The 144,179-nt window shown below is 43.5% G+C and overlaps 3 protein-coding genes across 3 annotated transcripts in view; 2 read left to right on the forward strand and 1 right to left on the reverse strand.

Annotated features, from left to right (window-relative positions):
* The first annotated feature begins 6,019 nt into the window (after positions 1-6,019).
* PINX1 (PIN2 (TERF1) interacting telomerase inhibitor 1) lies at positions 6,020-81,225 on the forward strand. The gene is made up of 7 exons (XM_016210302.2): positions 6,020-6,132; positions 13,117-13,226; positions 14,916-15,008; positions 16,510-16,588; positions 22,884-22,979; positions 28,786-28,862; positions 80,500-81,225. Exons 1-7 carry the CDS (start codon positions 6,114-6,116, stop codon positions 80,980-80,982), a joined length of 957 nt encoding a protein of 318 aa, XP_016065788.2. The 5' UTR covers positions 6,020-6,113; the 3' UTR covers positions 80,983-81,225.
* An 18,689-nt stretch (positions 81,226-99,914) lies between these two features.
* SOX7 (SRY-box transcription factor 7) lies at positions 99,915-106,388 on the forward strand. The gene is made up of 2 exons (XM_087815972.1): positions 99,915-100,152; positions 103,675-106,388. Exons 1-2 carry the CDS (start codon positions 99,915-99,917, stop codon positions 104,592-104,594), a joined length of 1,158 nt encoding a protein of 385 aa, XP_087672098.1. The 3' UTR covers positions 104,595-106,388.
* Positions 106,389-126,254: 19,866 nt separating this feature from the next.
* C4H8orf74 (chromosome 4 C8orf74 homolog) overlaps positions 126,255-144,179 on the reverse strand; it is a 19,400-nt gene continuing 1,475 nt past the window's right edge. Inside the window, exons 2-4 of the mRNA XM_016210308.2 lie at positions 143,848-144,040; positions 128,851-129,254; positions 126,255-126,497 (exon numbers count right to left, since the gene is read on the reverse strand). Coding sequence (XP_016065794.2) covers positions 126,255-126,497; positions 128,851-129,254; positions 143,848-144,040 — 840 coding nt within the window. The remainder of the gene's footprint in view (positions 126,498-128,850; positions 129,255-143,847; positions 144,041-144,179) is intronic.

A 144,179-nucleotide genomic window follows, 5' to 3' on the forward strand; every position in this document is an offset into this window, starting at 1 on the left:
CTGGTTCCTGAAAGCCTGGGGCAGGAGAGCTAATCAAGAAATCAGGGGCCAGAAAACGAAAGAAAGTCAAACCAGAATCAAGAAGTGGGAGCTTGGAGACCTCTAAAAGGCATAAGTTCCGATGCAGAAGCTAGAAAGTCAGAGAGAATCAAAGCTGAGGGGAGCCTGAAGTAACATGGAGTTGCTGCAAACAGGCAGCACATGTGAGGAGCAAGGTTGTCTACAGGGGACCCCCAACCACAGTCAGCTGGTTTCCCATTCATACGTTTCTGCCTCATGAGCATGCTAAAGCGTCAAGTGTTTTCCAAAGTGTTGACAGATGTCTGTCATCTGTGCCTATCGCAGGTTCCCAGCATGCCTTGGGTTGAGTGGATGAGATGGAGCTAAGCTTCCAGGCCAGATACTTATGTCTGCTCCACACATAGACCATACTTTTAAAAGGAGCATGTGTGCCCCTTTCACATATTAATAAATAGAATATATGTTTTAACTATTCTAATATAATAAAGGAGTAACATGTTATTATGATTTTAACGTTCTGATAATATAGAAAAATATGCTGTACTAAATAAAGTCTTTTGTAATTCTTTTACCCAATCCACTGAAAATGCCAGTATTAACAGTTTGTAATATAGTCGCCCCCAATTTTTCCATGCATATGCTAACCGTATATGTTATGTATATGTAAACTATTACATATACTTTTTATTTTTGAAAGTGGGATTTTAAAACTGGGGCACCTACAGTTTTGCAAATGGTATTATTCATTTAACAATATCCCTCATAACGGTTTTTTAAAGGGACTAAATATGAATGAATTCTGTGTAAGTCAAAGCTGTCCTAAAGAACTTACAGAGGTTTCCTTAAAACATCCCCTGATGTGAGTATTTGGGCTCCATGACCAGGGCCTCCTCTTCACTACCTTCTCAATCAGCAATGACCCCAGCTAGTGGCTTACTGGTCTACAATTCCAAGAGGTTTGATGTCTGAAGCAGTCTCCCCAGGAAGCTCTCTTGTCTGTTACCTACACTGAGATCACTCCTGGAAGATCAAGGTGGTGGCCATCAGGCAGTTAAAAAACAAAACTGTGTGCGCTCAAATATCGACAGCCACTTTTGAGTTCCTTCTCCATGCCAGGCATTGTCCTAAAATACATTAGGGCTTCATCTAGAATGTTCATTAGATGGCTCCATTTAACCAGCTCCACGACCCTTTGAGGCAGGTACCATCGTTACCCTTGCCAGACAGATGTGGAAGGTGAGGCATAGAATGTTTAGTAGGTTGCCTGATGTCAACAACTGGTAAGTGGCAGAAGATGAAAGAGGGACATGAATTAAGGATGGGGCAGATTCAGCCCAAGAGCTGTCCGTATTCCTGGGACAAACAGGAGTGGCCCCTCGATGTGTTACAGCACTGTGGCCATTACACTATGCGTCCCTGTACGTTTCTACTTAATCCTCACAGCAACCCCTTGGGACAGTGGAAAGGAGTCAGAGAGGGGACATAACCTGCAGGTGTCAGAGCCAGATTTGAGCCCTCTCACTTTGGAGCTCACTCTGTTGATTACTGCACCAGGGAAAATAACCATAGGGAGAAGAGACTACATCAACAGAGCTCCGCGGGCTGTGGGCTGCTCACCTAGAGAGCAGCAGGAGCAGGAAAGATTCTAGAAGGGGTCAGGAAGAGCCAACAGTGAAGCTTGGGAAACTTCCACAGGTGATTCCAGAAAGTCCACTCATAACCTCCAAGGTAGAGTTCCTTCCTGACATGATGCTTTCCCACTCTCAGGACAGGGGTCCTCAGCCAGCAGCTCAGGTCTGGAAACCCTCCCCTTGGAAGGCTAAGTCAGCCCCCACCTGGTCCTCCTTTCGTCACCCCGACTTGCACCCTGTTTTTGTCCGTTCCCTTTGCAGTCACCTCCCTGTCCCCATCTTCCTCTACCCTCCCCTTTACCACCTGCTGCCCCCAAAACATCTCAAGATAGAAGCAACTAAAGTTTCACCACCTTGCTCAAAACCTAAAGAGGCTAATAGTCTAAGACTAAAGAAAAACATTTTAAGGCAGAGTAGAAATCACTTTTTTTTTCCCTTTGATGTCATTCTGTGTATTAGATCTCTAGACGTGATTTTCCATTGTAGAGCTTGACAGATTTTGTGAAAGCTGAAGCTTGAAGTCATACCTTCTGGATAGGCAGTGTAAACAGGAGGAATCTCAGGCCAGGCCTGCTGCAGGGAAGCCAGAAGGCATTTCTGGACTGGGGTCAACAGAGAGCCTCACTTCATACTGCTCTTGGCTAGGTTTTGTCTTCCCATTGAAGCTTCTATAATATAAAAAGCAAGGACAAGAAAAAATATTAAAGAGGCCTAGAAGAGAAGAGTCCTAAGTAGTATTAACGGGGTATGTCAACTTGAAAAAAGAGTATCACTGAAAGTTCTCCTGACTCAGAGACATAAGCAGCAGAAACCGGGTCAAGTTTAAAGCAGATTGCAGAGGAAACAACCTAGCAAATTCGGATACTTTCCCCCCAGGGACTGGGTAGATAAATCTGAGCAAAGCATCTGATCAGGCATCCATTTCCAGCATATTTCATCTCAGAGTGGGCAGGCCCTTCTCAGTGTGTGTCCCCCTCCTGGGGCCTGACAAAGGCTTCCGCAGGGAATGCTGAGTGATGAGTCTTCCATTCTTTGGGTAACAGCAACTACATTGGCACGTTTGGGGAGTTTATGATAGGCACAGTTCCCCTGAGAACCAACAAAAGCAGACTCCAAGGGTCATGACTGTTTTCCTCAGGCAAATTAGAGAAATATCTGCAAAGGTTGATGGGGAAGGGTGGAACAGAGGCCAACAGCAAACAGCCATGGCAGAATTAGCTTTAAATAAATGAGAAAGCAAAGCTTTCCCTTCCCTTCTGTCTGCTTCCAGGCTCCCCTCTCCCAACCACCACACTACAAATGGTTCTACCAAAATTCAAAATGCTCTTTGAAATATTTACGGTTGTTTTTGGTGGTGGTGCTGGTGGGGTTTTGTTTGTTTGTTTGTTTGTTTAATTTTCTACTTTATGTCCTTTCAGGTTTATCTGTCTTCACTAGTGAAAAATTGATTTGAAGGTGAAATCTGGTTTGTTGGCTTAAAACTTTCATGTTTCTAACTTGCGAGTTACTGTATAGGACAATTTTACTTTTTAAAGACTTGACTTTTGTAGGTATACACAGCTGGTACACAAGTTGTAGAAAACTGGAAACATTCAGAAAGTATTAGGAACATCTGCTTCTGGCCATGATGGAATAATGAATTGGATTTACCCATCCATCTTAAACAACTATGAAACTGGACAAAATATACAAAACATTGACGGTCAGACATTTAGTAGTAGGCAGTGAAGAGCTGTGACCCCTGAGAGATGGGATGTAAATGAGATGAACTCTTACTCTCCTTTCCTTCCTGGAGAGGGTTTCCAGGTGGCAGCACTGGGAGGAGGATTCTGAACAGAGCCTAGAGGTCTCCATGGACTGAGGAGACAAAAATCAAGGTAGCTAGGACCTGTAGGGCTGTGAGTCAGGGAGAAGAGAACCATAGGGAGGGAGTCCTCCACATACTTGCAGAGGGTCCCCTCCGGTTTTCCAGGGATTGCTGAGCAAGGGACACATGTACAGAAACTGCTGGGAAAGAACCACTGAGAGAAAGGAAGATCCCCAAGCTTACATGCAGGGCCAAGAGTAACTGTGTCCCCTGAGCAGAAAGAACTCCGAACACATGGAGCATCAAATCAAATCCCCAGACGAGGGCTGCCTCAGTAGTGGGGGCAGATTATACCTAAACTAAAAGACTGTTGGGGACTCACCTAACAAAGCTTAAAAGAAACTCTCGAAAAGATCTATTGTTCCCAAGGGACTTAATTGGATCCCAGAGCAAAGTGTTTAAAAGAGTAAAAAAGCCTCCAGCACCCAACAGTGTAACATAGAACGCCTGGCATGGCATAAACTTACCAGGCATGTAAGGAAGCAGGAACATATGAACCATAATCAGGAGAAACATTTTAAAGTAGTAGGAAGATTAAAAAATAACCATAACCTTACCAACCAGAAATGACCTGAGTTAATGATTCAGGTATTGCCTTTTAGACTTTTATTCAATACATTGTTTTAAAAATTACATTAATTATGGATGATCAAACGTAGGCAAAACTTGGTATTCTGATTTTCTGCCTTTACAATCTTAAGCACTTTCCTATGTGTTTTATTCCACCTATTTTTGGTTTTAAGAACCTACGCTTACTTGAGTTACCTCAAATAATAGGAAGTATATTATAAGGAGACCACTAGGTAATAAGGTAATAGGAATCTCAGCTAAGCCCAGGGGGGAAAGAAAAACAAATGATTGGAACTTGTAGGAGGTGAGGGATTGAGATTGCCGTCAGGATCAGAAAGCAAGCTCGTTTAGACCCAGAGCAGCTCCAGGGCCTCAGCAGGAGCTGTGAATATTCCCCCCAGTGCCCCACCTTAATTAGACTCACATCCTTTGTAGCCTCCGACTGAACATTTACAGGAAAGAAAGCTCGCCCAGTCTCAAGATATAACCATTCCTTGCCATCCACTGTCACACTCAATACCTTGGTTTAGTTCTGGCCATCTATCACTTGGACCATGGCAACAGTGTTGTAAACTTCTGCCTCAATCCTTCTGACCATCCTAGAGAAAAAATTATCTTCCCGAAATTATAAACCAACATATGTGGTGCTTGAAAAAATGCTCACTTCCTGATCAGTTCACAATCGTCCACTCTATGTAACTACCTTTCATTTTCTCTGTTCTAATCAAACAGATCAGCCAGTCATCCTAAAACGAGGATGATCCTGCCTTCCTAATTCTGGGCAAGTCCAACCCTCTGCTTTAATCCTGTTCCCTCTGTCACAGCTTACCTGCTCCCTGCTTTGGCTGGGAAAATGCCATTGATTTTTGCATCACCTCATTCCCCTCAGCTCCTGGGTACTCACCAATAGCAGCAACTATTCTTTTGTGATTCTTTTCTCTGATTTTTATAGAACCAGGGAAGTTTACCTTGTTTGTCTAGACTCCTAGTTAAAGGGTGAGTTCATCTAGGACAGTAACCTAATCCTTTGCAGAGCCTCTCTTGCACCCGGCTGCTCTCTTTATGTTCTAGGAAGGGAAGGCTTCTGTCTGTACTGTCACTCAAAGTTTACTTGAGCGTCACCTGACGGTCTGTCTGAGATTCTCACTGCCAGGATCTCACGCTAATGCTTCTGGAGACAGAGGCACTTTAGTTAAAATTCACAAAGGATGTGGCTGGTATGGATACAGACAGGAATGTGATAAAAGCAAAGTTCCAGAGTGCACATTGCAATGGAGAAAACCCCCCCACAACTTTGTCTTATTGAAGGCATCGTATTATTTAAAGATAGAGAACATTTTCCCCACATTTAGTTATTTGCTTAACTTGGGCTTCTCTCTCTCTCTTTTTCTCTCTCTCACCTTCCCCTCCAGGCGACTTTCTCAAACCCCATGCCCACACAGTTTTAAATAACGCTGAGGGTACTGAGGACTATTATTTACACATTTCTTTTCGGCATTAGATTGACAGCTGCTTGAGGGCACAGTTCATTTCTTATTTCCAGAAGGCACCACGCTTGACCTTGAGTAATTAATGGTGAGAGCGCTCGCTCTGCGGCAGACGCTCCTATAAAGGCTTGACGTATGTCCAGGAACTGCTTGTTCAAGCGAAGGAGTCGGTGCTCCAGTCTACACCTCCGTTAGATCCGGAGACCTCCGACCTCTCCCCACCCGGGGTCCGCACTCTCCCAGCGGCCCCCCCCGCCCCGCCCCGCCCTGCAGCCCCGCCCCGCCCTGCAGCCCCGCCCCGCCCCGCCCTGCAGCCCCGCCCCGCCCTGCAGCCCCGCCCCCGCTCAAACCGCGCCCCGCCCACTCATTACGCGCCGTCAAGAAGCGGGTCGCGCCGGTGACGTCACCAGCGCGCGCCCTCGCCGCTGCGGTCCTCCAGACACGTGAGTCCGGAGGTCCCAACTTCTCCGCTAGCCGTCTGCCCGGTACCTCCGGTTGCTCGGATCCCGAGGCCTACGGCGTCACAGGCTCTGCGACATGTCGATGCTGGCTGAGCGTGAGTGTTGGGAGCGGAGGCCCGACTAGGGCGCCAGGGTGAAGGCTCCGGGTGACGCGCCGGAACCGGACCCAGTAGCAGGGGGTGCGGGTCACTGGCGCTCAATGAGGTGGAGGATGCCGGGGCCCGAGCACTGGGAAGCCCGGGTCGGTTTGCCCTGCCTGCCGCGGAGATTTCCCAGCCCAGGCTCTCCCCCAAAGTTAGCTACCCGTCTGCTAGTGAAAGAGCCCGCGAGGGTCCCGTTCAGAGCTGGGCACGCGCGCGGTGGGTGTGAATGAGAATCAGGACACCGAACTGGTTCTTTTCACTGCCCTGAGCCTCAGCTTCCTCGGGTTAGAAAGAGGAGGCTAGGCCGGCAGAATCTCCTCAGGCATTGGCATCCCATTCTGGAAGATGTATTGAACCCAGAAATTTAAAAGCAAAGGGATTAGAAGTATCAAAGACGTCAAGTATCCCTTTTTAGGGGGTGCAGGGCTAAGTAAGACTGGCAGCTTTGACTTTGTTGTAATTAGCACTCTTCCATGACAGGAGTGTTAGCCGAGATGCCTCATCCTGCCTCAGTTTGCCTTTGACATTTACCGTCATTTTGTGAAATTCATGAATAGATGTGTAACTTCGGAATGGTACCTGTAGCTAAGGTGGCCTGCCACCAGAGAGCAGTCGTGCTTTGGTAGTAACTTTGGAAGTGTATAGTGAGCAATGAATAGAAGCAGCTTATTTAATAGACCAATAGCAACGACCCCGGGATTTTGTGAAGTAAATGCTGTCAGCATCCTATCTAAGGGGATGGAGGAATGTGAGCACAAAACGAAATGGGTTAGGCTCCACTCCAGCTTACAGGAGCAGGAATTAAGGTTCAGAGAAAAATAATTCACCCCAAGTCATTGAGCTAGAAATTAACAAAATTGACCTAGTTATCTCTGTATCTTTACATTCTTGCTACTAGGACTAGCAGTTTTCTGTTTTTAAATAGGGACTCATCGTGTTGAATATGTTTTAGATGGTGACCTTAGAGTCTAGATAGATCTCTGAGGTCTCTTCTGGTTTTAATATTCTTTGATATGTGCTTAATTCAGTACGCACTGGGGAACATTGGCCCTGGCTCTGCTATTCATTTATATCTCTTTCTGTGATTAGGTTCTGTGGGGCTTTTAAAAACTTCATTTATTATCTTCATCACTAGGTTGGTTTAAAAAATCAAAGAGATGGTGAATGTGAAAATAGTCAAAAGTATGAAGTGGTATACTGGTGTAAAGTCTATTGTGGACATCAGTAATTAAAATTGCATGATTTTAGGGGAATATTTTCAGTTCCCTCTGCACCATGACTCCAAATTTTCAAATCTTTGTCATGATAATATGTTGTCTTTTTAAAATTTTTGCTAAATTATTTTTTTAAATTATACAGGTTTTAAGTGTACAATTCTACGATACATCATCTATATATCGTATTGTGAGTTCACTGCCCAAAGTCAAGTCTCCTTCTGTCACCATTATCCCCCCTTTACCTTCTACCTCCCCTGACCTCCCTTTCCCTCTGGCAATCACCATACTGTTGTCTGTGTCTATGAATTTTTGTTTGTTTGTTTTTTGGCTTAATCCCTTCACCTTTTTCACCCAGCCCCACAATCTCTCTCCCCTCTGACAGCTTTCAGTCTGTCCTCTGTATTTATGAGTCTGTTTCTGTTTTGTTTTTTAGTTTATTTTGTTCCTTAGATTCCACATATAAGTGAAATCACATGGTATTTGTCTTTCTCTGAATGGCTTATTTCACTTAACATAATACTCTTCAGGTCCATTCATGTTGTCACAAAAGGTAAGATTTCCTTCTTTTTTATGGCCTAGTAGTATTCCGTTGTATAAATATAGTACAGCTTTTTTATCTACTCGTCTACTAGAGGACACTTGGGCTGCTTCCAAATCTTGGCTATTGTAAATAATGCTGCAGTGAACATAAGGGTGCATATATTTTTTCAAATTAGTGTTTTTAGTGTCTTGAGATATATTCCCAGAAGTGAATCACTGCTCTGGATCATAAAGCAGTTCCATTTTTAATTTTTTGAAGAAACACCATACTGCTTTCCACAATGGCTTCACCAGTCTGCATTCCTACCAATAGTATATGAGGGTTCCCTTTTCTCCACATCCTTGCCAACACTCGTTTGTTGATTTATTGATGACAGTCATTCTGACAACTGCGAGGTGATATCTCATAGTGGTTTTAATTTGCATTTCTCTGATGATTAGTGATGGTGAGCATCTTTTCATATATCTGTGGATCATCTGTATGTCCTCTTTGGAGAAGTGTCTAGTCAGGTCCATTGCCCATTTTTAATTGGATTATTTGGTTTTTTTGCTGTTGAGTTTTTTAAGTTCTTTATAAATTTTGAATATTAACCCCTTATCAGATGTATCATACAGTTCTCAAGATTACTGTGGTTATTTATGATCTTTTGTGGTTCCATATAAATTTTTGGAATATTTGTTCTAGTTTTGTGATATACTCCATTTGTATCTTGATAGGAATTACATTGAATCTGTAGATTGCTTGAGGTAGTATGGACATTTTAATGATGTTAATTCTTCCAATCCATGAGCAGGTGTTCATTCTTCCAATACATGGTATATGCTTCCACTTATTTGTATCTTCTTCAGTTTTTTTCTTCAGTGTTTTACAACTTTTCAGGTACAGGTTTTTTATATCTTTGGTTAAATTTATTCCTAGGTATTTTATTAAATTTTTGATGCAATTATAAATGGTATTGTCTCCCTTTCTAATAGTTCATTATTATATATAAAAATGCAGTAGATTTCTGGATATTTATTTTGTATCCTGCTACTTTACTGAATTCATTTATCAGTTCTAGTAGTTTTTTGGTGGAATCTTTAGGGTTCTCTATGTAGTATCATATCATCTACAAATAATGACAGTTTTTCTTCTTCCTTTCCAATTTGGATGCCTTTTATTTATTCTTCTTATATGATAGCTATGGATAGGATTTCCAGTACTATGTTGAATAAAGTGAATACAGACATCCCTGTCTTGCTTCTGATCTTAAGGGAAACACTTTTAGTTTTTGCCAGTTGAATATGATGTTGGCTGTGGGTTTGTTGTATATGGCCTTTATTATGTTGAGATACGTTTCCTCTATTCCCACTTTGCTGAGAATCTTTATTATAAATGGGTGCTGGATTTTGTCAAATGAGTGCTGAATTTTTTCTGCATCTGTTGATATGATTATGTGATTCTTACCCTTTTTTTTCATGTGATATATCACATTTATTGATTTTTGGATATTGTACCAACCTTGCATCCCCAGAATAAATCCCATTTGATCATGGCATATGATCTTTTTAAAGTATTGCTGGATCCAATTTGATGATATTTTCTTGAGAATTTTTGCATCTATGTTCATCAGGGATAGTAGCCTATAATTTCTTTCCTTGTAGTGTCTCTATCTGGTTTTGGAATTAGGACTATGCTGGCCTCGTAAAATGTGCTTGGGAGTCTTCCCTTCTCTTGAATTTTTGGAATAGTTTGAAAGGATAGGTGTTATTTCTTCTTTGAGTATTTGGTAAAGTTCACCTGTGAAGCCATCTGGTCCAGGACTTTTGTTTGTTGGGAGTGTTTTGATTACTGTTTCAATTTCATTAGTTGTAATCAGTCTATTCAGATTTTCTGATTTGTCATGATTTAGTTTTGGAAGATTATATGTTTTCAGGAATTTATCCCTTTTGTCCATATTGTCCAATTTGTTGTCATATAGTTCATAATATTTTCTTACGACCCTTTGTATTTCTTTGGTGTCAGTTGTTACTTCTCTTTCATTTCTGATTTTATTTATTTATTTATCTCTTTTTTTCTTGATGGGTCTGATTAAAGGTTGGTCAGTCTTATTTATCTTTTCAAAGAAACAGCGTTTGGTTTTATTAATCTTTTGTATTGTTTTTTTCAGTCTCTATGTCATTTATTTTCATGCTAATCTTTATTATTTCCTTCCTTGTACTCACTTTGGGCTTCATTTGTTGCTCTTTTTCTAGTTCCTTTAGGTGTAAAGTTAGATTGTTTATTTGAGATTTTTCTTACTTCTTGAAGTAGGCCTGTATTGCTATGAATTTCCCTTTTAGGACTGCTTTCTCTGTGTCCCATAGATTTTAGGTTGTTGTGTGTTCATTTTCATTTGTCTTAAGGTAACTTTTGATTTCTTCCTTGATGTCATTGTTGACCCATTCATTGTTTAGTAACATGTTGTTTAGCCTCCATGTGTTTGTGTGTTGTTCATTTTTTTTCTTGTGATTGATTTGTAGTTTCATACCATTGTGCTTGGAGAAGATGCTTGATACAATCTCAGTCTTCTTAAATTTATTGAGACTTGTTTTGTGTCCTAACATGTGGTCTATCCAAAAAAATGTACTATGTGCACTTGAAAAGAATATAATCTGCTGCTTTGGAGTGAAATGTTCTGAAGATATCAATTAAATCCATCTAATTTAAGACACTCGGTGTCCAGGGTTTTTCTGGGGGCTGGTCACATAGGCAGCCTGTGTCCGGCATGTACCAAAATTCCAGACTCCCTGAAGGAAAACAGGTATTCGGCATAAACCATATGATTTGTGTAAACAGTTAGGCATAATGAACCACTCTTATCATTTCTGAGACCAGTAGGAAGCCTCCTGAACCCGAGTACCCAGCCAAGGGCCAGCCTTGTAAGCAAGACTGTAAGATAGCTAGCAGTCAGGCCTGCTAGATTAACTCTTTTCTGCACACAGGTATTAACAAAACTGCCATTTAAGCATAGAACAGGCTGTGGAATAGGAATAACAAAGCACATGGAATAGTGGATCCAGTCTGAACAGACCAGATTTCTTGCCAGGATTCCCAAAACCTGGAAACTTCTACAACTCTAGACCCAGAAAGTGTTCCAGGGAAGTAGAGTTCTGGTCAAATAAGTTTGAGAAATGTGGTGTGCTTGCTCTGCCCTCCTCTGAGAGGATCTACACATTTGCATATTAGAAGTATGAGAAAGTCTCTAATATGGAACACTTAAATTTTGTTTAACTCAGTGTTACTCTTCTTAAATTTAGTGGGAAGCCCCTCCCCCCTTACATCCTCGTTTGGGAAACACTACCCTACCCCATTGGTTGAGGATACCTGCCATTTCCCTGGGAAAGAGAACGGACCTCTGCTAGCCATCCAATCTCTTGTGTGAGCATTATATGTCACATATATGTATGTGACATAAACTGTATGCAGTTCTTATTGCAGAGTGTGGGCTCAGTCATTTTCAAAACTCTCTCCTTTGTACAAGCCCTAGTCAGAGATCCTGCTGAACACTGTGTGTAGAGGCATGAACTCTACAGAGAGAACATTGGTTAACAAGGTTCGTCTCTGGTATGTTGTTCATTAGTAGAGGCAATGTTATGCTGAATATTTACTAAGAAAAGTAAAATGGTAACTTAGTCATGTGTAGCATTTTTGGGTTACCACTTTCCTGGAAAACACTATATATTTGAGCACAACTTGTGTTGCTTTCTAAGTAGCCTTTCTCTGCATACTTGTAAAAGGTTTACTTATTTTTGCTAGGGTGTGTATAGCTTTGGGTCTCTGTGTTGATTTTACATGCATTACAGTGAGCCTCTCTGACTGGAGGTTGTGTTATTTTTTTTTAAATTCTGTTATGAGACTGCCAAAGCATAAGGTTGCTGTTGATAGTGAGGTTCTGGGCGTCAACTGGTGTAGTAGGTGAATGATAATGACCCTTGACCTCCAGATTTCTCACTTAGCCCCAACTTACTTTTGGGTTTCATATTCTTGTTCTGTGAACTTTTGAGGTTCTATATCTCTGGCACAATTTTCCTTAAAACTACAGTGATAAATTTGAGTTTCTAATGGTCAGTTATTTATATACATTAAAAAAACAAAAAAACTTACTTTGAAGAGGCTCAAAGCAGTCCCTTAATTCAGTTATGGTCCTTGCTTCCTTTCCCTTTTCGTGTCCCCTCCCTCCCTCCCTCCCTCCCTCCCTCCCTCCCTCCCTCCCTCCCTTCCTTCCTTCTCATTCATTTGCACATTCATTCACATATTTATTAAGTGTCTACTATGGGCTTTGCTTTTTACTTCTTGTAGTAAATCATAAGAAAGAATAAGACACAAATGTGAGCCGTAGGAGATTATGGTCTAACAGGAAACATAAGAGATGGACAAAAAACAATCACAATACAGAAAAATGTTAATTAAATGCCAAAAAAGAAGCAAATAATTTATTCTGGAAATTTATAGAAGGAGTCATATGACTTTAGGGCATTTCAGTGAGAAGAGAAGATATTGTTAGTATTTGTAGATCACGTGTGTGGAGGGCACGGTTTACTCTCTCCCCAGGATCATAATGACTGCTGTATATTGTGGACGAAGAATATAAGCTTTGTCATCAGGAGGACCCCGCTTGTATAGAGGCTCTGGATTTTGCTTAGGGACATTAGGCAGGCACACTTCTGTCTCTAAGCCTCAGATTTTCTCATCTGAAAAGTGGAGGGAGATAAGAATATCTACCTTCCTTGGGTTACTGTGAAAATTGAATCTAATAATGTGTGGGTAGCATTTGGCACATAATGTATGGCCACAAAAGCTGTAATGACTGCCCTGCTGCTGCTGTGCCCCTGCTGCCGGTGTTAACAGGCGCTTTCATAAGCTGCTGCCTTCAGCTGACTGCGAAGGCCCAACTGATAGTGCACCTAGGCATTTCAGTTTGTCACCTTTGGAGAGAATATCTTTATTTTTGTCTTAGAAGGTCAGTTTGCATGTTGAGAATACATAGTTATTGGGGAAACCAGGGTAAATGATCCAATCTGATGCTGAATCTGGTACCTGTATCTAATAAAACATAATATATGTCATATTTTATGCAGGTATGTGTGTATGCATTAGGTATGTGTGTATCTGTGCAGTATTTTCCAAGTTGCTAAGGAGATCCTTTGTCATTTGCAGGTCGGCGGAAGCAGAAGTGGGCTGTGGATCCACGAAACACTGCGTGGAGTAATGATGATTCGAAGTTTGGCCAGAGGATGCTGGAGAAGATGGGGTGGTCTAAAGGAAAGGTATTTTGGAGAAGAGCAAAGGAAATCAGAACCATGCAAAGAGATTACAAGTTAGGAGAATGCATCTTTCTTAGGAGGCAGAAAAAATTATGTTTTGGTTCAATAAGTGATTTTGGAGAAATAACTAAACTGTAGTGACCTGTGATTATAAAGTTAGAAATGTGAGCTCTCTTTATCATTTAAACTGCATGATTAGCATCTTTCATTTTTCACACACAGTGCCTTTTAATTAGTTGTACTTGGAATCATACTTAACCATCAGAGTTTTATGTTGCTAAGAGTAATATTTTATTCCCCTTTATAGCTAGACTACACATTTTCTACTGTTCCTCACATTCCTGTTATTCCTCACGCAGATAGAACTTCTACTGATATCTCTACACTTACTGGTTCTTGTCAAGGTCTTTAATGACTTGTTGCCAAATCCAATGGATCCTTCTTTGTCCTCATGTTAATTAATCCCTTAGCAGCACTGGACATAATCGACTACTTTCTTCTTGAAATACCTCTGTCTTGACTTCCTCAGTACTGCTTTCTCTCTTGTCTTTTTCCTTCTACCTCACCAGCCACTCCTAAATTTGTTGCTGGCTCTTTCCCCTCCAGACTTGAGCTTTGGAGCCTCAGGCCCTTTTCTATACTCTGCTCAGGTGAACTCATTTATGCCATACCATGCTTGAATTATCTAAATGTTGAGATTATCTACTTCTGTTTCTTTTCTGTAGCTAGTCCAGATCTGTCCACAGCTCCAGATTTATAAATGAATCAGCCTGCTTGACATTTCCACTGGAGTAGTTGTCTCAAGTTTATCACTTTTATTATAAAACCCTTGATACCCCGGATCTTTTTCTTCTTAACTTTCTCCATTTTTGCGAATGGTACCCTGTCTACCTACTTACTCGTGCCAGAAACCTGGGAGTCATGCTTGGTTCCTGCATCTCTCCCTTTCTGCGCCCCTCTCTCCAGGGCATCGTCCTGGTCCAGCCACCGCCATTGCTTGCTCTGATCACCACAGCAGGCTATCTCCTGCTTCCCTGCCTCCCTTTGTTGCCTCCTCAGGGCCATTTGCCATATGACATCCAGAATGAACTTTTAAAATACAGTACAGAAGTTAGACCATGTTCAGTGGTTTCCCACTGTTTTAAAGACTAAGATCCAAATTTCTACCATAGCTTCCAAGGTCCTGTGAGGTCCAGCCCCTTGATTTCCTCTTTATTCACTGTGCTAAAGCCAGCCTTTAGGTTCTGCAGTACACCGAGCTCTCTGTGTGTTAAGGAGTGTTAATTAACACAGGGGATTTGGAGTCCCTTCTTCCCCTTTCTCAGTGTTGTTTTGTAAATTTAGTTAATGGGCAGAGCCATAGACTCATAAGACCTCCGACGGGCTTCTAATAGTTTTGTGTCAGAACTCTGATTCAGACCATTAGAAAAAGGCATGTTCTCCATAGTGTTTACGTGAGCCTTCAATTAGGTCTCAGGTTGAAGAGTCAGTATTCATTATTGTAAGTGCATTTTTTGTAATACAGACATGTCTTACGAGAACTCATTAGACTGTATTCTCTTTGAGGGCGCAGGTAATGCCTTGCTTCTAGACATTTAGTAATTAATTGAATGATTGATGAGGGAAGATAGAGATAATCATTCTTTATACCTGATAAAAAAAACTGACTCTTTTTGTGTTTAATCTCCACAGGGTTTAGGGGCTCAAGAGCAAGGAGCCACAGATCATATTAAGGTTCAAGTTAAAAACAACCACCTGGGACTTGGAGCTACAATCAATAATGAAGTGAGTGACAGTGTGTGCTGGGGGTTTTCCTTGCATAGACGTTTTTGCAAATATATAAATTTTAAGTCAATCCAGTTGATCAGATTTTAACTATTCCAGTGTGTATCCCCCGTGTTTTGGTTAAGTTTTAGCCCATAGCTGAGCTGGCTCTTTATCATGAGCCCTGTCCTCTTTTTCTTATTGTCTTCATTGGGTCCTTTACTTGCTTATGAGTAAGAGATACAAACTACAAGTAGTTTTATTGCTCAACTTTGCAAAAACTATTCTTTTTATAGAAATACTCATTTCAGGACAGACAAGAATTTTTCTCTTTACCTGTGTTCTAATATTAGCTTATATTATTAAAAGTTGCTGACATTTAGTTTCAGAAAGAAATTAAAAGATTCTTCTGCAAGGAAATGGTGTTCTTTTCCTGTACTGTTGTGTTTCTAACTGTTGGCATACAGCAGTTAAATTTATTCACATTTCCTTTTAAACACTGATACTTTGTAAATATGACACTGTAATTTAAAATTAATGGCCTATCCTACCATGCTTTTCATTTCAGTATTATTTTCTTTAGAAAGCTTTGTTCTTAAATTTTTACAACCAACAGAATCTGGTAGAAAACCTTGAGAATTTCTTTAGGTAAACTGAGTTACTTTGGTTAGTTCAGCAACAACGAGTAGTAGACTAGATCAGCTAAAAATTTCTGGACTAACAACTAAAATTTTAAATTACTAAAGAAGGAGTTTATGTAAGGTTACTTTTGAAGGTAGTTGTTGAGAGGTAGATATACAGATGTACTTAATTTTTTAGGAGAAACATTGCCCAATAAACCTATTTAATGTGCCTTAACCTTAAACAGTCTTAAAATAGTGTGTATGAGGCAAATGCCAACATTGACACCTTGCTTCCCACTGGTTTAGATTGTTTTGGAGATGTTCATTCTCTCTTAAAGCCAAATTCTCTTTGTTATAATGAACTTATCGCCTTACAAATGGATGCTGACTGATTCAAGGAACTTGGAGTTCTTTCTCCTCCCTTCCTCAGTGTTATTTTGTAAAATTGGGGTCCGTGCCAGCAAATAGAATTGGGTAAAATATTTGAAGTTCAAATGAGCAAAGGAGAGAGTCCCCAAGTCCATCACTGCTTTATTCCTTTAACTTACATAATTTTCCCTTAGTGAGAAAAAAAAATTTATTTTGCTTTATTTTAATATTTAGCACACAGGTTGCCTGTTGATTATTTGACTATAAATTGACTATTGATAAATTATCCACACTTGAAATCAGGACTGAAGCTTCCAAGAAGCTCATTTTTAATACCAAAATAAATACATTGCATTTAAAATTTACATTATATTATTTGAATTTATACAATAACATTTTGATGAAACATTTAAAATTTCATGTTAGCCACCAGATTTTCTTGATCCTAAAATATATCTTATCTCAACCAGTCTGTAGGTAAACTACAGACTTGCCTCTAATTGATTTTTTTTTCTTTTTTGTATTTTCAGGACAACTGGATTGCTCATCAGGATGACTTTAACCAGCTTCTGGCTGAACTGAACAATTGCCATGGTCCAGAAACAGCAGGTAGGGGAAATCTTTGCTTTGCTAGCCATTAGATTTATAAAAGACATAATCTCTCATTTTAAAATATTTTATCTGCTATTTTTACTGTAAGCATTACATATCCGAAAGTTAACTGAAACTCTTAGAAGCAGTCTTTTTTGTTTATATTTTAATAGTGCTTTCATTGCATGAACCTTTCTCATTGCATGAAAAAAGCAAACACTTTTTTCTGATTTAAGAGTTTGAGAATGGCAAGATAAATCCATCAGTTTGCAACCTCAAATAACAAAATGAAGAGATCCTTGAGTGTATCTAAAAACATATTTCTAAAATACAAAGCAAGAAATATCAATTGGGACCATAAATTAGCAGCCAGCAAAGGCTTAATAGAAAACCTTTTTTTGCATTTATTCTACTTAATGAAATTGTTTTCCCTTTTAATGTATGTAAGAAATTCAGATTTCTGGCGTATAGTAGAATTTGTTGCAAGGGGCTCGGTACTAGAAATTGTACTTCCAGGCTGTGGGAAGTAGAAATGAAACAGTTGAATATTGGGCTTTCCATGTTAAATTAACAGAAAGAGTACTATTGTGGGAAGGGCATGGATGGGCCAAACTTGTGGGCCTTTGGAATGATTGTAGAATTTAAAGGAAGTTTTTTATCACATGGCTATTTGGAAGGCAAGGATGTAACTTCAGTTAATTCTGCTGGATATTCATTGAAGAATCTAGACTATTCTCCTGCAGACATTTTTTTAATTGTGGTAAAATACACATAACATAAAATTTACCATCTTAACCATTTTTAAGTGTACAGTTCAGTGACATTAAGTACATTCACATTGTTGTGCTACTATCATCACCATCCATCCATCCACAGAACTCTTCATCTTGTAAAACTGAAACTGCCCCCATTTAACATTAACTGCCCATTCCTCCCTCCCTCCAGCCCTTGGCAGCCACCACTCTACTTTCTGTCTCTGTGAATTTGACTAGTCTAGGTACTTCATGTAAGTGGAATCATAGTGTGTGTCCTTTTGTGTCTGGATTATTTTTACTTAACATAATATCTTCCATGTTGTAGTATCTGATGTACCATTCCCTTCCTTTTAAGGCTGAATAATGTTCCATTTTATGTACTTACCCCATTCTGTTTATCCATTCGTTCATCAATGGACACGTCTTCTTGGCTCTTGTGAATAATGCTACAAACATGGGAATGTAAATGTCTCTTCAAGTTCCTGTTTTCAGTTCTTTTGGGTATATACTTAGAAGTGGAATTGCTGGATCATACAATAGTTCTGTGTTTAAATTTTTGAGGAACTGCCATGTTTTCCATAGTGGCTGTACCATTTTACATTCCCATCAACAGTGCATATGGGTTCCAATTTCCCCACATCCTCACCAACACTTGTTATTTTCCGGGGGTTGTTTTGGTGGCCATCCTACCTGGTATGATACCTCATTATGCTTTTGATTTGCATTTTCCCAGTGATTATTCAGCTTGAGCACCTTTCATGTACTGTTGGCCATTCATGTGTCTTCTTTGGAGAAATGTCTTTTTGAGTCTTTTGCCCATTTTTGAATCAGGTATTTTGTTTTGCTTTGTTTCTTGAGTTATATTCTGCAAACATTTATATAAGGAATTTCTATTCCCTGTACACAGTGTTTGGCATGTAGTGAAGTCAAAGGGTGTTTGTTAAGTTGAAGGAGAAAGAACTTTGTGGAATAAAATTTAAAATTTAGGCTTGAATTCAGCAAACATTTATTGAGCTTTGTGCTGGATATGAAGTTAGACTTGAGGATATGCAGATGTATGAGACATAATCCCTGCTTGGAAAGTAGCTAGTAGGATATACAAGTAATTGGTAAAATTACAGCATGCATCTAAGCATGTGGGAAGATATATTGCAGTGCTATGGATGGGTGCAAGCCCAAAAGCATCAAGGGAGAGGTACTCTGTACTTTTGCTTATCAGTTTGGACTTCTTGTTGGAATCTATAACTTGGACAATTTTCCTTATCCATGGCATAACTATTAGAACTATCCTATGTGTGGTCCTACATAAAAGATGGTAATTTGTTAGCCAAAGGAAAATGTTTTGTGAAAACTGACTGGACTGATATTAGGAAATGCAGGATCTATGCAGCAGTAAAATTCAAGGACATTAGCCCTTACTAATTATAAACAAAAAATCTTTATATTTAGGATCACATTTGAAACCAGTAGAAATATAGGTTTATATTTTCTATTCGATCTGGCAAATTTTTCTCAGCATGCTTCTGAGATTTATCCCTGATGTATTACTGAAGTGCAGTCAGTGAAATGCTTAATGTGACCCAGGGAACTCTATTATTTGTCAGGAAGGTAGTAACTTGCATGACAGATTCCAAGCAGTGGTGCCTTGTTCTTGGGCAGCCCTTCCACAGGTTCATCTGTGCAGGCTGATTCTTTCTTTTCTGCATAAGACTTAGAAGTAAGTATCTTGAGACATTGGCAGAATAGTTACCAATCTGTAGATTAAGTTCCACCTCAAGACCACTAGAGGGTGCTGGTAGCCCTGTGATAGCTGGGCTATGCGCTCCTGCAGTTGGTGATAGCGATCCTGCAGTTGGTGGCCTGCTTCCTATCTTGTTCAGTACTGTCTGAACCAGGCCTTGCTAAGTGCCAGTACCAGTACTGAAAAGCCTTTAGGATATTCCTTTAAGGGAAAACCTATCAAAGACATGGACCTGGAGAGCTAATAGATTTTTTTGCTGCCATGTCATCTATGGTAAATACAGTATCTTTACCCAAGTGAATTTTTGGTCACAGTAAAGCTGAAATTATTGCATTAAAGCTGAAAAGTGGATGACACAATATAACCCAATAACATATTTTTTGCTATAATAATATTTTTACTTTCTTAAGATTACTTACCAAATTCACACAAATTACCTTTTAATTAAACAGATTGCATACTGGACCATATGAAGAGGACTCTTCCTAGAATCTTGCAAAGATTCTAGAAATAACCCTTATCTCTTATGGGACAGAAAGATCAGTATATTCTTTAAATTTTAATTTTTTAAAAATTGTCTTGTCTTATTAGTTACTCTCTATCAGACTCAACTTATCTTTTTGGTGGACTTAATCTCATGGTTTTAGGAAATGTTAGTTACTTCCACCAGATATTTTGTTCCTTATGATTTTAAAGTGGGGTGCTGATGACCTGTCATCCACAGAGGTGTAGTTTAGGATAGGGATCTTCAAATGTTTTGCTCACATATCCTCTAAGGGAATTTCAAAATGCTGTATACCTTATTTCACATTTTTATATCAACATCTATTATGCTTTTAATCATAGCTTTAAATAGTTGCAAAGTACTATAATTTCTGGCCTATTAGGAAATACTGGCATTTTAAAATAAAACCATTATGTTAATCCCGAATGTATTCAGTAGATAGATACCAGAGCAATTTGATACCCATTGTCATCTGTTTAGAAATATGCAAACAAGTCCTTAATAGTCAGGAATATTATATTCCTAGTTCCTTTTCCTGTGAAATAATATTTCTATTGCATGTACCCCATAGTATTTTATATTAATAGATTTTTAAAAATTTATCACCCTGCCACAAAGTAAACACATAAGGTTTTGGTTTGTTTCTAGTAACCTCAAGGCTTTAAGTGTAAATATTTTTCCTTTGGATTAAGTTGTTATTTTAATTAGTATATTATAATTACTAAAACCAGAAAATATATTATAAATTTTGTTAAATAATTATTAGAATAGTAAAATCTTTTTGGAAGTATATCTCTCGGTGAGATGAATTGGTGTGGGGGGGGGACTGCTTTTCCCACTTTGATTAAAGGATGCTTCCCTGACACCAGTACTTTGGCTTGTTCCTTTTTGTCTCTGCTAAGAAGAGAGTTGTGCCTTTCTTTTGTCAAGTGGGTGGGAGACATGTGGGAGAAGTGGAGAAGGAGAAGCAGACTGATGCATCCACTCCGAATCAGAGCGGTTTTAGGAAAGAGTGCACATGGACAAGTAGATAGAAACTGATTCCCCAAAGGTCTGTCCTTGTTCAGATATGTTTTGGGAAGTCTGTGTCCTGGGAAGATGGAGAAAATAGATCCCCAGGTGGTTCTTACATCCTCCAAAGTGAGAGAGCAACTCCGCTAGGGCACAGTGTAGTGGTCAAGAATGTACAGGCTCACTCATATCTGCCTGGGTTTGAATCCCATCATAGCCCCCTCCTAGGTGTGCCTTATTTAACCCATCTGTGCTTCGGTGTCTTTCTGTGAAGTAAGTTTAATAATCATAGCAACTACCTGATAGGGTGGCTATAAAATGAAGTAAAAAAATGCATAGAAAGCTCTTAGTCTAGTGCCTAGTACTTCATAAGCCTTCAATTGACAGTAGCTATGCTGATAACTTGCTAGGTGATTTGTGTCTGGAACATCAAAATTGAGAGTGTTATGTGCCATATGAAGTGTTTGGCCACAAAAAGAGAAGAAAAACTTACTAGTGGGAAGTCTTTTTTAAAAAAATCACAAACTCTTCTTGGGAAGTGACTGTAGAAGAGCCTGTTTCAGGTTGCTGATATAATTAGCTCATGTGAGGCATTGTCTGAAAGCTTTACACATCTATCTTTGCATTGTTAGAGTCTTACTCTATAATTTATACTTTGCTTTTGAAATTACCAATTCCTGGGAGGAATTATAGTTAACATGTTGTTCGACGGACTTGAGCTTGTTTTGCTCCAGTATTAAGGCAGAATTTTCCTTTTTCTGCTATATCTAACTTCATATTTTTATTTCCTTTCAACATAACTACAGGAAGATTCAGTGTCTTTCCTACCTATGATGTTCTGTTTCTATTACTCTGTTAACTGAACTTGATGAATAGATATCGGTGAGGGAATATATGCAGCTTGTTACTATCCTATAATTGACTCTACCCTCCAGATCTCCTTGCTCTGATATTTCAACCGAGGGACTTCTTTATGGCTCACATTTTCTTGTTTTGTCAAAGAAATAACCACATGACTTTGTTCCTCAATGATTTCTTTTTGTTGTTGTTTTTGCCCTTAAAGGTGAGCCTCCAGTGAAACCTAATATTTGAGGCAGGAGCTCGGTGCAGCTCTGCTCCTTTACACTCTGCCTGATTCTCATCTCTGATCTGGTTTTTGATGATCGTTAACCTGTCTTACCTTTATTCACTTAGTTTTCTTTATTTTTATTGTTGACATTATTACAGATGTCTCCATTTCCCCTGCTTTGCCTGCTTCCACCTGGCCCTGCCCCCCCACCTTTATTCATTTTTTAAAGAACTTTTTATTTTGAAATAATTACAGATTTATAGGAAGTTGCAAAAATAGTACTACAAAGAGCCCTGAGTACCCACCACCCAGTTTCCCCCAAAGTAGCTGTAGTGTAATATCAAAATCAGGAAATTGACACTGGTGTTGTCTGTTAACTGGACCAACAGGCCTCATTCAGTTTTCACCATTTTTTAGCCTCATTTGTGTGTGTGTGTGTGTGTTTCTGTGCAATTTTATCACATGTATAGATTCATATCGCCACTGCCACAATCAAGATATAGGATTGCCCTGGCTGGTATGGTTCAGATGGTTGGAGTATCATCTCATACCCCGAAAGGCTGTGGGTTTGATTCCTGTTCAAAACAAAGATACAATATTATTTCACCACCACAGAAAAGCTGCCTCATGCTGTCTATTTTTATTCACACCCACCTTCCACCCCTCTAACCTCCAATACCCCACTTTCATCTCTGTCCCCTGGAAGCCATTCATTAGCTTCCCCCCCCCAATCTGTAGTTTTGGCATTTGAAGAATGTCATATAAATTGAGTCATATAGTATGTAGATTGACCTTTTTCACTAAGCATAATGCCCCTTAGTTCCATCCAGCATGTTGTGTGTATCAGAGCTTATTGCTCATTATTACGGAGTAGTGTTCCAAAATAAGGGTGTACCAGAGTTTGCTCAGCCATTCACCCATTGAAGGAATTTTGGGTTATTTCCCCGTATTTTACTATTATGAATAAGGGTATTCTGTACATTGCTATGTCGGTTTTTGTGTGAACACAAGTTTTCATTTCTCTTCCTCGAAGACTGTATACATTTCTGGAAAATAGTCTCTCCTGATTGTAGTACATAGTTTAAGAAGAATATTTCCAACCATTTGGTTAGAGTTCAATAATAAATGGTAGGGTTTCAAAATATTTTATTTAAATAAGACCATGTCACTGTAAGAGAATAAATGAGAATGGATTACAGAGAGTTTAACGTGATGCTTTCCAATTTTTTAAGACTCCTCCTCGGACAACAAGGAAAAGAAATCTTTCAGCCTTGAAGAAAAGTCCAAAGTCTCCAAAAACCGTGTTCATTATAAGAAATTCACGAAAGGTAAAATTAAGCATTTATTTATTTGTTCTTGATACCTCTTTGTTCACACTGGGTTTCTTAAAGCATTTTTAGCTCTTCACCAGTGTCACATCTTGTTTTACGTTCAAAATGGGGAATTAGGGGTGGCCTGACTGGGTGGATCTGAAGCAGTGCTAAAGTTTCAGTATTGTTAGTCCATTGGGGATCTGGTTAGAGTGCAGGTTCAGATTCATTAGCTCTGAGGTGGGGCAAAGCGGCAGTCAACTTGCTAATTAGAGTTGAAAAGGGACTTTAAATGGCTAGGTCAGAAAATAATTCTAATTAATTGCTCAACATTTCTAGTTACATTTTATTATTTTTCAGAGTTTAATGCTGGTGTTGAATAGCTCCTAAAATTTTTCAATTTGGAGAATTATGCTCTGTAATGAGATCTCCAGTATGAGAAACCTCACTCCCCAGTTGATTCTTGTATTATTCCACACCATTTCTTCATTTCATGGAGTGTAAACTTAGGCATTCCATGGTCATTGCGAAGATAGAGTTACGAAACATGTTTGAGAAGTAGGTGGTAAATCCTGTCTTCCTCCATCAGACCTCCCATCCTCACTCCCTTCCCAAGTCAATTGTGAGTGCAGTTGTCCGTTTTAACCACTAGGTGGCGGTCTTTTGTTGGTTAAGAAACAACTTAACTTGAACTTACCAACTCCCCAAGTTTTTCCAAAGAACAGTATTCTGCATTAAAGGCACTTACCAGGCGCAAAAGCCTATTTCTTGCATAATATACTTAAAATATAAGTGTGGTGATCATTTATATTGTGATACCTAGTCACCATTTGATGGTTCTTCTATAGGATGTACATGCCTGTCTCTTTGCTTTAGTCTCATTGGCATGATTGGGAATTCCCTAACTCCTAGAACCCACCTGAATAGCAGTGGGAGCTGAAATTCCCACCACTTTAAACTATTAATGGTGGTTCTTATTGGGACACAGGACCCTAAAAGGTAGGAATGAGTTTGGTGTAAATGAGAGCCAATGGCAGAGCTGAATGGAGTAGGGAGCTGACTAGCTTCCGGAATGTGCGCAAGGAGAGACTGGTGCTTCCCCATGCCTTCCCAGCAGGTGTGGTTTGCACGGCTATTCCTGTCATCCCCCTTTCTCCCAGGTTAGAACCTTTGTTGTTTCATTATATGGCTTCTGATCAAGGTTTCTTTCCCCCAGACCTGCTGCAGTCCTTGTTGCCCCTTCAGTCCTTTTGAGAGGAGGCTAAATGGTCGCTTCATACCCAAGCCCTCAAATGTGCCTCCTTTTCTCATTGGACCTTATAGAAAAAAACTTGATATAGCAGGAGGGTACTGAGCAAATTAATGATATTAAAAGTGGCCTATAACTTTTCGGTGGTATGGCATCCTTTTAAGCTTTCACTTTTGCAAATAAAACCTTCTGATTTTCTTTTAGTACCTGACTACATGCATGAGTTCACCTGAAGCATTTTTCTGAAGCCAGGATAAACCTCTTTAATCTACTTTAATCTAATGGATGCCTGGAATATCTGCTTTCTATTTCTCACCAGGTGACCCTGTCAACCTGCTTGGTGTGTTGTGCCTTCATTCTTATTTAAAATGAGGTGTACTTATTTATTAGCCTTGCTTGGGGAGCTGGGGCATTGCTATGCAGAGAAGAGAGTTCCAGATACATTTTGAGAAAGTAGAGGAGATTGAGTGGGAAAATAGGAATTGCAGATTGGGAATAAGTAGAAAGATGGGAGAAGGAGGCAGAAATTCAGGTAGTGAAGAAAATAATTATTTACCACCCATCTTAACAATCCACAGGGAAAGATTATTTTAAAGTTCTTTAGTTGCATAAAATAAATTTTTTCTTGTAGTGCTACTATTGTCACTGGATATGAATGATAGACTGTTTCCTCTAAGTTAGGCTGTTTTAGGTCCCAGGAAACCTGGGTGCTGGCCATCACTCTCTTAGACAAATCACTTAACCACTTTCCTTCTTTCAGACTCAGTTTCCTCTTTTGTAAAGTGAGGAAAGATTTTTAAGACATTGAGTTCTAAAATAGGTTCTGCTTTGATTTATTTGCAATGACCCCATTATATGGAACTTTTGATTGTTCAGCATTATGGATAATAATGATTTCAGCCTGGAGGTACACTTATAATGAAAGTAACTAATTCACTTGCTGATGAGGATGGGTCATATTGTAACTTCATCTATAGTCCAGGAAATTAAAACGTGGGAAGGTGGCATTTTACATAGCTTAGTGTGAAGAGTGAAGATAAAAATTCTGTTTTAGTGAGATGACAGTAGCAAACAGCATTGTAAAATTTGCTATTGCCTCAATATTGGCCATCGTTTTAGTTCTGATACATTATTATTTCTTTCTCTAGTCCCAAATTTATAATTTCAATTTGAAAAATTTATTAGATAACTTAAAAAGTTAATTTCCTCCGTATTTGTTTGCAAGCCTAACTTCAACATGGTTTCTTTTAATTTGAAAATTGTTTGGCAATGCCATATCTACAGAGAGGAAACAATAGGGAAAATATCATTTTCTACAAAACCATTTTCTATATGCAGTGAGAAGTTGTTAAGAGCATTGCTTTCTCCCCCCAGTTGTGCAATGGGTAGATAAAAAGTTGCTTAAACTATAGTTGTGCAACTTCATTGTGGTAATTTACTCAGATTTCTTATCCCTATGACAATTTGTAGTATTTTGCTTCTTAAACAAGGAAACTGCACACACAGCACAGGCCCTGGTAGATGGCTTGCTAGTCTGGAAACACAGATGGTAGTATATCTAGCATGGTTAACTCCTCCCCCTCCTCCCGCAGTCGGACTCTGCTAGTGATGGGTGTTAAATTTCCTCTTCTAATTCTTTTGACATTTAAATATAAAGTAGCACTATTGCAGGCTTTTAAAATATTCTGGCTATCTTGTTATTATTTCACCTCTACTCCGATTCTCCTCGTTTCCTGGTTTTCTGACATTACCCTTGCAAGGAAGTTGCCATAATCTTCTGTCCTAGGCTTATCGGTCCCATGCGTTCTCATTTTTTTTTTTTAATCAAAAAATAATATTGTTTGTTTTATCCTTCTCGACTGGGGAATGCAAATAATTTTTCTAAGCAAGGGAAGCTACCTACTTTAAGTTTTACTTTTTATTATAATAAACATATTTCTCAAACCTGCATTTTCTTGTCCTTGCCCCTTTACTCTGAGTAGAGAAACTCAGGCTTTTTGAGCCTTAGTTATAATACAGTGCTATAATACAATTTTCTCTTTAGACCTTGTTGGGTTTTACATGACTTTTGCCCTTAAACTAAAAGGCTCCAAATCTCTGATTCTTAAGTCCTTATGTTTATTTTTCATAGTGTCCTTTGCTTCCTTATGGACTTCTTGGTGTTGTATGTGTGCCTGCCTATAGCAGTAACATTGCTCCCTTCCAGTTTTTACTGATAGACTAGAAAACCCCATACACGATTGTTAGAAAAACAGCTGAAATGATCATACACTGCTTTTTCGTCTACTCATCCTTTCATGGACCTTTGTTACATCAGCTTGACTACTGGAAGCATTGGTTCCTGGTTCTTGAAACGTTCTGGCCAATTGAAGGTTAATAGATACATGAAAAAATCCAGACAGATAACATATTTCGTGGTCTGTTCAATTTTTTTATTGCCATTTTCTCTAAGATCTAAGTTTATCAGCAGTATTTGCTGTGATTTGACTACCATTCAGAATTGAGACCAGTATGCTTTTAAACTCTTTTTTAATATGTATATTTTATTTAAAAGTGGCCATAATTTTATAACATTTATAAGCTATTCAACCAGGACCATTAACTAATAACTATTTCAATATCTCTTCCATCTTCCTTTTTTATCTACCTTGAAGTTTCTTACCCTTAGTCCCTGATTCTTAATTCTTCTCTGTGTTTTGTTTTCCAGATCAAATCCTCAGCAAGGCCTGTAACAATCCTGGTTTCTACATTTACTTAAGCGAACTTTGCTAAAGGATAAAAATGTCTGATACAAGACTCCATCACCAACACTAGAAATACTTGCACCCTCCCTGGTATAGCGTTCACTGTCTCTACCAGCCTGGCAGTTTCCCTTTGATTTTGAGATTTGCTTTTCATCTCTGTGGGGTCATATTTTGTCATACTGTTTTAAAACTGTAATCTTGCATGCACCCTCTTTTTCTTAATCCCTCCAGCATTCCTTTTAGTTGAATTGCTATAAAAGAGATCTTTATTTGCATTTCTTTTGGAGTACCTGTTCCATTTCAGAAGATAGTTTAGGATAGATGACTAATACCTATTTTGAACTAAGCACAACTCCTTGTTCTGAAATAGAAACCGCCACCCTGAATGTGCTCTGCAGTGCAAAATGACAGACTGATGACAAAGATAAGAACCTCCTGAGGGTTTGTCCACTTCTCCCCACCATGGCCAATTTTATTCCCCACTCTTCTGGTTCATTCTCTAAGATCCTGTCTGGGACATGCTTCATTTTGTTCTTAAGTCGATTTCCTTTGGGGTATTTTTCTGGGTTCTACTCAATAATCAGAACCAGGAAACCTTTATTTCTAGCTCAGGAAGACAGAAGAGAGCAGCATAGAACCACAGAGGAGCGTGTCCTTCCCGATAGGAACTGGTCATACTGACTGGACCAGTGAAACTGCTGCCTATGAAACTGGTTTTGGCACCTGGCTTTGCATTAAATCGAAGGGTGTTTTGTTTTTTAATTTCATGGAGTCACTGAGCAATATCATATTTGAATGCCCCAGTGATAGTCAGTGAACTAGAACCTTCTGGGTCATGACATTACTTTGCCAAGTCAGTTTTGCTGCAGGAAACCAAGAAGTGAGTCCATGACAGTGGAACTCGGGCTTCCAACTCAAAACGAAAATTCTTGTGTCCAACCCAGATCTGTACTCCCCCAGAGCCTCGAGTCTTTACATGTAGCAGTTACATTTTAAAAGGAATTTATCCTCAAGTTGACAAATAGGAATGGATTTAGTCGACTGCTCACAGAGTATTTTTGGTAGAAGTGGAAATTCCAAAAAGTGAATTTTAAATGACTTGGTTTGTGGTTTGAAATTAAGTTAAAGAGTTAGTGTTTTTAATAAGAATCATGGGTCTTTTGGCCACTGCTTTTGTGAGAAGCCATTTAATTTCCTGCTTTTATCATGTATCCTATCATTTAAAGCTGATAAGCAAACTCTTTCACCCTAATCCAATACTTTTTATTTGCATTTATTATTTTAAAATTTTCATTTATTCAATCAATTATTGAGCTCCTCTGTGTCAGCTGTAGTGTGTTCTCATTTTTGTGTGTGTGTGTGTGTGTGTGTGTGTGTGTGTGTGTGTGTGGAGGGGGGCGTCTCTGAAGCTCTGTGTCCAGTGGCATTTTCTATTCTGCATTTCATGATCCTACGTATCTCGTGTCTCCGTGAAATAAATAAATATTTTATAAACGGGGAACCCAGAGGCACAGAAATGGTACCTTGAAGGCGTGCCAGTGGTGGGGCTGGCTTTGGAATTCAGTTTTCCTCTCATTCTATGCGCTCTTGGTTGTTTCTACCATAAAGAGAATGTAAGTGGTTCTGGTTCTCAAACACTTACTTGATTTTTAAGTAATTTTAAAGTTTAATATTATTAGTTAACTAAAGAATTTTCATCTGTGCAGGGGAGACAGAAAGAATTGTTTCTTTTTTGAAACTCATTTTGCTTTCAGGCGTTTCATAGCTTATGTGTATTCTCTGTCTTTTAGAAAGATTGGTATGACTAAAAGGCATCATGTTGTTTTTCTAGGGAAGGATCTATCATCTCGGAGCAGAACAGATCTTGACTGCGTTTTTGGGAAAAGACAGAGTAAGAAGACTCTTGAGGTATTAAGTCACATAGCTGATATGTTCTCTTTCCACAGTTTGATTTTCTACTGTGTATAGAACTGTTTATTATGAATAGTAGTTTTCAAAGTTACCAAAAAAAACCTTTTAGAGGCTTCTTAACAAAGACTAAACATGAGCCTCTTAATAGTTGGTAGATAATATGTTTTATAAGGAATCTCCAAAAAGGATGTGTGTTATCTGGGTTTTGTTTTTGTCATATGAGGACTGGACTAAAGTCGGGGATGAATCCTGTGGCTGATTTATTGAAGAAGAAAGTATCTCTCCCGTCTCCAGGAAAGAGGGAGGCTATTGCAGCGATTTCATTTGCTTTGCTCAGACTGCATCACTCTATTTGGAATATGGCTTGGGGAGGAAAAATATCATATGTGTAGTCCCATTCTGGTCTAGTCCATTTTTAAAACATCTGAAACAGTGTTGAATCAGCACTGAGAGTCTGGAAGGAATTTAGGTGCAGTATTTCTTCCACTGTGTAATACTGTTTGTTTCAGAATTAGAAGAATAGTGTGACTGAACTACATCCTAAATGGGATGAATCCATAATTCATAATCCTAACTATTAAATTGGTCTGTGCGATATAGCACAACATCTTTTTGTGCCAGTTCCAGCTGTAAGAGACAGCCCTGGGTGTAGTTTGGATGTCAGTATTAGAATTTTTTAAATATGGGTTTTTAGAGATAATGGGATCAAAATATTTAACATTGATATTGTCTGTGAAAATCTGGAATATATGGTTACTGCAGCTGTTACTCAGCTGATCTGGTGTGTCATACTTACATCCCTGCACTGCTTCCTAGCCAAGGAAGGCCCTTCGTGACTGTAGAACAAAACAGAGTTGTTTCATTTATTTTTCATATTTCTCGAGACTGAGAGATTTCCCCTGGATAATAGCTATTTGTTACTAACATTATTTTCAAAGACTTTGGAGTGACCAGTTGTTAGAAATTTTATTTGGCAATTTTCTTTGCAGGTTGAGACTAAATTTTTAGTCTTTTAGCACTTTTCTGACCCTATGCTTTTAGCAGCAAGGACAGATGAAGCAGGCCCCAGAAAGGAAACCCAGGCCCCGTGGCTTGCTGAAGAGTGGTGCCTATAGGTCTGCTGAGTCATATCAAAGGCAGGTGGGTCAGTAGGGAGGAGGTTCTAATATCAGGTCATACGGGATGCTTCATCCTCAAGAGGCTGCTAAAAAGAGCTGCGGTCACCAGACAGCCCTGCTTCCGGTCACACCTCTACCCCTCAGTGGTTAGTGTCTGGCCTGGATCAGGCCCTCTGCCTGTTCACTGAGGACTTTGCATCTGCCTTATCTCAGTCTTCCTCTCGAACCCCTCCTTTGACCATCATCATGATCAGTAATTTCGGGATCCCCAGGGAAACTGTTACCTCTGCTCTTCCCTGACAGCCCGCTCCTGTGGCCACATCGTGCACCTTTGCTTCAGCCCCACATCCCTGCTGGAGCCGGATACCACCTTTCTGCTCCCACTCTCAGGCTAGCGGTCCTGCTGCACGGGCTTTTCCAAGTCCTTGCGTTCCTGGATCCCTTGATTCCCCCTTTGCCCCCTGCTGCCAACCCTTATGTCCCCTGCCCTCCTCTTCTCCAGCATGCTCTTTGCAATTTTACAGTTGAGCAGATCAGGGAAGGAGATATTAGTTATGGGCTTTTGGTAGAACTTTAAAAGAATTTATGTGGTAAGCACAAGAAAGTTTTTTGTTATAGAAATCAGAGAATTCTAATTCTCCTCAGACATCTCCTTGAGGACTTACTGGCGTTAGGTGCTGCGAGGCCCTCAACACTGTTTGGTGTTACTTGACTTTTGGTGGTGTAGTCATTTGTGATCATGGTAAAGTGAGCCTGTATTCCAGGAGCTTCAGAAATAGTTGCCCACTACCCACCCAGGGGAAGTCTGTTTCAGTGCAATTGGTGCAGAGAAGACCCACCTTGATAGAATAATATCACTGTATTTAGTGCAAGATTTATATCCAGGTGCATCTCAGTCTTCATTCTAGTTTAACGTTTTCTTCTGAGAAATCCTTCTGAAATCCTAATTGCTTGGCAAGGTGGATTTACGTCACGGTGCAGCCCTTGATCTGTAGCCCTGGTTCTCAACAACACTTGCACTTGAATCGCCTAAGCAGCTTTTAAAAAAATGCTAATGCCAGGGTTCTACCCCAGGCCAGTCAAATCCAAATCTTGGGGTAGGGTTCATATGTAAGTATTAAAAATAAGAAGGAAAAAAAAATTTAATTAAAAATAAAAGCCTAGCCCAGCCAGGCGTGGCTCAATGGTTGAGCTTCGACCTAGGATCTAGTCGATCAGGGTTCGATTCCCAGCCAGGGCACATGCCCGGGTTGCGGGCTCGATCCCCAGTCGGGGGCGTGCAGGAGGCGGCTGATCAATGACTCCTTTATCATTGATGTTTCTATCTCTCTCTCCCTCTCCTTTCTTCTCTCTGAAATCAAGAAAGATATATTTTTTAAAAATAAATAAATAAAAATAAAAGCCTGCCCAGGTGATTGAGATGATTATCCTAATGTGTAATAAGGAGTAAGGATTGAGAACCACTAGTAGAAGCCGTGATGTGTAACTATTACAGGGTGGGGCAAAAGTAGCTTTACAGTTTTTCGTATGGAAAAATAATGCAATAATCAATAAGTAATAATATAGGAATAAACTCTGTTTCCCATACTCACAACTGTAAATTTACTTTTGCCCCACCCTGTATTTGTAGAGCTGCTGGCTTTAGGATCACAAGTATTGCCTAGGACAGGGATTCTCAAATCTTAATATGTACACACTTTATCTGGGGATTTTGTTAAGCTGCAGATTCTGGTTTGTGAGGGTGGGGAGGGACCCAAGATTCTGCTTTTCTGGGAGCTTCCAGGTAATGATGGTAGTGATGATGGTGGTGGTGGTGGTGGTGGTGGTGGTCATGGTCGTTCTGCATGGAATGCACCTCGCTTAGTAGGTGGGGCCACTGCAGTTTTACATTTGACATACTGCATGTATATATAAGATAGAATGTATTTAAATCTAGTTACATTTTCAGACAACAAATCAAAAGTCAGAGTTACTTTTAAATTTAAATTTTACATACACTAGGATTTTCGTATAGAGAGTTTGCTTTTATTGAGGCACACCTGAATAAAGTGTTGCTAAGAAACCTTACCTGTTAGTTAAAACAGCCCTTAGAGCCAAGGGCGGAGGCCTTTGATCAGATCTGTTTGAAAATACAACTTCTTTTGGCTCCAGTTCTCAGTTGGAAAGAATATTGCTTTGTTTTTACTCCCTTGACCCCCATAGCAACATTGGCCTGAATTTATATTCGGCATTGCCAAGGCAAAGGTGCTGCTGCAGGTCAAGTACCTGGGGAATCTCAGAAACATGACAGTACTGACTGTTAAAGCAGTAAGACATCCTTGGTGCTCTGGATAATGTGCTGATATTGATGTCCCCGCATTTACATTTAGAGAACCTTAGACATTGTCCACGTCTGGCTGGGGGCAACATCATCTCTCCCACAATAACCCAGGCTTACTAATTTCTACAACCCCTGACTGTTATAATAACAAAAATTACAACTTTATTAATCATCTGTGTGCCAGGTATTATGTTAGACACTTAAGGTAGTATCTCATTTAACCCTCATAACAGTCCTGTGAAGTTGGCATTAGCACCTTTTTAGCAATGAGGAAACGGAGGCTCAGAAATATTTGTTATAAACCTTCGAAGTGGCACAAATGGGATTTAAATCCAGGTCCCCCTGACTCCAAAGTCAGTGTCCTTTTCCCTCTACCACAGTACTGCCATTGCATTAAAAAAAAAAAAAAAAAAAATCTACATCTAAATGATTTTAGTTGTACTTTAGAAGTTTTTTTTAGATATTATCAAAGACGTAAGTAGTTAAACTTTATCGTAACTTTGTGGAGAAATGATTGGCTGTTATTCTCATTTTGCTGAAAATAATATTTGACTTTTAAAACTTCTGCCTTGCCTTCAGTCAGAGTTGAACTGTTTTGGGTTTAGCTCATATTACAAACCGCTGGGCCAGCTTTGGGAACGATTTTACTGTGCCATTGGAGCTGTGGGCTGAATTCAGAAAGAGCTAGCTTGAGTTTTTGGAGCATAGATACTGTGTTACTTGTGCATTTTCTGGTCTCTCAAATGAAATGAGTGATCTGAATATATTTTTATTTAAAAAGACAGCAGCTCTTGATTAATAACATGAGAGTTTTTTTAACTTTTTATTTGAAATAATCTTAGACACACAGGAAGTTATAAAGATATATCAGAAGTTGAGAGGTCCCATGTGCCCTTCACCCAGTTATTCCAGTGATTACATCTTATATAACTACAGTGCAGATGAAAACCAGAAATTCACACTGCTGCAGTCTTTGTGTGGAGTTCTGTGCCACTTATCACACTGGTGGGTCCTGTAACCACGGTCTCGATTAAGATGCAGACTATCCTCCCACCACGGAGATCTCCCTCATGCAACCCCAATTATAGTCACACCCCCTCCACCACCATCCCTGACCCCAACAAGCACTGCTACCAACAGAATTGTCTAATTTGAAATAGAATATATGTGAACAATCTGATCTCTCTCAGTTTGATGCTGAGTCTGCTCCTATCAGTAATGATCAATACACAGGTTTTAAGGGCCGACTGTAGTTTCCCTGACCTACCTCCCACTCTTATTCATGCTAGATTTTATGTCTTCTATCATATGGGTCTTTGGAGGAGAAAGCCTTGTAGAAATCAAATCGATCATTTGATGTCTTTAAAGGTCCAAACCTATTGATTAAGTCATTTACTTTAGTTATTTTGGAAATGTATCAAACTGTAAAGTGATATATAAATACAAAGTTCTATCATTATTATGTGACAGTTTTGTCATCTGTAACATGTCTATAGGAGAGCTCCTTGGGCAGTATCTCAGGGTACACTCACTGTAATGAGGTTAGTGAACTCCTTTAAACTGCATGAAAATTTGTATGTGGACATATGTGCATGTATGTATCTAAAGTTCAGAGCTTTCATCAGATTTTCAAAGGAGTCCTTGATCAAAAAAGAAACTTTAAAATCCAGGACTATGCATAAAAATCTCTTCCTAGTCAAAAAAACCCCAATCACTTGAAATGAAAATTTTCTTTGTGAGGGTAATAGGAGTGAGCCTTATATTGTGCAATGGAACAAACTGTGCCAAGGTAAGAATAAGATTTCTTAATTTTTCATGTAATATACAGATATAAAAAGAAAATAACACTGAAACAAAACAATCCAAGCTAAGATGTCTAGGACACATTTATGAAATTTAAATTATGTTTTCTATCCTATCTGACCTTTGTATGTCTAATGGAGAAATCCAACCACTGTATTTTTACATCAGGACAGTGAACTTCTTACGGAGGACCTGTACACTCATTCCTGGGTCCCCAGCCTGTGATAAATTCAGTGCTTGGTACACGGTAGAGATTCAGGGAATTGAAATCTCATTGTTCTTCTCTTTTTTTTAAATGGGCTTAATTATTACTGATGGTTTGTATAATTTCAAAGTTGATTCTTGAAATATTTTTTTCTTTTAAAATTTTGTGGTCAATAAATAACTATCTCTTCTCTGAGAGTAGGAAATATTCATCAGTTAATTTTTGATAGAGGACTATTGAATGAATGTGTGCTATGCCGTTCTATGTTTTTGAAAATCAATCCCGTTTGCCAGGAATGAGCTTTCAGACATTGCATTTCCCTCTGGAATAGTTTTTCATAGGCTTGACCGGTTTCCACTGCTACAGAAGTTTAAGGCGTCTTATCTCTTCAGGGACCGTGCTCAACTTTATTGGCACTTGGGTTCCCCTAAGCCATGGGGTTCTCTGGGGCATTGCTTCCCTAGCTGGGTCTGGCTATTCAGAACTGCTTGCTTAAAGAGTGAAAGACTGTCACAAACTACCAGTTACTCCGAAAACCTTTTTTTTTTTTTTTTTAATATATCTTTATTGATTTCAGAGAGAGGAAAGGGGAGAAAGAGAGAGAGAAACATCAGTGATGAGAGAGTCATTGATCAGCTGCCTCCTGCACGCCACTGACTGGGGATCGAGCCCGCAACCCGGGCATGTGCCCTGGCCGGGAATCGAACCCTGATCGCCTGGATCCTAGGTCGACACTCAGCCGCTGAGCCACGCTGGGCTGGGCCCGAAAACTTTTAATACACTCTTCAGTGTGGGAATGACTGATTATATATTTCTGTAGATTTTTAATTTTCAAGTCCTTTTCCCTACCATCTTTGTACTATATTAATTAGAAGACTAACTCTGGATTGGAGTGCACCTAAATTAGAGATGTATGCACTTTCTACCAAGACAAAGAAATGATCGAATATATTGAATTGAAATTACCAGGGCCCCTTGAGACTTGCAGAAGGTACTTGTGCTGGCCAGTGCTACCAGAAGTTGGGGGAGTGTGTGTGTGTATGTGTGTGTGTGTCTTTTCTCCCTTGGTTTGCAAGTTGGAATCGGAGACATTGAAAAACAAATTTCATCAGTTCCTATCTGGTTGAACTTCCTGATGTTCCTTTTTTTTTTTTTTTTTTTAATTTTCTCATTTTTTCCCTCCCCCACCTTACCAGTTTCCTTCCTCTATCCAACTTGTTTCCTGATTCAGCCTTATCACTACAGAAAATACTCCTGAATCATATCAAGGAATTAGAATGTATTACCAGCATTTCTACTTTGTTTCTCCTAACAGCATGTTTCTGGCATAGTCTCCTGGCAAAATAATTGTCAGTGTCTTTACCTGATTGAATTAGAAACCTAGTGAGTATTTCTTATACTCTCACAGTATACCAAATTAATGATCACTTGCATGAATTCTTATTTAAGGCTCTTGCTTTTTGAGCCAAAGCATGACTTCTTTATGCTTTGCGTGCCTTTCTCATCAATGATCACAAATCCCCTTTCTTTCCTATTTCTTACTGATCATCAAATCTGAAAATGAACTTTTAAGCAGATCCTTCTTTTTTTGTAGGTTGAATTCATGGGGTATTTTAAACCATTCTAATTCTATAAACTGCCCTAAGCAGATCATAGGGGAAGATCATTGGGAAAGAGACCTTTTTTTTCCTTTCTTCCTTTCCAATCTATAACATCTTCAGTTTCCTGATTTGAACACCAGATTTGGATTTGCCAAGACATGTGTTTCAGCAAAACTGGCATTTTTTTTGGGCAGTTAATGTTTAAGCCCACAGCGCTAGGAAGACGAGCATGGAGAAAGAACCACTGAAGTCTATACTAAAGAGACCTTAAATTTTTACTTAAAATGTCTTTGAATTGAACACTGTTATTTCTCCTTACTTCTGAATTTTCATGTTAATGACCTATATTTATGAATTGGGTTGAGTTTTGTAAATGGTTTACAGGATGTAGACTCTTTAATTTGAATCTACTCCATTCCTGCAACTCCTATCACTATGCCATCCCCTCCTTATTTCAGATCTGGACATCAGCATTCAAAAGTTGGGCAGGTTTTCCAGCCTGGTATTGGCTAAAGTAATCTTCTAGTGAAAAAGCTTTTAGTTATAGATAAATTTAAGCTAAGTTCACAACCAGGCCAAATAATATATTTAATGTCTAAAGTTTATTTTTTGTCAGCAGTGATGACTTCAGTAATTCTTGTCATCATTTTGACCATTGATAACAGAATCAAGGCTCAAAATAATCTCTCTAAGATGTAACATTTAGCCAAAACTAAATAGATGAAATTTTATGATGCTATATAAAGTCTCATTTAATCTTGGAAAGATCTAATTTGGTAGGAGCTAGATGAGAATTAAATTAGAGGCCAGGGCATGTAACCTGACCACAAGTTCAACCTATTCCAAAATATTCAGAATGCCAGCTATCCTGAATGCAGACTTGGGCTGCTTTAGAAGGGTTGTGCCTACATGCTGATAGCAACGGGCGTTTTGCTTGTTTTCGGCCCTGGTGACTACATTTAAACTGTTCTATTCATGACTAGGTGCCCTATTGTAAAAGAGTACATTTAGAGAATGGCCCTAGGGACATAGATATCTGGAAAGAATATTATGCGCAAGAACTGGCAGATGGGCAATTGGGAAATTCTGTCTGGACTACAGAGAGATCCTGACTTTGAATGTTGGATGCTTTCAGTAGGCCTCTAGAAAAAGAACAGATTTGTTTGGTATGCTTCATAAGGAAGAACTAGTGCTAATGGATGAAATTCATAAATTTCTTCTCCAAGAAAGAAAGCAGCATGGGCTGGTAAAGCTGCCAGCTGTAGGAAGTACCTTGTGGTTAGTTTCCTGGAGGAATTCTTGTAAGAGGTAGGAGAAATGCATGAGTCCTTCCAAGTCTAAGGTCCCCTGATTCTGGAGTAAAGAGACCACCTGAAATACTCACATTTGAAATGCTACTTGACTTGAAGTTTTGCATTATCTACTTATATTCTTCACTCAGGAGATGAATGTGAAAAGTCTTTGGTGTGTTCCAACAAGAAGTCACATCATCTTGAAGTAAAATAGCAAATTGTCAGCGATTTAAAACTTAAAAGAATTACTAGAAATTTTGAGTATTAAAGTGAATTGAGCTGTCTTGGATGTTCTTATTTTATCTGTAAACTCAGTTTTCTTATCTATAAAATGAGTTGAGTTATATGTTATAGTAGTAGATTCTGTCTTCCAAAGATGGCCTCTGTGATCGCTCCTTTGCACATACTCGCCTAGGCTGACCCTTGTCACTTCTTCACCAGGAGGTGGAGCCCAGTCCTTTCCCCTTCCACCTGGGCAGGCTTATGACTTGCTGTAGCCAATAGAATCTAGCGGTGGGGATGCCATGTGACTCCTGGGGCCTTGCTAGCTAAAATACTTGCCCTGGAAACCTTCGGCCTTTGTGTTGAGCCCCCAAGCTGTAGGAAAGCCCAGGGTAGTTCACGTGGAGAAACTGTGACTCAGAGAATTATGCAGCTGCCCCAAGACTTCATGTACAGAGAAGAGTGTCTGGCCATCCCCCTGCTATGCCAGCTCTAACCACTTTTTGACCACAGGCACTTTAGAGAGACCCTGAGCCGAAACTGCCCAGCCGAACTCTTCTTTGACTTGCTGACCCACAGAAATAGTGAGTAATAATGAAATGATTGTTAATGTTTTAAGCTGCTATATTTTTGGGTGGTTTGTCACCCAGATCACTGAAATGTCTCTCTAGGATCCATCATTCTCTGGTTCTCTGATTCTACATTGATGGAGAACATGGTAGAATCATCTTAATCAGTAGAATGTCATCTAATGAAATGTTCAATTTCTCTGGTTTCTTCTATGGGGAGGCCCAGTCAGTGGAATATAGTTGAGAATAGGGACTTTAGAGTTTGATAAGCTTGCATTTGAAGCCATGAGTAGTTTGAAGATTGTGTGATTTGAGGCAAGTTATTTAACCTTTATGAACCATAGCTTCTTCATTCATAAAATGAAGATGATAAAATATCTAGGATTAAGGAATAAGCCATGTAAATCTCTTAGCAAAGTCCCTAGCATGTAATAACTGCCCAAATGCATCTTAGTTGCTGCTAAGATCACTATCATAATTGTTAACACACTCAAATTTAAGATGCTGAGTAACTTCCACTGAAACATAATTGTGAAATGAGAAAATTTTAATCCATGTGTGCAGTCACATGCTGCACAATATGTCATATAAATGTACTGACTAAACTCACTCATTGCCAGTAATTTCTCCATTTTCTCCAAGCCCTCTAGCAAAGAGGCTTTTCATGTCACCCATACAGCAACTACAGAGACCTCTTAGCATATCACTTTTGTTTTACTTAATATTTAAGATAAGGAATGACTAAGGCAATGATCTTCTAATATGACTTCTGTGCAATTTCTGTAGAGGTTAGGCATTTTAGAGCTTAAAGAACTCATTGCTTTAAAAAAAAAAATGAAAGAAAACTGAGATAGAGGCTCTTTATCATCATTAACATTTATTGAGTATCCATGGAGATGATGGTAATGAACTTAATAAAATTTATACTCTCTGTATTCCCAAAAGATTTACAGTGTTTTAGTACCTTCAGAGTCTGTTTATGTAAAGGTAATAGGGTCTCAAGAACAGAAAGACCTTTGGGATCATGTCCCTGGTTTATGCCCCTGAACCCCAGTAGGGCTATTTCTGTGGTCTTCCTGGTAATTAGTCTGATTTAAATATCAATAGGAAGGGAAAACAGATTTTAACATAAGCTTCAGACACTAAACTAGATATAAAGAATGTTCCCATTTAAAGAGGAAGTAGACAGTACAAATTATCTAGAGTGGTCATAGAAATTTTAACTTTTGGGGACATTTACTATTAAAATCAAATGTCATCTAAGAGAATTGAGGGACAGTCCATTCAGGAGGCAACAGGAGACCATTATTCCATCTTTCCTTTCACTGAAATCCATCTGAACAACAGAACATCCTTGGAGATATGAAAACTAAGACAAAGTAAATAGAGCCAAGATGATTCTTTGCACCTAGTACGATCTTCACTTCTATTAACACCCTTGAAGCCACACACAAAGGATATTCTCTTATGGGTTACATACAGTTCTGTTTTCTTCTCTTCCACAGTAAATACAATTTGTTGGTGCTTATTTAATAATAGAAAAGCAGGAAAAACTTTCAAGGTTATAAATATTTAAGCATTCTGTATTTATTGAGTACCTAGTGTGCCCCAGTCACTATTCTAATTGCTGAAACTATAAAGGCAATAGTACTTGACCTCCACAGAATTCATGGTCCTCTGCTAGAGGAGATAGAAATATAAACATAATGAACATAATGTAATAAATTCTCTATGAGAGTCTAACAGTGTATTTTTTCCACGGCAGCTTGAGTGATCTTTTGAAAATATAATTGAGATCATGTCACTACTTTGTTCAAAACCCTCCCAAGTTTCCCTGTCACACTCAGAGTAAAAGGCAGATGATCCTCTCCTGCACTCCCCCTCCCCCATCACACACATCTCTCTCTCACTCTCTCTCTCTCTCTCTCTCACACACACACACACACACACACACAGTTACTGCCTTTACTCATCTTCTGTTTTGATCTTGCCCAATCTGCTTGGTCACACTGGCTCCTTGCTGTTTCTCCAGCACTTCAGGATTGCTCCTGCTTCCATTTCAGTACTTGGTAGTCCTTCTGCATGGAATGGCTTACCCTCTACCTCTCTCACATTTTGTCATTTCAGTCAGTCTTCCTTGATTACCCTATTTATAATTGAAAATGCAAACAGTAACAACAAAATCCTGACACCTTTACCCTCTTCTTTGCTTTTGCTTCACAGCAGTTATCACCATCTGATGTACCGAGTAGTTTACTTGTTTACTGTCTTCCTCAGAAAGGAACCCCCACGTGGGCAGGAATATTTGTACTCTTGTAGCACCTAGAACCATGCCTGGCATCCAGTAGGTTCTCAGTGACATTTGTGTTGAATTGAAGTCAGTTTGAAGAATACTTTAAACATCGTGGGAACACAGACTGGGGAGCCGTTAATTCTTCCTGGGGCTGTGAGGAGAAGTTACAGAGAGGAATCGTTGATTGGGCCCAGATGGCAGGAGTCTCTTGGTGGGTCAGCAATAGAAAGATGTAGCATGAACAACAGCTTGTCCTGGGGTCTCAAATTCAAATGCCAGTGGGGTCCAGCCATGTGACTATAAATGTGTAAGTAGTCTGACTTTAAGACAATAGGGAGTCAGGGAAATTGATATCCTGCCTGAAATTATCCGAGATTCATAAATAATAATGATGGTGGTGGTGGTGAATCCTCTCTAGGACAAGTGAATCATGTTTGGTCTCATCTGGCACAGACTGCTAGCTTGTAATCTTTGGCTTATTTGGAGGTGAGAAAGCTGGCTAGTTTTACATGCTTAAGTGTGGAATTGCACAGTAAAGGCTAGCTGCTTAGAACCATCTTGTTGAGTGCACCAGGCAGCATACTGAACATATTTAAGATGTGCTTTTTATCTCCTGGATATGTGAATATTCATATCTACCCTCTGTAGGAACTTGATTTGAACTTCTACCTCTTTGTGCTTCGGTAACTGTCAAAGGCATAGGGATGGATAAGTAGCTTAGAGAGCTGATACCATGCAGGCAGCTGCCTGACTGGAGTGAGATTGGTGTGTAAATAGTGCCTGACATCAGGTTGCTGGCTGCCTCGTCTAATTCAGAGTGCAGCTGAAATCATTCCAAGTGAGTAAGAAGCATTACAGAGCTAGATTTTCTATTGAGCACAGCTTTTGATAAAAGGAAGAAGAGCTGGATATTGACTTTTTGGTGCCTGTTCTATCAGTGGTCTGTTAATCAACAGAGGATAAATTATTGCTTTTCAGAAACAGGAAAGGATCCCCTTGGCTTGAAGGCATTTCTATGTTTTTTTTTCTTTGTTTTTTATCTTTATTGGTAGAGGCTCTTTCCTCCAGCCATTTGCTCCTTGGGGGTTTTGTTAAGGACTGAAGGGAAACTGAAGGGAGCTCTTTTGATTTATCTTCTATCCATTCCTTTTGGTCACTCCACAGGGCTAAAATAGCCGAGTTGGCTTTAATGTGTCGCCATTAGAGACCAAACATTAGCTGGAATAAACCATCATGCCTCACAATGAAAAATGTCCCCTGATTGGCTAATTAATCAGTCAAAGGGGAATGACATGGCTCTCGGCTTGAGGGACTCTGCTAGAGAGAAACAGGCTGTTGATAAATGGTTTTCCAACAAATTCATATATCAAGGAAACTTAGTCATTTTTTAACTATAGTTTGTGTGACTGCAATTTTTTTCCAACTTTTTCTTTTCTGCTGCTCTTGCTTTTTAGGCTGTGTTTTTGTTGTTGATAGAAAAATATAGGATTTTAGATATGAGAAAAATAAATATTTCCTGCTTATTTATGTCTGTCAGTTTGTTGGTTTTGATTGTCTAGATTTATCAATAGGTGAATTCAAATAGCTATTTCCAACATAATGTATGAAATTATTAAATTTTCCTGGCGTCCTTTAAAGTTAAGATCTCCAGATTCTGTTCCATACTGCCTGAGTTTGAATCTTGGCCCCATCAGTTTCTAGTCTTAAAATACTGGGCAAACTACTTAACCTCTCTGTGCTTCAATTTCCTCATCTTTAAAAGGGGGATAATAATAGTGTCACCTAATAGGATGGCTGTGAAAATTAAATGATATCATCCGTAAAGCATTTGGAACAATGCCTGGCATAAATGATTACTTTTTAAATATTCAATGTTGTTTTTTAATCAAAATAATAAATGCACATAGGTTTTTTAAATTGAGCTGCATTAAACTGCATGAAAAAAGGTGTTCTTTAGTCATACCTCTCACCTCCCATTCCTGCTCCCTATAGCACCTCCAGTTCTTTTTAAATTAAGTGATATTTATCTTTATTTTTTTCCTTTTTTTATTAAATTTATTGGGATGATATTGGTTAATAAGATTATATAGGTTTCAAGTGGACAATTCTATGATTCATCATCTGTATATTGCATTGTGTGCCCAGCACCAAAAGTCAGATCATCTTCCCCCACCATGTATTTGACCCCATTTACCCTTTACTACCCCCTTTCCCTAAAGTAACCACCATACTGTTGCCTGTGTCTTTGAGTTTTTGTTTGTTATTTATTCATTTGTTTCTTTCAGTTTTATATCGCACATGTGAGTGAAATCCTTAACTTTTTTCTCTCTGACTTATTTCACTGTCTTACATTAACTCTCTTGATATGTTAATTTTTTAATATTATCTGTACTTCTATTTTGGTAGATTAGGGTTTAGGCCTTTTACCACTCAAAATACTGATGTATTATAGTTATTAGTTAACTTGGTGTTTATATATTTATGACTATGTAAATACTGTTACCTGTTAAGCCAAGTAGTGTACTGTAACTACATTTCCTTTTATTTATAAGTTTGTATTGTTTTCTGGTGGGGAACAAAAGATGTTATCCATGTAATTTTGCCCGTACCCTCTGCTAGCCTCAGTATAAAACTTTCTGCAGAGTCAGACGTATTAGATGCTCTGTCACATCAGTCTTTCCTCAGGAGACCGCACTCCTAGGACCCTTTTCTTCCTGCTCACTCTGGACTGGCTGTTTGGTTTGCTCCACTCCTGTCATCCTAGACATTGTCCTCTACCTTGCTCCTGTACGTCCTCTGTCCTGAATCCTTTGTCACCTCACTCATCTTCAGCAGCTGAGAAAAGAGGTGCAGGTCTGAAAACCTCTATCCTAATATCATGGCAGACTATATGGGTAACGAATTCTGGGTTGGAAATTATTTTCTTTCAGAATTTTGAAGGTATTCCTCTAGTGTCTTCTGATTATCAGTTGTTGCTGTTCTTATTTCAGTTCTTTACACGTATCTGTTCTTTGTCTTATCTTCAGGAGTTTTTAAGATACTTTTATCTTTGAATTTCTAAAATCTTGTGGAAATGTGAGTTGGTTGGGTTTTCGTTCATCAGACATTTGGTAGGCCTTCCGATGTGAAGATTCATGTCCTTTCGTCAGTTCTGGAAAATTACCTTTCATTCATCCTTTGTTCATTTTCCCCTCTGTTCTCTCTGGACTTGGATTATTCCTCAGATTTTTAAAATCTTTTCTTCTATTTTTCTATATCTTTGTTCTGCTTTGGGGAAGATTTTCTTGAGTTTATCTTCTAAACTTTCTATTAAAATTTTTAATTTTGTTCTCATATTTTTTATTTCCAAGAACCATTTCTCATCATCTAATTTTTCCTTTATATTTACTTATTTTTAAAAAGCACCTTGTTCTTATTTTATGAATACAATATATTCCTTTATCTCTGAATGCGTGATAGGAGATTTGCAAGTTTTTTTCTGTCTTTTTCCTCCGAGCTCCTTTTTTCTTTTGGATGTAAGAGTCCATGAATAACTAACTGATTGGAAGCTCTGACAGGCAGCACAGAGGGAGTTTTGCTGTAGCATGTTTATAGTGAGTTGGCCTTTCCTTGGGAAATACCCCAAACGTCAGAACTTGCAGGTCTGTTCTTCAGTGGGGTTCCGTTTCACCAGAAAGTCACTCTTACTTGGGGAACATGGCCTAGATTCTGGTAAGGGATGGAGTGAGGATTGTTGCATACATACTCTGGCCTCCCTCTTCTCAGGCGGCATCTCTCCCTGCCTTCCAGCTGCAATCTAGGTCTTATCCAGCAGAACCTCTCAAGTCCGACTGGATTAAGATTAAACCTTTTGTCTCTTCACAATTTTTTTTTTTAGATGGAACACTAAGATAAAACCCTTTCACATCAAAAGAAAATTTATTTAAAAATTTAACAACACTTTTCCTCATCCATCAATTCCAAGTGTAAACTATTTTATTTCAGGAGTCTTGGGGGGTGGGGGTTGTTTTCAAATCCTGGCCCTAGCATTATTTCCATTTTAAACCAAAAAAAAAAAGACAACCCAAAAAACAAACAAAAAAACTTACCCTATTTGCTACTCAGATTTACTTCTTTATAAGATGTATTTATATAGGATTGCCCTAGAAACCATCTAAAATTTTTAATTTTTAAATAACCTCTGATAAACTTACCCTTTTCACATACATATTTTCTCTTTTCCCTCCGCATCCTCATGACTCTTTCCTACTCACATCTCTGGAATATGAGCCTGAATAAGACTGAAAAGTCCCCACTTTGAAGTGAAGGAGGTGGTATATGTTTGTCATTATCCTTCCTTTCCTTTCGCCCTAATGTTCATTCTTTCTATGAGTTAAGCACAAGTAATTTGCTAAGTGCCTCAGTTGTTTAAGATATCATAGAACTAGGTAATTCTTAATTTACTCTATAGAAATGTGTGAGTGGATTGCAGAAAATGCTCTGAGCCTCCAGAACTACACTGTTGTTATTACCCTGATAGGGAGGCCTTTTGGGTGCCTATAGCCAGCAAACTGCATTTATTGTAGGTTTTCTCCAAGCACCCATTGCAGGTGGCTGAAGGTCATATGTTTTGTCCCTGGCTCTCATTTTCCTCTCCCGCAGGAAGAATGCAAGGTGTTCTGCCAGGAGAGACAGGCCTCACCTACTGCAGGTTTGCCTTTCTTAGACATTATAATTGCACTGTTGGGAAAGATTAATGGAAACTAGTTATGAAGTTGAAGTAGAAAGAATAATTTACTGAGTTACAGGAATATCTCCATTTCCGTCTTAGATCTGTTGGTAGCTACCTTTTGACCTTGAGCCAGGCCTTAACCTCTCTGAGTAGATCAAACGCATATCCAGAGCAGCAGGGAGAAAGAGAAAACACTAAGCAGCCTTTTCCTCATTGTGTATCTTATTTACCCAGAGTAGTTGGATAATGAACTTGAGTATGATCTTCAATTTTTTTTCCTTTGACTGTCGTATCCAGTCAGACCATCACCAACTCCATTGATTTTATATCTTTAATTATCTACAGCATTCATCCTACTTTTCCATTTTTACTAATATCCTGATCGTTACTACTCTCAATTGTTGTTACCCCTGAATGACCCTAAGTGGTCCTCCTGACTCCAGTTTTTCCCTTTTTTGGAGCGTCTTATTGTTACCTACCTTCTCAAACTCCTTCTGAGTATTCTGTCCTCCCTCAGTCGTCCCCTGTGTGTAACAAATGCACACTCCTATGGCCCCATGTACTAGACTCTCACCACCTCGCCTGATCTCTGTTCCCGATGCTCCTGCCACTGATCCATATTACGAATCTCTACCAGGCCTGTCTCAACCACTCCAGACATGCGTTGTCTTCTCACAGTTTTGTTTCCCCACAACACTGCTTCCACTTTCACTGCCCGTGCCTTATCCACTCTGGCTGTCTAAGTCTTTCCAATGCAGCTCAAGTCCTGCTTCCCACCATTAAGGAAGGAAGAGAAGGAATGCACAGTTGTTTAAGCGAACAAGCATTGCTAATTAAAGTCCTGGCTCGTTCATGTATTCAGCAGATTTTTACTGAATGCCTCTGTGCCAGGCACTGTTCTAGGCACTAGTGATATAGCAGTGAACAAAACAGACAAGAATCACTGCCCGTGGGAAGCTTGCATTGTAGTAACATCCTCACAGAAGTTCCTCACCCCAGTCTTTCCCTTCACCAAACTCTGTGTTTGTTTGAATTTGCTACCACTGTGTGCTGCCTTAGCTTGTTACCTCTTTTATTATCCTTTTGATAGTGTATATCTTACCGGTAAGACAGAGTCTATGAGTTTGTGTCATAGGCCTTGCGTGCCCCAATACCTTTCATAGTTGCTCACTAGGAAACTAGATAACTAACTGTGAGTTGTTTGGTAGAATTAAATGGAGAGATAGATTGATTTTTTTTTTTTTTTTTTAAGTATGTCTTTATTGATTTCAGAGGGAGGAAGGGAGAGAGAGAGAGAAAGAGAGAGAGAGAGAGCGAGAGAGAGAGAGAGAGAAACATCAATGATGAGAGAGCCGTCATTGATCGGCTGCCTCCTGCATAGCCCCTACTGGTAATTGAGCCCGAAACCTGAGCATGTGCCTTGACTGGGAATCGAACCTCGATCTGGATCCTAGGTTGATACTCAACCGCTGAGCCACGCCTGTCCGGGCTGGATTGAATTTTTTTAATGCTCATGGGAATCAAGTGTATTGTCATTTTATTATTATTATTTTAGAGAGAGAGAGAGGAAGGGAAAAAGAGAGAGAAAAAAACATTGATTTGTTGTTCCACTTATCTATGCACTCACTGGTTGCCATTTGTATGTGTCCTGACCGGGATTGAATCCACAGCCTTGATGTATCGGGATGACGTTCCAACCAGCTGAGCTACCCAGCCAGGGCCCAGGTGTATTGTCCTAATTACAGGTTAGTTTCTCTGCTTTTTAACTGATAACTGTATATAAGAATTCTTAAGTTTCTGGTTACTACTAATAACCATATACATTATCCACTTTAAAAAAAATTTACTTCCATATTAATCTATGGAAATCTATTTCAACAGGAAATAGTTGTTAATTAAGAACCTACTGTCTCACAGTTGAATCTTAGTAATGCTAAAAGTAGAACAGTCAGACATGGTGTACACCTGATACATGCAGTATGAACCTATGAAGTATTCTTGCTATAAAAATCTGAACCTAAATCTAATGAAGTCTCTAGAAATAATGTCCATTCACAGGAAATACAGGTGTGTAGATATAAGATCAATGACTTCATAAAGAAACAAAAATCCACAGGTGGAAAATTGTTTAAGACAGCCGACCCAATTTCTGTGATAAGTCATGGCATGAAAAAAAGGGGAGGTGGTGGTTAGAGAATTTCCAAGGGAGGGAGACTGTAGATAGAAAGACCTTAAGAGATATAAGTAACTAGACATAATAAGTGGGCGTAGTTTGGGAACTCATTTGAATCATCAGAAGATATACATGAGATAATTAAGGAATCTGATTATCCATTGTGTATTTCAAGGAATTATTTTCAGCTTTATTAGGTGTGCTAATGGCATGGTGATTGTGTAAGAAAATGTCCTTATTTTTTATAGGTCTGTACTGAAGGAAGTAGGAGTAAAATGCTTTGATATCTGGGGTTTGCCTTAAAATACATGAGCAAAGAACAAAGGAATGATGTAATATGGCAAAAGCCTTGTTAATTATTGATAGAAATATTGGGGGTTTAGTAATTTTGTATATATTTGAAACTTTTCATAATACAAAATTTTTGAAGAGCCTACTAATTATAATATTCTTTAATTATCTCTGCTCAGAGAGTGGATTAATTATTTTGTGTGGCAAGTTCAAAATGTCACGGTCATCCTTCAAGTGCGTAGTTGTAAGTTCTCAGTTTATTTTTGTCCTAATATTGTCCTACTTTAGTCCTTCCTTAGATCCTTTCAATAAGTTTTCTTGTCATTTGTATTAGTATCAATAGAAATCAGGGATGGAAGCCAATAGAGAGAGAGAATAAAGGTGGATGACAGACAATTGCTACCAGAGAAGAGAGATTTTGATTCTTTCACAGAACATAATCCCCCTGTTCCTTGAGCACCTCTTCCCCCATACCCAGAGGTCTACACATGCCTCACTCGCACCTCATCACCCTGAGCACCAGGTCGGGGGTGAGGTATGGAAACGGCAGAGGGCATGATTCCTCCCGGCTCCGCCAGCACCTGCCCACTCCTGGCTGCGTGCGGGAAACCTAGATCTGGGAGTAGCAAGCGGGAGGGAAGGTTTAGGTTAACTAATAGGTTTTGTCCTCATTTGGGTTCTAGCAAAGAGACAGCAGCCCCAGAATGGGAGCATGTTCAGAAAGTGGTTGTTTTATCATGGGATGAAGGACTGGTCTGGAATACCCAAAGTTGATTGGTGTTCCAGGAGTGAAAGCTGTTTTCATAGAGTGAAGTTCCCTCTCTTATGTGGAGTGAGGAGTTCTGAAGGAATTGTCTTTAGTGTATGAGTATCTTCCTGTGTGTAAGTCACAGAAGTTTTTACTCACCAGCCACTGTCACCCAGGTGTTGTCACTTCCATGAGCTTCAGGAGGAGGGAGTTCCTGGGAGATGTATGTTATGAGACTTGTTTCAAGGAGAATCTCGGTTATTCTAAATCTTGTTCCTCTGCTCCTCCATCCCCCAAGCTGTCTTTTTATTTCTTCATTTCTTTGAAGGCTTTGGGTGTGTTTTTTCCTTCATTGTACATTTTTTAATTTATTGGTAGGACACAGTCATGACTTGTAAGGCATATAGTATATCTTATACTTTCCTTTCAGATTGGAGGAACAGTGCTATAAGTTGGCCACACTGCAGTAGCTCTGGTGCATGATATGATGTTTTCTCTACCACCTCCACTCTGTTACCAGCAGAGCCTCTCAGGAGCCTACGACAATCTCCATGGTCAATGATAGAAGTGCCTTTACCTTTTAGGCAAACTTGTTCATCTAGTAGTTAGGATTCTTCAGATACTGATCACAAGCTCAAAGTGTCCAGGACTCAGGCTGGAATGATGACAGGAGTTCTGTTCTATTAGAAGTGGTTTGGCATAGTTTAATGAGTAGTAATTATTTTAAAAGTCAGAAAACTTAGGTACAAGTCCCAGTTCTGTCACATAACTCTCGGTATGACTTTGGGAAAGTTGTAGAATTTTAGAGCTGAAAGAGACCATCTAATTCTTTTCTTGACTTTCTCACCAGAAAAGGAAAAAAGGGTTCCATAGAGGTTGAGCTGGACCACCACTGGCCTGGGCTGAGAGAATAATAGTTTTTCAACTTCTGGATGAGGGCACCAGACCACTTACCTGGCCATACCTCCTCTGTGCTTCTGCTTCTTCACCTGGGAAATAGGATGAAATAATGTGTGCAAGCATTTGAGACTCCCTCAGGCATAGAGCAATTTTAAAGAATGTCAGTGTCTTTGAAATGATCGGAAGTCAGTACAAGCAAATACCTGGATCATATTCATTTCTCCTACTCTAATATGTATGAGAAATAGAGTTCGAGGTGCAGCTTTGCAAGCAGTCAATGGAAATCCCTCTCATTCCTTTATTTACTCCCACTTTCTCTTCTGAAGGATGAGGCTCACGTGATGTCATACAAGGAAGAATTCACTTACATTTTTTTATGTTCCAGGATTTCATTTTTTAGTAGCAGTTTGTACATAAAATGTGTTTGTCTCTATCTTGCTGTGCTTATGATAAAAAAATGTAGATCTGAAGAGATCTATGCCAAAGATCTAGCAAGTTGGTGATTATCTTATATTAACTTAGAATCTGCCTGTGCAGAAAGGAGAGTCGGGCCAGACTCGTCCACATCCTTAGTTACATGAGTCCTGCTAAGTAAATGCCCTGGTCAAGTGCTTTGGTTAAAGGCTGTGGAAAAGCAAAGAGAAGAGAGTGGGATATTTTTTTTTTTTTGAGACTAGTGTAGCATTAAGAATTTGTACTTTACCCTCAACCAGATCATGTAGATAAATTCCATTGTATTGTTTTAGTTAACCATGACCAAGAGAAACCCAATTTAGTCATAATAACACTTACAGTAAAAGAACCACAAAACAATTATCACTGACATTGTATAAAACTCTGCGCTAACATCTGATTGCATCAGTGCGCTTTAACAGGGTCACCCTTGAATTGGACAGCTCTGATTAGACATATGCAGTGTTAAATAAACCCTAAGACGTGTGCCACGTTCTGTGTAACAGACTCATTAGGTAATATCCCTGCATCCAGGATCTTACTTTGTGAAAGTGACAGTGTAGATAGAAAAAATGTAGTTTAAACCAAAACTAAGGACAGAAATTTTAAAGAACAGAAGTAAGAAATATAAAAATGGTGTAGGATAGTGGGAAGAGTACAGGCTTTGTGCAGACGAGGGTCTCAGTCTTGACTGGATCCTTACAAGTCATGCAACCTTAGGCAGGAGTTTAACCGTTTTGAGCTCTGGAGTCAGCCACTGAGAAGTAGTACATTAAGGATTAACCTAAAATAGGTTCCCTGTTCAGCTTTGTTGGAAATCACCCTAACTTGGGAAAAGCCTACTTTTCCTAATAAAATTCCTAAGATCCAAGTTCAAGTCCATAATCCTTAAACATTGTCCTCTGGTCTCCTGACAGCTTACTCTTATCTTGTGGCCCATGGCTGCTTGCTCATTTGCCATGCCCCCTCACTCACGCATGCAGATATCATGTTTTGTCCACTGCACCCCAACTGAGAGCGAGGCAGTGGGTGCTCTTAGACAGCTATGGGTTTGGTGCCCACTGGGCTTTGGCCTAAGTGACTGTGCTGTTTCCTGCAAGCTCCTCCAGGTTAGGCCACTCGCTTGCACATTTCAGACCCTATGGAAGATGGTGGGAGTGAACTGGACTCTTTATGGCAGTTGTAGAAGGCAGAGTACAGTGAAAGAGAGCCAAGCTGGAGAAAATGAAACAGCAGACCTGTTAGTTCATCATCTCTGTCAGGCCTCTGGGGCCTGGAGGATAATGTTCATCTTGTAATGGAACAGCCACCACATCAAAACACTTCAGGCGTGAACACACCTTTTAAAGGATTGTCAGTTTTACTAAGACTGTCATAAATTATCGTATTCAAATATAGTTAATAGCATAAAACATAAGTTCAAGTCTGCCATGTATTTAACTGAGCCTACCATTTTCTGTAGCTTTTTTCTTCTGTGGAAATATAGTAGAATAGATTCCAAATGCAATGAAATAATATTTTTTTAAAATAAAACACCTTTCTGTAAATGTTGTATTTTATTGAAATTTTTAAATATCATTCTGTGTTCATCACTTTTGTAAGAAAGTTAGAAGGGTCCTCATCTCTAATTTCTTTAAAAGTGTATTTGGGTATAAACTCATTTTCTTACAATTCATGTGACGAAAGGAACTTTTCTTACCAGGAGAGAGCAGAAAATGTGTAGGCAAAATATGTAACTCAAACATACGTCATCCAACCACGTAGCTAAGAAGAGAAAGGGATTTTCCCCATCAGAGCAGGCAGCTAGCCTTTTCTCTCACCACTTACTGAATGAAGACTTGGGTGATGATGGTTGTTGGAGTAAGTAAATAATTGCTTCTTGTGCTGTTTGGGAAAACTGAGTATTTTCTGAAAAGCTGACACTAGGAGGAGCTACTGAGCAGGAATTTATTCACTGCCTTTAGTTCTCAGTCCCAGCTCTTAGGAGGCAGAAGAGTCACCTGGCGAGCTTGTTTGAAATGCATATTGTAGGCTTGGCTGGACTCTAGAAATAGGTGTTTTTAACAAGCCTTCAGGTAACTGTGATACTCAGTTTTAGAAACACTCGGTTATTAGGCTTGTAACAATTCACCTTTTCTGAAGTTATAAAGGGGGGGTAGCTTTCCCCTTTTGAGAGAGTTACAAAAACAATGAGGATATGCAAGGATTTAGATTTAAACAGATTACTGCCAAAGGACTTTGCCTAAATAACCACCAATACAACTTTGGGTTGCCTGATTGACTTTTATTAATCAGGAGTCCTAGCTGCAAGCTTGACTCATAACAAGAAGTTATATTTTTTCCTCTTTAATAATTTCCATTTTAGGGTTTCTATATCAGTGCAAGTATGCCTTTGTATTGACTTTTGTGCTAGTTAAAAACTGGTAAAGTAATATGAAGCCACAGCACCCCATTCTGAGTTGTTTTCAGTTACCTTTAAGGCAAATGGATTTGGGAGGGCTTAGAAGGCAACTAAATAACTCCTTGAGGCCCAGGATTGTGCTTCCCTCAGTATTTCAACAACATGCTCATGCGCACACTTTAGCGGGCACTTAAGCTTTACCCAAGTCAGATGTACTCTAGTAGAAGTTCAGTTAAGTTTTCCAAAAGTTTGGCTGACCAGTTTCTTCAAAGAAAGCCTACCCGTGGCACACGATCATCTCAGAGGCACATCTGTTGGTAGGACAAATCCAGAATGGACTCTCATTGTCTGTTCGTCACATCTAGCATAGCTCTTACTCCTGAAAAATCAAGGTAAATACATTTCTTCTACTTAAAATTGCTTGCTTTGTTTCTGATTAAGTAAAGAAGCAGTTATTGTTTTGACTTAATTCATCATTTGGAGCTTTATACTTTAATGTAGTGGTAGTATGAGATTTTTCTGACATTGATACATTAATGCAAGTTTCTTCTCTCCCTCAGAAACTGAAAGGACATTCATTGCTATTGTACTATTTCCTAATTACCAAATGTCTAAAGAAATTATGAATTTCTTTCTGTAACAAAGTATGCTATCATTTGTTTTTTCCCTTTTAAAAAACATATTTTAAATTATTAGAAAATACCAAAAGATGATTTGGAAGTTTTTTGTCATGATGAAGCACTAACAATAAAGTGAATTTCAGGTGTCCTTGGTCCCAGGCATCTATGCTTAGATTTTTTTTCTACATCTTTGATTCAAAGGTTCTATTTTTATTTTGAATAAAATAATTGTTTATTAATACGCTCCAAACTACAATAATAGACGATTTAGACCCTTTTGTTTTTAGAAAGTTTTATTTTGTTTTTGTTCTTTTGTAACAACTATATTGCCTTCTATAACCATGTGTTCAAAACTTTGAGATTACTAGAGCACCCCTATTGACTGGTCCAAGCTCTACCTGGTAGGTTTGAGCTAAATGCAGGAGGTCCATTCTGTTAAACTGGACCTTTTTGTTATGCAGGGAATGGTTCAACAAGAATAATCCCTTATTTTTTATGAAGCTTTTAGAGAATACAGTCTCAACATTGTTTCATCCTAGGTCATTAGACACTCCAAACCTGAGAGGTAGGCAAGGCAGGTATCAAAAGAGGAAGATTCAGAGAGGTTGAAGTAACTTGGTTGAAGATTCAAACCAGGAAGTGTCACCACCTGTGCTCGAAAACCAGGTCTGTTGACTTCAACTCAGCAGCATTCTTGCTGTCATACTGCTTTACTATGCTGCAGATTGGTAGAGGGGAGCTGTGCTGGGGTCAGGGAGACAGGGACTGGATCAGCTTCAGTTCAAGCTGTGGTACTGTTTCTTCTGGTTGGTTCTTACTGTCAGCATTGCTGTAGGGCAGGGATTCCCAAAAGGTGTTTCCTGGAATGATGGATGGTGTTAATAGATGTTGGGGGAAAGGGGAGGGGAAGGGGATTGATGGTTGTCATGTCACATGTTTATGTTCAAATACATTTGGGAAATACCAGATTAAACATAATAATAGAACACAAATTTTTTTGTTTTATTTATTGCATCCTTCTAGAGCCTTTTATGTGGTAATGAACATGGTACATCTGCAACACTTGTTACTTACTTGACTGTGGACCCCACTTAAGTCAACAGCTAGTTTCTACGACTTCCTATGTCCTAAAAATTTTATGTTTTAAGGAAAATATATTACCAGAATAAAACTAAACAAATAAAGCAGCAAGGTGGAAGGCATGCTTGGCTAGCTGGGTCATCAATATGATAGTTTATTGTCATTCCTTTTTCCATTCTACTCTCTGAAATGTGATCTGATACCCAAGTGACTATGATGATGGAGGCTGAAATACAAATATAACTCAGCAGATTATTTCCATTCTGGTTGAAGTTAAGCAAAGCAAAATTCCTTTAAGCTCCATGTGGCCCAGGAGCCTTCCACCTGTCTGAGGTCTTTGACTTCAGATGGGAACCCTCTACCCCAGGCTGCCTTGCCACTCGGTTTTTGCCCACAGTTTCTTACAAGCCTTTCTTATCTAAGAACAAGCTACTTCCATATATTCAGCAGTCATTGGATGTGCTTTTCTCCCCATTATTATCTGCAACCTGACAATTCTTCTGTCTAATTCTCACTGGAGTCCACTAGTTCTCCAAACCTCTAAGCTCTTTCACCGCTTGGCATCCAAAGTAATCAGCCAATTCCCTTTATGAAATACCTTTACCTTTCTTCTGCGGGGTTAATAGTTTTTCTTAAACCACCTCAGGACTTAAAGCAGTTGCTCCATTTAATGTGTTCAGTCAAAAGGGAAGGACTCTTAGGCAGCCTGAGAAAGATTCAACTGATGTTTGAGAATAAGGAAGGGCCTTTTTGATTTTTTGGGGTGATGATCATAATATTTGGAATTACCTACCACCGAGTAGATTTTAATTTAAAAATGTGAGATCACTTGAATTTTAAATTTACCTATTTAGATAATATAGTGTGCTTTGAGAGTCTTGAGATTTTTTTCTTATAAGCAGTGACTATAAAGTGAGTCACAAAGTTACAAGGTAAAGGCTTTCTTTTTTAATTTAAGGTGACATTGATTGTTTAAAATTTTTGTTGGCACCTTTAGAAAGGACCCTTTCTTCTCCATTGATTATGGCAGCTAAGAAAGACAGCATGGGAGTGAGCCAGGTCCTTGTTCCATAGCCAGCTCAGAGAAATTCTATGAACTTACTTGGCTGAAGTGGAGGTTTGATAACCCTTAGCCATGTAGGTTTGGTGAGTTTTCTTACTTTGATAATTAGCACTTTCATCCAACCGAAATGATTTTTGTTGTTGTTGAGTAAATTAATCTTAGAATTTTGTATTTATAAAGTCAAGAAGCTTTTGAATTTTCTGATTTTCTAAACGAATAGCCACTTTCTAGATGTGCATACTGTTTACCCTCTTTTTAAATATTTGGAAATGTATGATGTGTTCATTTCTAACTTCCACCTCCTTTATCACTGTTCCTCTTCTTCAGTAATGTTAAATGTCCCAATCTGACATGGACAGGGAAGTTTGCCCTGAATAAATACAATAGATAAATGGGCTTTGTGTTTCTGGGAAGAATTCAGAGCACTTTTTGTCTATGATGTGCTCTGCCATCTTAAAAATATTTATGCACTCAGACTTTAGTTTCCAGTTCCAAAAGTCTCATTGGAAGACATAGATTTTCTTCCCATTCTTTTGGAAGTAGTAACCTCTTTACTTTGTAATATTGTTTCAGCCTTAAGCAAATATCCATATTTAATAAAGCTGCTTTTTGTGAGAAAACAAAAGTTGCTTTTCTTTGTAGGCTAGAGCAACTGTTTGTGTGAATGTTTATAGGATCTATATAGTTTAAAATATATTTGTAGTGACAGATTTTAATTGGTGACAAATTACCAATGAGTGAGCATGAATATTTTGGTTCTTACTAGCCCATTCCTAGAAATACACCTTCACTGCCTTTTCATAACATTATCAACTTTGATTGGAAAAATCAATGAAGAATTATGTTAATAACAAAAAATTGCTAAGTAATTAGCAAATCCATTTTTAACATTTTTTTTTACAGAATATTTTATTGATTTGAGAAAGAGAAACATCTATGTGAGAGCAAGTCATCAATCGACTACCTCCTACGTGCCCCCTACTGGGGATCGAGCCTACAACCCAGGCATGTGCCCTGACTTGGAATAGAACCAGCAACCTTTGGTTCATGGGATGACGCCCAACCAATTGAGCCACATAGACCAGGGCTGTTTTTAACATTTTAAAAACCATTTCTAAACCTTTGAATGTAGTTGCCCTCTTATATAAAAGCTATGGTGAGCAGCTTGGTTTTCATATCCCCCAATTGACTTATTTTGCCTCCTGTTTGAATTTGTTAATAGATACTCATTGCAATAATATTTGTTTTAAGTTTATCTTAAGTTAAATCTGTATAGGTAATAAGGAATATGCTAAAATGCTCGTGACTCATATTTCATGATTTGTTACAACATTCATTAACTGTATTTGTGTTGCTGCTTTGACAGAGATCCCTGATGCTAAATGACTTGTAAACTCACTCTACTTTTAGTTCTCAAAAAAGAGTCCTTTTTGTTTGGTTATTGACCTTTCATAATAAAACTTAAGACAAGTGCCTTTATTCCATGAAACATGTGTGTTCTTCCTTTAGCATTAGCCGATTTGAAGCTTTTTATTGGGAAAATAATTGTTTAGATCAGAATGTTTGAACAAACTGAGCTCAGAAACACAACCCTTCGCTCAGAGAACTCTTGTGCCATAAATAATAATTTGGTTTGAGATATTTGTTTTATAGACCTACTACTAGAGGATTATATAGATAATATGCTCATTAAAATGGTTTAGAGAATGCAAACACCAGTACATGCAGATTTAAAGGCAGGAACTACTCAAGCTTATGCTTCTAGAAGCTCTTCAAGACAAGACCTCCATCCCTAGCAAAGTATTGACACATAGTAGGCACTCTACAAGGGTTGGAGTAGTGTGATAAGAAACACACTTAGAGAAAAAAAAAAAAAGAAACACACTTAGGGGAGCTGATTTGGTAAATACATGTCCCTGGCCGGGTAGCTCAGTTGGTTAGAGCATCATCCCAATACAAGGTTGCAGGTTCAATCTCCAGTAGGGTACATACAAGAATCAACCAATGAATGCATAAATAAGTTGAACAACAAATCAATGTCTCTCTCTCTCTCCCTTCCTCTCTTTAAAAATCTATCAATATGCCCGGCCGGCGTGGCTCAGCAATTGAGCATCAACCTAGGATCCAGATCACTCTTCGATTCCCAGTCAGGGCACATGCCCTGGTTGCGGACTCAATCCCCAGTGGAGGGCATGCAGGAGGCATTCAATCAATGACTGTCTCATCATTGATATTTCTATCTATCCCTCTCCCTTCCTCTCTCTGAAATCAATAAAGACATATTTTAAAAGTAATAATAATAAAAGTCACTCAATAAATTTTTTTTTTAAGTTCATAGCAAATACGTGGAAGTAGAAAGAAGCCTGTGTGGGCTGGGAGTGTAGCATGGAGAGTCAGCTTCCACATGGGAATGAGAGATGCCCTAAATGGGGAAAAGGTTGAGCAGTAACATAAAATAGTAAGATGGGACTCTCAATAAAATGGATGATTTTGTTTAATTACACATATTATATATTACTATATATAATGCACCTTATGGTGTAAGTAATTAACACAGGTTTTAGCTATATCATATATACATACATATATAGGGTGGGGCAAAAGTAGGCTTACAGTTGTGAGCACGCAAAACACAGAGTTTATTCTTGTATTATTATTTATTATTGTATTATTTTCTGTATGAACAACTGTAAATCTACTTTTGTCCCACCCTGTAAATGTGTGTGTACACACACATGTGCACATATATTACATAGAATACCTTTTGTTACTAATTCAGAGTCATGTACACTGTGGGCCATATATCACAACATTAAAGCAATCCTGTCCTTCAACTAGTTCTTGCTTTCTATTACATTCACCTGCAGTACAACCAATAGTCTGAAGATCCTGAAAATAGCTTTAAACCTTACGTGAGTCTCCCTGTGGTCTTCATATGTATGGCATGTCATTTGGAAATCTCTCATGAATTCAATCACTAAGATTTTTTTTATTGTAAATTTGCTTTATTTCATTCATTCATTTCATAAATAGTTCTTGAGCATCTGTTGTATGTGTGCCAGGCACTCTTCAAAGCAGTGGGCTGGGAAGGCAAGATGTGGTCCATCCCCCCAGGGAGTTCACAGTGTCATGGAGGAGAGAAATGGTCCGTCATTTCAATGCAGTTTGGTAACTGTTGTACTGGAGGTGGGCATGTGGCCCCATGGGAACCCTCACGTGGGCTTTTATCTTCCTGGAGGAGGTGTCCTTTTGTAAAGAGCAAATAGGTTAGTAACGAAAGAGACAGGGAGAGTTTTTCAGGCTGAAGTAGCATCATGTACAAACATGAAGTTGAAAGAGCATGGAGAGGTACGTGTGCTGGGAGAGGGTGTTAGGAAACGAGGTGTGAGCCATGGTTGTGCAGGGTCTGCACAACTTGGATTAGAACCTGATTGTCTAGGTCTCTAAATAACTGGACCTTTATCCAGAGGCTCAGGCTCAGGATGTGGTACAAATATAAACAGGCTTCAATGCTACCTCTTGTTCTGCCTGAGTGCTGGAAGGGAAGAATGGGGAAGCCGGGCCAGACAGGTAGTTGAGAGTTTCTCACTACACCGGGGCACCTCTGTGCAAAGATTCAGATTGGAAGGGGAGATCCTGGGAGCCACAGGCCTTCCAGCAGCTAGATTCTTTCTGGCCAGGCTGGAAGAGGACTTCCACCAAGGCCTCCAGCAGGTACGACAGTACCACCACAGGCCAGTGCCCAGCCTTTTTGTCTTGGACAGGACTGGAGAGAGGCCATCACCACTCTTGCCTTCTAGCTGTGAACTCAAACTCCTACTGAAAAATCATATGCAGACAGGAGATTCCCTAAGTGCAGCGGGGGCAGCCACAAAGGCAGAGGCTGGGACTCCCCAGACAAAAATACCCTACCATTCCTTTTAAAGAAATATAGTATGTTTCCAACTTTGCATTCAAGCCTAAATTCAAATGGTAGTTTGACAAGTAAGTTTCACCAGCTGACTTTATTTCTAAAGCTGAGTTTAGCAGCCAGAGTGCTATGAATGGATTGCAAGTGTGCTGAGATATTGATCCCCTCAGCCCTTGGAGTGGCCCGGTGGGGCCTGGAGCAATTGATGACCCTGGGCTAGTCACCTGCAGCTGCCACCAATACATTTACCCCTGGATGCTATATACGTATTATTTGCTGTGTGTGCTTCACTGAAAAGGGTTGGAAACTTCTATAGGCTTCACATACTTCAGGGACAGTTTGCTGTCAAAAGAAAAGAAAATCTTTTTACAAATTAGTTATGACTTTTGGGGTGGGTGTTGAAGATGGGCCTAATACCCCACACACTCCCAGAATGGGGGGGGGGGGGTGTCCCAGAGAGCCCTTTTACAACACATGCTAGGAGCTTAGACTGTAATCTCTGCCTTCATTGGGAGCAACTCGGGGATTTGAAGCCTAGGAGAGGGGGTATGATTATCCTTGTAATTAAGGAAGTTCCTTTTGGCTGCTGGAGATAAGAAAACAAGAATAAAGGTGGGAGGGGCAGGTTGACAGAGGTAATCCAGTTCAGAGGCTGTTTAGTGGGAGGAAGAACCTTGAGAGAGGTAGAGGTGTTAGGACTGTCTGGAAGTGAAAAGGGTGAGGGTAAGAGTGTGGAACGTTAGAGGGAACTGAGAAATGCCACCTCCTGTGATTACTTCAGTGACAAAGGCCACACCTGCCGCTCGGGCACAACAGCAGTATGACCCAAGTGTGATTATCCTGGAAGAAGAGCACTCTGCCCAGCTTGGAGGCTTTTTCCTGTGTGTTTTAATTTCAAATGATTTTTTTATTATAAAAGCAGTAAATATTCACCGTAGAAAAATTATTGTCTATAGAGATGCATGAAGAAATACCCATGATCCAGACACCTGGAAATAACCATAATTAAAACCCTGGCATTCGAAGGCATGCGGGTGTGTAGAAATAGTCTCCTGTTCCCTGGCAGTCTCAAAAGCAGGATTGAAATGTACATGCTGTGTTGTAACCTTTTAAAAATTCACACAGTTTGTCTCTTTAGGAGTTAGCATTTTTAGCTCTGCCACAGCCTGTGGAGTGTGTTGCGTATGGGCCCTGTGATGGATAGTACTCCGTTGCGTGACCCACTGCTCTCTACGGTGAAAGGCAGCTAGTCTAGTATGCTGCCCCCTCTCACTGGCCCTCTTCTCTTTACTTAGGATCCCCTCAGTTCTACTTGTTAACTATGGAGAGGCTGAGCTTTTTTATTCCTTTGTCATGTTCTGATGCCCTAAAAGTTGCCTGGTAATCAAGGGAAAGAAGGAACCGGCTGGAAGGGGCGATGCTAGCAGGAAGTTGCCCTTGGCTTGGCCCCTTTAAGGGCCTAAGTGTGGCTTTTCCATTCCCCGCCTCCACCTTCATCCTGTCATCCTGTAGCTCTTCTTACCCCTCATCCTGCTTTTCCCAATCTCCTCAGCTCCCTGGTATTACATAATACTCCTGTGAGGATCAGTTCCTGTTTTGCTAGTGAGAGGAATTGTGACCCTTTCAGGGAAAAACCCTGTTCTAACATTAGTAGCAGCTGCTGGTGGCCAATCCATGATCTCATAAGGGAAACACACCGCTTTGCTGGCTTCTCTGTTCCTGTCTGAGTCAGCGCACAGATGGGATTACCTTTCTACCTTGGTCGGGTTCCCCTCCGCCTTGTTTCTTTTGTGGGAGTCCAAGATGATTTTTCTTATGATAATGGAGCTGTCAGCTTCAGTTAGGCCAGTTCAGGATCACTTTCACTTATGTACAAACGCCTTGGGTTACTTAGTGCACTCCAGGAAAAACTGTGTAGTAGCAGACGTTCATTCACTTTAATGTGTTAAAGCATTTTATTATGGAAAGCCTAAAATGTAATGAAAGTAGAGAGAATAATAAGAATGGGAATACCTACCCATTCCCAGCCCAGCAATGACCAATTCATGGGCAGTCTTGTGTCAGTTGTACTCAACCCACACTCTCCCCAGTTAGTCAAGCAATTCCTAGGTATCCCGTCATTCTATCTATCTTATTTAGCATTTCATTTTACATCTCTAAAAGATAAGGACTCTTAAACACACAATCACAGTATTATTGTCACACCTGAAAAATTAACCACAATTTCTTAATATCAAATTAGTCAGTGTTCAAATTTCCCCAGTTGTTTCATAATTTTTTAGTTTGTGTGTGTTTGAATTAGAATCCAAAAAGATTTCTATGTTGCAGTTAATTGATAATGTGTTTTAGACTCTTTACCTAACAGTTCCAATTCCTTCTTTTTCCCTTGCATATTACTGTTGAAGAAATCTTGAATTTTTCATATTCTGAATTTTATTGATTTCATTTTCATAGTGTCCTGCATTCACATTTTAAAGAAGCCTTACAACTGAATCTTTTTATAACATAAATTACCGTCCCTGCTTGCCCCCCTTTGATCATTAATTCCCTTGCTTCGCTCTTTATCACAAAAATAGTTCCTGCCTTCATGTAATTTACAACATAATCTGAAAGACAATAGGCAACGTTGTAAGCTGTCCTGGAGTATTAATGTCAAATATAAAATGTACATATAATAAAATATAATGCCAAATATAGACATTTCTGCTATAATACAATATGTTCATGAAAAATGTTACATTTTGCAAAATTTCTCCACACACACACACACACACACACACACACACACACACACACAAATTGTTGCCTCATGAGATAATTCACTCAGACCAATGAGACTACTTAGGGGATCTTAAAAATGCTCAGAAACAATAGAATGAACACACTGGCTTGTAGGTGCTGAGTTACCAAGGACCAGAGTGGACCTCTGAGCTATGGGTCCACCTAAAGTGAACACATGCCATCTGCTGCCAGCTGAGAGCTCTGGAGAGAGAGCCCAATGCAAGTACAGTTGTTGGTGGGTTCCTTGGGAAGCAGACTCTAAAAGGGACATTAAGCATGTAGGAAGTGCATGGGCGGTGCTGTCAGTGTTACTGGCTGGGAGCAGGGACATAAGGGGATGAGGCAGGACTGGGCAGAAGTTGGGCTGCCATGATGTAGTCACATGTCCTCAGCTGACTCTGCAAGGGACCTCTTCAAAACTGCCTCAGATCTTTGGAGGAGGCTGGGCCTTGATGGACCTGTATTGACCAGCCAGTGGTCCAGCCCTCTCACCCTCAGGAATGAAGTGTGACCGTAGGCCTGGTGGCTATTCCCAGAGAGGAACTGAGAGCTGAGAGTTGCCAGCCCCTGGGGGAGCAAACCCTTTAGTTCTGAAGGGTGGTTCTGGGGTCCCAGCACAGCATTCACTATGGCACAAGACTACGCAAAAGAGCTTTGGCAGATGTGGATGGGTCCATGAAAAAGGTTAAGTAAGGACTTCACAGCATCAGGTGAAATGTTGACAAAAATAGGTAACAGTAATGGCAGTGAAATACTAGGCAAGTGAATGTACAGTGAATGGGAACGGAGTCTTACCAGTGTTCATCTTTATTTTCTGAAAATAGAGCTGAAGGGGTCCTGCCTGAGCAGCAGCCAAGCTGAGAAATTTGGGGGTGTTTTTTCTTTTCTTCTGGTGGTGTGATTATACTTACACCATCCTGGCTCCCTTGGCCTTAGAAAAATCACCGAGCTCCCACATCTTACTGTCACTGTTCCCCTGTTTACCGATGACAGATAAGCTGTTTGGTGTTATAAAAACAGAACTATGTGAGGAGGAAGGAGTAGCATCAGGGCCTCTTCACTTTTTCATTGACTTCAGAAAGTGTTGAAGCCATTCACAGACTTGGCCTTGGCAGTTAATTATCATGTTTAATTGCCCCCAAGAAATTCACCTAAAATTTAAGGACCCCCACGTGGTGCTACGTGATAAATTGTACCTAACTTACTTATCCTCTCTCACCAGATTGTCACAGATTTACACAGTTATTTACTAGAAAACAACAGAAATTGAGAAAATATAGATTTTTCTAGTCATTGGAAAACTCAGCTGGCTAATTACTTTTAATGACTCTTTAACTATATTGATAAGGAAACAAATGATGAAGGTAATTTGCAAGGCATTTTTTTATTAATGAAAATGTGAGGAAAAATTACTAGAATCATGAACTCCAAAGAGCTTTTTAACAAGTACTTAAACTTTATTGTCTCTTGACTTCAGCAACCTAAATTTTCTGAGGTTTCTATTTCTACAAACAGAAAAGCTGACCTGGGGAAGCTACTTTACCTAAGTAAAATTCAAACATTTCATGTCACATAGAACCTGGGCACCTTCAGTGATAAAATGTATAGCCTCATCTTGCTGCTCACCATGTCCTAGTTCTGCCGGATAGCCATACAAAATCTCTTAATCTCCTAGTGATCTACCCAGCCCAGAATCTTTAGGTTACTAATCCTACCATAATATTTAATTTGATATACCCGGCAACAAGTCTACACATTTCTCTAGCTGAGGAGGAAAGAGCTATTCACAGTAAATTGTGTTCCTTTATAGAATGCATTACTTCATTCTTACACAGGGAATGTGTACTCATAGATAGATGTTAGGTACATAGATGTAGATAAACATATAGAAGCACCATACATTCATAAATTGGGTACTTAAAAATTGATCTTTCAACACTTGTTTGTTCAGTGCTGTGAAAGTATTTGCGTTCAAGATTTTTTCTTTCATTTCTTATTTAAGATTGGGGTTTAGGAACTTTCTTCGTTCCACAGGAAAAAAACAGCTTCAACACCAGCTTATACATTGAACTGTCACGATGGGACTGCTTTGATAAGAACTAATTGTTATTAGTACAGCAAATGTTTGTATCTAAATGAGCATTACTAAAGTGCTTGAAGCTACCTGAAAGCATTTCTTTTAAGTAATTTAAATAAGTACTTCCCTTAGCCTTAGGAGTTCTTTGTTATTCAAACTATTTTATAATTAAGTCATTTGGATAATTTATCACCAAAACACTATTGGATGGAGTTTAAGAATATTGTCTTTTGTAAACTTTGGTTCTAAAGTAAAATATTGAGGACTCGGATTTCTTAATTCACTAGGCTAATCCTTTTCTAAAATAATATGAGTAGTTTAAACCCAGCCCTAAATTAGTAGGATTTCACTAATAGCTCTGTGTAGTTTAATATATTTTCTGATGCTTGTCAGTCATTAAATTGTAATTTTATGTAACTCCATTGAGACACCTTTAACAACCAAAAGAATTTTAAAACCTCAATCTTTAAAATAAAACTTTACAGGAATTTTCCAATTTTTTTTTCTTCCATTAGATTTAAAATATAAGTTCTCTGTTTATTAGGTATCAGAGTGCTGGTAAATCTGTTTGTCAGGGCTCTGTTAATCCTCATCTGAACCCCACTGAGCCTCTAGGAAGTTCATTCAGGAGCTTTATTTCTTCAAACAGCCCTCAGTCTCTGCAAAGAGCACAAGGCTAAAATGTGTGAGTTTTGATTTGTCATCTGTTCTGTTGACAAATTTATCTTTTCTGCATCAGGGAGCGTTGTTTTAAGCAAAGTAGTAGCAATTATGACAACCAACCTCCAGTCACTTTTGTCCCCTGACATTTACCCAGGACTCCTTTTGTAATTCTCGTTCTGACTCTTAAAATCACATGGAGGTTTCTAAGTTTTACTTGACTTAGAAACCTCCATATGATTTTTTGACGTATTTTGTGAGCCTGAACTCCAAATAGCTTTTTAATTAGTGCTTAAATTTATTTTATGTCTTGATTTCAGTAACCTAGATTTGGTGGGGTTTCTGTTTCTTCCAACATGCAATCCTAAGAAAATCTTTTTTAAAAAATTTATGATATACACGGTTTATAAAGTTAAACAGTGACGTTATTCATTCAGTTAAATCAGTCATTTAATTGTAGATTATCATCCTCACACTCATTCCATCCCTTCCTCCCTTTTAAGGTGATAAATACATTATTAGAGAAACAAAAACATGGCATTCATATTAATTTTATTTTTTAATGGACCCGTTACTCGGAATTGGATTAATCATAATACTTGGGACATTATCATCATTGGTCATAGTTTATTTTAGACTCCTTTGTTCTTATAAGGATCTAGAACTATAGGCCGATACCATGGGGGCACTGTCTTAAAATTAATGGATAAAATCAGCCTTCTATGAATTGAAATTATGAGTGAGCCAAAACAGAGCTGGCTTTCTAGTCAGCTATAGGATGACTGAAAACCATAGAATCAGGCTCAGGTGACTCAGTGTCTTTACAAGACTAGTCTTGAAGATGAGTCCTTTTAGTGTAATCTCTTATTATTTCATCATTCTTGATCTAAGTAATATAATTTTAATCATTTTCTTCCTATCTAGTTCCCCTGATCCAAACCCTTCCGATTCCTTTTTCTACTTAGCTCAGATGTTTGTCCTTGTCATCCAATGGCATTGTTGCATGACAGATGAGTAAATGAGTGAGACACAATCCCTACTCACTGTCTAGCTGGGAAGTCAGTGATGTACACAATCAGCTGAGCAAAGGCCTCAAGTGCTGTGCCAGAGGTCTGGGACACGTATATGATGTAGTGATTAAATCAGCTTGCAGAGATTAAAGGTGACGTAAGTGTGGTGCCTTAAAGGAGTAGCAGTCAGCCAGGTTGCAAGGCCTTACAAGGAGAAAAGAAGACCATGTCCACAAAGGCACAAATCCTTGAAGAAGCCAAGGGCCTTTTGGGGAATAAGCAGAGGATGTGACTAGACTGTGAAGGTGGCTAGAGAGGGGCAAAGTACCTCTTATACTTCTCCCCTCTGTGTTACCCTGAAATCATAACATTTCATCCATGAACACTTCAGCACTTTAGTATATATCTTGTAAAATTAAAGGACTGTTTTAAAATGTATAACTCCAAGACCATTATTATATAAAATTTGATAATTATTACATACTATCATCAGTAAGTGTTCAGAGTTTCAAATATCATAAGTGTCCTAAATTTTCATTTTCTTTACAGTTTCTTTGTTTGAATGAGGGTCAAAATAAGGGTCACACATAACAATTAGTTGATATACCTTTTTATTTATTTATTTTTATTTTTTTAAAGTATGTCTTTATTGATTTCAGAGAGGAGGGAGGGAGAGAGAGAAATAGAAGCATCATTGATGGGAGAGTCATTGATCAGCTGCCTTCTGCATGCCCCCTCCTGAGGATCGAACCCACAACCGAGGCATGTGCCCTGACCAGGAATCGAACAGTGATCTCCTGGATCATAGGTCGATGCTCAACTGCTGAGCCACGCCGGCTGGGCTGATATATCTTCTTAAGTTTCTTTCAATCTGTGGATTTCCTCTCTATATCTCTTTCTTTTCCTCTTCATTTTTAGAATGAAGTTTAGAATAGAAATTTCCACATAGTATTCAATTACCCTGAGGTAAGACATAAATAATAAATATTTTACTTGTTTCCTTTATTTACCATGAGTTTTCCCTTTTTTTTCACCTCTCATGGGTTGAAATATATTTGCTTTGTTTTAATCTGTTGTATTTATTGTCTTTATTAAGGATCAAATTTCCCATCTTTGCCCAAAAGAAGCCTCTTGAAGTTAGTTCCTGAGTTCTGACATGACCCTAAATGGTATTTGATCACTCCTTTATACCTGGTATAAGGTTTTTCAGGCCCACCTTTACATTTGCTGCCACAGACTGAGAGTCTTCCATTTCTGCCTGGTAGCTTTGTTGGTAAATGATGTTTAGAGACCACAGTTTTAGCAGTAGGGTTACTTACTGTCACTAGGTTGCTTTTCGTTCCTAGGCTTTAGTCTATGGATAGAACTATAATGTTTTTAATGTTAAAATATAATGAGTATATGTGCATATTACCAATTAAAATTCAGGACTATAAGAACTTAACCTCATTAATATTTTTCTTTACAGTAAAATATCACATTACTCATTTGCTTATTTCCCAGTATATACACAATAGTCACAGAATAACACCAATAATTTGATTATCCAAAAAATAAAAAATAAATAGAAGGTTTAGGGGGTGGGGGTTGGCCATTTCTTTTTGTCTTTAGGGTATATCCCATTAGGTTATGTACAAATTATGGTGTTTTAAAGTCATTTGGAATTAGGTATTCAACTATCTGGGTACACAATTGGATTCACTTGTTTCATTTTATTTTTATGAATTGCTTTCTTAAATTTTAATTTTGTTATATGTCCATTGATTCCTGGTTATGTTCTCCATTTTTATTCTCTTGATTATATTCTAAATTATTCACTATTCTGTAGTTTGAAATTTTCACAGACTTTTAAGGAAAATTCAATATCAAGAACTTTCTTCTTCACCTTGGTTTTCTGACTGGTTGGACTGTGCAGCTCTTCTGCTTGCACATGTCCTAAAAAGAAAATATGGTTAGGTTGTACGAAGTCTTAAAACTTGATCCATACATACTTGACATAATTTAGGACGTGTTGTTTTTCTGCCACCTTCCATTCCAAGATGGAAGAGTGATTTTTCTGACTAAGGCTGAGAAACAGATGTTTCCATTTCAATAATGGGATATCTAGGGAAGAGCTAGCCTCTTCTTCCAAAGTCACCTAGCAAGCAGATTGTTCATAACAGAATGCTTTGCCAGTCTTCTTTTCACTTCCCTACCAGGTATCTTCCATTTTTGCGTAAAATGTGTGGCCCATGGTAAAAGCCCACCCCATCAGGAAGACCAAGGTCAATCAAAGCTTTAGCTACAGGATTTAATCAAGAAAGTTGCTCATTTTATCCAGGTAATGGCAACACCTGTGTGAACAGACCTCATAGTAGGTTCAGCAGAATGCTAATTCCATGGGATGTTAATGGTTGTTATGCCAAAAAAGTTTTCAAAGTGAAATAAGTTTTGGAAATTCTGAAGTTTAACAGCTACCATATCTCTCAGATGATAAGGTGCATTGTAAATCAAAGAGAGGAATAGCACAGGTTTATTTCTCAAGCTTACTTAACCATGAATCCATCCCAATTTTTCATAAAGAGAAATGCTGCATTAGAAAAGTGCTGCATTCAAAAATAAGGCTACCTCTAGATTAAACTTTATAGGACATACACAGGACAAAGGAACATGTTAATGTATGTTATAAGTCCATCCATTCAGTAAAAATCAGATCCTGAGAGAGCTCTTTGTAGGACAAATGACTTGGTTGCATCAACAGGAAATTGAAATAGAGAGAGGGGATGGAAACCTGTAGCCCAAAAGAAACGAGACATATCAATTAATCACAGTATTTGGATCTGCTTCAAATAAATTATAATAAGAAATAACTTAAAAGACAATAAAGGCATTATGAACAGAGACTGGATATTTAGTAATGTTAATCTTTTCATGTGATAATATTATTAGAGTTATGGATTTTTCTTAGAGCTGTTATCTTTGTAGAAATACATACTGAAATGTTTATAATGAAAGTATATGGTATCTTTGATTTGCTTTGAATGAGAGTAGAGTTAGTAATGGGTATGTGTTGGTAACTGTTGAAGCTGGATAATGGGTTCACTATACTATTTTCTCTGTTTTTTTATGTTTAAAAAGTTTCATGATAAAAAAGATTTTAAGAGAAGACTGCCAAATTTGTATTGCTTTCATATGAGTTCATTGGAAACAACTGAGGCCATAACTAATTTTAAATTCCCCTGCTTAGCCTAGATTCTTCAGCAGCTTTTGTTCCTTACCTCCCAAAAGACCAGAATTTCTACAGTGTATAAGTCTTGGATTCACAGGTGTGATTTGTTGCAGAATGAAAGAGGTCCTCAGTGAATTTTGAGGGGTGTCTCATAGCCTTGCTCGTCCTTTGCAGTATGGAAATGGAAATGTGAGTGCCCTGGCCCCAGCAAACACTGGTGATGTAAATGGAAGCACATATGCCCAGAGGAAACATTCCCTTTGCAGCCTGTGGTTTATAGGCCTCCCGTCGGAGCTCCCACAGCAGACTGGTTTTGTGCTACGTGCACAGGAACCAGTAGCACAAGGCTGTTATGGGCAGGGCTCAAGGCAAGGAAAGTGGTGGTGCATTCCAACCAGAAAGGAAATTCTTATAAAAACCTCTATCCCTGTTGCTGCATTTGTAACAAAAAGAGATATAAAACGTGTTTTCTTTTTAAAGGCAGTTTTATTTGGGCCAGACCATTTTAAGGTACATTAAAAGCCTCGTCTCTTTTCCTCATTCTACACCCCTTCTGCATCACTCCCTCCAATCCCCAAGCTGCTCACACACCCAGCCCCCCTTCGGCTAGTTTAGTTTATTGCCAGTCATGGTGCTGTCTGCTCTGGAAAGTAGCAGGAAAAGCTGATAAGGTCCTGAGGACAGAAATCTCTGGTCTTATCTCTCCCTAGCACGCGGTGCCGAGAGTGCATCCTTTTCCTGTCCTAGGACAAGAGACATAAACCGACCATCTCCTGGCAGCAAGGACTTCAAACAGGGTTCGGGGGCCTGCCTCTACTTTCTATAAGAGCCAAAAAGGAGAAAGTGGGTCACTGCGTTTTGTTTTCGTACCAGTAAAAATGTGTTGTCTTCTAGATCAACAAGCATGACTTCATAATAAGACATTAAAAAGGAAGAAAAAGAAGGGGGTGGGAGGACAACCAAAACAACCCCTAAGAGTTCCAAGTCACCGGGCTGTTCTGTTTGGTTAGACTTTTGCCAGGACATAGGTTTGGCCTGAAAGGATTAGATTTGGCTTTTTGTTTGTTGACAGATCAAGCACATGGTTTTAATAGCTTCTGTGATAAGAAGAAATTGATACACAGATGGCCCAGTGTTGGAGGAGAAGAGTGAAATATTGGCTCATTTTTCTTTCTGCCCCTCTGTCCTGCCAGGAAAGCAAAAATAACATTCTCTCCCAGATTTCCATCCTGTGATGTAATGCAAATAGGATGAAGAGGAGCCATCCTTTAGGTTAGAGTGCGGCCAGTGGTTGGTGAGAGGGCAGTGCTTTGTGTGCCATGCTGTTGTCTGCACGGCCTGTGGTGGGGACGCCAGTGACGTGGGTTTGGGTGTTACCATCTCACGTCTTGGTCCTCTTCAGAGCTTCACCAGGTAAAGCCAGAAGAGTCAGCCAACCTTGATAGCATCCTGTCATCTGGATCAGGGGACCCAGTTTGCAACCTAAGACTTTATTGTATTGAGCTTGATATTTTGCTACCATTTTCAGAAGAAATTGGTCACTGGACAGTTTTTGTGTATTTTTTTAAAATATATTTTTATTGATTTCAGAGAGAGGAAGGGAGAGAGAGATAGAAACATCAGTGATGAGAGAGTCATTGATTGGCTGCCTCCTACACGCCCCCTACTGGGGACAGCACGAAACCCCGGGCAGGTGCCCTAGTCAGGAATCAAACCACGACCTCTTGGTTCACAGGTCAAGGCTCAACCCCTGAGCCACGCCAGCCAGGCCACTGGACAGTTCTGACAGACAACCAATGGTTGGAATTCCAGAAGTTAATGACAACTTTAAGAATAATATGTATTATATAATAGCAAAGGTGCAGTTTTATTCTTAAAAGCTTCTTAGTCTCCAGTTGATGAATGCTATGAAATTATCTAGGCTACAGTGAATGTTAGAATTGCAGTGGACCTTTAAAACATGACTGTTGTTTTTCAAACAGTATTTCACACAGCCCTAGGAGTTCCTCAGAGATTCCTCAAGGGTCTTACAAGGAGAGAGGAGGGTTAGGACATGAACTCTGGGTTCCCCCAGCCTCACCTCAACCACAGTTCTCCTGATGTGTTACATATTTGCCTTCTGGTTCAGATTTCCTTCGAAGAAAGGTGTGCCGTGCTAAAACTACAGTATGTTTGAAAAAAGTCACTGTGTAGTCCTACTTCCTTGTTTTGCTAATGATTCACTTTGAGGCCCAGAAAGGCCAGTAACTTGTCCAAGATCACACATTCTGTCAAATGTGAGTTGGATTTTTTGATACCTGGGACATTGTCGTTTCTACTACACCAAATTTAATACCTTTCTTACTTACCTTCAGTAGCTAATATTTTATGCTAGTACCACTCAAAGTACGGTCCACACACCAGGACAGAAATTGGTAGTAAGCATTTAGAAACTTTTATAGTAGTTTGATATTAATTTTTATAAATTGGAACTTGTGTTTTCCTTTTTTTTAAATTATTTTCCTAGTAATTAAAAAAAAGTTTATATTTTGTAAAAATCTTGCCCCCAATAGATTGTAGATCTATTTGAAAGAAAAAGTTGGCACTTCTTCCCTGGTCGTTTGAGCAGCACTGTGATACAGGGCCTTGAGTTTCCACAGAGGATGAGCCTATTAAGGACTACAAACAAGAGGCAGGTCTTGCTATAAGGAACCTTTTTGGATTCTGAGCAGGTAGGGAGGCAGTATTACTTGTTCTTTTTTACTTAAGCTTTTAATATCTTTCTTGCTTATAAAATAAAATATTATAGCTGTGTAAAACTAACAGATTATATATTTAATAGCGGTAATGATGTTTTTTATGAGCTCTTTGGAATTGTAATCTCAACTTAATTGGTTAGGGGTTTTGTTGAATGGAGTTGTTTTATAGTTGGTTATCTTATTTAGTTTCTGTCTATTTAAAAACTAAATTCTCTTAATGCATTATTATTATTATTATTATTATTGTAAGAATACTTACATGAGATCCGCCCAGATCTTATTTTTTATTTTAATTTTTATAGTCTGTCTCCCCCAGGAAAGGAGCTCCTGTCTGGGCCCCTGCCCCAGTCAGCTAAACAGTAGCTGCTTGATGGATGTTAGTCAAGGACTGGGTGGCCAAGTCCTTTTGGACCTCAGCCATCTCAAGATCTTATTGTTGTATAATTTACTTTTATTATATGACTCAATGAGTGCAGAATTTAATTTACTCTTACTAACTTAAATATCTTCTAAATATAGAAATATTTTGCCCTATCAGATTTACTCCTTAAAATGTTTTTATTTGCTGCTTTGATTTCTACTCAGTTAAAAAGAGTCTATGTGAAGATTAATCTTACAAGAACTAAGTATACAAGAACTAAGAGAGGGGACTTTTTGTTTATAACTTTATTTGCCTAAATTAATATATCTTTCTCTTAAAAATAGTCCTATTTCAGATTCACACTCTATTCCTCAAAATACGAGGTTCTCTAAAATCTTCCAGAAATGCTATGCTTTCTATAATAAGGAACCCAAATTTAAGTTGTCACGATTCTTAAGGAATTTTCAAGTCTTCCTGTGGAAGAGATAGACCCTCTGTGAGCTCTGTTTCTGTTTTTTAAGATTTGGGTACTAGCCTTCAACTACTTATAAAAGCTATTTGTCCTGCCTTCAGAAAGCAGGGAGGGGAACCAGTTGACCTAGAATTATAAAATGGAGTCAATTTGGATTATTTTTAGAATCATCCAGAGAAGTTGGTGCCTGTGTCACATTGATCATTTCAGGCTTCGGAGGAGCCTCGTTTATCTCAGAATGGCCAGTGTGTTGTGAAATGTCGTCACATGAGTCACTGCAACTTTCCACATCGAAGGACCTTTCAGGGAAGCAGGAAACCTGCTCCTTTTTCTTTCCCGTACTTCTCCCCAGAGGCTGTATGACTCTTGTCAGTAGTTCTGATGTCAGTTACTTGAGAAGTTGTTGCCATAGAGAACCATCCTCTTAAAACATGTTTATGTTGGCTTTCTTAGTGAGTGGTAATGTGAGCAGCTGACTAGGCAAGTGGGGGAAAAAATGAACAGCTTTGTTAGCATTGGCCTTCATATGAGGAATTTGGCATTGTCTGTATTTCTCTACTAGTGTCCAGTGACAAGCAAGCCTCTCTGCCATTTACTAGCATAACTCATTAAGACATCGAGATACTGAGATGGAAGACTGCATAAAAACCCAAAGTCCTCCAATTCTGTGTGCGTGTGTGTACATTGAACATTTCCAAAAAAGAGATCATGTTTCTAAATAAATGTATTCACTTGTTCATCCAGCAAATATTTACTTAATACCTTTCATGTTTACTTATATACTAGAGGGAAAAAACCACAAATTTCAAATTTCCCCATATTTTTACTGATGAAATTCAAAATGTTATTTATGGACACTGATATTTGAAATTCACATAATTTTTACGTCACGTAATATTCTTTTGATTTTCTTCCCCCCTACCTCCCCCAACCATTTAAAGTGTAAAAACCATTCTTAGCTTACAAGGGGTACAGAGATAGTCAGCAGTCTGAAGTTGGCCTGTGGGTTCTAGTTGACCAGCCCTGCTCTAGTGAGAACCCTCCGGGAACTCCTGCTCAGTGGGTTTCTGTACGTGCCATGGGTTCCTGGAACCTGTTCGCACAAGCACACACATCACAAACACATCCACACATAAAGCATTTTCCAATTGAGTTGCTGCATAATTCAATAAAACACGAAATGTTTTCAATTATGTGGAAACCAAAAAGGTACCATAGAAAGCAAGAGAAGAAATGCCCCCATAGTGGCACAATCCCTGCTTTCTAACTCACAATGTTGATCAATGCTGTAGCTCAGCCTGTGGAGGCAAACCGATCTAGTGACTCCCTAGAATCAGAAGCTTTACCAGGTCTTAATTTCAGCCCAAGATACAATGTACGCCACACCTTAACATCTTGCTTCCGGAGGCTTCTGGTGGAACTTTCATCCAACTGTTTGTCTTCTCAGAACAAGCTCCTACCCTGGAACTCCCTTGCTCTCCAGCCTTTCCTTCTGATGGCAAGAACAGTCCAGCCCATGCAGGCTGTTTTACTGCTGTGCTCAGCTAGTCCCACAGAATGAACATGGCGGTTTCCATACATCACAGCACCTCACTTGTTTCCAATTTGCTCAGCTCGAGGAAGGTGACTATGGTAACCTAGAATAATAGACCAGAGGAGAAATGTATGGATCGTCTGGCTGCATTCCTCTGCATCGCTAAGGCCATAGGGAGTCATTGGCTGATCACACCAAAAGGCACTTAGATGTACTTGCAGCAGTTAGAGAAGCAGTTTGCACCCTGAGGCAAGGTGGCATCTGACAAGAAGAGAATGGTTTTATCTGGATGGGGAGAACATACACTGCAGAACGCTGACACTCTCTTTCCTTCCTACCCTTCCAAACCCCTTCTAGTCATTAGCCCTGCCTGGCCTACAGACGAATCTGTGCCAACAAATACAAGGCTTATGGTTCAGTGGGAGCACTTTCCAGCTTTGATCTGCTTGGGCTTGGTGTTTTTGTGCTTCCCTTAAATGCTCCTCATACATTTGTTCCTCATTAGAAAGGATGTGCTTAATACAAGTGAAATAGAAATGGTCTCTGTTCTCAAGGAACTTAAATTTTTCTTGGGAAGATGCTTATAAAGCAAATTATACAAAATCAGAAAATAGAAGTAACTAATTGCTAGTTATAGGAAGTGAACACAAGGATGTTCCCAGAGCATCAGGCTTGTTGAAGGAGAAAGTTTGGTGCTTGATCTTCAAGGAGGTGATGTACATGACTACATATAAAAGGTCTGGAGTAGTCCTGCATAGCAAGTGACTCCATCGGCCCATTTTCCCTCCTCTCTTGGCGAAGGTTTAGTGCCTACACGTTCCAGCACTCCCTTCATCTTGATGAGTCATGAAATCACTTTGTACCTGAATTCATCTCTGTCCAAAGTGGATGAGTGTAGTTTCTACCTCCCAGGAGTATGTCAAGATATAATTTGTGTTTGTTAGGACTGTCCTGCTATAAAGTTTGGAAAACACACAAAATGTTCTTTCAAACTACTCACTTGCCAAGCTTTCTTAACTTTTCACAAACTAATCCAGTCCAGGCTGACAACAGAGAAGCTGGGGTGGAGGCATGTGTGTGTTCATCACAAGCAAGAGCTCTCAGGGCCAGTAACCCCAATTGCTAAATCCATTACCCTTCAGCTCTCGGTGTCTCCTTTTTCTCTCGCTGAGAAAAGTTCATTGAAAGATTACTGTTGCAACATGTAATCTCTGTATCTTAACATGGAAATCAAAAGGCTTCGATCATCTTGTCACTTAAGAGCAGCAGTCACATATGACAAAGGCTGTGAGATGAAGGTTTTGCCTTTAAAACCCCCATCCCTGGGCTGGTATGCTTATCATAAGTAGTAAGATTTTATATTCATGGTGCATGTGCCCCAAACACCGCACTGAATTCTCTCTCCAAAAGATCCTAACAACATTCAAATGAGAATAAGGAAAATAGTCTCTCTGTTTGCACATGTTGTTGTTAATCCATCTCAGTATACATGTTTGAATGACACGGAGGAACCCAGAAGAGCTTGAGCACATAGCTCATTGAGCGGCAAAGCCTCTGTAGAAAATACCTAAACAAAACAAAGAACACATTCATAATTGTATAGACATTGGAGAAAAGTAGGCATGCGTAGTTTGGGGCATCTTTCAGGTACCTGAAATGATTGTGATATATTATAATTGATGTCTTAAGGAGCTCTTTCTGCAAGGTCTTGTGTCCTTTCCATCCACTCTCCTCCCCACAACCCTAACCCACCCCCAATCCCAGTGGTAATTCAGAGTTGCCAGAAATAGGTTTAGGCTTCAAGATTAAAAATACAAATAGAACCAGTTTCTTGTGTTGTTCTAAAAAATGGTCTCACAGGTTAGTCTTGTCTGTTCTCAGCAAAACTCACAGTCTTCTGGTTTCTTTCAGAGCTGATGACTATAAAAATATGTGTTAAAAAAATTTTGATGATCTATTTCCTCAAGTGATAGCTAGGGCCTTAATTTCTCCCCAGTCAGTAAATATTCTGTGGATTAGAGCTTAGGAGGACCTGTTCCCCATGTCACAGACCCTCAGTGTACAGTTTTAAACCACTTGACTCTGCCTATTACTAAGGAGAAAACTGAGACAAAGCAAGTTCACGGTGGAATGGACTGCCTGCCACACCAAGTAATCACTGTTGGTATTGGAAGTGCCCAGGTAGGAAGTTGTCCGACAATAACAGTTTTTTCTACTATTAGAATGTAGTATCTGTTTCTGGTGACATTTTTTTCCTACATGAAACTTTTGCATCAGTTAACTTGTGCCCTCATAAAGTTGGGCATGGGCCTTAGTCCCTGGATTATGTGACCAATTATATAGAGAAGCAGGGACAAGTGAGTCTGTGTGATGCATGCTGGAAGGCAGGATGCTGTAATGGAGGGAGAAAGGGCAAGTCTCAGTTTCTGCCTCTGAAAAATGGAGAGGATGCCTCTCAGATTGCTGCCGTGAGCATCGCATGAAATGACATATGATAATTGACTGGCATGTTAAAGGCGTCTAAGAAATGACAGCTGCTCTCTTCAGCACACCCAGGTGTGGCAACACTGGTAAAGTTTCCTAATGTGGTGAGTGGAGTGATCTTGCAGGGCTCCTCTGACTTTAAATCTGAAGGTCTGTGACGTGGGGAACAGGTCGCCCTGAGCTCTGAATATTTACTGACTGGGGAGAAATTAAGGCCCTAGCTATCACTTGGGGAAACAGAGCGTCAATTTTTTTTTTAACACATATTGTTATAGTCATCAGCTTTGAAAGAAATGAGAAGACTGTGAGGTTTGCTGAGAACAGGCAAGATTAACCTGTGAGACCATTTTTTAGAACAACACAAGAAACTGGTTCTATTTGTATTTTTAAGAATTGCTTCTATAATACATGGAAAATACTTCAGGAGTCTGTGTCTTTAGGTCTTATTAATTAATGACAGGGGAGGTAGAACAGTGGGTATATTAAATAAAAATCTAAGGGGAGATTTTAAAAACTGTTTTGCTCATTTCCTTACCCTTTCCCCTCGTCCACTGAGCTCTTTGAAAAGCATCTTCATCTTAGGTACACTGCTTGGTCCTAGACATGCATGGTTACATGTGACATGTCCCTGCCCCAGCTGAGTGACAGGACACCGTGGTCAGCAAAAAGACTGGAGGCTTCCACAGGCAGAGCCCTTGCTCCCGCTCATGCAGACTCTCTATCAAAACTTCATTGTACCCAAGTCACAGCCTGCATATACCATTACTAGACAGCAATGGAAACTCTTGGCATTCAAGCAGGACTTGAAGACTCTCAGACTCTAGGCATAAAAGCCAAGGGAGATGTTGCAGAGTTGTTCATTCCCAAAGCCCACCATGTTTTCAGTTCCAGCTGGAGAGGAGAGCATCATTAGCATTTTCCCATGTGCTGCCTATTGAGAACACAGATTTAGGGGCCGTGAAGGCTCAGTGGAGATTTTCAAGCCAAGGTGTATAAAAAGAGAACCTTCAAACCCACAAGTATAAAATGGGAATTATCATTTTTCAAAAGCTCCAGCTCTTACCACCTTTCTTAGAAGTATTGGAATGATTTCCAGGACTTAGGTTTAAAATAAATTCATTTTCCAATGAATAGTTAATCCAGTTTTTTGTTTTTATTGATTTTAGCTTCTATATAAACAAATTCTTAAAACTGATTCACTAATTCAGCTATATAAGTGGAATTACTGCAAATGCTTTTGGCTGTATGATTTCATTCAGGTGGTTGCAAATATCTTTTCCATGTAGAAAACTGTAGGCTCATCACTGTCACTTCTGCATCCTGACTAGACAGACAGGTGGGGTGATAGGTGTCTATGAACCAAGCTCTTCTCTGCTGCCTGCTTATCCTGCCTCACTATCCCTTCTCTGATCATAGAGCAATGGCCAGCCCAAATGTCTGTGCAGAGAAGAGCACATTGAGACCTTCAGGGGACCGTAGGAGTTACCTAATTTAACCTACTGATCTGACTTGCTTAGATACCTATAAGATGACTCATGCATTAACCACACTTCCCTTGATAGTATTTTGTATTTTCAAGTTATTTGTAAATTTATTTTACTCGTTTTTAGAACACTTAGCAATGTTTTGGGAACATTCTCAAAGTTTACAAAGTGTAGTGAAAGTCATATTTGGTATTACAGACTTTTTGAGGTTGTGTTATGTGTTGAGTAGAAACATGAGAAGGTGCAAGTTGACTCAGTTTCAAAATACTAACGAGTAGTCGGTGATTTTCTCAGTGCTTGTTCACTTTGGAGTTGAAACCAGATATGAAAAGTATTCATGTATTTTTTCATATTCATGGCCAAGAATATAGAAATAGGAATTACAATTGCAGTCGTAAAACTGGGTTTATGATTTATAAAATCATAAATTATGAGCTTGTAAAATGAGAGTCCTGGGCACCGCTCCTACTGGAATCAGATTTGCCACCTATTCCTCCTTTGTTTCTATGGTTTTTAAACCAGATACATTGCGGCAGTGTGGGAGGGCGGCTGCCCCCGGCGTTGAAGGGCTCTCCCCAGCAAGCCATTGTTCTGCCTACACTTTCCTCAGGATAAATAGGATCCGGGTGCTGGCACCGCTCTTGCTTGTCTCCGTGCCCTGCTAATCTCGGCGCGCAGTGGCCCATGGTTGTTAAAACCTTTACCAGTCATTATGAACATAGTTATTTTCTGGGATTAGAAAGTCCCTCTGAATTCAACAGGTGACTCAAAATGGCCTTATATTTCCTAATAATTAATAGTGTGATTAACACCAGCAATTAGCTCCCATGATTTAATTGAAAAGCAGGAATTCAGAAGGTAATAATAATAATAGGTGACCAAGGTAGAGAGCCATAGGATATCACTTGAATTTGAGTTCCTGAGACACAGATACACTCCAGAAGAGCTGACCCATGTAAGACAAATTCCTTTTAATGCCATGAAACTAGATGAGACCTATTTTACATGAACAGGCCACCTTCCCAGAGACTGTGGGTGGCTGTGTGCCCTTAAATGGAAGGCAAGACCTTTCTTGTCCATTAAATTGGGATTGGTTCACACCAAGAGTCTTCAGCTTTTCCATTCTGCTATGCAAAATTTCAGCTCTTTTTCAACATTTGAGGAACAAAAAGACAAAGTGACGTCGTTTTTGTCTCCTAGGACAGCTATTTTTAAATTTTTCTCAAAATTAGTGGGATTCCAGCCAAAATGGAATGCTGAGAGGTAACATTTAAACTTCTTCCCAAAGCCCAGTTGGTTATTCCACATGTTCTGCATTTTACATTTTAAGATTTTAAACTTTGACCACAGATTTTATGTTTCTAGGCCTGGGTAAAATAAGGTTTGTGTTGACTCGATGAGGTGTGATGTTGTTGGTAAGGTATCTTTTGGTGAGAGCTCTCTGGGGCATTGGCCACTCAAAATCCAATTGTCCATTTATATGATATTGATTCTGCCAGAATTTCAAATGTGATGCTACTTTGATTCCACTGAGCCCTTACTTAAGTGCTGCTCTACCAAGAAAATGCCTGGTCCATTTATACATGTTGGTTTGTAATAAAGTTGGAGCTTTTCCCACCAAGTTTGGAATAATTTATACAATCCTAATTTGGAGACTGAATCATTCAGAAAACTCTTTTCTCACCCTCCCAACATGAGAGAGTCAACCAACCAGTCTCTTCCTGTGCGAATAAGGGAATACGAAGGAAGAAGCCAGGTAATTATGAAAACCTAAGTTTAGCATTATTGTTAAATGGCTTGATTATTTTAAAAGTCTCTGTGGGCAAAGTTATTCTAGACATTGGCTTTCCTTAAAACATAGTCCTGCCCTAGTCAGTGTGGCTCAGTTGGTTGAGTGTCTTCCTGTACACCAAGAGGTTGCTGGTTGGATTCCTTGTCAGGGCACCTGCCCAGGTTGCAGGCTTGATCCCCAGTGTGGGGTGTGCAGGAGGCAGCTGATCAATGTTTCACTCTCACGTCTCACATCAATGTTTCTCTTTCTCTCTCTCTGCCTCTCTCTCTAAAAATCAATAAAAATATTTAAAATTTAAAAAGGCATAGTCCTTATATATGTGAAGGGACTCCCTTTCGACACCCAGGTTTTCACCACCTTACTGCCAGCCAGCTACAACCCATATAGTGATACTAGCATTTCATTTTTTTTTATCCCAACCTACAAAGGTAGGAATTTCTCTCACTTCTCAAGCCTCACAGTGGAATGTATTTCTTTGAAATTAAAATGTAAACCTTACAGAATCCCAACTGCTCTAATTCCTCATATTTAGAAACAAGACTAACACAGCCATTAATATCTAGTCCATGTCAGAGTAGGGATGGGGGCCTCTCCCTCCTCCCCATCCCCAGCCGAGGGAGAAGGGCTCCCACGCTAACCTGTTCTTTCTGGGCGGAAGGCGGAACGTGTGCATTTCCCACCCTGGTGCCTTCTCTCCTGGAACAGCTTCCAGGGGCCCATGCTTTTTGCCTTTGGAGGAGAAAGAAAGTGTTCCCAACACACCACGTTCCAGGTTGGCATTTGCTCCTGTTAAAGGAAGGATTAACGTATGAATGTGGCACCTGAGTTTCCACATCAGTGCAAAGACCTGAAAAATCTATAATGGGACTGAAATGGGTGTCTGACAAAATCACAAAGCTCAGGACTTCGGGGTCCCTCTTTTTCATAGGAGACTGGGAACTTAATCACCATTTATAACATTGTTGCTAAGGTGCTGTTTACTCCGAATTTCATTTGAGTGTCTTGCCAGCTAACTTCTGAAGGTAGCTTCAATCTAGTCAACCTGTCATCCCTTATAGAATTCAACCAAAGTGCCTGCCATTTGTTCTATGCTTTGCAGTTCAGCTCTACTGGGGTGGGCTGGGAGGGGACTTGAGTTTCCAGGTACTCAACCTGGCATCTAACTGCTGAGTACTGATGGTTCCAGCTAGAGTCCTCCTGGATGCCCTGAGAAGTAAACAGCCAATTCTTAACCAGTTTAACTCTTTCCCCACATCTTAGGGTGATTCCGGCTCTACCACTCCAGATGGGAATGAAACCTCCACTACGACAACCAGTGCCTTCACCATCCAGGAGTACTTTGCCAAACGGATGTCAGAGCTAAAGAACAAGCCGCAGGTCATGGCTGCAGGGCCTGACCTTCCAGAGACCCAAATGGAAAGAAAAGGGGGAAAGAAAAGGAAGAGAGAGGCAAAAGATAAAAATATGGGGGATTATACCCAACCCGAGACCAAGAAAAAGAGAGACCAAGCTGAGCAGCAGCTCAGAGATCTTCATGGGGACAAGAATGTGGACGCTTCCGCTGAGGATGGAGAGAACTGTGTGTGGCCACTTGGTGACCAGGACTTACCACCAAAGCCCAAGAAAAAGAGAGAAAAGAAAAAGCTACAAAAGCATGTTGAGGTAGCAGTGGATGAGGTAGCAGCTACACTAGATGAAACACCAAAGAAAAAGAAGAAGAAAAAGAAGAAAGATTCCAAATAAATTCTCTCGAGCCAGAGCTTGCCAACCACTCAGGAGTTAGGGCGCTGCCAGGCAAACACCTTGGCGTGGAGTCAGAGCAGAGTTCACCCAAGAGAGTGTGTTCACATCTTTAAACATGCCCGCAGATTGCTGGGTCTCGCCCTCTCACCACATTTTCCTCCATCATATTCCCAGAAGGACTTTTTAATGTTCCAAATCATGGCTCTCATAAACAAATAAATTTCTCTGTAGCCTCCGAGCCTTCACCATGAGTGTTCATCCACAGGTGTATGAATGCATCAAGCTATGTATTTGCGCACATGCGTGTAGGTATGCCACAGTCTATATGTGCTTCTGATTTCCTTCAGTAACAATGGATTGTGCTTCCTTCAGAGGGACTTAGTCTCATGAAAGGATTAAGAGGCAATAGTTTAGATTCAGATAGTTCTTTTTGTTCTATAGCCAACCATACATTTTTGCCAAGTAGGTATTATATGATTACATTCCCAAATCAGAGAGTGTTTTGGATTGGTGTAGTTTTGGTGGGGAAACTGTCTTGGTTTTGGGGGGAGGACTGTTTTAATGCCCTCTCTTCCACTAAGCAGCAGCAGCCATGTGTTCTGAGGTCTCCTCCCCAAGACTGTGAAGGTTAAGCGAGCTGACTAGGAACAGTCTAACCTTCCAGCTCCCAGGGAGAGAAGGCAGTCTGCTGGTGCTGGAGGACAAATCCCCTATCGTGGGCTCTACCTTGTTTCTAATGCTCCTCAGAAGGTTAAATAATTGGGAGTCTAAGGTTAGGAAATCAATTTTATCTGGAAATCAGTCACTCTCTAGATTGGAACTGCCTTGTGAAAGTATTAATAGTACATGAATGTAAAAGATACTTCTCAGTTCAGTCCTGCTCAACCCCCATGGTGTCACCTCGTTGTGTTTACACTGCCTTCTGCCACACCCTGGCGTCTCCCTGTGTGTGTTTACCCAGATAACTTCACACACTCTTTGGGACACTGAATGAAAAAGAAAAGTCGTGCTTACACTTAGAGGCCCAGCTCTATTGTTTTCTCTGCCTGTTTCTCCTGTCTTCCCTTCTTTGTTCTCTTTATCGCTTCCTTCTTTTCTTCTCCATCCTTTTATTCCTTTATCCCCTCATCCTTGCTCCCCCCCTTATTTTCCATTCCAGTTTCTTCTAACCCCTTTCTAGTTGCCTGTTCCCTGTCCTGCTCTTGCAGTCTTGATGGCTGGCCTGCTTCTGACAGACCTGTCAGAGGAGCTGCAGGGGTGTGGCAGGGCGGTGCAGGCTCAGTGCTCTTTTCCACTTGATTGATAGATTGCTGCTGGATAACACACACAGGCTGGTGACCTTTTGCCCTGATTTTAACTGTGTGGAGGGGGGGGGTCATACACTAGATATGACACATGGCCCGAGAGTCTTCAAATTGAGAAAATACATTAAGAATGTTTGGTTTTGTTCTCTTAAGAATTCTAAACGGTGTGAATTGTTTAAAAAATCACACATACAACCCACAGAGAAAATCCTTACGAATTCAGAGCCTGAGGTCTAGTTTCTGAATCTTATTATAGCCCCCCAGAATTTAGAATCCCAGGCTATGGTCCAGGCTGATAAAGCACCAAAGATTTTTAACATCACTTTTCTTCACAGAGGGAACTTGCCCAAGTTATCTCTGCTTGTCCTATCTTGTAAATGAAATCAGTCCCAGAAGGGAGTGGGAATGTATGAGACCTAAAGGTAACACTCTTTAATTTTACCAATGAAAATAAGAGCCAGGCGAATGTATTGAATCATGTGCAGGAGGAGGAACCAAATGGGTATTTAGGAAGCAGGTGAGATGCGTGGGTCAGGTGGGGTGAAGGGGCCACCTCGGAAGACCAGAGTAGGGGGGTGCTAAAGGGAAGTTCTTGGAGTTGGGAATTCCAAGGCAAGAGTAAAACACTGCAAGATTGTTTAGTTACAACTAAATAGAACCTGTAGGCTGTGATTTTTTATTATTTAAATGGGCTACAGAAAGAATTCCTGGATGGTTTTAGGAATTTCAAGTTAGCCTGAGACAAAAGTACATGCTCAGCAAAGAGCAGACAGTGTGGCCCTTTGCTTTGAAGGACACGGAAGCTTAATTTTCACTAGAAATCTGCAGTATTCATTTTCCCCAACTGTCTCTTTTTCAGGCCACTTAGTTTTCTGGATCTAAGTGGAAGTTAGAACAATGAAATATATGCTCTTGAGAGTTGCATTTCATAGACATGATATTTCTTAAATTGTTAACATATGAACTCTATTTTTGCCTTTAATTATTTCACTTGGTAAAATGTATTTGTCTTTCTCAATGCTTTCCTTGGCATCCTTCAGTTTTAATAGGGAAAGTAGGCACCCAGGAAAAGATTTATCCAATGAAGAGGTTCTTAAGTGTTACAGCACCTTCTTTCCCCGCTGTTAATTTTAATAGATAATAATTATTACTGCATGAGGTCCTATGTGCCTGGCCCTATTCCAAGCACTTTAAATAAATCAGCTCATGTAGTCCTCAACCCAGTAAGAAGGCATTATTGTTAATCATCCCCTTTTACAGATAAATGCTGTTTTTATAAAATGGCCTCTTTCAGTTTTTATAATTAGATTTCTGCTGTTCCTGGAGAACTAGTGGAAGCATCTGGCAAACAGTAGAGTTTTACAATGAACTGGAGTTAGTATTACTTACATGAGCTGTGGGAAGTACTTCCAGATAGCCTGCACATTTGAAATTCTCAATGGGTTTTCCTTTCCAACTTGGTCAAGAGGTTGGTGGGAAATTGGGTAAGTAACTCAACTTCTTAAAACCTGTTTGCCAGTCTATGGAAAAAAAGAATTTCTTCTAATTTGGAGAAAATACTGATACTTCAGAAAGACAAAACCAAAATGAGCACTGGTTTTATACCCCAGTGAGTATCTCTGCCTCTCCTCCCTCACCTGCTGGCTGACTCCTGCAGGAGCGAGCTGGGACCTGTTTTGGGTTTTTTTGGGTTTTTTTTTTTTTAGAAACAACATCAGAGAAATGTTTCGGCACAATCTACCTGAGTGATCTCAGCCTGGACCAGCAAGCAGCGGCTGTATTTAGACCTGAGTAAGAACTTCCCCACCGTCGCCCTGTTTATCTCATGGGTTCTGCAATCATTGCAGTTTGGAGCCTGTTGTACTGGGGCTGAGGAGGTCAGATCCCTGCTGTGATGTGCAGATTTTATAGCTCTTGGTTGTTAGTGAACAAATTAGTATCCTGTCCTAATAAAACGGATGACTAGACTCCTTGCATAAAAGTATATGATCTAGTTAGGAAATATTGAATCCACTAAAATGGCATGCACAGAGCCTTTATGGGACTGGTAGGAGGGGGGACAAAGGCAGAGAAACAGCAAGTAGAAAGGTAGGTGGGCACAGGATTGCATATGGCCACCAGTATTGTCATGGTTGCAGTGCAGACATGTTCACGGAGCCCTCTTTCCTCACCTGAGTTGACTTTTTATATAAGCATTAGCAGCCAACTTTTAAGGAAAACTACAGTGAATTATTTAACCAAAGGAAGAATTTTGTAATTAGTTACATCTTAAATTTTCTGTTTCTATTTCCTGTGTTGGTTTTCCTTTGAGAAAAATGCATGGATGCTGAGAAGCCATTATTTGTTCTAAAAACATTTGCTGATCCCCAACTTTGAACTAAGCCCAGGCCAATTCAGGACTGAGTAATCCATTACAGGGTCTACCCACATTCCAGATCTACCAACTTGTGTCATTTAGAGTGAGTCTCTGTACCCTAGAGCACTGCCAATGGTATATACGCAGGACCCATCCCTCTAACACTGGCTAGATGGTGTTTCCTCACCTTTAGCATTCATGCGAATGTTAGTCAAGTTCGGTAGTAAGCTGTAAGCAATTCTTTGCTAATTCATTATTTGATTTGAATCTGAGGAGTGGCTTTCTACTCAAATCTCCCTTATTAACATTTCTAACTGTAATAAATAAGCAAAATTATATGCACACTTTTCCACGTAGAGTGAATTAAAAATGTGTTTTGCCAAAGTGTAGAGTGTGAGAAAGTTAGACACCCAGCTCCTCTCTTTTAACCTACCGCCCTCCCCCTAATCCCTCCTGTCACTAGCATATCTGCTCAGGGAACTGGGTATAGAAGGACTAGGAGAGGTAGCCTTACTTCGCCTAGGGACCAGGAACACCATTTGACCCGGGATGGAACAAAAAACAGATATTAACAAAGGTTTGTTAAAGAAGTGGAAAACTACCGAAGGCAAACTCCAACTCCGCCTTCAAAACTTGGGAAAGTGAGGTTGTGAGAAAGCCAGGGGTGCCAGCCACAGAGCCTTCACCTACGGAAGTGTCCTCGCTTTGTCCCTCCTCCTCACAAGCTCCGTGGTTCCCTCAGGGGAGTGGCTTCACCCCAGACTGCTCTAGTCTTCCTTTACCTATCCTAAAGTGTTCTCTGAGAAGGAGAATGAATGCTTTGGTTAGAGGGTCTGTCCTCACTCCTCCCTCTCTCTGCATTCTGTGTGTGTGTGTGTGTGTGTAATCATGGCCAATATTTCTGCTTTCTGGACAATTCCCAAGTCTATACTCTGTCCCCCACTAGTCAGTCTCAAGCTTTTTTCCCACATCTCCAGCCACCATCCCAAGTGCCCCTCAAATTCAAGGGGTCTGAAAGGAACCCTTGTTCATCCTTCCCAAGGCACCTTCTGTACCGTTTTTGCTATGGGCACCCCTGTGCTTCCACTATGGCTTTAACGTCTAGGGTCGTCTACAACAGTTCAACCTAACTGCCTGCCATCAGTGTCCTGGGTTGTCCTTGCTCTTAGGGCTCACAGCTTAGCACGCCTTCGCTCTTGATCTCTCTGCCTGGTGAGTCATGCCCCCACAGCTCCTGGATCTAGCCCTCTTTTCCATTCATCCAGTTCATCCCATAATAATTCTTCCCAGACCCTTGAACCTACCGCCTTGAGTGTCACCCCAGCCCCCGTCGGCACTCTCTCTGGCTCTAATGCAGGACTGTGCCTCTTCTGTATCACTGCCCCTCCCTCCTACTGGCCCTCTCTGCCTACTGGCCTTGAAGGCCTGCCTCGGATGCCACTAGCAGTCTTTCCAGCCTTTTCTCATCCAACCCCCAGAAGCAATCTCTCCCTTTTCTAAATCTTCACAGTGCTTTCTGATTCACCCAGATCTACCTGGTATTAGAGCTTATGTATGTCTCAGTTTCCCCATTCAAGTCTGGGGCCCCTGAAGGTGAAGTTAATCTCTGTATCCCTACAACTCCAGGACGATGCCTTACATACAGAAGGTGGAGAAGGACCCTTACATGAAGCAGCAAATGAATAGACCACAGCTAGGCAAGAACCTGTGCTCTGAAGACTGCACTGTAGCCAGTATGAGGGTCTCTAATTGGGGGCGCTGCTGTGACCACAGCCCCCACTCGGGGTTCCTTCAAATTCTCAACACTATAACCAGGACATGTGAGACCTGCTCACCCAACTAGAGGGCTTGATTATGAATTCCTCCCTCCTTCTCTCCTAGGCCTGCCCTCTCTATGACTATTACCTTGCCACTGGGATCTCAAATGACCCCCTCCCAGGGCCCCATTTCAAGTCTTTCTTCCTCGAGTATTGGCTGTAGGACTGAATGAAAAAAAGGATCTAGCAAAATACTGGACAAGGCCCTCAGTACATTTCCCTCTCTTTCTCCAAGAGCAAGAGAAAATGAAAATTAAGTGTTCCCTACAAAAAGTCAGGGAGCCCAGTCAGAGGGGGGCAGCAGCTGCCCTCCCAGTGCTCTGCAGAACTATCTCCAGACTCCTGAACCACTCGGCCGGCTGCAGCGGCTCTTCCTGCTGACTGACAAGCTCCAGGATGAAACACAGGAAGGTGTGGTCAGGTCATCCTGAAGACATCAGAGTCCCAGGAGGGCTTAGAGCTCCCCACTGAAGGAGGTAACCTGTGAGCTGGCCCAGGGCAGGGTGGGGTGTTTTCACATTGACTCAGACTTCTCAGGTGACAGGCTTTAGGATCCTGCCCTTGCCTGGGACTCCTAGGCAGCCCTAGTTGAGCAAGCTGTTGCAAATTAGCCTGGAGGGATTACAAAATCCTGCTGAAATGGGGCAAGGTACTGCCAAGCTGAGCTGAACAAATGATGGCAACTGTGCTGGAAGAGGCAAAGTAGTGTACTATGGCCACATAAGCCAGGGGGTCTTCCAAATCAGAGGAGCCCTCCCAACCTTCCACCCTGAAACAAGCCATCCTGTTCACCTCAACCCTGTAGAGCTATATTATTACATTCCTCACTTATAGATGAAGAAATAGACTCAGAGTTGCTCAGTGCCAAGACCAAGGTCACCAGTTCATAATATGGCAGATGGTAGGGCTGTCTCTCTGAGCTCCAACCCCTTTTTGATACTGGATAGGATACTATGCTTGATTTTTTGTTTTTAATAATTAGATTTATTCAGTTCAGTGTGTGATTAATCTATTTGGGGATGTAAAGTGCCTTCATAGCAGTAACAATGTAAAAGGAAAGGTATACATGTAAGAGGAATAGTATACAAAATGTGGAAGAGCACCATCAGATGTGCTCATTTTGTCATTCCACAAACCTTGAGTAGCTAAGGCTATACTAAGGGCTAGGATACAGATATGACAAAGACATCGTTCCAGCCCTTAAGAAGCTCACCATTTAGTCAACTGTGTCCTGGAAGTTGGAAGAATAAAGCCATCTGCTTCCTTTGGATACTCAAAATTTTATGTATCCAAATTCAGAAGGAAGTTGTCCACTTAAAAGATTTTGCGAGCCAACGAATGCTCATTTGGTGTCCATGGGCAGCAAGACCCCTGTGTATGGAGGCATGAGTGTGACAATTCAGAGTTTGAAAGAGCTAGTGCCAAGTACTTTATGCTCTTCAGGCGGCAGTAAAGAGTGATGACCTTGAAATCCCTTTGCTGGAACTAGACTTTAGTGTTTTGAGTTTTGCTTCATGTATCTTAGAACTGAAAGGACCCTTAGAAATTTCACCAGAAAAATAAAAGTCAGAGCAGTGATTTGGTGCAGAACCACCCTGGGCAGAAGGGAAGGGACTAGATTACTTCTTGTGTCCAATCCCAGTCCCTGGGCTAGAGCCTTCTCCTGGCTGGCTCCTAAGAGGCACTCAGTCTAAAAAGACCACTCCAGCCCGGCTGGGAGTGGCTCAGCGGTTGAGCGTCGACCTGGGATCCAGGTGATCAGGGTTTGATTCCCGGTCAGGGCACGTGCCCGGGTTGCGGGCTTGATCAATGACTCGCTCATCATTGATGTTTCTGTCGCTCTCCCTCTTCTTTCCTCTCTCTGAAACCAATAAATATATTAAAAAAAAAAAAAAAGTTTTATAAAAAAATAATAATAATAAATAATAATAAATAAATAAATAAAAAGACCACTCCACCCCAAGTCCACTGGATGTGACACTATGTGAGTTTTGAGTTTCAGGGGTCCCAGTGCTTTTCTCATTACTAGTGTTTGACCAGGATGATAGAAAGAGGATTAAACCAGAGAGATCTAAAGCACAGGATAATGAATATAGGTAATTATATTATACTATAATTAAATGTAATGTGATAAATATCCCTACATCGGTAATCATATGACAATATTTAAATGTGTCAGAGTAACACATTGTACACTTTAAACTTACACATTAGATTTATTCAGTTAAAAAAAAGAGGCTTATGGTAACCAGGGAGGATGAATGATATGTGTATCTCTTTATCAGTTATTAATGTCATCCTTTATTAAGCTGGATGCTTTGTAATTATTTTCTCATTCTCAGAACAACCCATAGGTAATTATGATTACCCTAATTTTGGGTGTGAAAAAAAATGAAATTCTGCTTGATTGAAATTTTCTCAAGATCACACATCTAGTAAGTAGCCAAACCAGTACTGGAACCCACATCTGCCTGACTCCAAAGCACCCACTCTTTCCTCTGTGCTACAGAGCCTCCTCGCTGTCCCTGAGAATCATCATGTGAACATGATTGAGAAGAAACAATACATTCATGATTCAAGATTTCACTCAGCAGCCACCTGCCTCCCTGACCACTCTTGGGGTGGATTACATGTCCCCCTCCTTTGCTCCTTTGGAGATGATTGTGTGGTTTTTCCCAAACTTACCACTGGAGAAGCTTTTCCCCACTATATCTCCAACACTTAACACTGTGCCTTTCCTCTAATACATGTTCAAGAATTATTATTTTTTAGTAAATGATGGAATTAATGAGTGAGTAAATTAAGTGATTTCCTCTTATTACCACATGTCTCTGTATTTTGGGGCAGTGGGCACCTGTAGCCCCAAAAAATCTGTGCCTAGCACTGTTTTATTTTTAAAGTCAGAGTAATGAAAGTGTAATTTAGAAACAATAAAGTCACCAATTTTAAGTGTGCAATTCAGTGAGTTTTGAGAAGTGGATACAGCTGTGCAATCACCACCACTGTTGTAATATATGACATTCCTATCAGCCAATAAGTTACCTTGTTTTCCTTATCAGTTTCCTTTCCCCATGCCCTGGCCCCTTGGCAACTACTGACCTTCTTTCTATCATTATAGCTTTATTGTTTCTAGAATTTCATATACGTGGAATCATTTAACTTAGAATAATGCTTTTGAGATCCAACAGTGTTATTGTATTTGTCAGTAGTTTGTTCATTTTTATTACTATGTAAATTACATTATATTGATAGACGACAGTTTATCCATTCATCAGATGAACATTTGGGATTTTTGCAGCTGTGTACTCTTGTGCATAAAGCTTCAACTTTCAATACAAGAACATTCAAATGAACATTCAAATACAAGTCCTTATTTGGACATACACTTTCATTTCTCATGGAGAAATACCTAGGAGTGGAATGGCCAGGTCATATGATAAATATTTGTTTAACTTAGGTATTGCCAACCAATTTTCCAAAGGCTACCACTTTACATTCTCACAAGCAGTTTATGATAGTCCTGTATGCTCCATATCCTCACCAATACTTGAAACTACTCTCAATCTTTTTAATTTTAGCCATTCTAATAGATGTATAATGGTATCTCATTATGGCTTTAATTTGCATTTTTTCATGATAACTAATAATGTTGAGCATCTTTTTCATGTGCTTATTGTCCATTTTTATACCTTTTCTAAAGTGTCCAAATCTTTTGCCCATGCTTTTCATTGCATTTTCCTCTTAATATTAAGTTGCAAGATGATTGTCTACATAGAAAACTCATAGGAATCTACCCCCAAAACACCCTTGAACTGATAAGTGAGTTTAAACAGCTCACAGGATACAAGGGTCACAGAGAACTACATTTTTTATACTTTAATGAACTATTGGCTTACTAGACAAAGACTTTAAAACAACTGTCTTTTATATACTCAAAGAGCTAAAAGAAAGCACAAAAAACTAAAGGAAATTAGGAAAACTACATAGGAACGAAATGACAATATAAACAAAGAGAAATTATAAAAAGAAACCTAACAGAACATTCTGGGCTGAAATATATAATAACTGAATTTTCACTAGAGGGGTTCAGCAGGAAACTCAAATAGGCAGAAGAAAAAAATCACTGAACTCTAAGACTCTACGTTTGAAATGATCAAGTCTGAGGAGAAAAAAAAATAGGAAGAAAAATGATCAGAGCCTAAAAGACTTGTGGGACATAAACAAGTAGACCAATATAAGCATTATGGGAGTCCCAGAAGGAGAAGAAAGGAGCAGAGAGAATATTTGAAGAAATAATGACTGAAAACTTATCAAATTTGATGAAATATATGGATATGAATTCAAGAAGCTTAGCAAACTTCAAGTACAATAAACCCAAAGAAACTCACACTAAGACACATTATAATCAAACTGTTGAAAGATTAAAAAAAAAAAAATCAGGAGAAAAGTGACTCATCACATTCAGGAGAGCTCCAATAAGACCATCAGTAGATTTCTCAGCAGAAACTTTGCTGGACAGAAGGCAATGGGATTATATATTTTTTGCCCGGCCAGTGTGCCTCACTGGTTGAGCATTGACCCATGCACAAAGAGGTTACTGGTTCGATTCTGTCTTGGGTCTTGAAACATGCCTGGGTTTTGGGGTCGATCCCCAGTAGGGGGTGTGCGGGAGGCAGCTGATCAATGACTCTCATTATTGATGTTTCTATCTCTCCGTCTCCCTTCCTCTCTTTGAAATCAATAAGAACATATTTTAAAAAGAAAAATTCACAAATATGTGGAAATTAAACAACATAATCTCAAACAACCAATGGGTGAAAGAAAAAAAATCACAGGAGGATTTAGAAATATTAAGACAAACAAAAACCTACCAAGCTTAACACAATATACCAAAATTTATCAGATGCAATGAAAGAATTTTTTAAAATATGTTTTAGTGATTTCAGAGAAGAAGGGGGAGGGAGAAAGAAATAGAAACATCAATGATGAGAGTCATTGATCGGCTGCCTCCTGCATGGCCTCTACTGGGGATCAAGCCCACAACCCAGGCATGTGTCCTGATGGGGACTCGAACCCTGACCTCCTGGTTCATGGGTTGACCACTGAAGCATGCCAGCTGAGCAGAAAGCAGTATTAAGAAGGACAATTATAGCTGTAAATGCTTACATTAAAAAGGAGAAAGGTCTCAAATCAACAACCTAACTCTACATCATAAGGAACTATGAAAAAGAACAAACTAAACCCAAAACTCCAAAGATTGGAGCAGAGATAAACAGAGAATAGAAAAACAATAGAATGTCAACAAAACCAAGAGTTGGTTCTTATTAAAGATCAACAAAGTTGACAGGTCTTTAACTAGATTGACTAATAAAAAAAAAAGAGAGGGAGAAGATTCTAAAACTAAAATCAGAAATGAAAGAGGAAGCACTACCAATTTTACAGAAATAAAAAGCATATAGTATTTTATAAGAGAGCACTATGAACAATTGTATGCCAACAAATTGGATAACCCAGGTGAAATGGACAAGTTCCTAGAAACAAAACCTTGTAAAACTGAATCATGAAGAAATGGAAAATCTGAATAGAGGTATAACTAGTAAGGGGATTGAATCAGTAACCAAAAATCTCCCAACAAAAGAAAGCCCAGAACCAGATGGCTTCACAGATGAATTCTACCAAATATATAAAGAACAATTAACATCAGTCTTTCTCAAACTCTTCTAAAGGCTGAAGGGGAGGGAGCACTTCCAAACTTATTCTGTGAAGCCAGCATTATCTTGATATCAAAACCAAAGACTCAAGGAAAACTATAGACCATCAGGACACATGCCTGGGTTGTGGGCTTGATCCCCAGTAGGGGCCATGCAGGAGGCAGCCGATCAATATCCTTTGTGAATATAGATGCAAAAAACCCTCCACAAAAATACTAGAAAACTGAATTCAACAGCATATTGAAAGGATTATATATTATGACCAAGTGGGATTCCTGAAATTATATATATATCATATAAGTCATAGATAGACACTTTGGTTAACAGTTTCAGCTTAGCCCAGCCTTTGAGTCATCCCAGCCCTCTTGCCAGACAATATGGTGAAGAAGCTTCCAGATGGTTCCAGCTTCTGATCATTCAAGTTACTTCCAGTCATTCATGTCTTTCCAGCTGAGACATCATCTGACATCATGAAGCAGACATCTCACTGTACACTATCCAAATTCCTAACCCACAGAGACACCAAGCATAATAATAGTTGTTTGCACTACTAAGTTTGGGGTAGTTTATTACATGGCAATCAATAACTGGTGCACATCCCTTCGTGAATCGCAGTCAGATACTAGCAGAAATACAGGGCAAATGGTTCAAGGACCAATTTAGATAGCTAGTCTAAGTGCCCATGTTGAATGAGGAGCGTGTTTCCCAGTGAAGTCTTCACAAAGGGATGTCTAACACTGCTGAGACATCCCAACTTTCTGAATATAAATCCAGGAGCTGTTGAACAGAGTCTCTTCACCAGTTGCTGTAGGCAACTCACTTCACTGATTGTGGGAAGTGAGGCTATTGAAGGCAGCCCTCTAGTTGCCCAACTAGCCCATCCACTGTGCACTGTTCCTTTTGCCCTCACCCTTTCCCTCCTTCTTTCCTTCCATCTTTCCCCTTTCACTGAGTGCCCATTATGTACAACACATTATTTTAGGTTCTGGAGTACAGAGATGAGTGTGTATTAACCATGTCATTTATTGTCTGTATGCTGATGCTTTGCCATCTCAGGCCTCACTGACTCTGGAGGGACTGCCCCTCCCAAGGCTAGCCAGTTCCTACCTGCTAGTGCACTTCCACAAATTTAAATACAGTATGCCTACAGAGAAGCACAGACATGGTGTGTGCTGGCTGAGCTCTCACTGCGTGAGCACACCTGCAGAAGTGCACAAATCCAACCCCCAACCATCTCCTTTACAGAGCTCTCAAACTCTGGGCCACCGTGTACCTGCCCTAATCACCCCGAGGCCAGGTACCCGAGAACTACGCATGGATACCCTTATGCCTCAGTGCCCAAATTATTCAGATTTAGCTGATCTTAAGCCTACTTTCTCTCCCTCACTGTTCCTTCCTGAGGAAACCACCGAAGGCTCTTGCCCACAGTTTCCCCTCTCCCAGTGCCTTGTCCTGTGGCTCCTATAGCATGATATGCCCCTTAAGAACTGTGAATAACTAGCTTTCAGTGACAGTTGTCTCCTTACTATACCTCAAATTTTCTATTAATATACTGTATTTTAAAACAGAATGATACTCAGTTCCTGCCCTAAGGAAACTTATAATTTAATGAGGAGGGGAGCCTTAAAATAGTAGAACTGGTAACATTCTGTTTCATGATCTGAGAGCGCTTCTGCAAGTGTGCTCACGCAGCGAGAGCTCAGCCAGCACACACCATGTCTGTGCTTCTCTGCAGGCATACTGTATTTAAATTTAAAAAATAATGGTAGTTTGAAATCCATCCATTAAGGCAACCTTATATGCTGAACAAATAAGTATCCTCCACTTCTCACAGCAGAATTGCTGGCTGATGACTGAGTTCACGATGATGAAACCTACGTCGGAGCTGCTTCATAACGTCATCTTTAGCCTGACACTATTTACCCAGAAATCAGACTGTCTAGGTAACCTGTGAAAACACTTATTTTTCCTTTTGAATTATTTATAGGCATTTTCTAGTCAGTTTCCCTTCTTCCTTTTAGGCATTTGGAAAGAAGAGGCAAAAGGTAAAGGGGTAGAAACATACCTCTTGAGCCAACTGTTAGTTTTTCTTATAATTTGTTGGTTTTTCTTTCTAAATTTGAAAGTTCAGCTTCTGACCAACTAAATAAAGATCATTTCAGTACCATAATCCTTCCTCCAATCATTGTCCAGAGTAGAGGGGGAGAAAATTAATGTATAAAAATTTTGTCCTTGACATGAAATCCTCCCAGCCCTCAGTGCTAGGGAGAAGCACACACAAACCCCAGAGGGAGACTTAACTTAGCTGGGCACTGCTGTGAGAATGTACACAGGCAAGGCTTCACCTCCCCGGCCCGCAAGGCTACCCACACTGTGCACTAGGCAGGTGACTTGCTCAAATGTGCACCCACACTCCTGGCAGATGGGACTGGACTCATGTCTGCTCCAAGTCCAGGTTCTTCCCAGCATTCTTTAGGAGACGCAATTAATCATAGATGAGCAAGCACGTAGAGAGGGGGGATTCTGTAGTAACCACGACATCTGATCTGGAGGACCCCAGGAAAATTTGGGTTTCTGTACCCCAGTGATTTGGTACTATTAAGTCTCTCTTACAAAAGGGTTTGGATGTCAGGGGGTCTACACTCCCCACATTCAGGAGCAATGACATCTGAAAACCCTATTCCTTCCCCCCTAGTCCCCAACAGAAAAGCTGTTAAACCTAAGATGCTGTGAAACTCTGTCCAGATGTCCTTGTGTCTTGCCTACTTTCAGTCCATGTAGGTAAGCCAATAGGTACACTCTTTTTTAAAAAAATATGTTTCTGTTGATTTTAGAGGGACGAAGGGAGAGGGAAAGAGATAGAAACACCAATGATGAGAGAGAGTCATTGATCAGCTGCCTCCTGCAAGCCCCACACTGGGGACCGAGCCTGAGACCCAGGTGTGTTTCATAGGTTGACACTCAACCACTGCGCCATGCCAGCCAGGCCAATAGGTACATCTTAAATCCATGCTGTGTGGTTGAATTTCCCCAAATTATTCTGAATTAGGGACCTTGATGAATTTTTCCTTAATGACTATGGAGAGGTTTCTGTGGGTTAAAAGAGTGGAACTCTGAGCACAGCTTTTTGGAGGGAAGTCAGGGCTTCTGGTTGCAAGACCAGCTATGAGGGGTGGGGGATAGCATGGTGGGCAGGTCTGGGTCTGGTTTCCTGGCTCTCCAGCATGTGCCTCACCTATAGCCGACAGGTTAGCCCATTTGCTTTTCACATTACCTTGAACTTATTTAAGTGCCCTTTGGATGAGGAAAGATCCGATGGAACTTGGAGAGATGGGACTGGAGAAGGCACAAGGGCAGGGGGAGACCCAGTGGCTTGTTAGAAGCCCTGCTCTCCGGTCTGGGGCTCTGGTGAGGGTGGGGGCTGGGAGCTGGCAGCCCTGGACCCAGAAGCAAAGGCATGAGGGACAGAGATGTAAGGTCAGGCCTCTATGCTGCCACTTGCCCACTGCAGCCTCAGCTGCTCACTGGGAAACAGCTCAACACTAAAACTTGGGCTTCCTACTTTGCAAAGGGCTGTGTAGAGGCTCTGATGGGCCAGAGAATGACTTTTGCAAAGACTGTCAAAGTACAGATAAGTTAGTGTGAGCAAAGAAGATGGTGGCGATCATTCCCACCTCCAGCCTGCTGTGAGGGACAAAAAGCACCAGCGAAACATACACAAAAACGTTGGCAAAGACGGGCCAGGAGCCGTGCCTCCCCAGCCCACCGTAGCCGCGCCCAACTTGTTCTGGCCCAGAGCTCTGGTGCCCTAGTGTCACTAAAATTCTTCTGTTTGGAACAGAATAAGGAAAACTCCTCAAGGGGAAAGTTTTGGAGCCCTGACTTTGTCAACTTTATTCAAATTTTCATCCTTTCATTATTCTATACCATGTCATGGTCCTGTAAATATACAAGGTGTTTTCACAAAGACTATTATCAGTCACCTTATATTACCCCCATTTACAAGTGAGGAAACTGAGTCTGAGATCAGGAAAATGCTACTCGCACTTGGGGTTTCTGACTTCAAGTTCTGTGTTCCTGGAAACCAATGTTCTGCGAGCTACAGAAGGAAAGAAAAAGATAGGAGGGATGGGAGGGAGGGAAAGGGGAGGGGAGAGGAGAGGAGAGGGCGAGGAAGGAGGGGAGGGAAAAGAAACAAAAGTCGTTTAAGAGGAGCAGAGAGCGCCGTCTACACAACACGCGGGAAGAGGAAGGCTCTAGTCTGTGGCCGGGCAGGTCCCCTGCACGGTGCCCGCCCGGTGTCCACTGTGCGCCCGAGTCGTCACACGCCGACTGGCCGCTCCGCCTCTGCTCTCCTAGCCTGCGGGAACCCCCATCCCGTCCCGCTGCGGGACCCGGCACCGCAGCCCTTACGTCTCGGCCCGTCTTGGTTCGGCCGCCTGCGGACTCTCCGCGCCAAGCCTCCCCATGAGCCTCCCTGGCCCCCGGGGCACGAGCGGGCGTCAGGGGTGCCTTGGCGGGCGCCAGCCCGGGTCCTCTCGCTCAGCCCTCTGAGCCCCGTGCTTTGGGGGCGCTTGGGCTCTATGCAGAGCTCCCGAGGACTGCGGAGGATTGAAGGTCGCAGTGACCAGAGAAGTGTCAGAGTCACATCTGATCCCGCATCCCTCAGCGCCGCCGCGCCAGGATGCGCTCGCATGAAGTTGCCCAAGTGAATCGATGCATGGGCGCAAATGAATGAAGAAATGAAGGAATGAATGGAACGAGCGGAAGGGCCCGGATTCTCCCCTGCAGGCAGCTCGCACTAGCCGGGCCGCGCCCGTGCCCGCACGGTGGCTGCTAACGCCCGGGTCCTGGAAAACCCAGGTTTGAGAGCTGTGTCCGGATGAAACGCAAGAAAGTAAACAATTAGAAACAACAATCACGAGACCTGTTCTTTCTGCCCCCGCCCCCGCGGTTTTCTCCATTTTTGCCTTTGGTCTACGGAATCCAACTTGACCTTCCTGCGCTGCCCGGGGCCCGCGTATCTTCCTAACCTGGTGCCTGGGCGCGGCCCCACCGCGCGCGCGGTCTGCTCAGGAACCGCGCTGGGCGGGCGCCAGGGGCTGGAGCCAGAGTGGGGACGCCCAGGGCCGGGAAGGGGGCGCTGTCCCCTAGAGGCCTGGGACCCTGTGGAGCATCGCCTCCGCCCTGGAGGGCGGTGGGGTTAGAGGGTCGGAGTCAGATTCTTCCTGGGGTCCTCCACTGCAGCGCCAGTGCCCCGCTGGCGTCCCCTCTCTACCCCTCCCCTCCCCATCCCCCAGCGAGCTGCCCTTCCCCGGACGGGCGCGGCCCTAGCTCCCCGCGGTTCCCAGAGCATTCCTGCCTGGGATTTTTCTAAAGGAATTTCTGGCCGAGGGGTCCAACACGGGAAATGGCCTAGGCTTCCCGGGGCAGGGAAGCCGGCGTAGACCGTAGACACATTCTTTCCGCAAACCTGCCCCACCCCTCCCTGCTCGCCCCCGGCGCCAGCCAGCCCCACCGCTCCACCTCGAGTTCCTGGATGCTCTCCGGCCGCAGAGCACCCACCTAGCCAGCCGCGCCTGGCGTCCTTGGCTGGTCAGCCCCGGCCCAGAAGAGCAGCGGGTGGAGCGCGTGGGCCTAAGGTGCTGCTTCTGGATGCTGGCCGGAAGGAGCAGGAAAACTAGCTTTCTATTCTATGCGGAATGCCCGTTCTCGGAAGAAAATGATCAGGGGCTTTAGAGATTAAAATCGGGATTTAGCCCGGCCGGGCGTGGCTCAGAGGTTGAGCCTCGACCTGCGATCCAGGCCATTGGGGTTCGATTCCCGGTCAGGGCACATGCCCGGGTTGTGGGCTCGATCAATGACTCATCATTGATGTTTCTGTCTCTCTCCCTCCCTCTCCCTTTCTCTCTCTGAAATCAATAAAGATATATTAAAAAAAAAATTAAAAATAAATAAATAAATAAATAAATAAATAAATAAATAAATAAATCGGGACTTAAACGAAAAGTTGCACCTCTCCATCCATTCGCGGCCCGTTGGGGAGTGCCCCTTGCGCACCGGACGCCGGTGAATTCAGTCCCTGCGCGCCGGGGCATTGGAGCTGGGCTTAGAATTTACAGGCTCTGTGTCTAGAGTTAGCTTAACCTCTGCCACCATGTGTAGAGTTCCAACTTCGCACACGTATCTCAACGAATCTTCACTGCAGCCCAGTGAGATCAATCCTATCATCGCCCTCTTTTTAGGGCTGGGAAAGGAGGCTAGAGAGAGACCCCCTTGCCCAGAGCCACTCATTAAGTTACCCGGACCCTGAAGACAGGCCCCTACCCAGACCCCCGCAGTCCTCCCGCGGCAGTGCTCCCTCCTTTTGGGGTTCCCCCCCCCCGGAGCTGTACACGGCGGCGGCGGCGCTTGGCTAATGCTTGTGGGTCGGATTCCAGGACCCAGTCGGGCCGTAGGGTTGCCGCGTGGGATACAGCAGGGCGTGTCTCAGCCGTGCGCACTCACTCATTTACTCATTCACTTATCTGGCGGTGCCTGAGAGCCTACTGTGTGCCAGCGCTGACGTCAGGGCCAGGGGAACAGTCCAACTCACAGGAAGCTGGGTGGCGCGGGGCTGCCGTCGAGGGAAGGGGTCGCGCCCTTGCGGGACGTCGGTGAGCTCCCAGCCCGCAGCCCTGCGAGTGGAGCGCAGGCCCCGAACCTGCAGCCCCGTCTACCCTGCGGGTGTCAGGATGCGGGGAACTCGGGAGCTCTCAAGTCCTGCCAAAGCCCCAGGGGACGCGGTGGGGGAGGGCCGGAGGGACTCCGCTCTCTCCGCGGGAGCTGGTGGGAGGAGAAAAGAAAAAATACAAGACGGGGATTCCTGGAGGGAAGAGCTAGAGGCGAGGGAACTGGAGACCCCGACCCTGAGACTAGGGTGGGTTGGGGAGTGGGCTGTAGGACGAGAGAGGCCGGGCGGCCGAGGGAACGCGAACTGAGGACGCAGCCACACTCTCCCTAGAGACGGGGGGGCTGCGGGGACGTCGAGGGGGGCCCTCGGGTGGGTACTGCGTAGAACCCGATGCGGGATCCACCTCCGGCCCTAGTGAGCCTCTGGTGGCCACCAAAGTGGGCCGGGGGCCCGCGTCATTTTGGAAGAGCAGGCTGTAGGTTTGTTCCCTTAAGAACGGTTCCCGGGCTGCTGGGGGGATTCTGGTCACCGTCTCTCGCGCCGGCCACACCCAGGGAAACCTGTTTGGCGTCGGTTCTCCGCAGGATTCCACGCCCGGGAGGAGTTGGTGGAGCCTGGCCCGCGGAGGCCGCGGCCGGGGGGCTGGAGCGCGGCGCCTCCTCTCGGGCCAGGGGCCCGCGGCCGCCTCTCTGCCGTGCGGCACCTGTGCCCGGAGCGGGCGGCACGGGAGGCGGCCCCGGGGCGGCGGGGCGCGGATCCCCGGAGGACCGGGAGGGACCCGGCGGGCGGAGGGGCGGGCTGGGGGCGGGCGCGGGGAAGCGGCCCTCCTTCCCTCTCCCGCTCCCGGCGCGTCGGCGCGGGGACTGGGCGGCCGGGGACCCAGGGAGGGGGCCGCGCCGAGACGGAGGGAGGGGCCGAGCCGCCTTCGAGAGTCATTGGAGGACGCGACCGCCCGAAGCTGATAAATAAGGGGCCGGGCCGCGGCTGCGGGCCAAGTTGGACGCCCCGACCCGTTCGAGGGCCAGGTCAACGCCGGCCCCGCGAGGCGGAACGAGACGACCCCGTGCGGCCATGGCCTCGCTGCTGGGAACCTACGCGTGGCCCGAGGGGCTCGAGTGCCCGGCCCTGGAAGCCGAGCTGTCGGACGGGCTGTCGCCGCCGGCCGCCCCGCGCCCGCCGGGGGACAAGGGCTCCGAGAGCCGTATCCGGCGGCCCATGAACGCCTTCATGGTGTGGGCCAAGGACGAGAGGAAACGCCTGGCGGTGCAGAACCCGGACCTGCACAACGCCGAGCTCAGCAAGATGCTGGGTGAGTGAGCGGGCGGCGGGCCGGGCGCGCCCCGTGGGCGCGGGCCGGGGCGCGCGCAGGGCCGGCCTGGGGCGAGCGCCCCGAGCGTGGCGGGACCCGGCGAGTGGGGACGAGCGGGGAGCGCGGGCGTCGCTGCGCCGCGAGGCCGGGCATCCGTGCGAGCGTGGGTGTGCGCGCAGGGACGGGGCTCAGGGTAGGGACACCTTGGCAAGGCCCAGAGTGAACCAGCTTGGCCCTGGGGGGCCCCGGGAGGTCCACTCGGGAGGACAGGAGCGGAATTGGGGGCCCCAGGGTCCAGGCCCCGGTCGCCCGGCTGCGGAGACCCGGAGCAGCCGGACAGAAACGCCGAGATGGGTTGGAACTGGCCTTCGCGGGGAAGATCAGCGCGGAAAATCGGTCTTTCCCTGAGCTTCACCTCTGGCACCATCACAGAGGGAGGTGGTAACTGTTATTAACGAATATTCGTGAAGAGAGACCTTGCGGAGCGCATCCCCGCTTTCGCTTTACTATTAAAGCAACAGGGGAAAAGTCTACGCTAATAGAGGCTTCATCTCTCAGTCCCCGCAGTTTAATTTCACCCGGACGCTTAGGGCGGCGGGGAGGGCCTGTCCTCCCGCAGCCTGGCCAGGTGGCTTCCCTAGTGATGGCGCCAGTCCCAGCAGGGGCGGTGGGACTGGGGACAGGGACAAGCCTGGCCGGAGGAGCCCAGAGAAAGGATGGCGGGGCACGTCTGCAACACCGGAGATCCTGTCGGGCTTTCTTGTCTCGCCCCTGTCTGGAGCTGAGCGCTTTCCAACTCCGCCCTACTGCTAACCTCTTAGCCCCTTCGATGTGGTTTTTATCCGTTTTAACGGGTGAGAAGCTTTTAAAGTGCTTTGTGTGTGGAGGGGACCCCAGGCCCTGTGAGCGGAACAGTGTGTGGTCACCAGAGGCCGGCCCTGATCTCCCAACCCCGCCAGACCCAGAACCAAAGGAGCACAGTTTCCTTTTTCCGCTGGAGCTTTGGGCTCCATCCGGATCTAAACGGTGGACTGAGGACTGACGCCCACCTTTCTGCTGGTTAAAGCCAGAGGCCCACGGGGAGGGGGCTCCTGCTGTGTGGACACCCTTTCAAAGCCGCTGGTGGAGTGCTGATTTCAAAGATCCTTCCACCGCCCAGCTCAGCCTCCTGGTTAGCCTGCCCAGGGCGCGTTTGGAAGCCTGTGTCCTAGTGAGCCCCTTTCTCCATAAAAAAAGCTTAAAATTGTATTTCACATGGTTGGCATAAAGACAGATGTATTAATATACACAACAGTAAAACATTGTCTTCAACCTGAAAGTTCATATTTTCCCTCAGATTTCTGGCTAAAGAAATGAGAACACTTCTTTGTGTGGGGGCTTCTAAAAGTTTTTTCAGTAGGCTCTAGATGCTATTCCTAGAAGCTCTGACAGGGCTGGAGCAGACCCAGGGCCAGGGATAGGGGAACTTGGTTTGGGGAGCCTCACAGGATTGAGGCTGCCTGCTCCCAGGGAAAGGGCAGGCAAAGGGGCTTGGGTGGCAAATGCCTCCCGTAAGCTGATCCCTGCTGTCTATTTACACTTAGTCCATTTTTGCAGGAAAGACACAGAGTCCTTACTGCTTAACCACATAGCCCCTGGCACTGGGCGAGGGAAACTAGCCTGGCATTGCTTTTTCAAATATGGTCTTTCTAATCTGTTCATAGCATGATCTATTTCCACCCTCAGAACCTCACCCAGCCCTTTCCTTTCTGACCTAGGACTGGATGTGAGATTCCCAACTTTTTTGACTATAAGCTTTCTAATCTTTAACATTAAAAACATCACCCAGTAACACTGGTGTTTTTAGTATATTATGAGTGAGAACATGCATAAAAGTAGTTACACATTTAGTGACATTTAAAATTAACCTATATTTTATTAATACTGCAACATCCAGGTCCACTTAAAATTAGTCATATTTTATATACTCAGTCCACGGGCAGGGTGTGTGTGTGTGTGTGTGTGTGTGTGTGTGTGTGTCTGGATCTTGGACCTCCTACAACAATTTTGTGGCATCAGTCCCAGGGCCAGGAACTGCAGACCAGCTCCAAATCCAGAGTTCCTAACACTTTTCAAGTTGCCCTTTTAAGTGATGGCGAATTATATTGATGACAGTCAGAATAGTTATAGGCTTTCATCCCAGTGGTAGAACACCTTTAATAATTCCGCTCCTCCAGCCCCTTTTGAGGGCCTGGTATACAGAGGCAGCCAGCATGGGCACAGGCACTGACAGAGGGTGGCCATGCACACAGCTCTACTCTGCCCTATGCGAAGGCTCCAGGTAGGAGATGTGCCCCTTTCCTTATAGGACTTAGCAGGGCCTATCCTCCAGGCTAGTGACTGAAACTTTAGCATACATTAGAGTCATGGGGAAACTTGTCAAAGTTGTAGAATCTGAGTTCACTCTATGTGGTAACAACCTAAGAGGCCCAGAAATGACCTTCAGGACACCTGCAGCTGGAGGGATGTGCAACGTACTTTGAAAGACTAAAGCATTTTACAAAACAACACACAAGTGAGTGGGGAGGAATAGGAAATAAAAGTGAAACCAGCATTTTACTACCCTTGGGTTGCATGTGTGCTGTGCTTTTTAAAAAGGGAGTTTTGAGTTGGGTAATATCTCAATGTGTTTTCTAGTGAGGAAAATAGAGACCCAGGGAAGTTAAGGGGTTTGCTTCTGTGTGGAGAGTCAATGGCTGTACAGGTGCCCTTGCCAGGGTTGAGGGTCCTAAGTAGATGACTGGAGGCTGAGGCGTGTGTGTGTGTGTACATGTGTGCCTGTCTGCATGTACATGTGTGCATATGTGCATGTTGCAAGCAGATGCCAGCATTCTGGCCACCGTCAGGTCTTCATGCCATACAGTCCTATTTGACCTTCAGACATTACCTAAGTGAGATCCTATCATTTAATTATACCTGTGGAACTCTTAACTCTACCTGGGTTCCCTCCCCCGGAGTTCTGTGAGGTTTATGCCATAAATAAATATTACAGTATCACTTCCTGCGAAACCGCAAGAATCAGCGAAGGCAGGGAGTTTTCATGGAAATACACAAATCATTAGAATCGGCTCTCCAAGCGTGCAAAGAACCCAACTCAGTGTTGTAGTCCTTGTGTATTTGTATCCTGGCTGACACTGGCCTTTCGCCCGTGAGTCCCACGTCGTTTCCATGTTGTCTGTGTCACCTGATGGCTTTAGTATGAGAGGTGATGGGACTGCGACTGTCGTCGGCATGAAGTGTTTCTGCTGCACGCAGGCGGGGAGGTTGGTTTGGCCTCACTGTGCGCGCAGGATCCGGGCTGGGATGAGGGCGCGAGGAGCGCGCGCGTGTCCTTGGCGGAGAGGAGGGACGCGGGCGGCATGGGGGAGGGCGTGGGCAGGCGAGTGCCCGGCGGATGCTCGGAGGCGGGCGTCTGCGACAGGCGCCCCGGCGCCCCGAGCCGCGCAGATGCTGACAGTGGCCTTTTCTGCCTTGTGTGAGCAGGAAAGTCGTGGAAGGCGCTGACGCTGTCGCAGAAGCGGCCCTACGTGGACGAGGCGGAGCGGCTGCGCCTGCAGCACATGCAGGACTACCCCAACTACAAGTACCGCCCGCGCAGGAAGAAGCAGGCCAAGCGCCTGTGCAAGCGCGTGGACCCCGGCTTCCTCCTGAGCTCCCTTTCCCGGGACCAGAACGCCCTGCCCGAGAAGCGCGGCGGCGGCCGGGGCGCGCTGGGCGACAAGGAGGACCGGGGTGAGTACTCGCCCGGCGCCGCCCTGCCCGGCCTGCGGGGCTGCTACCACGAGGGGCCGGCAGGGGGCGGCACCGCGGGCAGCACGGACGCGTACCCCTACGGGCTGCCCACGCCCCCGGAAATGTCGCCCCTGGACGTGCTGGAGCCCGAGCAGACCTTCTTCTCCTCCCCCTGCCAGGAGGAGCACGCGCACTCCCACCGCATCCCCCACCTGCCCCGGCCCCCCTACTCCCCCGAGTACACCCCCAGCCCTCTCCACTGCCGCCACCCCCTGGGCTCCCTGGCCCTCGGCCAGTCCCCGGGCGTCTCTATGATGTCCACTGTGCCAGGCTGTCCCCCGTCTCCTGCCTATTACTCCCCTGCCACCTACCACCCCCTCCACTCCAACCTCCATGCCCACCTGGGCCAGCTCTCCCCGCCTCCCGAGCACCCCGGCTTCGATGCGCTGGATCAGCTGAGCCAGGTGGAACTCCTGGGGGACATGGATCGAAATGAGTTCGACCAGTATTTGAACACTGCTGGCCACCCGGACTCCGCTGCGGGGGCCGCGGCCCTCAGTGGGCATGCCCCGGGCTCTCAGGTGACGCCCGCGGGCCCCACAGAGACCAGCCTCATCTCGGTGCTGGCGGACGCCACGGCCACGTACTACAACAGCTACAGCGTGTCATAGGCCGGAGGCCGCCCGTGCAGCCCGGCCGCCTGTCCAGCCCGGCCGCCTGTCCAGCCCGGCCTCCACGGCGCCACTCTCGGTCCTGGGCACAGCAGAGCCCACCGCCCTGTGCGGCCGCCCCGCGGGGGAGGGAGGGCGGTGAACTGGCTGCAGATCCCAGCGCCCTCTCCCTCCCCTTCCCCGCCCTCCCCTCTCCAGCAGCCTGCGTTTTGAGAACTTTCCTTCAGATGGGTTTCCGTTGGCTATACCTGGGCATAAGACGAGGGAGCTGTTGAAAGTCGCTGGTTCCAGGTAGAATCTTCACAGACCTCTGCTTTCTGTTCCCATCTCAGAAACAAATGTGGGAAAAGCCCAGCAGCGTTCACACCTGGGAGCCCTGGGCTGGGATCCAGAGGCCCAGGATCCTCAGAGGGCCGGTGACACCCTGACTGGCCTCTCCTTCCCTTCCGGTCTGCCTCCCCCATCCCTAAAGCGAGGGACAGATTTAACATGTAAGGTCCCTTCTGCTCCAGGGTTTTCTGATTTAGGATTCTCTCAAGGCTAAAAGGAAACTATTGGACTCGGTAAGCTCCTTAAGGTGTGACCTGTGATAATTCCGTGTGCACAGCCCAAGGATGCAGGGCCTTCTGCACTTGCACTGCCTTCCAGAATGATCTTAGTTGTCCAAAAGGACTCTTTTCCAAGCATGAGGGTTGTCTGCATCACTGAAAATGAGATTGAATTCAAGCTGTATTTGCAAAATACATTTTTTAGATAAGTTCTTTTTTATTATTATAAAACACACATTTCAAGAGCGTATACACAGCCTGAATGTATACAGTCAGTGTAGGAGAGTCACGCAACACACACACCTTCATGCACACCTTTACCTTGCATGCATGCCTTTGCAGCCTAAATCAGATACTTTGGTTGATATCGGCAACTTTTTATCAACTCCCGGTTCCTAATGACGCAAAGAGCAGGGGACCTAAACAGAGTTTCTTCCAATCTGAATGTGTTCGTTTCTTGAGCAAAATTTCAGCATATGCTCCCCTCTGCAGAAGCAAAGGGAGCTTTCCTCCTGCTCTCTCCCTCTCCCTCTCTCCCTTTCCTGAGATTTCTTTTTCTCTTCTTTGCTCTTCCTCCACCTCTGAATTGGCCACTAATTCAAAGATTCCCCTGACTTAAAAATTCCAAGCCTGATTCCCATGGGTGGGAATTTATTGGTTCTTTAGGTAACACCTTCAGACAGCCTTCATAACAATTTCTCCACTGCACCTATGTTGTGCTCACTTCCCAAAGAACAGAAAAGCCCACTGTGATTCAGAAAATGTTTCTGAGCCCTGACCTTACCCCCAGAACATTTCTATCCTCTCAGATCTCCTTTGAAGGAACATACCTAATGGAGCGAAAAGGTAGTTGTTTGTCTTTCGATGTCTGCATATTATTGCCTGTATGAAATATGTAAGTGTTTTATATATTCTCCTATTATTTTCACCTTATATTTTGTATTGTTGAAAGATCCTTTTTTTTTTTTCCTTCCAAGGAGTCCGATTGTAAAATCACTTATAAGATATGATTAATCTTTATGCTACTACTGTATACAATGTTTGGTAATAAATAGTAAACCATTGACAATATGATTGACTGGTGCAGTCCAGAATGTGTATCAATAATCTTGTAAAACATGGTCACAGACATTAGGCTAAACTGTTCCTTTTTTTTTTTTTGCTAAAAACTACACATGCTTTGGAACGGTTGTAGATATTAATTTGTCTAAAATATTTAATTTAAATAAACTTTTTTTTACCATGACCATTCTATCATTTGAAACCTAGTTGTGCAAAAAAGGAAACTTTTTCAAATGAGGCAGAGATATTATGCCCAGTGCTACTTACAGTATTGGTCAAAATGTTTTCCACGCCTACTTTTAATTTTTATTTTAAAAAGTTGCTATTTGTAAGGATGGCTTATTTTATTTTTGAATTATGGTGAAGAGATAAAGGCTAATATTACACACTGAAAACAGAATTGTTGTTATTAATGGAAGAAAAGACCAATTTATAGCCTACCTGCAGAACAGATTTTCTCCCCAGGTTATCTTTACAATTATAAATTCGAACCATGTGTTATCTCAGTTGCTTACTTAAAGCTACTACTTTTTTCCCTTCTTTTTGAAAGTCTAGAAAAATAGACTATTGCCCTCTTTACTATGCATTTACGGATGTGGCAATAACAAGACATGCGGGCTCTCGAAATTGGATGGAATGCTGTGAGAAGGCAAGGGAGCACACGGATCAGCAATTAAAGGATGTAACATCTTGTGAGGTTTAGGATTAAATGCCAGCCAGAAAGTGCCTGGGAAAAAACTGATGATTACTCAGTTCGTGCAGGTCACCCATGTCTGGCTCCTCTCCGCTGTGAAGCAGTTGTAACTTGTTCGAGTCAAGGGTAGCCTTGTGTTCTCCTGGGCCCTCTGGGCCAAGGAGTGGGTCTTGGGAGGGCCCAAGATGCTCCTCCTTCTATTTTTATCATAATCTATAGTCATTACTTTAATAACACTTTATAGGTGTAGAGAGTTTTACAGCGAGTTTTATGGACTATTTCTTATCTACAGCCCAAGGTGGGCCCTGTCATCCATCCACCCCATTGCGTAGCCAGGGACACTGAGGCCCAGGGTGGGAGGTGATCCCGTGTGGCTTCCCCGCACTGGGCCAGTGGTGGCTGGGGTTTCAGCTCTTGCTTATCACATAGTGTTGGCAACATCCGCCTAACAGTCCCACAGCCAGGGGCTTTGTGCTCCACCATGACGTGGAATTATTGTACATGCCGTCCAATGCATACCTATCACAGCCCAGGGAAAGAAAGAACGAACAAAGAGGAAATTACAGGGCCAGAAATAGACAAAATCTGAACTCGCTGACGCCCAGGCCCAGCACAGCTGACAGTGGGGTTGCAGGGTCATCATCTGGCTGGAGGGCTTGTCCAACAGCATCTGCCCAAGACATCGGCCCTCAACAGTGCCAAAGGGCGCGGATTTCATTCCAGGACACACTGTGGGAGTGGGGGCGTTGTCCCTGCCCCTGGGAATACAGGAAACAGGCAGGCGACAGGGCTGCTCTTTCACTTTTTTTCTCTTTCACTTTTGCTCAGCTCTGAGTGACACAGTGGTGCCCTAGTGACAAGAGCACTTTTTGCTTTGCCTGATAAGAGTTGATGAGTATGAAGACTTATAAGTTATTTTTCTTAAATGTAGATTTTATCATTTCAAACTCTTTTCCTTGAGATCCTCAGCGCCTGCTCGTCACGCTTGGCACACAGGATGAGCGCAGAGGCGGGGTCGTGTGAAGCCAGCAGGGGTCATGCCTCCCGCGCCCTCACTTCTGCAGGTTCCTGGGAAGGACCCTGGTAATGCAGTCACATAGCCATTTGTTTTTATAAAATTCACAAAAAGCAAGATTTTTTTTGTATCCTTCCCTTTAAAAGCCCCCTCCCCCCAATTGTACAAGCTTCAGGACCCCTAACACCTGGCTTAGTTGCTCGTGACTGCCCCTATCGCAGATGCTCTTCTTTCCAGAAGCCCCTCATGGTCCCCGTCAGCCCCCTCCACATGGTGTACCTACTGCACAGAAAGCCCATTGTTTCCATACTTTCTTGTTTTTCCCACGCTTTTTCCCTGACCGGGGAGACCCTCACTCCCATTATCTATCTAATGGCATCCTACTCACTGTCCTTGTCAAGCTCAGATGTCCCCAACCCTGCTGGGAAGGGGGGCTGGGAGGGCTTAAGCAGATTTGGATTTTGGCACTTACCGCCTGATGTCAGAATCATTTACCCATCACATAGTATCTGCTCAACAAATAAGTAAATGGACAAATGAATAAAGTAAACATCTGAGATGCCCTGTTGGTATTCTGTTTAATCTTAGTGAGAAAAACCTAAAACCTTTGGGTTCCTAATTTTCTGGCCCATCTCTTTGGAAACCAAGACCCCACAGCCTTTGTGTGTGTAGTTCTCAGGCTCTGAGGCTGGATGCGAAGCAGGCACGGCTGTTCACCCTCACCTGCTAGAGCGCAGCCAGGAGCAGCCAGGTCAGGAGGTGGGCACCCGACAGGAATCTTCTCTTCCACCCTATCTTGGGGCAGCAGAATAGAGCCGAGGACAGATGATCTGTAACATTTGTAACTGCCGACTTTTTCTTTTGAGAAGGTTGTGCTCTTGATTTCATCCCATTGAAAGGGATTTGGATGGGTGGAAGGAAGGAAGGAAGGAAGGAAGGAAGGAAGGAAGGAAGGAAGGAAGGAAGGAAGGAAGGAAAAAAGATAGCTCTATATGTATTTACCTATGTATCTATGTATCTATCATCTCTCTCTCTGTCATTATCTATCATCTACCCATCTAGTCATTCATCCATCTCACCCACCCATCTGTTTTTCATCTATTCCATCCATCCATCCATCCATCCATCCATCCATCCATCCATCCATCCATCCATCCATCCATCCCATCCACTCTATTATCTATCTATCTATCTATCTATCTATCTATCTATCTATCTATCTATCTATCTATCTATCTATCTATCTATCTATCATCTATCTATCCATCCATCATCTATCTATCATCATCTATCTATCATTTATCATCTATCTATCATCTATCTATCTATCTATCTATCTATCTATCTATCTATCTATCTATCTATCTATCATCTATCTACCTATCTATCTATCCTTTACCATCTATTGATATTTTAATTCTCAGAAGAGACACAGTCTTTGTTGAAAGTTGAGAAAAAATAACATCGCAGAGAAAAACTAAGTCATCTATTGCCCACAACTTAGAGACACTTCTGGTCATTTTTTTGCATCAGTCCAGTCTCTTTTTTTTGTCTTTTTTCTAGTTCTACATATACATATACATATACATATACATATACATATACATATACATATACATATACATATACATATATCTTTTATAATTGACATTTTATTCATTAATATTAGATAAACATTTTCCTATGTCCTTAAGCTATATATTTCTGCAAAAGGTGTTTCCTTTTCAGTTGAAAAATCAATATGAAAGAATTTGGGGGAAAAAAATTACCTACTCCATTGACATAACTATTTTTAACATACTTATTTTTACACACCAAGCTCCCTAGTCTTGTATGTGTTCAGAATTGGACCTGATGTGCTCACAGTGCTGATCTAGATCCGTTGGCATTTGACTTTATTCTTTCAACATCCTATTGTAGAAGTTTTGCCACATTGGTATTTGTCTTCACAGTTGTCATTTTTGATAATGGCACTACACTTTGGTGCATTAATGTAGCTTAATTCACTTGCCATTAGATAACTGAATGTCCCATTTTAATTCTTTTCATTATAAGTAACACTGCCGTGAACGTCTACTTGTTTATGTCCTTAGCTGGATTCCCAGCAGGGTAGCACTGGGTCTAAGCACATGAACACATTTCCAAAGGGTCTCAATTGATAGTTGAGGCACAAAATGACTCCATTCAATACCCAGAATGAACTGAATCTTTCTTAACAGGAAGAATTAAACCCCCTGAAGAGTATTTATAACTGATGTACCTCTGACCAAGCTACAGTGGCTTTACTCGTGCGGCGTTGTCTTCCTGAAGACCTGTTATAGACTTGCTGCTGGCTCCCACTGGCAAATGGAGAACGTTCCTTTCCCTAAACGCCATGGTGGATGGCACGCCCTTTCCTGAGCGTCAACTTACTCTATGGGGGACAGGACCGTTCTATCAGTTACAAGGCAAGATGTTTGCTTCCCCAGTGACCCTGGAGCACTCCATCGGGGCTGCTGGCTGCATTCACAGGGCTCGGAGCTCTAGACACAGCAGGACAGCATCTGGAAAGAGCCAGGACCTGGGGGCAGGGTCTGCCCTTACCCCATCATTGGATTTTGATTGGCACTTAGGTAAATCCCTGCACCTGTTTTCTCCTAAGTGGGTGCTTAGTGAATTTGTAGGTACTTGAAAAATTGTGGAGCTTTATGTGCATGCATAAGGTAACTAATGTCTATTTTAGGCTTCTTTAGACAATGTAGATTTCTCTTAGGCTTGGAGGCTGGTACTAGTTAGAAAAATCTGGAGCTATGTGTTCAGCAATTGTCATACTGGGATTGATTGTGTGGGAGAAATGAGGAGACAGGACCCCTACAACGGCTAGAGGGTAGCAGAGGAACTCAGCTCTCTTCTTTGGGCGCTGAGCTGGGATGGAAAGAGACCATTTGGGCCATTTAGTCCATTCTCTCACCTCTTCTGGGGACTGCCTCAGCCATTCTGCACAGTGGGTTTCTATTTGACTTTAGAGTCCTCTAGAAAAAGGGATTTTTCTCTCTGTAAGCTAATCTAACAAGTTCCACCATCAAAAGTTCTTTCCTCTACCTCCCCAAAGTCCCTCCTGCTTTATTCTTTGTCCCTATCTGCTTGATGTCATCTGTGGAGATGTACACACCTCGTCCCCATCTTACCCTGATGGCTGGTGGTTATGTTCCTTTCCATTTTGTTATGGGACCATGTTTGAGGATGAGTAGGGGTTGTGGTTCCCTCCACACCTCTCTCAGGTCTGCATTCCCCTTAATCAGAGGCTGAATGTTGTATGGATATAGGGGGGCAGGGGGAGGAAGGTCTCCTGTCTACACTGTGAGAGGGCAAGGCAGGCAGCTTCACCGGGGAGTGGGAAGCAGACTCTCTGGGCACCCTTGGCATGTTCTGCATGTAGGTGTAGGGTGTGGTCACCTCCCAGACGTTCACATCACCGGCTCAAAGAGTCACTCATCTTCCATCCATCCGAGGGGCAGTGGGGTAGCACTGATCTGGGATAAGGGAGAGGGGACCTTAACACAGGAGGAGAATTTCACTGGATTCTGGAAAAGGCACAGGCTGTGACTGATAGAATGGCCCTGCAGCCTCCAGGGGCATCAGGAGCTGGCTCTCCTGTTTGTGTTTGATGCTGAAACCTGAGAGGTGAGGCTGCAACTTCCAGGGGTGAGAGGTCCTGTGAAGAGGGCAGGTGGCTAAAGACACCAGTTGCTCCTGCCTGTGTCTCTTCACTCTGGTCTGTTCTTACCGAGTCAGAGAATCCAGGAAAACTTCGTTACTCCTCTGTTTCACTCCGACAAGTCCACACTTCAGGATGTTGCACAGGCCAGAGGAGGCGTGTAATCTTAAACTCTGCAGGAGCAAGGGTAAGAGAGTGACTTGCTCTGATGAAGACCATCAGCTCTTAGAGGTGGTGTCCTCGAATAAACAGCGGTTCCATTTGTGCTGGAAAGAACATGGGTCTTGGAATTAGGAGATTCTTGTCCCAGCAGCAGACCTTGGAAAAAAATCACTGGCTGTCAGAGCTGGAAAAAATTGTTGTTATCACACTGTCACCCCCCCAGAGTTGATGAAAAAGGAAATGGGGGCCTAGAGAGGTCAGGCTCTCCTGAGAGCCAGTAGCTGAGAGCAGAGGCTGGTGGAGGGCTGGGGGTGGTGTACGCTATGGGGAATGGGGGTGTGTGGGGCCAACGAGACCCCTCAGGACAGGTGGTCAGTGCTCCTTAGCAGCAGTGGCCAAGGGGGGCAGGCAGGACAGAGCTGTGGGAGGGGGTCCCCCACTGCTTTCTCTGCTGGGTCACAGGTCTCAGCAGCTGGCAGGAGCTAGGGGCACAGAAACAGGGATGTGGGGTGATGGGGAGAAGGGGCGGTGGAAATGTAGGTGGGAGGGGATGTAGGAGCCCTGTGCGTTAGGATGCCTTCAGGAGACCTCCCATGAGGTTTCTTTTTGTGCTTCTTGAAGCCCAGATCGTCTTGGTGGGAGCTGGCCCAGGAAGGTGAGGCTGGGAATGGGCCACCCAGAGGATGGAGAGAGGCACTGTACTCCCATGGGAGGCAAGCGCATGCTCTAGGGTTCCCAGGCAGGTCAGGGACCAAGTGGTGGTTTCTGAGGGCCAGGGGCTGGCACAGAGAGGCCCGAGATGCCCACCTGGACATCTCTGGGAGCCAGTGTCCCTTTGTTGTGTTTCTGCCACCCCTGCCTGTCCCACCCTGTGACCAGGCTGCAGAGAAAGGCCCAGCTGTCCAGGGGCGGCAGAGGGGCTGGGAAGCCGAGCGCGGGGCAGAGCGCTGAGGGCAGGGCAGGGAACCACAGCACTGGACGCTCTGCCTCCCAGTCCCTGGAGGACCAGGAGGAGGGCAGGGGCACGCAGGAGGCCTGGAGAGGGCGGGCGAGCAGGGCTGCTGAGTGTTTTCCTGCCCCTGGGAGCTGCTGTGACCAGGAGGAGGATGTGCCGGAGCCCAGTGTTTCCTGCCTGATAAGCCGGCCCCTCCCTGGGAGCCCTGGCCGGCCCACCTTCCAGCCCCAGCCCTGCCCAGGGAGGGCCGCTGAGGAGGAAAATCACTTCTCCAGATTAGCTCGCCCAAGCCCAGCCTTCCTCCCCCGCCCCTGTCCCCGCAGTGGCCACAGGAAACGGGGCTGGGGCCCAGCCACCTAGAGGTCCCCACCTTCAGGGCACTCAGGCTCCAGGCCCAGGAATGGAGCCTGTCTGGGGGCCCCACCATCCAAGCTCCCTGAGTGCGGAAGCCCTCTGGCTCCAAAGTCAACCATTTCCAAGGAGGGCAGCGACTGCAAGCCTTTTATGTGTTTGTCAGATCTCATGCCTACAGTTTGGGCCTAGAAAACTGGTCACTTTATTCACGGTAAGTTTATGTCCCAGCGCCTCCCACCTGGCCACTTGTCCCAGAGCACGAAGTACAGAGTGGGCCGGGCTTGGAAGGCAAGATGCCATGCTGTCATGGAGGGAAGGGCAGGGGCTGCTCCCCTGCCCCCACACCCAGCTCCCACCCTGATGAACTGTGTATCAGGGGTGAGATCCCCACCCCCCTGAGCTTCTCTCCCATCTGTAACTGGGAGGGTGACAGTAATGGGAGCTAGGGCCTCCTTCCCTCCCAGCATTCAGGCTTGAAAACTAGGGTGCTGGACTTGAACACTTTTAGGAGCACCGGGGAGAGTGGCCATCCCCGAAATAAAGACGTAGACCCAGAGAGGGTAGGGGGGTTGCTCAGAGACATATTCGCAGACAGGATCCCCACCCGAACTGTGAGCCACCGGCACCCAGGCGAGCCCCTTCCGCACCAGTATGGCTCCCCCCAGGCCCACCGCCCCGGGCATTCCGCCCCCAGACTGTGGCTGTCACCTCCTTCCCCACAGCCTAGACCTGCCTCCCCAGTGTCTGGGAAAGGCACACCCTCACCCTCATCAGGGAGCCAGCTCTTGGTAATAAAAGGGCACAAAGGGAATATTTAACGCCCAGTACAGAGGAGGAGCGCGTGCTTGCCTCGGGGAGAACGTTCGCAGGGGTGTCGACAGGCACCTGAGCGCCTCTGCCCTTCACGGGTGGGGGTTAACTGCCGTTCGCAAAGTGCTTTCCGGACAGAGGTACAATTATGACCTTTCCCAGGTAGGGAGCCTGATGCTCAGGTGGGGCAAGGAGGCCTAGTAAGGTCACCTGGCTGGTAAGCAGAGACAGGGACCCTGCCCGTCGATGGGACAAGCCTCCCCTCCCTTGTTCCTGCCCAGAGGCGGAGCTGTCTGTCAGCCTGCTCTTGGGGGAGCATCCACACACCACGGCTGAGCCTGAACAGCTAGTGGGCCGCTGAGGAAGATAGGGAATTCCCTGGGCTAGACTGCCCGCAGCCCTGCGAATGGCACAGGGCCGCCCGAGCCGCCTCCGCTGTGCAGCCCTCCCTAAGCTGGGGTCTCCGGGTTATGGCAGACCTGCATTTGGGAGAGGTGGGACAGGAAGGAAGATTGGGGTCTAGGCCTTTTCATCTTATACTCCACAGGTCTGGTCCATCCACTTGCCACTGTGTAACCTTGGGCAAGTCACTTTCCTTCTCTGGGCCTCTGTGAATTAGGAGGCCAGAATCGACAGTGTCCAGAGGCTAGAATACACTCGTTTTCTGAGACTATAGAAAGGAAGCAAGGAAATGGAGAAAGTCCCCTCCTCTCTGCTCTTGGCCTCAACAAGGGAGTGGTCTCTAGGGAGGTGGCACTGGTGGGGTGTCATTGGGAAGTGGCGGAGTGTCCCCCTGAGCAGAGTTAGAGCTTCGGCTCCTGAATCCAGGCCCTGAACACCTCCCACTGCATCACCCACTCCTGCCTCAGCTGCTCTGGGCTGCCTCCCAGCTTCTGTCACCAGGCCATGACCTGAGGCCCCCAGACACCTGGCCTGGACCCATTCCCATGCGTCACCCAGGCCCTGGCCCCACCTCCTTGGAACTCTGCCCCATCTTACCCACATCGCCTAATCTCTCTACCTCTCTACATGGGGTGTTGGGTTGGACAGGATGGGGCAAGAGACCTCTGTTGTCTGAGCCCAGCCTGGCAGGTCCTCACGTGAACTTGACACCCAGGAGCACCCTCCCTGCTGGGCAGGATGTGGTGCAAAGGTTGTCCCTGGCCTCCTGAGGGAGGCCGGGGCCTCTACGGAGACTCTTAGACTTCATAGAGGTCCTCCCAACCCCTGTCCACCCCAGGCCCTCAGCACAGCCACTCAGTGGCTGTCATCCTGCTCCTCCTCCCCTCCAATCCAGCTAGAGGTTCCAGAGGTCTGAAGATGTCACCCTTTTGCTTAAGTTTTTGTCTACCCAGTACTGCCAACAAGGTGAAGCTCAAACTTCTCTGAGGGGACATTCAAGTCCCAACTCCCCTGGCTGGACTCCTCTCCCCTGGCTCATTCCCCATCCTGTGTTCTGGGCATAGCACATTTCCAAATAGGAGCTGTTTCTTCATACCTCAGTGTCTTTGCATCGGCTGTTCCCTCGGGCTGGAATGCTCTTTGTCCCTAAATCTTTACTCTGTGGATCCTACTTATGTCTCAGGACCCAGCTCAAGTATTTCCCCTCTCAGAAAGCCTCTTCCTTGCACCTTCCACCCACCCAACCTACCCTGCCCTAGTCCCCACCCTAAGTGAGTTTGTGGCCCCATTTTCTGCATATTCCCACAACTGTCTCATATAGCACCTATGGGTGCTGATGCAATAGCTCTGTTTTTAAGCCTCTATCCTCCCACTAGTCTGGGAATGTATTTATCTGGCAAAGGCATCTCATTTATCTTTGATTCTATGGGACCTACTCCATGCCAGGCACATAGTAGGTGTCCAGCCAATATCTGTTCTACAATGGAACAGCTACTCAGCTCGAACATGTACTGGTCCACCCTGTGCTCAGAGTTTGATCTTAGACCCATCTCTTTATTTCTTTATGACTCAGCTTTTCTCTCTGTAAATTGGTACTGGTTTACATCAAGAGCTTTCAGATTATGGTACTGAGTAGAGGCAATGGGAATGGCTCAGGGGATGATCAATGGTGAGGTATAAAGTCCTAATGCAGTGGCCTTTTGATGATCCCTGCAAAAATTTGATTCTCATTGGCTCTCAGCCACCTCCTAGCCTGTGTCCATAGCCCACCCTTGGTCATCGGTCAGGCAGGAATGAAAACTCTTTGCAATAATCAACACCAGAGCAGATTAGGAAGAAAATTTGTGCTGCCTGTGGAGATTATATGTAGGTACACATACATACATTACACATACACCTATAGACATGTACATTGTGACTTTGTGAGACCTGCTATTGAAGACCTGGGATATCTTGCTTTCTGGCTGACCCCATTGGGACAGACACAAGGGCTGACACTAACAGCATTGGCGTTTATCACAGAAAGGAGCTGGCTGCTAATTCTATAGTAATAAAAATGCTAAATTACCTTTGAAAATAAATTTAGCCCTTTGGTAAGTTGCCTTTTCCATGCCTAACTAGAAAACATTTAATTATTTCCTTTATTAAATATGTTATGTAGGAACATACAGAAAACTTGGAAATATAGACACAAGGAGAGAGAGAGACTATAATCTAACCTGGAAAGGATATGTCCTGTTAATATTTTATTGTATTCTTTCTAGGCTTTTTTTTTTTTAGAGAGTGGGAAGGAGGGAAGGAGGGAGGAAGGGAGGGAGAGAGATAGACATCAATTGGGCCAGGCATCAAACCTGCAACCCAGGTATATGCCCTTGACCAGGTATCGAACCCATGACCCTTCAGTCTGCAGGCCGACGTTCTAACCACTGAGCCAAACCAGCCAGGGCTAGGTTTTTGGTGTGCTTTTTTTAATGCATATATGTGTGCTCACACAAATATTTTTGAGCTTTACTTTTAGAATATTGAGATGACGTTGTTTCATAAACTCGCTTTTTAAAAACATGAAACCCGGCTGACTCTTTTGCATCGATGCCTCTTAGTGGGCCGTGAGCACTGCTGTGGCTGTTAGAAGTCCCTTTCTATTATCCGGGTTATTAGGCCCCAGGAATGCCCTGCAGGTGCCGAAGAAGCCCGAGCTGCCCTAAACGAGGACCTTCTGCTAGGGAGTTCACCTGCTTTTCATGTCTGATGAGCCGGGTATGCACTCCCCACCTTTCAGGCTCTCAGCCTTCAGCTGCCCCCGCTTTCCTGGAGTACAGCCGCCCCAGGACTCCCTCCTGCGCATGTTCCCGTCACTCAAGAACTGTGCAGGGGAGAGGTGAGGGCTTTCTTTTCAATTGTGTTGCAAAAATAGGTAGGCACTGTTTTCATTTTCTAGATGTAGGTTCTGTTTTCCCATTGAATACCAGTTTTCAGATGACACATTTCCCGCTCTCCAATATCCCCTGACCTCCCTCCCCACCAGACCAGCTGCCTGCAGCTCTGATGAGAAGGGCCCCCCTGGGAAGGTTGTAGGCGGTGAAGGACACGGGGATGCCCATTTTTAATGCCACGACGATGGGTGCCCAGGAGGGAAGTAACTTGTCTGAAGGTTGCTCGGTGAGTCAGCAGCTTGGCCCAGCTGCACTGAGTGTGCTGGGAATGGGCCCCAGATTGAGGGCTGCCAGGCCTGGGCCTCTGACATGCGCTGTCTTGCTCAGGGCGGAAACCTCTCTTCCTGGGAAGGAGGGGCAAAGGCCCTGGGGTGTCCCTGGGCCTGGAGATGCCTCCCTCTGCTAGAAACTACACAGGGGGATTTTGGGTGGTATTTCCTGTGTGCGTCACCTCTGTCCAGCCAGACTGTGACTGTGCAGGACGTGGTCTTCCTGTTGCCTGTACCTTTCCAGGTTGAACACTTTCCAGCTCGCTGCAGGGGGAGAAAGTGAGCACGGACGGCAGAGACTTGGGCTCCTCCTGCACCTCACATTTAGGCCCTCACATTCAGCTCCTCCACTTGCTAGCTGTGAGACCCAGGGTGAGTCACTTCATTTCCTTGAGCCTCAGTTTCTTCAGCTGGAAGTATGGGGATACTGAGACTCCCTCCCAGGGTGGATTGAAATTCCATGCTGTCCTCAAATGATTCAAAGCAAGCCCTCCATAACGAAGCACTTTCCTTTTTGCTTCACCCTGCCACTGCCCATCTGGGAGTCACAGTGGCTCCCTACCCTGGGAACGTCGCTCAAAAGTCTCCACCTCATATTTAGGCCCTCTTCCAGATTCTTCTCCCAGCCTTTGTCTGCAGCAAGACAGGGTTTGTGGAGGGGGCAGAGGTCTCCGTGAATATGCAGTTTAAAACACAGCAGGGCTTGCTGGGCCAAGACAGCTTGAAGACAGGCCTCCTGTGCTCCTTTATGAACTGGGAGTTCAGGAGCTCCCACCCCTCCTACACAGACAGCCAAAGGCCCGGAATCCCACCAGCCACCCTTTCCTCGGTCATTGCCACCAACCCTCCCCATCCACTCACCTCAGCAACGGGGCCTTTGCTAGGGTGGGCCCTCTGCTCACTCTGGTGCCCTGCCCTACCCCTCTCCTATCCCCAAGGCCTGTGCTCTCCTGGGGTCCTAAGGGCTCTCCTGGACATGAATCTACTTCTCCTGTGACCACCCCACCCCTGTGTGCCTATGGGCCTGCCGCCCTTGGTTACATACCTACGGATTGAAGGTGAGGTTTTTAGCCTCCTGTCCAGATCGGACCTCCTAGAAGGGAGGGATCACATTAGTGTGGTGACAGATTTAGGGAAGAGGGTGAATGGTTAGAACAAGGTCAGGTGTGCCTGGGTTTGAATCCCAGCAGGTTACTTATTAGCTTGGGAACAAAGTAGGTAAGTCTCCAGCTCCTTCCGATCTCATCTGTTAAATCCAGTTTCCTCATCTGTGAAATGGGGATAATGAAATAAAGTGCCCGAAACTAGGTAAGTACTGAGTAGTAAGTTAGAGATAAACTTGTTGTGCTATTTTTGCATTCCCCTCTGTACCCAAGGATTCCACCAACATTCCTGACGTGGGGGAGCAGTGCACAGTAGTGAGTGTGCCGGGCTGGGCTGTGTGGCCACGGTGGGCACGGACACGGAGCAGGCAAAGCCGCACGCGGGGGCCTTGCGGGTCCGGTCTGAGCTCCTTGCCTGTGCTGACAGCCTCAGCCCTTCCACGGGCTCCCTCCGTGCTTAGTTTTTGAAGAGTCTTCAGTAGCTGCTTACATCAGGTTGGAGTGTGGCATTTCTGGGGCATAAAACTTGAAAGGGATGCGGAAGGCAGGGTCCTACATGGAGAGGGGAGCCCTCCCCGCTTTCCTGGGCCAGCGCCGCCGCAGCTCCCTGGGAAGGTCCGCGCTGGGAACTCCAGTCCTGGGCTTGTGGCCGCCCTGCCAATGCCGGGGCAGTGACTGTGGGCGAATCCCTTTCCTCCCTCGGGACTCGGTTTCCTCAGCTGTGCTGTGAAGGTCAACCTCCTGAGAAACTGAGTCCATAGGGCCTGGATAACAGTCTTATTGTAACAGGTTCAGGAAAGTTTCTCCCTGTTCTCACTCTAACCCAGCTGCCTGGGAACCTTGGCTGGCAGCCGCGTTGCCACTGTCTTAGAATGTTGGAGCAAGAAGGATACAAGTGTTACCTTGCTCCTCACTTCAAAAATGTGGGCACTGGCAATGTTCTCTGTTTTCATAACCTTTGGTGTGCGTATGAAAGACTTGACAGTGTCAGAAAGCCCTTTGGGTTCTTGGGAGGACGTTTTACAGGTATTACTATAGCTCCACTGCGAGGAGCTATAGCAATAAAATGCTGATGGTTGGCAGGATTTTGGACAATGAATTTTATGGTAGAGACCCTATTGAACCAGTGGTATATGATGGGATAGACGTTTTCTGAAGAGGGACCAGTGCTGACTGTTAAATTCTGTTTAGTGTTACTCAAATCCTCCACTTGACTTTGTGTATGCAAGTTCGAAGAGAAGAGGTTCCATCCCCTGGGCCCTGAGTAGTTCTCCATCTAAGAGTAGATGCTGCGGTCCTGCTCAGAGTCCAGAACAAAAAGGATGGCTTATACCTGAGAGCCATTGCACATGTAGGCAGAGTGGTCGTCATGGCTACAGGGGCCATGCTCTTTGAGGCCGTGGATGAGACAAGAACTCTCAACGAGTCTAGATGTTCTGGTTGCTTCTGTCATGGCTTCACTCCCTATTAGTCAAATGATCTTGAGCAATCATTTCACCTGTCCAGACCTCAGTTTCCTCATCTGTCATGAAGGAAGCATTCGCTGCCCTGACTATCTTGCTGACCTCAGTCAGGTAATGGGTGTGTGCACCACTGCCAGGGCGGAGCTGCATCCAGGGCGCTTGGATTAAGGAGCAATCTCTCAGTCTCTCCTTTTTCTCTTCTGCTTCGCATTGTACGTTGGTTTTCTTCTCTCCAGCTGGAAACAGCTACTGGCTGCTCTGGCCTGCTAGAATCCTTAGACCCTCACAACCAAGAGCCAGAGAACCCTGCCAGCAGTAGGTAGAAAAACAGAATCAATCATCCTGGCTGGGGGTGTGGTAGTGGGGTGAAGATAGAGTATTTTGACTGGTCGAGCTTGGGTCACGTGCCCAGGCCTGGCCCAATCCCTGTGGCCAAGGGCCATGGAGCACTATGACTGGTCCACTTGGGGAAGGCAGGCCAGGGAGGGAGGCACTGTGGCTGGGAGCCCCCATCAGAGCCAGCTGATTGTGGCAGGGGCTAGAGAACAGTTCTTCAAGGAAGGAGAGCTGGGGAGTCAAAACTGTAAATACCCACTTTGTAAGCCTTTTGGTACCAGGTTACATCAATATTTCTATTGTTAGCCCTGTGTCTTTTTCATATCTTCATATATGCAGCCTGTCCCAGTGTCTGTTACGTAACGGGCACTTAATAAGAGCCTCTTGAGTAGCCTCAGTGGTGAGGTTTCTGACACCCCAAAGTTACTTGAGTTATACACCTGCTTATGGCCTTCATATCATGCATCGCAATCACTGAGTATCTTTTTAAATATCTTGTCCATGTCCGCATTAGAATGTGAGCTCCTTAAAGATGGAGGCCTTGTTTATCTTGTTTATTTCTGAGCCCGTAGTGCCTAAAAGTGTCTGGTGCAAATCACTGGTCAAGTAACATTTGTGAGATGGATGAAAGCACAGTGTCTTCGTGGGAGGAGCCCGACTCTGCTATTCTGAGTTGCCCACCACCTTCCCCCATCCCTCCTCCCTCCTCATTTCTACATCCTGCCCCTCTTGGCGCAGGCCTGCCTACTTATGTATGCCCAACAACCAATTCTGGGTACATTTCTGCTCCATAGTTGTTTTTTAATTTAGTGAGAACATTGCTTTTACAAACATTTATATATCTGAGGTGATAATATTATACCCTCAAAAACAAAAACTTTTATCTTTCATGTTGAACTTATAAAAAGGGAGTTTCCAGTAATATTCACAGTAGAACAGAATGAGTTTCCAAATGCTTTACATTGATTGCCTGAATTAGATGAAAAAAGTGAACTGTTATTGGAATTGACTGATCTTCTCTGTATCGATGCATCTGATTACACTAATATGAAACTGACATCATTTAACCGTGTGACCTTCTCTTGGTGATGCTATCAGATGAACAGCTATCTCTTCACTCTTAGCATGTGTACAAGAAAACTTAGATTTGACAAGTGGACTGGAGAGAGTTCTCCAGAAAAACACAACCAATAGGATATAAAGTAAATATAATTATATGATCATACGTATGTATGATTATGTATAGAAATTATATGATTATATATAGAGATTATATATATTCCCCTATAGATATCTATATTATATATAAAAATATCTATATTATATATAGATATGTATATAGATATATATATATAGAGAGAGAGAGAGAGAGGCAATTCCAAAATCTTTAGAGCTGATGTTTCAGCTCAAGTCTAAATGCTGGCAGGCTGCTGTAGAAAGAAGAAGGGCTGATGTCCCATTTCAAAGGCTGTCGGGAAGGAGGAATTTCTCTTACTCAACAGAGGTCAGTGTTTTATTTTATTCAGGCCTTCAACTGATTGAATAAGGCCCACCATGTTAGAGAGGGCAATCTACTCTAGTTAGTCTACCGATTCAAATATTAATCTCATCCAAAACATCCTCACAGAAACACCCAGGATAATGTTTGGCCAGGATTTTAGATAGTCTTCTTAAAGTTACTGATGACCTTTGAGTTAGACACTGATGCTTCTTGAGCAGATTTGTGTCTTGCTTTTTATATAATCATTCACATCACTATGGCTTTCAGGGGGGATGGGATGGTAAATGCAGGTAACCATTTTGTGCATATTACAGTTTCATCATTAATTTTCTTGAAAAAGAGAAAGTCAAGATAACTCACATTTTTATTACTTACGTACTTTCCTTTTTTTGTCAAACTCATTGCTACTGAGAGTTATTGAAAAATGAAAATGCCACAGCAAACACCAAGATAAACCGTTTTAGACTCACACCGTACAGTATATGGCAAAGTCCCTGCAGCAAGGCGGCTCCGGCCTCTAGCTCCTGCACAGGATGCATACACCGCTCACCTGTCACTCCCACCTTCCCCTGCTGCCCCGGAGCCTGGCAGCCTGGTGGCTTCACGCATTTGCAGACTCTGGCACAACTGGTAGGAGCAGCAACACCGAGTTTGTCTCTTAGCACTACCCTAGAGGGGAAACTAACTCATTAGTTCCTATGTCTGCATGAGTTCCACCATCTCAGGGAGAGCTGCACTGTCCCTGAGATGGTAACACCGAGTCAGGAAAGGGTGGGGAAGGAGAGGCTGGTCAGCCCTTATCTTCTGAATTCAGCCTTGAGTTGAGGTAAAAACTCGCTCACTGTGCATGTGACTCACATACCAAGAGATGCAATCTTGGCGGAAGCTGGAAGTACAAGTGGAGGGCTACTAGTCCTATCCAGGTTCTTTTAAATCAATTCTTAACTGGATTCCCTTAAGCAATGATGAACCAGGCAGGGCACAGGGATGACAGGAGTCAACCAGGAGGAATGGTCACCTCATCTGCGGGGTACTTTATCCTCAGTCTTTAAGGGATGCTCCAATCTCAGTCTGATTTTAGAGCAATTTTTTCAGTTTGGGGTTTCCACACCTGGTGTCAGCATCCAGGCCTTGCTTAAGAGTGGGGCGCAGGTGGGAACTCTGCCCTCCCACAGTAGACCTGGGGTCCTGCAGAAGTTGCTGCAGAAGGCTGCTCAGTGCTGCTTCCTCAGGTGGGGGAGTGGGAGGGGCTGTCCCAATGGACCACCCATTCTCTGTTCTTACCTTGATGTAGAAAGCTCAGTTTTAGGTCCTGTGGTGTATAGGGCTTGAGGCTGCCACTCCTGTTTCTGAGAAAGCCTTGAATCTACTAGTCACTGTGGCTTCTTTCCTTCTTTCTGGTCCCTTGTGATCTCCCTATCCCCATGTCCTTCATAAGTGCAACATAGCTACATATGAAACAGACATTTAACAAGTTTTGTAGCCAGGACATTTACATAGTTGGATAGGAGCTGAAGGAGGGCGGCTTCTTACGCCTGCTCAGGGACCCTTGCTTGGAAGTAAACTTTTCCAAAGGCCACTTAGTGTACTTCTGATTTGGAAGGGCCTTGGTGTCCCCCGACATCAAGCCCCCAGGTTCCTCTGCTTGTTCTTGGGCAAATGATACCAAATGACTATGGAAGTCAACTGGGCATGGAAATGTTGGTCTCTCTTGCGCAATGGGGAGATCTTTTTAGGACAGAACCTTCTAGTCCAGTGGAAGGTTCCATAGGGAAGGGCAGGGCAGGACAGGTTCTTACTTCCATCAACTCTGCTTTTGTCCTTGACAGATGTGATGTCACAAGAAGGAGTGTCTTATACCTGAGAGGTTTGATAGGCTTCCCAATACCTTTATGGATGGACAGAGGAAGGTTCCATGATTTTCTTAAAATTTTCATTCATTCATTCATTCATTCATTCATTCATTCATTCATTCATTCATTCATTCTTCCTTCACTCCTTCACTTCCCAAACATTATTTAACATCTGAACCTACTGTATGGCTGAAACCCTGGCTCCAATCCCAACCCTTCCAGGTTAAGGGTGGAGCCACTCCTGGGGGTGAAGTGGAGCCCTGCAGGCTGACTGTGTGGACACACAGCTGCAGGGACCACCTTCTCCCTCTCGAAGCCTCTGCAGCACCCACCCCCTTGTTGGCCGCTTGGCTGGTGCTAGGATGGTGGCCGTGGCCAGGCTGGGGGTCTACCCATGGGGTGGTGACTGGAGACCCCCATGGCAGCAGTCCTGGGGAGGGTCAGGTCCAGCCGGGGAAAACAGTGTCAGTAGTCCACTGTCCACAGTTCAGGGTACAAATGGCCTGAAAATGAAAAGGTTCAAAGCCTTGGGGGTCCTGAGAATCTCTCTGGGCACTGGCAGGGCAAGGCTGGGATGCTGGGTATAGGTGTGGATGGGATTGTTGAACCTCTCAGCTTGGAAGTAAGGCAAGGCAAGAGGGAGCTATTAATCCCTTTGTACTGAATTGTCCCAGCCCAGCATCAACTGATACTTCCAATGCCTTCTGGACACTATAGCAGCGCTCTCAGCCCAGCTTTTTCCTAGGCTCGCCAGGGTGCCTGATTCTCTCCTGCTCCAGCATAGGGGGCCCCCTGTGTATGGCCTGGTCTGGAACAATACCCACTTGCCCCTTCCATCTTCCCCAAATGCGTTCACTCACATACATGCTTGCATATGTGTCTCACAAACACATGCACCACACACACAGGCTGCATAGATGTTTTGGGATCCTAGTCAGGTCTGGACAAGATAGGATGCCAGCCTTCACATTTCCCTCTGGGATATAGCAGTTTCAGCCACACAGTAGATATGGATGTTAAAAAAATGTTTGTGGAGTGGGGAATAAATACATAAATGAATGAATAAAGAGATGAAAAGTTTAAGAAAAACCTGGCACCTCCTTCTTCTGTCCAAAGAGGTATTGGGAACCTATCAAATGGCCCAGATATAAGTTGCCTTCACTATGGCATCAAGGTAAGATGGGGAGAGAGAGTCTGGGGCAGTGCTCCCGGTGAGGCCCCTAACCAGCCAGAGTCTCCTGTCTCCTGGAATTCTCTGAGGACTCCAGGGCTGGTGGCATGCCCTCCCCCAGGCTCCCTCTCTTTACCTAAGTCCAGCCTGGCCTCCAAAAGCAAGCTGACTTTACCTGGAAGCACAGAGAGCCAAGTACATCTTTGGTGGCAAGACCTAGAAAACAGCTGTGGCCTTGGAGAGACGGACATGATAACTACAGGGAGAGCTGCACTGTGGCCTGTCCCATCGTGAGCAAGGAACGTGGGGCAGACCACAGAGGTGATAGCAGGTTGCGGGCCAGGGAAGAGGCAGTGAGAGGTAGCATCGTTTCTGCCCTGATCTCATGGCCCCATTCTCCTATAAATTACATGTCTGCGATAGCCAACAACGACAAGATTTATGTGACTGCACGAGGCACAATGCTGCAGGGCAAAGAGCCCAGAAATAAGAGTCTGGATGCCTGAGTTCTAGCCCTGGTTCTTTCATTGACTCGCTAAATCACTTTGAGTAAATACTCCACCCCTTTGAACCTTGAACCCTTTGACAAATGGGAATACAAACCTTGCTTCATCTACCTCCTCGGATGTGGAAGATAGATCTTAAACACCAGCCAGGAATCCCCACCCCACCCCACCCCACTTGACAGAAGAGAGAGCTGGGGCCCCAAGACAGAAGGGACACTGGCAAAGTCACACAGCAGACTAGCAGCAGAGTTGGGTTTAAAGCCAGATCTCTGACCTCTAAGACAGTGCTTGCTCCCCTGATTCAGTCTAAACAGTGTAGATTCTTTCAGAAGATTGAGATCTCCATAGGCATGAGGCTCTAGGTCCTCCAGCAAGGAGACAAAAACCTGTAGAGCAGGCTGCATGCGGTCGATTCTGTTAGACCAGTCTCAGAAAGGCAATAGAATCCCAGGACTTGTTCTCCCCATAAGAGCAACAAAACCAGTGTGTCCCCTGGAAGACCTTCTTGGTGTCTGGTGTCACCCCTACTCTTACCTGCTTCAGTCGACTGGTGGTAGTTCAGTCCCACTGTCTAAGCTCAGGCTTAGTCAACCTTAGTCAACAGGGGATGTTTGCCTGCCCAGCAGGCACAAAGCTCTATGCTTAACAGAGAATAGCCTTCTTATTTGGGTTAGATTTTCATGTGGTAGAAGATGGTTTCCAGAAAGAAGATAGAGATAAGATGATGAGTGCTATTTCATTTCTTTTAATCACCAGAAATCTCTGATCTATTGGGTGCTGAGCACATCACATAATAATTCCAGAATTGTCAATAGCTCTTCCTCCATCAGGCTTTAGACATCTTTTTGGGTTTCTTTTCTTTGCGTGCTTTGTTGAACTTAAGAGATTCATCATGGCCTGCCTGGCCAGTGATTGAGAGTGGGAAAGGGACAGGAGTATTGAGATTTAAAGTCTTCTTCTGAAGTTTCAGGTCCAAAATGTCAAAAGTTATCTGTGTCTCATACTGTAGCAGCTCTTTCAGGCACTCGATCTGGATCTGAATGGCCTCGTTGATGAGATTTTCTAACTCCTGGAAGAAACGGAACATGGCTGATGAACAGGGTTCAGGAGAAGGTCAAGGCCATCTGCAGATAAGGTTTCTCAGCAGGATCAAATTCTCTCCTTGTACTGGGTGCTAGGACCTTCCATTTCCCTATTCAGATCTCCTCTCTGTGCTTTGGGAGGCTGACTTATGAGGGCAGCATCAACCAGCTACCTTGGCCCTCAGCTTCTGGCTGAGAAGTCCTGGCAGGAGATCTGAGTGTGGGAGGAGAATGAAGTCTCTCACCTTCCTCCCAACCAGCTCTGGATGGGCCATGACTATGATCCTCTACCTACAGCTACACCTCCTGCCCCATGGTTCCAATAATTGCTCCTTTTCTTCTCCATTTTGGCCTATGGTGATGATCACCGTTTGAGTGTGTCATTTATTACTAATATTGTTCTGGAACCATAAGCCAGCGCCATATCCCCTGCTTTCTGGTCAACGCAAGCTCCATCTGGATATCATCTCCTTTCCTTTTCCTCTTGCCTTCATCTCATTCTCACATCTCAAAGTTCTAGTAGCTTCTTTGGAAAGGATGGGAAATTTCTTAGAGAATGGGCATGTCCCCCAAGCAGTCACCCACCATCTGCCATGTTAAACAGGAGGCTTTCTCTGTCATCTAAATCAGGGCCATGGCATCATGAAATCCTGGAGACATTGACTGTGTAACTATTTCTCCCAGTTCCCTGCTTGAGCAACCAAACAGCAGAGGAGAGTTTATGCCTGCCCCTGGGGTGTCGGGGGACATACTTGGAGTATCCAGTTGCCTAGAAGATACTTCTTTGAGATATCATATTTTAACTTAAAACTTCATGGAAAATCTCACATTTGCCTGAGAATGTCCCCTTGGTTGTTTTTATACAAAAATAATGTTTTTTCCCTAAATCCTTGGGAAAGATTGTGTTCCAAGAGAATGAACCATGTTTATTCTACTGTGTTGAGTGTCCCCAGCTCAGGCACACAGTGAAGGGGACCCTAGCTACAATCCACCAGGAAGGGGACCCTAGCCACAATCCACCAGGAGGGGACCAGCAACAAAGTGATGCAGGCCCACAGGGAAGCTGGAAGGAGTGGGGAGAAACAGCTGTGTGTATGGGCGGGGTGGGCAGGAACTGGACAAGAGGTATCCCCTTCTACCTGTGGCCCTTGCCCATATATTCTAGAGCAAGGTCCCTGGAAGAGGGTGGAGACAGGTTGCTGCCTGTGTTCTGCTGGTCCCAAGTGGACTTCTTAATGCACTAAGATTATGTAGCAGCCTGATGTGCTATTTACCTGGGAGACTTAGCCTTAGAAGAGTATCATTCATTCCATTGTGCTAATTGTTCTTTAGAGATTTCCCCCAATGTTTTATATGTACTTTCCAGGGCCATTCACTCTTTGGCTGACAATTCAGAAACCAACCCCCGCTCCCTGTTTATGTTTTTTTGTGTGTTTTTTTGTTAATCCTCACCTGAGGGTATTTTTCCATTGGTTTTTAGAGAGAATGGAAGGGGGGGAGGAGGAAAGAGAGAGAGAGAGAGAAACATTGATATGAAAAAGACACATTGATTTGTTGCCTCCCACATGCTCCCCAACCAGGGCCAGGGATTGAACCTGCAAGCCAGGTTACGTGCCCTTGACTGGAATTGAACTGGCAACCCTTCCGTGTGCAGGCTGATGTTCTAACCACTGAGCTACACTGACCATTTATTGATGAGCTGGTCACTGGAGACTCTGGCTACTGGAGCTCCAGAGGTACTAGAGATCTAGCAAGAGGGCAACCCAGTTTCTTAGATCCACACACCGGACCCTTCTAGGTCCTCCCTGAAGGAACTAGTCCCATCCTTTTGTCCACCTCATCACATCACCCACCCTGAGCTGTGACCCATGGCCCTTCCTTCGTCACCTCCACCCAGGCCTCGCTGCAGGCAGGCAAAGGGTCATGAGAATCTGCAGTGGTTCAGAGCCTGGGGGTCTTTCAGGGTGGAACCTGTAACTGATCAATGGTGCAATGGAAAGAACTTGAACTTTAGAGTCAGCCAGACTTCAGCCCAAATCTAAACTCTGCCACATAGTAGCTTGGTGACCTTGGGCAAGTTGATGGAATTCTCTGAGCCTCAGTTTTCTCATCACTAAAATGGGAACATGAATTATACCTTATAGGGATGTTTCATGAACCGTGTATGCAAAGCCTATGGCAGGTAGTCAGTGACTTGCTGTCCCTTTCTGCCCTCTCCCCTGTGTGTGCAGACAATTGGGGCCTTGCCTGTGGGTCTGACTCCAGTCTGGGCGTTCTCTTGGTAGGAACAGGTGTTTGCTCAGGGCATGTGAGCAGCATCCACCTGCGGCACAGCCTTACCTGTGTCTTCAGGACGCGGCTCTGCTGCCCAGGCACTTCTGAGAACTTCTTCTGCAGCATGTACTCCTGCTCCAGGTGCAGCGCCTCCTTCAGCAGCAGCAGATTGGTGCGCTTCTGCACCTCAGCCATGCTGAGCTCGGCCACCTGCTCTTCGTGCTTCCACAGGTCCCTGTCCTTGCCCTTAGCCAGAGGGAGGGGCTGGGGTGGCACACACACCTCCAGGTGGGTGACGGTCAGGCTGACTTCCTGGTCCTGGCCCAGGACATACTGGTAGAGTCTGTAGTGGCGGATGAAGGTGTTGTAGAAGTAGTCGCAGAGCGCCAGCAGACGGGTGCTGTTGAACTGCCCCTCATAATCTCTGAGCTTATTCCTCAGGATGGTCATGGCCTCGGTGAGGGAGTAGCCTGTGGGCACGGAGGGGCCAGGCATGGAGTGTGAAGCGGGGCAGAGCTGTATCGATGGCTAATCAATATAAGCTCTGAACCTAGGCACTCTGACCCCAGAGTCCAGGGGGTCAGAGACTACTGGCTATTTTATGTTACCATTTATTAGCTTTTGAAAGCTGCTGGGCGTATCACATTTCCCTTTTTACCTTGGATTCTTGGAAGCTCAAAGTCAATTTTATGTAATAACTTACATTCATCCCATTTTCTTAAGTGATTATCCTCCTTACCTATATTTTGACTTTTAACTCACTTAAAAGCCTTACTTCAGCTGTGCTCTATATTGTTTTCACTTCAAACCCTGTGGGAAGGAGATTAGGGTATAAAAAAGGGAGTCTGGTAAGCGTGGAGTGTGAGATGACTGGAGGGACAGATGTTATGTTGGAGATTTTGTCACTGAGTTAAGCAAATACTGTTTATATCATGGAAAGATCAGCTCTGAGGGTGGGGCCAGTGGCATCCCACACACTATGAAAGTCAGAGTCATACAGAGGCTCATCCATCTCTTCCTTCTGACTTGGTTGCCTGCCGCCCCCACTCCTGGCACACTGGTCTCGGCCTAGGATGCCCTTCCCTGCACAGGTCTCACTCCTCACCCCCCAGGAGAGCCACTTGCTCACAGAGGTACCCTGGACCACCCCACCCCACACCCCCTAGAAACTAGTTCTTTTGCCATATCAAGCAAAAGTTAAAAGTTAAGTTTACTGAAAATAATTTTTAAGAAATTAGCTTTATCTGAAGGTGGAAGAGGGTATGGGGAGATAAATGGTGATGAAAAATAAAATAAAATAAAGAAAAAAATTTAAAAAAAGGAATTAACTTTATCAATTGTTTTGCTAGGAAAATGACAGCTTTGAATGATAGATTTGGTTGCATTACTATTATCATTACGTATTTATGTAAAATTGCTTCTTTGCATATGTAATTTGACAATTGCAATTTAGGTAAGTAAATAAATTACATTAAAAGTTACTCAGAAAGTATAGTTACAATGTTAAGTTAGATGTTGGTAGCTTTTCATTTTTAACTTAAAATTTTAATTTAGTCATCCTTAGCCTTGAATCGCATACAAAGAGTCAGCTTTCTATGTGCATAAAGCAGATGCTGTACACATAGGTATATAATCAGATATACAGAGTGTGTGGCATTACAACCTGATGGGGGTGGACAACTAGAAGAAAATGTCTAAAACAGCTCCTCAGTATGATCTAGCAATCCCACATCTGAATATACATACATCCAAAGGTAATTAAACCAGGCTCCTGAAGAGAGATCTACATTCCCATGTTCACCGCAGCATTACTTACAGTAGCCAAGCTATGGAAACAGCCTAAGTTAATGTCCATGGATGAATGGATAAAGAATATGTGATACATACACAATGGAATGTTATTCAGTCCTAAAAGAGAAGGAAATCCTGTCATTTGCAACAACGGGAATGGACCTGGAAGACATTATACTTATTGAAATAAGACACAGAAAGACACATAACTGCATGACTCACTTAGATATGGAATCTCAGAAAGTGGAACTCAGAGAAGCGGAGACTAGAACGATGGTTGCCAAGGGCTGGGGGTGGGGGAAATGGGGAAATGTTTGTTGGTCAGGGAGGCCAAAGTTCCAGTTATGCAGGATGAGCGAGTACTGGGGATCAACCACACAGCGCAGTGCCGAGAGCTCACAGTACTGTTCCGAGTACTTCAAGTTTGCTGAGAGTAGACCTTAAATGTCCTCACTGCCAGTAAAAGTGGTAACTGTGTGAGGTAATGGGTATGTTAATTAGCCTGATGGTGGCAATCATTTCACAGTCTATATTGAATGTTACATTGTACACCTTAAATATTTGTGAATTATTGACAATTGACAAATTATTTGTCAATGATACATCAATAAAGCTGGGAGAAAACCACACACAAAAATATATTTTTTAAATGGCTTCTGCGGAAAGCAACATCATCAACATCCAGCTGAGCTGCTGCTTTGCCATGTGTTCCTCCCCATCTTCTCACTTGATTCTCACAGCTTCTCGTCTGTGTCACGGAGTCCCAGCAGGCAACAGAGCAGCGATCTCTGCACTCCTTGGCCTTGTTCTGGGAAATAAGCCAGCCAGGTTGCTGGCCTCAGGGACCTCTTCACCCCTGAACCTGTGTCTCAGGTTGGTAGTGGGGAGGGGCCCAGGGCCAGCTGGAGCCCTATGTTCGAGAATTACCTGGAGCTTTCTAAAAACACAGAGCGCCCCCTACACACACACACACACACACACACACACACATTTTAAAGAAAGTGCTGATTTCAAGATGGGAGCTGGCTAGGGAATTGCCTCCTAACTTTGGTCAATGAACCAGATTGAGCCAAAAAAACTCAGTTGCTGACACACAGGAGCCACTGAGTCATCAAATGACCAACTGCAGGAAGGTGGTGCTAAAGGTCCCAAACACCCTGTTCTGCCGAGTGTCCTTGACACATGGCATCTGCCCTCAGGACCCTGGTCCCCTCACCTGTGACGTGGCTGCTGGGTCCCTTCCTGCACGTGTGTGAGCTTCGTGCTGCTCAGATTTGGTGGGCATTTTATTCTATTCCTTTTTGCTTTTGGAGAGAGGTGGCTAAAAATGACAATATAGAGTCTCTTATTTTTATGGTGCTCATGTACTTTATATAATTAGAGATCAAGCGTTGAGGGCTCCTTTAAAGACAACATGCAAGTCAGTGCCCAGGGCAAAACTTGGCCCCCAAGTGCAGAGAGGAAGCAGGGGAAGCGCTCTGAACAAGGATGCTGGGGAGTCAAAGGTTTCCTGCAAAGAGGACATTGGAGCCCAGAAACAGGACTAATTTGGCAAAAATCAGTGGCAGAGGAACAGAAGAGATAAAGGCTAGAGGCAAGTGGAGTACTGTGTGGCTGTGTGCACGCATCCATGTGGTTCGGGGCTCCTGGGAGGCAAAGCTGGAGTCAGGGGACTTGGCTGAAGGACAGAGGGCTTGAGGGCTTCAGTTTGCAAAAAGCAAGCATGCACAGGGAGCATGAAAGAGTTACACTTCATCACAGACGCCAGAATTCATGGAACCTGAGGACATCCGAGGACGGGCTTCAGGACCCGCTGGGACTCCCAGGAATTGCACCACCAGGATTTTGCATGCACATATGTTTCTGGGAGAGTGTGCATAGAGAGAATCATCAAATTAAGAACTGCAGAAAAGTTAGGAACCGCAGCCAAGAGCTGCAGAGCCACTCAGGTGTCAAGAAGAGAAGTGAGATATCAGGCAGGTATTTCCAAGGGATGGTGGTGGCACCTGGAGGATGACAGGGAAAACTAGTAAAGGAATCCTAGAGAGTGGGGGCAGGGTGAGGTCATTGGTTTCTAATAATCAAAGCTGGAGTCCAGGCCCGTGTGGAGTGACTGTGCATCGACTTTGTCAGGTGAGTCATCGTACCTCTGGGCTCAGTGGAGGTTGAACTGCTGGAAGGTGCCCTGCTCCTCCCCTAGCCTGGCCGGCAGCTCATGGGGCCCCCCATATTCTCTGTTTGCTCAGCAGCCATGCACACAGCCCAGGTTTGAACCAAGAAGTCTCCAGGCCCAGCAGTGCTGAGCGCCCTCAGTAAGCGTGGGCACAAGTTCCTAGCTGCCCTCCATCCTGGAGGAGGTCCTACTCTGGGCATGAGCTGCGGCCTCCTCAGCCTAGAGGCCATGAAACAAGTGGGGACCTGGTCCCCGGTCAACATGGAAGGAACCCCTGGGCTGAATTCTAGCTTTCAGCCTAAGACACTCAACTAGGTCTAGTTTTTGGCAAAGCTTGTCCCAAGCTGACGCATGAGACACACTTTCCTGGCCCCCAGACCACTCTCCATCGCCGCAGGTTGAGAGTCCTTATGACTCAGAAAGCTGGAGATTAAGTCTCAGGAGAAGCCTCTGCTGCCAGGGCAGACAGATCTGTACCTGCAAGTGGCTCTTCAATAACAGGGAGCGGCCTTCATTTGCATCGGTGGCTGGGAACTTCCTGAAGATGGTCCTCAAGCCCCTGGAGGCCAGCACCCACTCAGGGACAAGGGCAATGAGCAGGGAAGAGTGGGGGTGGGGGTGGCAACACCAGGTACTCCAGCATCAGGGCAAAATGCACTGGCTTGGACCAGGCACTCTAGGCACCCTCCCACTGCCCCTCATGCTCGGTCTAAGGCTGGGAGATGAGAAGGGGTTGCTCCTTCTGGGTGGGTGTGAGGGGGAGCCTCCAGGTGCCACCGGTGCCCCCTGACAAACCAGTTTGGTTGCCCCTGCCTTGGCTCCCAGGGGAGGAACCAAGTCAGGCCACAGGCGGGCTGGCTCACCTTTCCCAATACCTGAGCGCCTCCTAGGGCTGACCTTGGCTGGTGGGAAGCAGATGAAAGCAGAGCCCACACCTGTCCTGTGTCTTGAATGCTGCCCCTGCCCATCTTTCTGCTCTTGGCAAGGCTCTGCTGAACTCATTCAGCCTGAGGTGCCAATGATAGTGACAGCTCAGAGGACAGGATGTGCTTTCCTTGAGTAGCAGATGACTCTCATGTAGGGGGTTCTCCCTGTGTCCCTTAGGCCCTGGGTTACCTCAGGTTCCATCCAACCCCTCCTGGCTCTGTGACACTGGTGTAGGCACCATCCCAAGTTTACTTGAGAAAGAAACTGAGGCTCAAAAAGGTCAGGGAATTTGCTGAAGGGCACACAACTGGTGAGTGGCAGAGCAAAAATTCAAACCGTGGCCTGACCCAGGGAGGACCCTTTCAACCATACAGCTCCTAGTGGCTCTGGGCTCTCTTTGCAGACCTTTGGAGGTAGATACCAGAATCTGTTGGATTGAGAGAAATTTACCAGAGCCTTTCATATGCAAATAGGCTCAGCAAATGGCCAGAAAAGGTTGAGCATATGAACTATTTCTCAAATTTATTTTGAATTAAATAGTCTCTTGGGACCAAAGAAGATATTTTGGCAACTATTGAGCTGGTCTAGTCCTTTCATTCTACAGATGGGAAACGGAGGCCCAGGGAAAGGAAAGGACTTGCCTAAGGCTCATTGTGACAAAATCAGGACCCGAGCTCCAGGCCAGGGATCGGTGGTCTGGGACCTGTTATCACTTGCACTGTGGGGAAGGGACTGGTTTTGATTTTTACCACTGCCCCCTGGCTCTTGGCAGGTCAGAAATGTCCCTGAAGAGTGGGCGGGGGCACTGCCTGCCCAGGGAGAGGGTGAGCTGGGTCAGGAGATGCTGTCTGGTTCTGCTCTGGGAAGTGCGCTCTGTGGCTGCCCTGCTAACCTCTGGCCCCGACACAGGCAGGAGTCTGGGGTGAGAGCTCCTGCGATCTCCACCTCCTGTGGCTCCTGCCTGTCCCAAGGTGTCTGGGCTGCTGGCCTCCCCTCCTCCCACTGCACAACAAGCTGTTCTTTTGGGAACACCCCTTTCTGGGTGTGTCCATGGTGGAGCTGACTGGTGAGCTGCAGGGGAGGAGAGTGGGTGGTCTGACATCCCCATCTGCACTACCTGGGGCTGGCCAGGGGAGAACCAAACTGGCTGGATAAACCTTCCCTGCAAGCTCTGTGGCCACAGGACCAACTAGCCCGTAGCACCTTGTCTTGCTCTGTTCTCAGCCACTGTTCACAGTAATGCGGAGGTCACCAGTGAGCCTGGGGCAGCCCCTGGATGATGTCGGCATCGACGCTGGGGGTCGTTCTCAGAGCACAGACTGGGAATTCAGACAGATGGGGGCCTACATAATGCTTCTGCTGCTTGATCATTTGCACAGGTTATTTGCTTCTCTGGGCATCAGTGTTCTCATCTGTAAAAGGGAGGCGAAAAAAGCGCCCACCTCATAGCATTGGATAAAGGGCCTGTGGGTACAGAGCCCCCCACCATGCCTGGTACACAACAAACAATGAATAAATACCAAGGTTGTCATTGTCAATATTGTGAAGAGACTACTAGCATTTCCAGTCCTCGGGGTATGTGAACTGTTCTGGGATCCACAGATTCCCCCTGGGTCAGAGTGCTTACAGCATCCGGACGCTGAGTCTTCGCTCTCCCCAGCCTCTGGCACAGTGCTCTGGCAACGCTCGCTGGGAAAAGGCTGAGGGAGTGGGGCAGAAGTAAGCTGATGGGGGGGGGGGGGGGAGTATTCAGAAGGCAGAACAGGAGCCATCAGGCAGAAGGCTCAAAGAGACAGATTTCAGTTCAGCGGCAGGAAGAACTTTCTAGAAATAAGAGCTTGGTCTGTGGAGTGACTCGTTTTGAGGAGTGAGAAAGCATTTAACTGGAGAGAGGATGTGGAGGTGGTGGATCCAGGCACTGTGGTCTCCTGGCGAAGTTCCGTCGCTGCCTCAAGCTGGGTGAGGGAGCCCTGGCTGCAAATCTTCATCGTCATCTTCGTCTTCATCCTTGACATGAAAACGACCAAGCTGCCCTACTGAGTCAGGGACAGGGCACTTCATAGCTACACCTCATCCCTTTGACCTTGGGGCCTCCAGGACCACCCAGCATGTCCATCTGGCCGAAGAGGACATGGGAAGTTAGAGGTAGGTCATGGGGTCACTCCAAAGGGCCAGAGAGTACTGGGACCATCTGCCCACACACTGGTGGCACCTTCAGGCCAGAGCACATTAGCCAACTGGCACAGCTCACCCTCTGAATTGGGCCTGCACCACCCACCACGTTGGAGCCATCCTGTTGGGGGCCAGGATCCCAGGCCCAGGTTGTGAGTAATTCCAGGTGACCCAGTTAGGAACCTTGCCTCCAGGTGTTCTGATTCCACCAGGTTCTCAGTTCTTCCTGCAGCCTCGTTCCTCTCCCTGCAGGGTGCTCTCTGGGGCTGTATGCTTCTCAGGCCCTTACGTGCCTGGTGTACAGATTCCTCTGGCAAAGATAGAAGATCCCAAGTGGGGCTTGTGCTCTGGGTTCAAATCCCAACCTCGCTTACTGGAGGTGTGACCTGGGGTAAGCTGCTTCAACACTCTGGGCATCAGTTCCTTCATCTTTAAAATAATGCTGTTATGCAAGGATGAAGTGAGGATTGCTGATGACGCTACGTGTGCAAATGCAGGTGTTGCTGTTTCTCCCTCTGTGGGATTCACAGCCCCCCAAGGAAGGTTTGGAGCAAGCCTCCCGAGGAAGGTTCCAGAAGGTTTCTATGGCACAGCCTTGATTTCTGGCCTACGAACTGGCACAGTATGCCCTGGTGAACTGTGACCTAACTCAGTGCTATGGGCTGACTTCACATGGTGCCCCCCATTCATATGTTGAAGTCCTCACCCCCAGGACCCTCAGAATGTGCCTATACTTGGAGATGGGGTCTTTAAAGAGGTGATTAAGGTTCAAAGAGGTCATGTGGATAGGCCCTAATCCAATATAACTGGTGTCCTAAGAAGAGGAGGTTATGACGCAGACACACACAGAGGGAAGACCATGTGAGGTGTATAATGTGAAGGTGGCCATCTACAAACCAAGGGGGGCGGCCTCGGAAGAAACCAACCCTGCTGACACTTTGATCTTGGACTTCCAGCTTCCAGAACTACGGGACAATACATTTCTATTGCTGAAACCGCTCAGTTTGTGGTACTTTTTTATGGCGGCCTAAGCAGGGTAATACGCTCAGGGAGGTACCTCTGAAACGATATTTTCCCATTTGCCCCAAGAAATGCTCTCCCAAAATATCAGCCAGTGGCTTCTGTGGAAACTTCCTGTATCCATCAATAAAGAACTTGCCTCCGAAGGCCCCCCTCCAAGTTTAGTGTGAGAGGCATCGCATTCATGCTGGGCAGGTACTCCTGCTCTCCTGCTCCTGTTCAGGCTGGTCCTGAATCACTGGAGGCTCCCTATAGTGCGCTGGGTACTTGAGGGCTGGCAGGTTGACCCTGGGCATGGCCATGAGTATGCCGGGAGGAAGAGTCTGTGCAGGGGAGCTTGGGGGAGGAATCTTGTCCTGCCAGCCCCAGGCAGTGGGGGGTGGGAAGGGTGGCTGTCTTCCATTCTATGGCTGCCTGGATGATATTTCTTGAGAATCAGGCGTGGCTCTGGGTGGGACAGCAGATACCAGTGCTGTGACACACTTCCCAGGGCACTGGCCTGGCCACCTTGTGTGCCCACTGACTGGTCACCAGGCCCGTTTCCTGCCACCCCCAGGACAGCAGGAAAGGGGTTCTTCCTAGCCCCCATGTCTAAGTGGAGCATCAGAGATAGACCAGGGCTCACCAGATGTAGGTGGTGACAGAAGGCCTAAGCTACAACATGGCCGAAGTGATGGCTGGTGCAGAAGACTCCGCAGATGAGCGGTGGCTGTGGGTCCCGGGCAAGTGTCTGTACTGGCCCGCACACCTCCAACCCTGGGACTCCCTGCTGATTGAAGTCTGGGGCAGGGGAGGCTCTTTCTCCTTTCTCTGTCCCCTGCTGCAATGTGCCAGTCACAGATAGGAAATGCAGCTCCCCCAGGCGGAGGAGGAGACTTCAGAGTCTCCATATGCCTCAAATCTCTCTCCATCTATGGTCTTGGCAGGGAAAGCAAAATCTGCCCATTTCCTGCGATTTCCTCCCACTAGGACAGCGCTGGCAGCCTCTGTTCCTCTATGCTGTGCCTGGTGACTTCATGATGGGATCTACCCAGGGCTTCCGGGAGGCTGGCAGAGGAGGTGGGATGAAAGGACTCATTCTTCTGGCCTGGCGTTGTGACCAGAAAGCCCTGGTGAGCTATTTGCCAGGACATGGAATCGGCTTACGCTTTTGAATAAAGGACCACCCTTTTCCTCCTGGTCCCAGGCTCGATTGGGCAGGGAGATAAGCTGAGCTGTCAGCTGTCCTGGCAGAGCTCTGATTCATTGTTGTGCAAACATGACTCTCCTTAAACACTGTCTGCCAACTTTGTTATCTCGTATGCAAGCAGAGCGCAGCCATCCTCAGCCCCAGATTAACCACACACACATACATATTCCCGGAGAAGCTCCCTTCCAAGAGGGGTGACAGACCAGTGTGGACTTTAACTGAAACAGGAGCTTGAGTGTGAGCTGGTTCGCCAGCAAGACCCCTGGCTGTCGGCATCCTGCACCCCACGACCTGTGACAGATGGGACGTGTGCCTAGGAGGAGGGCAGGGCAGGGTGTGAAATGGGAGGCACCTGACCTGCCATCTTCTCCAGCCCTTCCTGACGCTTAACAAGAGCAGTGAACAGACGCCTTGGGAGGGGATGCCTCCTACACGTGTGCCCAAGGGTGGATCCCCATGTGGGGCCAGGCTAGAGGATGTCCGGACGGCCATTCTGCTAGCCCACAATTGAACCCATCTTCAGTCTTGTCTGCAGGGTGAGGGGAAGGCAAGAGATGGCACAGACAGCAAGCCCCCTGAGGGGCAGCGTGCAGCAACTTCCAGTCCTGGACTGCCAGCACCTGCTGTTCACCCCACCTCACCTCCGTGCCTGATGGACAATGGGGGCTGATATTGGCTGAGCACTCACTATGTGCTGGTCACTCTGCAATATGCGTTGCGTGCCCTGTCTCATTTAATCCTGCCAACTGTTTTATGAGATGGAATTGTTACAGCCCTCTTTTGAGAGACGAGAAAGTGAAGGCTCAGAGAGGTAATATTTTCAAGATTACACAGTAATAAGGGATGGAGGTAAAATTTGAACCCAGATCTCCTGACTGTAGAGTTTGGTGTCTAATCACTCTGCTCTGCTGCTTCTAACGTCATCTGGAAACACAGCCCACAGTGGAGTAACCCTGGGATGAGTCAAGCAACTCAACCTCCTCTCTGCATACAGAACATATCATCTCCACGGGCATCAAGAATCCATTCATTCATTCATTCATTCATTCATTCATTCATTCATTTCTTCATGCAACACCTACTGTGTGCCACAGGCATTATTTAGCACTAAGGGAATGAACAGAGGGGACAAAAATAAAAAAGGCATAGTCGTCCTCTTCAGGGGTTCAAGCCTCCCAGAGAAGGGCAGCAAGAAAGGGGGCAGTGGTGGGAATGTGGGGTGGAGGGGTCTATGGAAATGATACCGTATTAAGAATGATAAAAGGCACAAGGGATGTCTAGTCCGAACGTGAACATCTGATAGTCACATTATATACAGCTCATTAAATTTCTCCAGGGCCCGCACTCTGCTTCTAGAGGACAGACTTGGAGCATTTGAGTAAAAGGTGTAAAAGGAAGATGTAGCCAAATATAGAAAAGAACTTCCTAATAACAAAAGCAGTGTCTGAAGGACGGATTGCCTCAGAAGGAGGGCACTCCCTGCTGCTCGGGTGGTGCCTGCAGAGGCTGGAAGGGCCTTGTTGGCTGGCTGGGCTCCCTGCAGAGAGGGAGTTAAGTTTTCTGATCACCGAATCTTTCAACTCCAAGGTTTTAGAAGCCTACGAGACACAGATCGGCTGTGTTGGCAAGGCACACGGTAACCAGACCCGCCGCCAGCTCCTGCACGATCTAATCTCCTCAGTTTGAAGTTGGGTTTGCATCATCACCGACTGTTTTTCAAGGGTTTGGCCCATGGAAGGCTCTGAGGGAAACTTGAAAGAGCCCGAGTTCCCACCTGCTTGGGGCTGACATTCTTCCCACTAGGCAGTGTTTGTTCTGGCCGCGGGCCACTGCAGAGCTCAGCCGACGGAGGTGAACTCTGGTACCCGGGCGTTGCTGTGAGCAGCAGGGGGCGGGACCCAGAGGGATGCCAGGAAGGCCCCAGGGTGCGTGGGCTGCGGGGTGGCAGGGGTGGGATGCAATTTCCCAACATCTCTGAAACCAGTCTGTGCACAATGCCGTGTCTTGCTCAAGTCTTCAGACTGGGACCACTGGGTGGGAGCAGAGAAGTAGAAGGGCACACGGGCGGCTCAAGAAATACAAAGAGGCCTATCCAAGTGCACATAAGATATGTGATGGGATCACAGAAAAGCCTGAAGCAGAGGAGTGATGGGGTTTTATTGGTGTCTGGAAAAAAATCACTGTACCTTTGGGTGAATGGGTGCAGAAGTACAAAATTTTCAGGAGACAGAGCTGGGTTAGAAAGGGTGGTAGAGGAGGGGTGGTAAAAAGTGGCGAGATGAGGGAAGGACGTTGAGGTGCTGCCGATAGGACAGGTGAGTGAGCTCTGGGTACACAGGGATGCCACACACAAGGTACAGTAAGTGTTATTTGAACACAAGCCCTGCAGTACTACCACAGTCCATCTGATAACCGAGATGGGCCCCAAGTGAACAACATAGAGGAGCATCTACAGCATGGAGACACTATACAAAGGGATGATTCATGTCAAGAGGGACAGAGGGGACGGCACGAGATTTCATTACACTACTCAGAATGGAGCACAGTTTAAAACTTAGGAATTGTTTATTTCTGGAACTTTTTATTTAACATTTTCAGACTGCAGTTTCATCAGGGAAAGGAAAATTAAAACAATGAGACATCACTATACACCTGTTAGAATGGGCCAAATCTGGAACACTGACAACACCAAATGCTGGCGAGGATGTGGAGCAACAGGAACTCTCACTCATTGCTGGTGGGGATGCAGCCCCTTTGGAAGACAATTGGGCAATTTCTTACAAAACTAAACATACACTTACCATATGATCCAGCAATTACACTCCTTGGTATTTGCCCAAAGGAGTTGAAAACTTATGTTCACACAAAAACTTGCACACAGATATTCATTGGAACATTATTCACAATTGCCAAAACTTGGAAGCCACCAAGATGTCCTTGGTAGGTGAATAGAGAAAAAATGTGATTCATTCAAACAATGAAATAATATTCATCTCTAAAAAAAAATGAACTATCAAACCACGAAAAACCATGAAGTAAACTGAAACGCATATTTCTAAATGAAAGAAGCCAATATGAAAAGGCTACCATCTATTGTGTGGTATCAACAATGTGACATTCTGAAAAAAGCAAAGTTACGGAGACAGTGATAAGATCAGTGGTTGCCAGGGGTTGGGAAGGGAGGGATGAACAGGGGAAGCACAAAGGAATTTTGGGGCAGTGAAACTACTCTGTATGATACTTTAATGGTGGGTACATGTCATTACACATTTGTCAAAACCCATAGAATGTACAAGACCAAGAGTGAATCCTAATGCAAACTATGGACTTTGGGCGATTGTGATATGTCAATGTAGGTTCATGGATTGGAACAAATGTACCATTTTGGAGGGGGATATTGACAATGGGAGGCTGTGTGGAGGCAAGGCAAGGTTTCTGTGGGAAATCTCTATACCTTCTGCTCTATTTTGCTATGTACCTAAAACTGCTCTAAAAAATAGAATCTACTAAAAAAAATAGTATAACCTGAAGCCATACAACTCCTAGAGGAAAAGAGAGGAAAGGCTCCTTGACTTTGGTCTTAACAATAATTTTTTGGATGTGACACTAAAGCACAAGCAATAAAATAACAAACCAATAAACGAGACTAATCAAACTAAAAAGCTTCTGCACAGCAAGAGATATGATCAACAAAATGAAAAGATAACCTACAAAATAGGAAAAATATTTGCAAACCACATATCTGATAAGAGGTTAATATCCAAAATACATAAGGAACTAATACAACTCCTTAGCAAAAACTCAAATAATACAATTAAAAAGTGGACAAAATGCCTGAATGGACATTTTCCCAAAGAAGATATTCAAATGAACAACAGGTACACAAAAAGGGGCTCAGTATCACTAATCATCAAAACCACTATGAGATATCACCTCACACCTGTTAGATAGGCTGTCATCAGAAAGCCTAGAGATAACAAGTCTTGGAGAAAAAGGAGACCTCTATGGTGGGAATGTTTGTTGGTGGGAATGTAATTTGGTTCATCCACTGTGGAAAACAGTATGGAGGCTCCTCAAAAAATTAAAAATAGAACTACCATGTGATCCAGAAAGTCTACTCTGGGTATATGTCTGAAGGAAATGAAATTACTGATTTGAAGAGGTATCTGCACCCTCATGCTCACTGCATCATTATTAATAAGAGCCAAGACATGGAGACCACCTATGTGTCCATCAATAAATGAATGGAAATGTGACTACACACACACACACACACACACACACACACAGAGGAATATTATTTACCCATAAAAAAGAAGGCAATCCTGCCATTTGTGAAAACATGATGAACCTTGAAGGCATAATGGTTGGTGAAATAAGTCAGACAGAGAAAGACAAATACTGTACTGTATGATTTCACTTACAGGTGTAATCTAAAAATCAACTCACGGAAGCAAAAAACAGATTGGCGGTTGCCAGAGGTTGGAGTGGGGGTCGGGGAGGTCAGGGAAATGGGTGTAGCTGGTCAAAAGGAATAAACTTCCAGTTATAAGATAAGTAACTTCTGGGGATGTAACATACAGCGTGGTGACTATAGTAAACAATATGGTATTGTGTATTTGAAAGTTGCTAAGAGAGTAGACCTTAAAAGTTCCCATTATAAGAAAAAAATTATAACTATGCATTTTGCAATATGTACATATATCAAATCATTATGTTGTACGCCTTAATCTAATACAATGTTGTCCTCTTACTGATGGCGTCCTCTTGGATCATTTGATTAAGGGGGTGTCTGCCAGCCTCCGTCACTGTCAAACATTCCCTTTCCCCTTGTGATCAGTAAGGATGTTGTGGGGAGGTTCTTAGAAAATATGAAACTATCCCATTTTTTATTAAGCATTTCCGCTTTGGAAGACAGTTTGGCGATTTCTTACAAAACTAAACATATTCTTACCTTTGGTTTTAGTATCTATTCATGATTCTTGGCTGAATATTACTATGATGGTGGCCATAGAAGGGCTGCTCCATATATATTTGTTTAATGAATGAATCTGCATCTCACAGCCCAAAAGGTTGACAGATGTGACCACATCCCCGTGCCAAGGAGTCAGGGAGAGAGGCTCATCCTTTTCTTATGAAGCTCAACACAGAGCAGGGTTCCCTCTGTGACCCATCCATAGACGCTCCATCTGTAAACTCACATCACTGCTATTCCCTCCTCCCTGCCGGCAAACTCTTACCTGTAAAAGATTCCCTCAAGACATTCAGCAGAGTAAAACCTGATCCTGGGAACAATGGGCAGAGCAATGGGAAGTCAAGGAAGGGTTTTAAGCAGAGGGGTGACATGTTTGATTGATGTTAAGCAAAAATAAAACTAAACTAAACAAAAATTCTGAATTATATTCCTTCTTCTCTCTTCCCTAAAACAAAATTTGACTTTCCTCTGGGCCAACTCTCAACAAGCTACCCCAGAGAGGTTGCTCTGATGATGAAATTCATACTAAAGTGTCAACGTCTTCATGGGAAGCAAACACTCTGGCTGCTGTGTGAGTGGTGCTCACAGCCAAGGAGACCAGCGACGTCTCAGTGAGCACATTCTGTTTGCTCCGCTTTCAAGAAAGCCTGGACAGGGACCCTGTTGACATGCATGGGAGGAGGGTAAATGCCAGGGTAAAAAGGAAGGGGCTCCCGGCTTTGTAGAGGGCTCCGGGGGTGCTGGACTGCAGGGGGATCCTGCGCATTCCCCCTCCTCCTGCAAGCCTCTCTGACTCCAGCCCTGGATGCCCCATACCTTTGGTTTCCTTGAGCAGCTCTTCTGTGAACTTCACCACCTTGACCACCTCCACCCATGGGAAGCCTTTGCCCACGGCAAAGATGATGCTTTCGTAGAGGATATCCAGCAGGATGCTTCTGCGGGAGTCTCTCACTTCGTCAAACTTTTTCCAGTTCAGCAGTCTCCGTAGGTGCTCCCGACCTTCTGGTTTCTGCAAGACATGACATGAGGGGTAGGGGGTGACACGGAGGAATCAGGGTCACTGGGAAAACACTCCTGGGAGCCCCCACATGGCTCCTCACTATACTTAAGAGTGACCAAGGACGTGGTTACCCCCAGCCAGACGAGGC

Source organism: Miniopterus natalensis, chromosome 4, assembly GCF_054644295.1.
Source record: "Miniopterus natalensis isolate mMinNat1 chromosome 4, mMinNat1.hap1, whole genome shotgun sequence".
Classification (NCBI taxonomy): domain Eukaryota; kingdom Metazoa; phylum Chordata; class Mammalia; order Chiroptera; family Miniopteridae; genus Miniopterus; species Miniopterus natalensis.

Bases quoted from the DNA above. Each gene is read 5' to 3' on its own strand.
- PINX1 (XM_016210302.2), top strand. The intron at 16,589-22,883 runs GTAGGGGAAATC...CAATTTTTTAAG, and splicing joins CCATGGTCCAGAAACAGCAG to ACTCCTCCTCGGACAACAAG. The intron at 22,980-28,785 runs GTAAAATTAAGC...TTGTTTTTCTAG, and splicing joins TTATAAGAAATTCACGAAAG to GGAAGGATCTATCATCTCGG.
- SOX7 (XM_087815972.1), top strand. From the start codon at position 99,915: ATGGCCTCGCTGCTGGGAACCTACGCGTGGCCCGAGGGGCTCGAGTGC. The intron at 100,153-103,674 runs GTGAGTGAGCGG...TTGTGTGAGCAG, and splicing joins CGAGCTCAGCAAGATGCTGG to GAAAGTCGTGGAAGGCGCTG.